This window comes from Natator depressus, chromosome 8, assembly GCF_965152275.1.
Source record: "Natator depressus isolate rNatDep1 chromosome 8, rNatDep2.hap1, whole genome shotgun sequence".
In the NCBI taxonomy this organism is placed as follows: domain Eukaryota; kingdom Metazoa; phylum Chordata; order Testudines; family Cheloniidae; genus Natator; species Natator depressus.
The window spans coordinates 44305112-44449290 of NC_134241.1; the positions used below are offsets into that span (position 1 = coordinate 44305112).

The following is a 144179-nucleotide window of genomic DNA, read 5'->3' on the forward strand; positions in this document are numbered from 1 at the left end:
GCACTAAAAAACAAAACAATGTAAAACTTTAGAGACTACAAGTCCACTCAGTCCTACTTCTTGTTCAGCCAGTTACTAAGACAAACCAGAGATAATGCTGCCCTCTTCTTATTTACAATGTGTTGAAGTGTGGATTTTCTCTTGTTATGTTGTATGTGAGTCTTACTGTTAAGCCTATGTGAGTTTTAGTGTTTTGCATGAATACTGTGTGTGCCTCAGTTTCCCTGTGTGCTGCACCAATATCTCAGTGGTGGGACTAGGGGTGTGTGACTTTGGCTGAGACCTCTGGGGCAGGTGAAGCTGCACATATGCTATGACTGCACATATGCCTGCACATATGCTATGACCGGTGCCCTTCGTAACCTGAGACCCAGGAGGGGTATGCAACCAGGTGAGGACCAGGTGACTGCCCAGAAAACAAGAGAAAGAGAAGGGGGAGAAGCAATGGGGGTGTCTGAGGTTGGGTCGCTGAAAGCTGGCAGTCTGCTTGGGGGGACTGGGAGACAGGGAGTCCAGGCCACCTGGCCCAGGACTCCCCAAGATGGACTTGGCTGAAAGTCACCGATTTCTGTGCTAACAAGTTCTGTTCTACGCTGTGTTCCTGTCGACTAATAAACCTTCCATTTTACACTGGCTGAGAGTCACGTCTGACTGTGGAGTTGGGGTGCAGGGCCCTCTGGCTTCCCCAGGAGCCCTGCCCAGGCCGACTCACTGAGGGAAGTGCATGGTGCGGAAGGGGATGCTGAATGCTCCAAGGTGAGACCCAGGAAGGTCGAAACTGTGTAAGCTTCTTGCCCTGGAAACAGTATGCTCAAAGAGAGGAGGAATGCTCCCCCAGAGTCCTGGCTGGCTTCATACGGAGTAGTTCCAGAGCATCGCCCCAGTGACTCCGTGACAATGTCACCTGAAAGTGAGACCAGCTGTTCACATGGCACTTTTGTAGCCAGTATTGCAAAGTATTTACGTGCCAGTTTTGCTAAACATTCGTATGCCCCTTCATGCTTCAGCTACCATTCCAGAGGAGATGCTTCCATGATGATGATGCTTGTTAAAAAAATAATACGTTAATTAAATTTGTGACTGAACTCCTTGGGGGAGAATTGTATGTCCCCTGCTCTGTTTTACTGACATTCTGCTATATATTCGATGTTCTAGCAGTCTCGGATGATGACCCAGCACATGTTGTTCATTTTAAAAACACTTTCACTGCAGATTTGACAAAACACAAGGAAGGTACCAATGTGAGATTTCTAAAACTAGCTACAGCACTCAAGCCAAGGTTTAAGAATCTGAAGTGCTGTCCAAAATCTGAGAGGGATGAGGTGTGGAGCATGCTTTCAGAAGTCTTAAAAGAGAAACACTCTGATGCGGAAACTACAGAACCCAAACCACCAAAAAAAGAAAATAAATCTTTTGGTGGTGGCATCTGACTCAGATGAGAAAATGAACATGTGCCGGTCTGCACTGCTTTGGATGGTTATTGAGCAGAACCCGTCATCAGCATGGATGCATGTCCTGTGGAATGGTGGTTAGATGAAGGGACATATGAATCTTTAGTGCATCTGGCACATAAACATCTTGCGACGCCGGCTAAAACAGCGCCATGCGAATGCCTGTTCTCACTTTCAGGTGACATTGTAAACAAGAAGTGGGCAGCATTATCTCCCGTAAATGTAAACAAACTTGTTTGTCTGAGTGATTGGCTGAATAAGAAGTAGGACTGAGTGGAGTTGTAGGCTCTAAAGTTTTACATTGTTTTATTTTTAAATGCAGAGTTTTTTGGTACATAGTTCTACATTTGTAAGTTCAACTTTTGTGATAAAGAGGTTGTACTACGGTACTTGTATTAGGTGAACTGAAAAATACTGTTTCTTTTGTTTTTTACAGTGCAAATACTTGTAATCAAAAAGAAAGTGAGCACTGTACACTTTGTATTCTGTGTTGAAATTGAAATCAATATATTTGAAAATGTAAAAAACATACAAAATATTTAAATAAATAGTATTCTATTAAATAGTATTAATCATGCAATTAATCACAATTATTTTTTTCATTCTGTGATTAATCACGATTAATTATTTAAATTGCTCGACAGCCCTAGTATTCACCATTGTGGACAGGATCCACACCAGACCAAGGCCAATGGGGAGTTCTTAACTCTAACGACTGTGCTCTGACCATGTAATAGTTATGCTAAGGAGGATGCTTGCATTGGGAAACCAGTCTGGCCAAGTTGATCTGCTGGGGTTTTGGGGAGTGGAAATTCCCCAAGCAGGACAAAGAGAGAGGGGTGACTAAGCTGGGGGTTATAAATGGACTCCTGGGAGAGGTCGGAGTGGCACTCACAGGGAGTTTGGACAGCAGAGGGGAAGGCGATGGGCCAGCCCTAGGGGGTGAGCTGGAGGAGAGATGGATCCATGTTTCAGACCCCAAGCCACACCCTGCAGCAGAAGGAGGCTGGAGGAGCCCAGGCCACCCTGAGCCCGGCCCAGAGCACCCTCTGGAGAGCAGAGTGAACCGAGGGGGGACATGCAAACCAGGTTTGGGAGTCTGGTAGAGAACGGTGTATTTTGCATGCTGGTAAGTAAGGAGCAGTGCTGTGTTTGAGTCTTGTGCCAAGTGCGTGTGTGTTATGAGCTCCCCCTGCTCGCAGGCCCCCCAAGAGAGGTCAGCTAGCACCCAGCAGGCTCACACCTTCAGTGGGATCCTGGAAGAGGTGAGAGGGTGTGTTTAAGCTCTGGGGTAACCTGAGGGGTCAGCATAGGTTCTAGGGCAGAGGTCCCCAAACTGTGGGGTGCACCCCCCTAGGGGGGCACGGAGGAACATTTGGCAGAGTGCACTAGGCCCAGCAAGCCCCCTAAGGGGGGGCGGAGGGAGTGCCACCCAGCCCTGGCCCACCCCACCTCCAGCTCTGCTCCAGCCCCACCCCCAACTGCAGACCCAACTCCCAGCCCTGCACCTGACTCTGTCCCCAGCCTCGGCCCCTGGCTCCAGACCCAGACCTACCCCCAGCTGCAGCCCCAGCCTCATCCCTCTTACACCTGTCTGCATCCATTTCCCTGCCCCCCACCCCCCTGGAAGCCTTGGCCCCACTCCTGGCCCTGGTTCAGGGTGGGGGGGGCACGAACACAGAGACAGGGGGGCATGACCGTCAAAAGTTTGGGGACCACTGTTCTAGGGGCTGGGCAAGGTGCTGCATGGTCAGAGCTCTCAGGATGGGGTGCTGAATAGAGGCTATGTACCCCAAGCGTGTGCCCAGGGACTGCAGTGTCTGAGTTCTGTTCAGCTTCTGCAGGCTCGAAAGACCTGGGACAGCAGTCTAGGGAGAGGCCTCAGGGGGCGGGATGGGGGTGCTTGAGTGGACCAGCCCCACAGATGGATGCACTGCCAGGGGATGGAACTGATTGCAGCTCAAACTTCTCCCGCCTCACCCTCTGCCAATGCCCCTCACCAGCCTGCCCTGGGGGACCCGCTCTGGGCAGAGAGGGGAAGGCCTGACTGTGCCACTCTGCTGAGGCTGCCAAGGATGGGCGGTTAGCACAGGTGGGGTTGGAGCTTTTGAGATGGGGACCCCTGTCCAGCAGGAACTGGGTTGGGACCAGGACCCACCCAGTGGGAACAACGGCTGGCTTCTCCAAGGGAGGTGACGGCACCATCTGCTCCTCTGCCCAAGATGACACCCCACTCGTTAAACTCCTCTAGGTGGTGTCATGTCCCCACTGCTCCCACCTAGGGTCTATCAGCAGCCTGGGCTCAGTCCCCCTCTCTCTGCAGGTTTCCAGGAGCGGGACCAGGCCCAGAAGCTCTGCAGCATCACCCTGGTGGCTGCAGGATGGGAGGGTGGCGTGGGTGTGTTATGCTCTGTGCTCTCCCCTGCTGGCAGTAATGGGACAGGAGAACCAGAAACAAGGTGTCAATTGAGGGGCAGCAGGGGCTCTTTGCCCAGGGAGGTGAAGGTGTCTGGCCTAGTAATGCTCAGAGCAGGATAATCTTTCTTTGCATAGGAACCTGCAGATCGCCCCACCTGGATCAGAGGGAGCCACCTCGGGGAGGGAGGGCAGCAGCCAGTAAGTGTGTGTTGTACATCTTTGGGGAAGGGGAGATAGAACCAATGCCACCATGGCAAACCCTGTAGTCCTACAAACACATCCCCCATAGGAAGCAGATGCCAACCCTGGTTTGTAAGGAGCGCGTCTGCCTTGGGAAGGGTTTGGGCTAATTGTGCCCAAAGGGCTGAGCGTCTCTCTCTGTTTCTGAATCTCCTTCCCCCCAGTCACAGATATTAACAGGCCAAGTTAATACGAGTCCACGTGACAGCATTTCTCTGTTGCTTTGCCAGCCTGGATGGAACTGTGACAAAGTGAGGATTTTCTGGAATATTTTTATGACTCCAATGGGTGCCTGAGTTTCCCACTGTACTTTCCCCCAGCCCGGGGAGAAGGGTTAAGTTTGCTTTGGGCCGTCACAGGAGACGCGAGGTCTCAGGGTCGCCTAGCAGTCTGGGGCGCAATGGATGGGCCGTTAAGGAGCTGGCTGGAACCTGCTGAAAGTGACTCCGTATCAGCTTCCCAGAACATTCACACCCAGCAACCAGCCATGGGGAGGAAGGAGGTTTCCCTCCCTGCCACCTCTCAGCAGGGAAGCTGCGCAGACACTACAACAAGAGTGGGCTTCTGGAGAGGCTGGCTGCTCCCACCTGGGACTGTCAGAGAGGGACAGAGCCTAAGATGGAGCTGCTCCTGCTTGGCTGTGGCTTGTTCTGGCTTGGCCAACTGGAGGATGCTTTAAGCGTCATTTCACCAGGCTAAGCTCAGGACTCCCTGTGCTAGGTTCCAGCTGCCCGTTGAACCTGACTGCTTTGCAGATGCTGCTCGGCGTGAGGGTTCCTGCAAACACTTGCTGCAGTGTGTTAGTCCCTGCAGAGCATGGCAGTCTCTCACCAGGAGCCTATGGCTGTGGGACTCGCCGGGCAGAGCTCCTGGAATGAAGCAGGGGGACTGAAACTCGAAGGCTCAATCTCAGAGATGCTGAGACCATGGGGCCTGCCCTCAAGGAACAGTGGGGCCACGTGAGGGGCTGGCACACTGATGGACTCCTCCAAGGGAGGGTTTGACTGCTGGGGCATGCCCCAGGCACCAGGGATCCGGGACAGTAACACCCAGCCAATACAGTCTCCCATTTTGGGAAATGTTTTAGGCATCAACAGGCAGAACTTGAGTGATTTCAGTGAAAACTGGAAATGCCTTAAACTACTGCTCCCTGTTCTCTCTGCTGAGCTCTGCCTGAGAGCTGCGGGGCAGAGGCTCAGCTGGTGGGGGGGCAGGGGCAGTAGGAGAAGAGAGCAAAGGAGGTTTACTTCCTCCCTCCCTCCCTCCCAGTGCGCTGTCTCCCCAAAGCTGCAGGGCTTTGGGCTCAGGCCCCGGGCTCCAGCCACAGGGTTTTGGGCTCAGGCCCCGGGCTCCAGCCACAGGGCTTTGGGCTCGGGCCCTGGAATCCGGCTGTGGGGCTTTGGGCTCGGGCCTTGGCCATGTAGCGGCAGGTGCTTTCCCTAGCCTCCAGCCCTCCTATTGCTCCTGGCCCCCACTGTCTTCCTACTCACCTCCCTATCCAGGGCTTAATTTGTCCCTGGGCTTGCCGGGGCTGAGTAAGTCTGCTGCTGTGAAAAGTGATACTTGTATGTTAATATCACTTTTCACAGCAGACTTACTAGCCAACAAGTCTTAAAAAAAAAAAAAAAAAAAAAAGCAACCAAAAAAACAAGAAGAAAAGGAGTACTTGTGGCACCTTAGAGACTAACCAATTTATTTGAGCATGAGCTTTCGTGAGCTACAGCTCACTTCATCGGATGCATACTGTGGAAAGCGTAGAAGATCTTTTTATACACACAAAACATGAAAAAATACCTCCCTCCACCCCACTCTCCTGCTGGTAATAGCTTATCTAAAGTGATCACTCTCCTTACAATGTGTATGATAATCAAGGTGGGCCATTTCCAGCACAAATCCAGGGTTTAACAAGAACGTCTGGTGGGGGGGGGGGGGTAGGAAAAAACAAGGGGAAATAGGTTACCTTGCATAATGACTTAGCCACTCCCAGTCTCTATTCAAGCCTAAGTTAATTGTATCCAATTTGCAAATGAATTCCAATTCAGCAGTCTCTCGCTGGAGTCTGGATTTGAAGTTTTTTTGTTGTAATATCTCAACTTTCATGTCTGTAATCGCGTGACCAGAGAGATTGAAATGTTCTCCGACTGGTTTATGAATGTTATAATTCTTGACATCTGATTTGTGTCCATTTATTCTTTTATGTAGAGACTGTCCAGTTTGACCAATGTACATGGCAGAGGGGCATTGCTGGCACATGATGGCATATATCACATTGGTGGATGTGCAGGTGAATGAGCCTCTGATAGTGTGACTGATGTTATTAGGCCCTGTGATGGTGTCCCCTGAATAGATATGTGGGCACAGTTGGCAACGGGCTTTGTTGCAAGGATAGGTTCCTGGGTTAGTGGTTCTGTTGTGTGGTATGTGGTTGCTGGTGAGTATTTGCTTCAGGTTGGGGGACTGTCTGTAGGCAAGGACTGGCCTGTCTCCCAAGATTTGTGAGAGTGTTGGGTCATCCTTCAGGTTAGGTTGTAGATCCTTAATAATGCGTTGGAGGGGTTTTAGTTGGGGGCTGAAGGTGACAGCTAGTGGCGTTCTGTTATTTTCTTTGTTAGGCCTGTCCTGTAGTAGGTGACTTCTGGGAACTCTTCTGGCTCTATCAATCTGTTTCATCCATTCCCAGGGGCCGAAGCTTCAGGAGGAGCCGCTGCTCCCATTTCTGCTGTGCTGATCTCTGGCGGCTTCAATTCCTGCTTCTTCCTCATCTCCAGGGGCCAGCCCCAGGTGACAGAGACTGGCCAGGACCTCTTCCCCCTCCCCCAGAAACTCTTCCCTCTCCCCTCTGTCACGGGTGCGCAGGCTCAGTGCTCCAGAACTGCTCTGAATGAGGTTCAGGCAGGACCCTCTTGCAGCATGACACCCTCAGGGCTCACTCTGCCTAGCGCAGCCTCCTGGGTCTGACCATGGAGCGCTCAGTGCCCTGCTCCATTCCATGAGCTCCCCAGAGGGAGTCCCTCTGGATGGGACACCTGGGGAAGCATCACCCCTCCCAAGGGCCATGCACCTCCCCCCTGCAGTCAGCAGTGACCTCAGCCAGCGGGTAACACAGACAGGTTATTAGTGGTCAGGAACACAGTGTAGAGCAGAGCTTGTTAGCACAGAAATTAGGATCATTCAGCAAAGTCCATCCTGGGGGCAGGGTGGAGAACTCTGAGCCCAGAGCTCTCCCCTCTCGAGTTCCCCAACTGCAGACAGACCAGCTTCCAGGAGCCGAGACTTAGTCATGGCCAGTTCCCTCCTCCGTTCTCTGTCTCTTTCCCTGGCAAGCAGGTCCCCTGGCCTCCACCTCTCACTTTGTTCTCCAACACCTCCAGCTGGCTCTGGCAGGGGATGGGCCCCGGCCATCAGTTGCCAGGATACAGCGTGTCAGCTATTGTCTGTGCCCAGGCAGCCAGCTGGCAGTCACACCAGGCCACTAGGCGTCTCTGCAACGATCACACACCCTTGTCCCACCACCTAGCTACTTGAGTAACACACAGGGGAAACTGAGGTGCACATACGATTCCGACAAAACATTAAGAACATTCCCACTTTGTCACACCCTCCCACCAGAAAGACCAGGACCAGCCGGGACGTCTCCGCCCTTCCCTCCCACCAGAGAGACCAGGACCAGCTGGGACATCTCCCCCATTCCCTCTCACCAAAGGGACCAGGAACAGCCGGGACGTCTTCCCCATCCCCTCCCACCAGAGAGACCAGAACCAACTGGGATGTCTTCCCCCTTCCCTCCCACCAGAGAGACCAGAACCAACCGGGACGTCTCCCCCCATCCCCTCCCACCAGAGAGACCAGGACCAGCCGGGATGTCTTCCCCTTTCCCTCCCACCAGAGAGACCAGAACCATCCGGGATGTCTCGCCCTTTCCCTCCCACCAGAGAGACCAGGACCATCTGGGATGTCTCCCCCCATCCCTCCCACCAGAGAGACCAGAACCAGCCGGGATGTCTCCCTGCTTCCCTTCCACCACAGAGACCAGAAGTGTCCGCGAGATCTCCACCCTTCCCTCCCACCAGAGAGACCAGGACCAGCCGGGATGTCTCCCCCCATCCCCTCCCACCAGAGAGACCAGGACCGGCCGGGACGCCTTCCCCCTTCCCTCGCACTAGAGAAACCAGAAGAGTCCAGGACATCTCCCCCTTCCCTCTCACCAGAGAGACCAGGACGTCATCCCCATTCCCTCTCACCAGAGAGACCAGGACCAGCCGGGACATCTCTCCCCCGCATCCCTCCCACCAGAGAGACCAGGACCAGCCGAGACGTGTCTCTCCCCCGCTTCCCTCCCACCAGAGAGACCAAGACCAGCCGAGATGTGTCTCTCCCCCGCTTCCCTCCCACCAGAGAGACCAGGACCAGCCGGAACCTGTCTCTCCACCCCTTCCCTCCCACCAGAGACCAGGACCAGCCGGGATGTCTCCCCACTTCCCTTCCACCAGAGAGACCAGAAGTGTCTGCGACATCTACACCCTTCCCTCCCAGTAGAGGGACGGGGACCAGCCGGGATGTCTCCCCACTTCTCTCCCACCAGAGAGACCAGGACCAGCCAGGATGTCTCCCCACTTCCCTTCCACCAGAGAGACCAGAAGTGTCTGCGACATCTACACCCTTCCCTCCCAGTAGAGAGACGGGGACCAGCCGGGATGTCTCCCCACCTCCCTTCCACCAGAGAGACCAGAAGTGTCCGCGACATCTCCACCCTTCCCTCCCACCAGAGAGACCAGGACCAGCTGGGACGTCTCGCCCCCCCTTCCCTCCCACCAGAGAGACCAGGACCAGCCGGGATGTCTCGCCCCTTCCCTCCCACCAGAGAGACCAGGACCAGCCAGGATGTGTCCCTCCCATGCAGCAGAGAGACCAGAACCAGCTGTGTTGTTTCCCCCCTTCCCTCCCACCAGCGAGACCAGGACCAGCGAGGATGTGTCCCTCCCCCCCCCCCCCCGCACCAGAGAGACCAGAACCAGCTGTGATGTCTCCCCGCTTCCCTTCCACCAGAGAGACCAGAAGTGTCCGCGACATCTCCCCCATTCCCTCCCACCAGAGACACCAGGATCAGCTGGGACGCCTTCCCCCTTCCCTCCCACTAGAGAAACCAGAAGAGTCCAGGACATCTCCCCCTTCCCTCTCACCAGAGAGACCAGGACTGGCCAGGACGTCATCCCCGTTCCCTCTCACCAGAGAGACCAGGACCAGCTGGGATGTCTCCCCCCATCCTCTCCCACCAGAGAGACCAGGACCGGCTGAGACGTCTCCCCCTTTCCTCCCACCAGAGAGACCAGGACCAGCCAGGACATCTCCCCCCTCCTCTTCCACAAGAGAGACCAGAAGTGTCCGCAACATCTTCCCCTTCCCTTCCAACAGGAAGGCCAGAACAGTCCAGGACATCTCCCCCCTTCCCTTCCAACAGGGAGACCAGGACCATCTGGGCTGTCTCGCCCCTTCCCTCCCACCAAAGAGACCAGGACCAGCCGGGACGTCTCCCCCCTTCCCTCCCACCAGAGAGACCAGGACCAGCCGGGACGTCTCTCCCCCGCTTCCCTCCCACCAGAGAGACCAGGACCAGCCGGGACGTCTCTCCCCCGCTTCCCTCCCACCAGAGAGACCAGGACCAGCCGGGACGTCTCTCCCCCGCTTCCCTCCCACCAGAGAGACCAGGACCAGCCGGGACGTCTCTCTCCCCCCTTCCCTCCCACCAGAGAGACCAGGACCAGCCGGGACGTCTCTCTCCCCCGCTTCCCTCCCACCAGAGAGACCAGGACCAGCCGGGACGTCTCTCTCCCCCCTTCCCTCCCACCAGAGAGACCAGGACCAGCCGGGACGTCTCTCTCCCCCCTTCCCTCCCACCAGAGAGACCAGGACCAGCCGGGACGTCTCTCTCCCCCCTTCCCTCCCACCAGAGAGACCAGGACCAGCCGGGACGTCTCTCTCCCCCCTTCCCTCCCACCAGAGAGACCAGGACCAGCCGGGACGTCTCTCTCCCCCCTTCCCTCCCACCAGAGAGACCAGGACCAGCCGGGACGTCTCTCTCCCCCCTTCCCTCCCACCAGAGAGACCAGGACCAGCCGGGACGTCTCTCTCCCCCCTTCCCTCCCACCAGAGAGACCAGGACCAGCCGGGACGTCTCTCTCCCCCCTTCCCTCCCACCAGAGAGACCAGGACCAGCCGGGACGTCTCTCTCCCCCCTTCCCTCCCACCAGAGAGACCAGGACCAGCCGGGACGTCTCTCTCCCCCCTTCCCTCCCACCAGAGAGACCAGGACCAGCCGGGACGTCTCTCTCCCCCCTTCCCTCCCACCAGAGAGACCAGGACCAGCCGGGACGTCTCTCTCCCCCCTTCCCTCCCACCAGAGAGACCAGGACCAGCGAGGATGTGTGTCCCTCCCCCCCCCCACCAGAGAGACCAGAACCGGCTGTGATGTTTCGCCCCTTCCCTTCCGCCAGAGAGACCAGAAGTGTCCACGACATCTCCCCCCTTCCCTCCCCCTAGAGAGACCAGAACCATCCGGGACATCTTTCCCCCCCTTCCATTCCACCAGAGGGACCAGAACAGTCCAGGAACTCTCCCCTTCCTTTTCACCAAAGAGACCAGAACTTCCCCAGTGTACTAAGACTTATAGAAAATCAACATTAATGGGTGAGCAAGCTCCTCAATCAACTCTTTTAAAACTCCTAGATGCAAGTTATCTGGATCTGCTGCTTTAAAAGTAGCTGCAGTTAACATCCTCCTTAGTCATTGTTGGAATAGAAAGTATTTCTCACCATCATATAATATGAATACGTTATCTGGCATTTTCCCAAATGGAAAACAGAAATATTTATTGAACACTTTGGCCTTTTCTACATTATTGTTGTCACCTCTACCATTTCCACCTAGTAATGGACAAATACCATTGTTAGGTTTCCTTTTGTTCTGAATATTCTTAAAATCAGGTTTCATTGTCCTTAACTCGGCTGGATATAGATAATCTCCTTGTGTCCTTTTGCTTCCCTTAGCAGTTTTCTACAATTCCTAGCGTCTAATGTATATTTTGTCCCATGTTACATATTGTATTTTTTATAGCTGCTTTTCACTTCTCCTCTAAGCCAAGTGGCTGGATTTTTTCACCTGTGTAACCTGCTTTCTTGCTTGGGGGATTCTGGCTTTTGGGGCATCTAGTTCAATGTTTTTATACAACCCCAAAATAGGATTTAATCAGAAAATTGTGAATGCTTTCTCCCAGCTCATCTGACCCATATCTGTTTTCAGCTTTGTGAAACTGGCCCTTTTAAAGCAGAAGTGCAGATATAATTGTGGAGGAACAATTCAGTAGGCCTAAACCTCCCAAGTAGGCCTAAAACTTTGGTCAGGCTAACTGTGTGTGTGTGTGTGTGTGTGTGTGTGTGTGTGTGTGTGTGTGTAAAAAAGCATAAGAAGAGGCTGAGGAAAATTCCATTGTGGGGCAGTTACAACAGCACAGCTTAAGAAATATAACCCTAACAACTAGAAATTAGGAAAGACCCATTAACCACAAAGAACAACCTGTCAATAAGAGGAAAAGCTTGTTTTGCTATATCCCAAATAAGGTGTGACAGGGTCAGGCCAGATGGCTACAGGAGAGTGATAGAAGGCAGACATATTAGCCCCAGGTTAAGTAGGTCCCTTTGCCCTGGGTAAGGTAACAGGAAAGGTTCCAGAACAATCAGGAACTTTCTGGAAACAATTAAGGCAGACGGGCTGATTAGAACACCTGCAGCCAATCAAGAAGCTGCTAGAATCAATTAAGACAGGCAGGCTAATCAAAGCACCCAGGTTTTAAAAAGGAGCTCACTTCAGTTTGTGGTGTGCGTGCAGGGAGCTGGGAAGCAAGAGGCACAAGAAGCTGAGAGTGAGAAGGTGTACTGCTGGAAGACTGAGAAGTACAACCATTATCAGACATCAGTTGTAATGCAGCTGTTACAGGAACCACTGTAGACAGCTGCAATCCACAGAGCCCTGGGCTGGAACCCAGAGTAGAGGGCGGGCCTGGGTTCCCCCCATCCCTCCAACTCCCTACTTGATACCGGACAAGTTGACCTGGACTGTGGGTTCCACCAGAGGGGAAGGTCTCTGGCATGTTCCCCAATCTACTAGGTGGATCAGCAGAGACTGTGGGGATTGTTCTTCTTCTTCCTTTTCACCATGCTGGCCAGTGATGAGGCTAACTGAGTGAACAGCAGATTTGAGCCACGAAAGTGGCCAAACTGAGGGCTGGCGTGAATCTCTGAGGCGAGCAAATCCACCAATAAGCGCAGGACCCACCAAGGCAGAGGAAGAACTTTGTCACAAAAGAAAGCTACTGTTAGAGCTTGCACTATATGCCAAATAAGGGAAAATTCTGTTAAAGGAAGTGTGCTTAACAAATTGTGGTTTTCAGCTATATAAACTCCTGTATTTTCTGCTTATGCAGAGCAGCTATGGCTGACTCTCCCTGTATACGTATACTTGAATAAAGGATCCTCAGGTGATTCTGATTTCAAACAGAACACATGGTTAATTTTCCACCACATAATTATATTGGTTTGGACATTATTCTGTTTGCACATGACAAATGTAATCAAGTCATGATCACTGGCATCTAAGCAATGGTCAATAAACCCAAGATGCTGCTCCTTAATAATAAAATAAGAGCTGGATCTTATTATTTTATCTAGTGCTTTTCATCACTGGACCTCAAAGTGTTTTACAAAGGTCAGTAACATTATCCCTATTTTGCCAATAGGGAAACTGAAGCAGAAAACGAGGCAGTGACTTGCCCAAGGTCACCCAGCAGGCCAGTGGTGCAGTCAGGAATCCTCTTCCTCTGGTTTCCACCCCAGTGCCCACTGTTATGATTCCCAATCAATCAGCCCAGGAATGTGCTCCCTTCCCCCAAGCAACTCATGGCTGACCCTACATGCCTCGAATGGCATGTGATACAGAACATGTCTGGTGGGACAGGGCCCAGAGGATGTGGCCCAGCTGGTTTCTATCTGGGGTATGTGTGTCTGATGCAATACCAGCTGTGATGCCCCCCACTGTCAGTACACAAAGGGGGTTTCTCTCTGTGCAGCTCCAGAGGGTGCCCACTGCTTTGCTCGCTCTCCAGGTGGGATTCCCAGGTGAGACTCTTGGGTTGGAGACACAATTCAGTCATCATCTGGGATTAAGAGGCCGTCTGGGCACAAGCCTTCCCCTGAGGGTGGGAAACGGAACCTCGGGAATAGGAACCGCACACAGGTGTGTCACTGATAACCACTGCTCCCAGGGCACGAACCCCAGAGCTGAATGCACAACATCCATCTGCTGAGGGGAGGAGATAGAGAGGGCAGCTAGGAAAGGGAACAGTGAAGGGAAGGCGACAGAGTGGGGGGGCTGCCAGGGTCTCTCTCTCTTTGGATTCCTAAAATCCTTTCTGGCTCAGTCACTAGCCACTGGGCTGGATTAAGACCTTTAGAGGCCCTAAGCACTGAAAAGATTATGGTGCCCCCCCCCCATATGTAATTCAAAATAAAAACAATACTATAGTGTAAAATAAAATTTTATTTTTTGAAATGATACATGTAAGTTTTTTGTATGCTGAAATTAAAATAGCTTCTTTCTAGATTTTCTGATTGCAAAATTCTGGATATGTTCGTCGAAGCTGACTCGACGAAGCATGTCCGCTTCCATACACAATAGGGAAAGTGAATCAAGTCTGTCCTGACACATTGTTGTTCTCTGAGGGTTTTTTATTCTTTTCTGCGGAGCAGTTAGTAATCATCAATGTTAGAAAAATATGTAGTGTGAGCTCTACATTTGGAAATACACATTGATCGTCATGACACAATATTGAAAGACGGAATACAATGTGACTGAATTTCATTCTTCCTGTTTCATTAAACTTTGCATGCATATAACAGTGGAACTGCCGTACTTCTCCACAGAGATTCATGTACAAGTCAACAGGGTATGAATCAACTAGCTTTTGGGAACCTTGTGAATACTGTTCATCAGATGAGCCCATGTCGTTTAGAAAAGAAAAATCTACTTGATACTTCTTTGTACACTTCACCTCTCCTCTTCATATGAGCTTCAAGTGTATCAATTATAGCGTAGTAAGTAGATACATGAAATTTGTCTCTAGGATTCAATGCTGTTTCTGTTGCACTGCTATCATTTGCTTGTTTTTCCTGATTCGCTTGCGGGACTGGGCTTCTTTGTAGTTAGTATCAGGCAAGATATCTTTTGATATGTCTTCAAACCTTTGGAAATCATTCCTCAAAGTGCGTAAGTGGTCTGCTAATGATGGACAGAGGTCTGCGCGTGTTTTCAAATCCAGTTCTTTTTCTTGGAGAGCTTGACTTGTGTGGTAAAAAAAGTGTTGTAAAATTTCATTCCACATGGTCAATATGAATACAACCTCTAGTTCTTGCATCTTGTTTGCAATGTTTTCTGCCTCTCGTATAGTTTCTCCCTTTTGTGATTGGTCTTCAGCTATACTTTCTAATGCATCTACAATCTGAATAGGACTCCAGAATTGCACTTGTTGCCATTGCATGTGCCTCCCAGCGAGTATTAGAAAGATTAACACACGATCATTGCCCAGATATGTTTTAAGAACTGCCCATCGGTGTGTTGAGGCAGAGAAAAATGTATAAAGTAACTGGACTGTTGAGAGGGAAAAAAAAACCAAAAAAAAAAAAAACAAACACACACTTACTGCTACCGGACAACAATCAACAGCACTGCGGCCAACAAGATTGAGAGAGTGTGCAGCACGTGGTATGAATATGGCATATTTGTTCTGTTCTAAAAGCTTCTTCTGCATTCCTTGATAACGCCCTGACATGTTGGCAGCATTGTCAGAAGATTGACCTCTGCACTTTGAGAAATCTATTTTGCAAACTTGGCACAGATAATGCAGTACTTGATTTGCCGTTTCTTCACCAGTGTGGCTTTTCACATGGAGGAAAGTTATAAATCATTCAACTGGTTTTACATCTGTGGGAGACACATATCTTAGTACAATACTCAATATGTGAAAGATCAGGTGTAGAGGAGTCGGCAGATAAACTGGAGTACCCAGCAGTACTTGTTTCATCCACAATAGCTGAATGAACTTTGTCATTCATTAGACCAATGAATTCATCACATATTGTCTTGGATAAGTATGATGGGTTATCTTTGCCAGCGTTCCCATATTTTGAGATATGGCCTGCTAAAAATAATAATAGTAATTTTAAAAAAAATCTTTTTTGGGTGCCCCCTGCTTTGCTGGTGCCCTAAGCACGTGCTTAGTCTGCCTATTGGGTAATCCAGCCCTGGCTGGATGCAAGATTCTCCAGAGGAGGTTCTCTGGCCTGGGTGATTGAGGCAGTCAGACTGGATGGGTGTAACAGTACTCAGGGGGTGAATCCCCCACAGGCGGAAAGGGGCTGCTTACACCCATGGCAAACACTGCACATCTCCAGCCGAGACCTGCCTCTGCAGAGCTCATAAGAGGAGGCAGAGCTGGGGATGCTCACGCCACTTTCCCTGGGCCCCCAACATTTAATTTCACTCGTCGATGGGTTCGGAGGTGCTTTATCCCATCCCTCACCTGTGTAGATGCCTCTCAGGATCTCTGGTTCATCAAGGTTCTGGGCAGCTGGGACAAAGGGCTCCTCTCCTCACTCCAGGCAGGAGATGATGTCAGGCTTGCGAATGGGAAAGTCAACAGGTAAGGTCCCAGCCTGCCAAATGTCTCAGTGAATGCTGTTCCATTATTTTAACCCCAGCTTCCCTTCCTGGGCTCGCAAGGACATGGGATCCGCACAGCTGGGGCAATACTAGGAAGCCTTCTGGGAAGGCAAAGTGTCTGCGAGGGGAGTTGATATGCCCCTGTGAAGACACCAGCACCTCTGTTAAATGCCAATGGATCCTCTATCTCCAACGCAGAGGGCTAAATCCACTCCCTGCACTGCCACCACTGTCCGTCCCCTCTCTGGGGGAAAGTTACGAACTGGGGGGGAGCACAAGCTAAAAGGGAGGAAATGTGACCGCCCCATGTGTCTCCCCTACCGAGTGACACCCCCCTGCAGCTGAGCCCAGGAAGGGAGCAGTCCATCTCTGCCTCCCAGCCAGGCTCTCTCAGGCAGCTGCAGCTTTGTTTTGCTCCACACCCGGCTGCCATGGAGAGCAGCCGATTTAGCCAGGGCGAGGGGGAGGCACAGGGAGAGAAGGTAGAGCCCACTTCCTCCCCACCAGGCTAATCTGGGAGGGCACGTGACCCCGCACCCATGCTACTCCCCACGCATCGCCTGCCTGCTCTGGGACTCCCCGACCTCATCAGTGACTCAGCAGCACTAGCTATGCCCAGAGTGCAGCAGCAATCGCTGAAGGCACTTCGCTCACTAGTCCCCGGAGCCTCCAGCACTGGGTGATACCCGCTAAGTGCTCAGCCAAGGGGATACTTTGCTGGGGGGAAAAGAGTACCAGTCACCGAGGGGCTACAGTCGCTTGCAGCCAAAGATAAACCTGGTAACTTCAGGGTAGCACAAAAGAGTGGTGCACATGTAACCCCATGCCCAGGGGTTCTTCAGGCAGGCCCCAGTCCTCCATCACAAATGGGTGTGCTACTTCCCCTTTAAGAGCCTGGGGGGCAGCTCCTAAGACCTCACCTTCAGCTGTCTGGCCATGAGGTTCTGTGCTCCAAGTCTCAGCGGCTTCCTCACAGGCTCTGCCCTGCGGGTGCTGCTGCAGATCCTGCCAGCAGCAGCTTGTATCCCCCTCTCTCCTTCAAGTCCTCACTCAGCCTCCTGACCTGCCTGCTGCCCCTGCCAGCGCTCCGCAGAGAGAGCTCCCTTCCGCGAACAGACCCTGCAGGTCCAGAGAGGTGGCCAGGCTGGAGCTCCCCACTCACTCCTGCAGGCTGCAGTTTCCATTGGGGGCCTTCACAGAGCCCCGTTTATTATTTACCTGAGGGCAGTGCTGAGATCTGGAACCTCCTGGGCAAGGTGCTGGACATGCACACAGGGCCTGGCTTGCCCTGAAGAGTGGCAGTGTTAAGAGACCAGGGGTGGGAAGGACTTGCCTATGGCCACGGCAGTGCTGGGAATAGCACCCGGTTCATGAGCGGCCAGCGATGCAGCCAGAGCTGCAGGAAACAGAACAGCAGGCTCAGGGAGAGAGACGCCAGAGTTCCCGGCTGAGGTTCTAGTATGTGGGGATGGGGAAGCAGCGTTATCTCGGCTTGCATTGCTAAGCATCAGGTGCCCCAGTAAACTAGGCTCCTCCTGTAGCCTGACCCTTTTTGTCCTGTCCTCTTAGCCTGCCGCAGAGCCCAGGTCACCTCAGTCCCAGTCCACTGACCACTGCAGCCCCGAACATTTCCTGCAATCTTCCGTCCAACCAGGTTTTTCTTCTCTTAGGGTGAAATTCACCCTCAGCACAAGGGCCATGTGCCACTGGGGCTCTGTTCCGAGGGCTGAAGTGGTACATAGACTTTACAGGAGTGTTTGGCACAGGAGTGGGTTTCACTCAAAGAGGGAGGGCTGTGAGTACCTGTGCCAGCCGGTAACGGTGAAGTCACTTCAGAGGCATTGAACAGGTTACCGACTCGGGACAATCAAACAAAAGTGCTAGCTTGTTGCCCAAGTGACCCACCCCACTGCACACGTAACATCCGCTGGAGAGTAAATCTTCAAGCCATGGTTGTGTTTAGCAGCTTGTGACCCAAGCCCCAGCTGCAATGCGTTCCCCTAAACCACACGTCAGGGGGATTCTTACGCACAATACATTCACAAATTGAGACCGCGGGCCAGCTCAAAGGCGCTGTGATCTGGCAGACACTGAAGTCAGGGCAGCTAGGAGGAGCTGGCCTGCAGACGTCAGGGCCCAGATCCCTGAATATATTGAGGCTCCTGGCTCCCACTGATCGCAGTGTAAGTGCGAAGGGGCACACCCGCTCTCTGGTGTGGAGAAGACTAGCCCACTCTTCTGGCTGGCTCAGCACTAGCAAGTTGCTCCTGGAAGGTTTGCTCTGCCATGGGGGCTTGGAAAGGGAGAACCTGCCACAGGAAGGGGTGGTGAACAGGAAGAGGCTACCTCTCAGAGACTGCTGGCCTCAGAGACTGATCAATCCAGAGGGAGATGCAGGCCTCACTGCCCCTGCGTGGACCAGCTGTAAAGAGGATGCCTCAAGAGGAGGGGCTGGAGGTAGGCCTTCATTACAGACAATAAAGCAGCTGACAAGCCAAGCCCTTAAGGGCTGAGCCCAGAAAGACCACCCAAGTGCCAGGCCACTCTTGCCTTGCTTTTCTGTCACTCCCTTGTAAGGGGGAGAGAGAAAGGACGTTTCTTTACTTGGAGACCCCCTGGCATGCTACAAATGGAGGAGGATGTGTCAAAGTTGATTCCCTACTCTGGCACTTTGAGTGCAGAAGATGGGGGCCCGCAAGGACTCTAAACATTAATACTTGCCACTCCAGGCTTGTATTAAACTCCCAAGGTTGCAGCTTTTCTCTGACCTTGGATGGGTAGATGTTGCCACCACTCAAGTGCAAAAGCCCCTTTTGAGAACCCAGGAAGGCGCACTTGGGGGGGTGAAAGGGCTTGAGGGTACCCTACAGGAAGGAATTCCCTTCAGGAAAGAGCTGAGAAAGAAAACAAAGGAAATCAGCTGTTGACAGCAGCTAATTAAACAACATGTGCACAAACCTCTTAGGGTCTGTCATAGGGTGGTGACTAACCGCTGTGGCGCCTCCTGCTGGTTGTCCAGGGAATTAGCTCTTTTCAGCCAGGAGCACCCTCTGCCAGTCAATGTCTCGCCTGCTGCTGGCCCCGTGCCCCTCCCAGACCCTGGTGCCCTTCTAGCTTAGGGTTCTGCCCCCTGACAGTACCCCCTCAGTCTGGGTCTCCCCTCCCCAGGGGAACCCCCAACCCCTCCCTTGCCTCAGTGGCTACTGTCAGTCATCATCTAGCCCCCGCTCCCTGGGGCAGACTGCAGTCTGTACCACTTATCATTGGCAAGGGAGGTCAGACCAGCTGCCTCTGTCTAGATCTGGGCTGCTCCTCTGCAGCCTTAGTACCCTTTCGTGAGCCTTTACCTCGGCCTGCAGCTCTGCTAGGCTGAAGCTCCCTCTGCCCTTCGTACCCTCCTCAGCTTCCAAGGCAGCCAGGTCCTCCTCTCTCCATGTAGCTAGCGAGAGAGTGTCTCTCTCCTTCTGGCCCACTGCCCTTTTATAAGGGCCAGCTGGGCCCTAATTACACAGGCTACAGCTGTGGCTGTTTTCCCAAACAGCCCAGCTTTTTCCCTCTCAGCCCTCTCCCAGGGCTGTTTTAAGCCCTTCAAGGCATGGCGGGGGGGACCACCCCGCCACAGGGACACAAAAATCCAATCCTGTTCTTAAAAAAGGTAAACTTTATTAAAAACAAAAAGAAAGAAAATACACCTGCAATTTAGGCTTTTTGCTAGGTTTAAAAAAAAACAATTACAAGGATTAACCATCAAGATAGCTTCTTGAGGTCCAGCTTAAAGGCTACAAGCAAAACAAAAGCACCTGCGCTTAGCACAGAAGAATCCACAAGCCATAAAGAAATAAAAGAGATAAACCTAATCGCTTCTTCCTAGACATTTCCTGATCTACTTACATATCTGGGGTTTCAAATGAGTAGGTTCTAGGTATGATCTGATGATTTTCATACTTTGCCCAAAGCTTTTTACAGCATAGTTCCAGCACTGTCTCTGCTCTGCCCCCTCTCTCCGGAGAACAACAACAGACAGACAAAGGAAGTTTTTTCCAATTTTAAAAAGTTCTAGCCCTCCCATTGGCTCTTTTGGTCAGGTACCCACTCCCTCCCTTTTACCTATGGACTTTTTAACCCTTTACGGGTAAAGAGAACAGCTAGTAACAGGGATTTTATAGCTAACTGGCTGGCTGGGTGTCTATGAAAGGGAGCAAACCCGCCCGCCTTTCATTTATCACAGGATGTTATAAGCAGCTTGAAGCAGGGTGAGGTGGGGACTCAGGGGAGCTGCAAACCCCCACAGAAATACTTGGGTGGAGCTGAGCCCAGGTGACTGCAATAGTGCCAGCCCCACAGGTTTGAAAATCCGGAGTCGGGAGCCCCAAACTCACATCATAATTCTTGGTCTCACTCGAGGCACTGCCCAGCCAAACCACAGAACGCAAAGTGCTTTGGCCCACTGGAGACTGTATGTCCAGTCCTGACAAAAGAACTCATCCCCCTGCAGTCGCTCCCTCCCTCTCAAGGTTTCCAATGTCTCAGGCATTGTCAAAGCTGTTGAATTGTCCTGGGAGCCAAACTGACCCCCCCGGGTAAGTTGCTCTCTCCCTTTAGTGCAAGTGGGAGAGGCCAGAGTTTTGGCAGCTGAAGAACCAGCACGTCAGTTTTAGTGGTGCAGATTATCCATGCATTGTTATTGTGGCAATGGGTAGAGAGGCTCCATCCAGGAACTGGCACCGCCTGGTGCTGGGTGCTGTACACACACATAATAAAAGGACGATCCGTACACAGGTCAAGTGTATGTGGGTTATTGTGGAATGGTGGAAGCTTCCTGTCCCCTTTCACATGGTTCCAAGGGGGAAATGTTGCACGATCTATTGATTAGGTATTCATTCCCAGTTTGCATTCTGTGGTTTGGCCGGGGTGTGCCTCGAGACTGAGAATTATTGGCATTGTCACTGTGATGAGAGGCCCCATGTGCACGGGCGACCCTCACACTTAGGAAAGGCTTTTTGACCTTGTAATATTTTTATTAGCACAACCAGCAAAATTAAAAACACTCCATCCCAGCAGAGATAATACAGGCTGGTCAAGACGCCTGGCATCAGAACGCTCGGAAACTCACTCCATCCTTTGCAAAGAAACTGGAATTGTCCATCCTTATCTTTCTCCTCCTCATCTTCATCGTTACCATCATCACCCGGGCATGTCATCCTGGCGTCTCCCAAGGCACACAGACTGGGATACAGCCTTTGTAGTGTGTCACACGGATACCCACTGAGGTTCAGACATATTTAACCCCTTTTCCTTATTTGAACTTCCACACCCCCACGACTTCTGAGATGCCCCGTTTTTCATCGTTCCCCTTATGCCTGTTACATTTACATTACTCAATCACCAGAACAACTTGTGGCTAGCACATTCCTGATACCCTTTGTCTGCGAAATCCCCAAAATACTCTCAGTGGCTCGCAACGGTCCCAGACTACTGTACCTCTTTCAGGAATCTGATTGGTCTTGCATACTCCCAAGTTACACCTCACTTAAAAACAACTTGCTTACCAAATCAGACATAAAAATACAGAAGTATCACGGCACGCTAGTACTGAAAAATTGCTGACTGTCTCATTTTTACCATATAATTATAAAATAAATCAATTGGAATATAAATATTGTATTTACATTTCAGTGTCTAGTATATAGAGAAGTAGAAACGGGTCATCGTTTGTATGAAATTTTAGTTGACTCTGCCAGTGCTTTTTATGTAGCCTGTTGTAAAACTAGGCAAATATCTAGATGAGTTGATGTACCCCCAGGAAGACCCCAGCATACCCCCCTTTGAGAACCACTGCATAACTGGCTTTAACTGGCACATTGCAATATATATGTCTGAAAGGTTAGTAGTGTAACACACTTACTTCATGGAGCATTCTCTCTTAAGACATCCTGTGATACAGGGTCATTGTGACAACTTATGAGCTAGGGTCACTTCCAGGTTATACAGGTTACCTACTTGCTCATGTCAAGTCTTGTTTTAGGTCTGAGGCTTTGTTTGGCTAAGCTAAAGATCTTACAGGCCTGTAGACCCTGTGTTACACTGTTAATTAATACTTATATGTCACCTCCAGATCCTAACTATAGCTGATGTCTTTTAGCCTTGGCTGCAGATGGCTGGAGCAGCTGGATCCTGGAGCATCATGTGGTGACATAGGAGGGCATCAGAGCAGATGTAACTCCCTGAGTGCTCTCAATACAGAGCCCTTCTCCATTAGCAGCAACTCCACAGCAAGGAGCTGTTATAAGGAAGCCCCACATCCTACCCCCCACCACCCCATCAGCAGAGTCTGCATGGCCCATCTGGCCCAGATATTGCTCCTTGTGAAGAAATCAGCCTCTTCGCTCTCCAGCCAAGTTACCCTTCCCAGTGCACCATCCTGGGAGACACAAAGAGCAGAACCGCAGCAAAACTGGCAGGACTGAAGCTTGGAATAAACCAATCGCTTCCTTTTTGGAGACTCTTCTCCCTACAGCGTCTGGGGGAGCAGGAGCCTGCACACATGCTACCACTGGCTGGGTTCCTCGGGGACTGACAGGCCCTCAGAGACACTCTGAGGAATCTTCTTGACACATTGCGCAAACAAACATCGTCCTTTGTCCTCAGGGTCAGTCCGGTGATTTTCAGGCCATCCAGCTCTTCCACGCCAGTCAAAAACAGCCTAAAAATGGGGATTCTCATGGCAGCTGGCTGCTTCCCTACTCCATGACACATCTGTGCATGAAGTAGGTCCTGTGCTGGGACAGGTGCTGCCTTTTGGCCAGTTAAGAGGCAGAGCAGCACCTGGGGGCTCTAAAAGACCAGGGAGAAGCAGAGCCAGGGAGAGAGCTAGTGAACCAGGGCTGCCTGGGTGGGAGTCAGGGGTAGGTAAGAGCTGCCAGAGACTGTATGGCTGGGACTGGGGAGTTCAGAAGCTGGACTCCTGAGAGAGCAGCGAGGGCTCAGAGGCAGCATGTAGCTGGACAGGGTCCTGAGAATAAAAGGAGCTCTGAGGAGGAGCAGAGCTGGGCTGGGAGCCTCAGGGAGGGGCAAGCCTTCTTGGCTTGAGCAGCGGAGCGAGATGGGGCTGGTGAAAGTGTGAGGCAGTCACCTACCCGCCTGATTTATTTGGGGTTAATCCTGCTTTGAGCAGGGGGTTGGACTAGATGACCTCCTGAGGTCTCTTCCAACCCTGATATTCTAAGATTCCCAAGTACAGAGACCATGGCCAGAGTGGGCTGGAGGCTGGGGACCAATGGAACCTGCTGATGTCTCCAGGCAGGAGCTGGAGCCCTGTCTAGATAGGAAACAGGAACACCCCAGCTAGAGGGGTGGGGTGAGGCCTGTGGAGAGAGATTGAAGAAGTACCTGGGGATTGGGGTGAGGTGTGGGGAGACACCAGAGCCATGGCTGGGTGAGACCTGGGGAGCGACACTAGAGAAGTACTTGGGGTGCGTGGGGTGTGGGGAGAGATACCGAAGCCATACTTGGGTTGCACTGTTGGGAGGAATGGACTATTTAGACTGTGCTGGGGGGATTATGGTCATGGGACTTATGGTAACAATAAATTACCCCCCACCCCCAAAAGGGCTATTTATATGCTCCAAAGGCTGTATTGAGTCCACTTGAGGAATCGAGGGAAACTGAGGCATGAGGTCATTACCAGGGTACCCTGAGGCCACAGAATTGGGGGCGGGGGGCACCTGGGAGGAGGCCATGCATTTACACACACCCACCAATGCAAAACCCCTGCCCACAACACATAAATACGCCCTAGGCCAGATCTACCCTTTGTGCCCACACGGATCCATGTGTGTTCCACACACGTCCTACATATGCAGCCCATACACTCAGTGTAGCACGTCTGTGTACCTGTCTCCTACACATGCACCCTAATAGACTCGTCTTTAAACAAATCCCGCCCACCCTCACTCAGACACACTCTGCACCTACTCAGGACACAGGTGTAGTGTAGCCACTGGCCCCAGCTCCTGTAGGAACCCGACAGACACGCAATGCACAGACTGCATTCGGAGGGCCTGTGAAATCTTGGCCGGGAGCAGACAGGAGACTCTCATAGGCTCCGTATCCCATCTGCTCTTCTGCGTAGTAAGTGGGGCTGAGTGAGCGAAATGGCATCAGCCCATCTGGTTGCTCCGATCCAAGCCACAGACGGGAAAATGAGCCACAGCGGAGGGATGCCAAGGCTGGCTCCCTCGCCCAGAGACAATTGGCAAGAGCAAACCGGCAGAGTGCACCACATCTGAATGTCCAGGTACCAGCTCCCCCCAGGCCAGTGGTTAATCCTCCCCGGGAAACTCTCTGCTCAGGGTGGGAAAAGGGGAGAAAAGAAGCAGGAGGAAGGAAAGGCGGCGAGATGCCCCGTGCAATATAGCAAAAGAATAGCAGTTGTGCGCAGCCAGAGCCCCGGCCAGAGCCGGCTCTCAGCCCTTTACGGTTACAGTTCCTCACCCCACGAGGGGTGCAATTCTTCTGGCTGCCTTCACTGCTCCCCAGAGAGTAAAGTAACTCTGCCAAAACAGGGCAGCTCCAGGAATGGAGCTTGGGGTTCTGGCTCCCTAGCCCCGGCATTAACTGGGGAAAGTATCTCCTGCAATTGCCCTTCTTCAGCTATTGGTGAGGGGGAAGACTTTTGGGAGAAAAGCTCAGGACTGGGACTTGGGAAACCTGGGTTCAGTTCCCAGCTCTGCAAGTGCCTCACTATGGGACCTTGGGTCAGTCACTTAATTTCTCTGAGCCTCGGTGTCTATCTCTATCCAAGATGAAAGATGATAGTGGGTACCTACTTTGCAGGGTGTTGTGAGGCTGACTTCATTAACATACGGCAAGTGCTCTGAGATGCTTCTGGTGTCTTCCCTAATATTCAAAGCCCTTCTAGAGATTGTCTTTAGTTCCCTGAGATGGTCGCTGTCTTACTCATGCCTTCTTGCTAGAGCTCTCCACTGAAACAATGAAACCACTTTACCAGTGGGGGAGGGTCCGACATGCAAAAGACAGAATTTACTCAGGAGTGGGGGACAAGCTTGTGGAACTCACTGCCACATGAAACAAGAATGAACACTAACCTCACTCAGAATTAAATGCAAAACTCATTTATTTGACTCCCTGTGATGAGGAGTCCCCTCCACACAAGGCAGATCAGGTTAAATTAAGTTAATTAACCTGATACGCTGCACCTGAGGGAGAGCCAGGGCCTGACAGGCTTGATTGGTGATGGAGCCCAGCTGCGAAGGAACAGGCAGGGCTGGTAGAAAGCCAGGAAATTGGTAGCATAGAGGGCTGCTGGGAAGTAGTCTGTAGTCACTCTCTGGGAGGAGGGTGTTTGAGCTGGTACACCCAGGGAGCGGGGAGATAGACAGAGTCTAAGGAAATAGCAACAGGGTCTGGGAACAAACAATTGCTAGACACAGGGTCCTTGGACTGGAACCTGGAGTAGAGGAGGGGCTTGGCTTCTCCTCCCAGCCACTGGGGAAGTGGCACATTCAGTGTGGTGGCTTTGAAGATTGCCGGGGGCAGTTTGTCCTGTGGGACTTTGCTATCCTGGATGGGAGAAAAACAAGTGACATGGCCACAGGGAGCACCCCAAGTCACAGACAGATTGGGGCTGCAGGGCGTGCAAACAAGCGACAGATCTGGAAAGAGCTAAGCCCCAGAGCAGCCAGGAGATGAGTGTACCCAATTACACACCATTACTCACCATGCGTGCAAAGAACTGCCAATCAAATATTTCACTCCCAGCTGTTGGCATGGCAGGCACTATTCCTGATATGTCTTTTTCTCAAGGGCTTGAGAGGAGAACAGATGCTATGGTGATGGGCTCTAATGTAGGATCCCAGCCCGATAGCTGAGCTGGCAGAGAATGTTTTGTCACAGCTTGGGGGGTGGGGAATGACTTTCAGAGAAAATGGAAACTTTTCCCTGCAAAAGTTTCCATGTTGGAGACTGTGCAGTTGTGATGAAACCCCCCAAAATAGAGAAGAAAAATTTCTGGGATGGGGGAGGGGAGAATTCTTTTCCCTGCCAGTTCTATTTAATGGCTAGATGTGGAAAGTGGTATTATGTATCGCAAATGGGCTGGTGGCATAGGATAGACTCATTTTGTGATCATTAAGTGATGGAGTGAGCTGTAGCTCACGAAAGCTTATGCTCAAATAAATTGGTTAGTCTCTAAGGTGCCACAAGTACTCCTTTTCTTTTTGTGAATACAGACTAACACAGCTGCTACTCTGAAACCTAAGTTACACTGTAAATACTACCAAGGTATGTGATGCAGAGCAACTGATCTGATGTGTCCAGAACCCCACCTGGGAAATGGATCTGACCAGTGGAAGCAACCACCTCCAGAATGGTGTAAAGCAGTTAAAAAGGGAGCTGAAAGGGATTGAAAGATAAATCATGAGGCCTCATTCGTTCCCGTGGATTGGAACCAGCAGTGTATCAATTCCAGCTGCAGCATGACGGGGATGGATTCTACGGCACTACCTACCTGCCATTAAATGTGGCAGCTGGGAAGCCCTGCCAGGCCCTGGAACTCTTCAATGGCTGTGGAAGGCATGCTCTGGGTTATAATGAAAGAATAAGATGCCACCTGTTCCCCACCCACAGTCTAAAAATGCCAGGATGGTAATAGACCGGTCGATAAAGGGGCTATGTGCAAATGCCCAGCGCTTCGATCACGGGTGAGCAGAGAAGGGTTCAACTCATCCACACCCGCCAGTACAGCCAGTGTTCTCAAGCTGGGGTCAAGAAGATGGATTGGGATCACTCCGCCATTCCAATAGGGCCACGTGGGGAGTGACTAGATCCTAGTTGTATAGCAGGAGGGCCTCCCAGGAGTATGTGTTGGTATGGATATGCTGGGACCCCTGGCTGTACGGAAATGGGGACCACATGACCAGCCAGATGCTGACCATGAAAGCTCGTGTTAATCTTGAGACAGACTAAGGCCTGGTCTACACTACGAGTTTATGTCAGATTTAGCAGCGTTAAATTGAATTAACCTTGCATCCGTCCATACAATGAAGCCATTTTTTTCTACATAAAGAGCTCTTAAAACCAATTTCTGTACTCCTCCCCAACGAGGGGATTAGCGGTGAAATTGACATCGCTGTTTTGAATTAGGGTTAGTGTGGACACAATTCGAAGGTATTGGCCTCCGGGAGCTATCCCACAGTGCACCATTGTGGCTGCTCTGGACAGCACTCTGAACTCGGATCCACTGGCCAGGTGTACAGGAAAAGCCCCAGGAACTTTTGAATCTCATTTCCTGTTTGGCCAGGCGAGCTCACCAACACAGGTGACCATGCAGTTCCAGAATCGAAAAAGAGCTCCAACTTGGACCAAACGGGAGGTATGGGATCTGATCGCTGTATGGGGAGAGGAATCCGTGCTATCAGAACTCCGTTCCAAAAGATGAAATGCCAAAACATTTCAAAAAATCTCTGAGGCCATGAGGGACAGAGGCTATAGCAGGGACGCAACACAGTGCCGCGTGAAACTTAAGGAGCTCAGACAAGCATACCAGAAAACCAAAGAATCAAACGGACGCTCTGGGACAGAGCCCCAGACATGCTGCTTCTACGCTGAGCTGCATGCAATTCTAGGGGGGGGCACCACCACTACCCCACCCCTGTCCGTGGACTCCGATGATGGGGTACTCTCCGCCATGCCTGAGGATTTTGCGGACGGGGAAGATGAGGAGGAGGAGGACGAGCTTGAGGAGAGCACACAGCACACCGTTCTCCCCGATAGCCAGGATCTTTTTATCACCCTGACTGAAATACTCTCCCAACCCAACGAAGCCGGAAAAGGGACCTCTGGTGAGTGAACCTTTTAAAATATAATACATGTTATAAAAGCAAGCGTTTTTTAATGATTAAGTAGCCCTGAGGACTTGGGATGCATTCGTGGCCAGTACTGCTACTGGAAAAGTCTGTTAACTTGTCTGGGGATGGAGGGAAATCCTCCAGGGACATCTCCATGAAGCTCTCCTGGAGGTACTCTAAAAGCCTTTGCAGAAGGTTTCTGGGGAGAGCAGCCTTATTTCGTCCTCCATGGTAGGACACTTTACCATGCCATGCTAGTAGCAAGTAATCTGGTTTCACTGCATGACAAAGCCTGGCAGCGTATGGTCCTGGTGTTTGCTGGCATTCAAGCAACATCCGTTCTTTATCTCTCTGTGTTATCCTCAGGAGAGTGATATCGTTCATGGTAACCTGGTTGAAATAGGGGAATTTAATTAAGGGGACATTCAGAGGTGGCCGTTCCTACTGGGCTGTTTGCCTGTGGCTGAAAAGAAATCCTCCCAGCAGTTAGCCACGTGGTGGTGGTGGTGGGGCCATTGATGCTGAGCTGTTCGCGTTTGGCTAGCAGGGATCTTCCCTGATACCAGCCAGGCGGTGGGGTGAGGGGTAAAGCAATCATCCCAGAGAATTGGAGTGGGGGTGGTTAGTTTGGTTTCTGCTGCTGCACGTTAACAGGAAAACAGCAGCACTAAATGGCCAACTCAACGTGCTTTGCTTGGTATGGGAGAGGAGGGCGCTGCTGTTATGATGGTTGCAGAAGCCGAAAGACTATGGTTTACCATGGCCGCCTGCAAACCGAATGCTGTTGTCCAGCACTGCATGTGTGATCTCTAACACCAAAGCCGCAGGCACTCAAAAAAATGCAAAGTGTGATCTTGTACCAAAATCACATGTGCTATGTAATGTGAATAGTGTTGTTCACCGTGAAAGAGTATAGCCATTGTTCTATAAAATGTATCTTTTTAAATACTTCACTCCCTTTTTTTCCTCCAGAAGCTGCAAATGTTTCAAGCCTCCCTCCTCTGTCCCAAAGGCTATCTCAAATAAGGTGGCAAAAAAAACGCACACACGATGAAATGTTCTCTGAGCTCATGCAGTCGTCCGGCACTGACAGAGCTCAGCAGAATGTGTGGAGGGACACAACAGCAGAGTACAGGAAAGTGGCCGATGAACTTGAGGAGAGGTGGTGGCAGGAAGATCAGAGGAGGCGTGAGGCAACGCTGGGGCTACTGCGGGATCAAACGGACATGCGCTGGCGTCTGGTGGAGGTTCATGAACAGCAGCAGGATCACAGGCTGCCGCTGCAGCCCCTGTTTAACCGCCCTCCCTCCTCCCCAAGTTCCATAGCCTCCTCACCCAGACGCCCAAGAACGCGGGGGAGAGGCTCCGGGCACCCAACCACTCCACCCCATTGGACAGCCCAAGCAACAGAAGGCTGTCATTCAACAAGTTTTGAAGTGGCCTTTTCCTTCCCTCCTCCCCTCCTCCCACACCCCACCTGCGCTACCTTGTGAGTTATCTCCCTATTTTTATAATAAATTAATACATGATTTTTAAATGATAGTGACTTTATTTCCTTTGCAAGCAAGCTGTGATCGAAGGGGGGAGGGTGGGTGGCTTACAGGGAATTTAGAGGCAAGCAAGGGGGTGGGTTTTCATCAAGGAGAAACAAACTGAAGTGTCACACAGTACCCTGGCCAGTCATGAAACTGGTTTTCAAAGCTTCTCTGATGCACAGCTTTTCCTGCTGTGCTCTTCTAACCGCCCTGGTGTCTGGCTGCGTGTATTCAGCGGCCAGGCAATTTGCCTCAACCTCCCACCGCGCCATAAACGTCTCCCCCGTACTCTCACAGAGATTGTGGAGCACACAGCAAGCAGCAATAACAATGGGAATATTGGTTTCGCTGAGGTCTGAGCGAGTCAGTAAACTGCACCTGCGACCCTTTAAATGTCCAAATGCACACTCTACCACCATTCTGCACTTGCTCAGCCTATAGTTGAACAGCTCCTGACTACTGTCCAGGGTGCCTGTGTACGGCTTCATGAGCCAGGGCATTAAGGGGTAGGCTGGGTCCCCAAGGATAACTATAGGCATTTCAACATACCCAACAGTTATTTTCTGGTCTGGGAAGAAATCCCTCCTGTAGCTGTTCAAACAGACCAGAGTTCCTGAAGACTTGAGCGTCATGAACCTTTCCCGGCCATCCTATATTGATGTTGGTGAATCATCCCTTGTGATCCACCAGTGCTTGCAGCACCATTGAAAAGTACCCCTTGCGGTTTATGTACTGGCTGCCAAGGTGGTCCGGTCCCAAGATAGGGATATGCGTTCCGTCTATAGCCCCACCACAGTTTGGGAATCCCATTGCAGCAAAGCCATCCACTATGACCTGCACATTTCCCAGAGTCACTATCCTTGATAGCAGCAGTTCACTGATTGCACTGACTACTTGGATCACAGCAGCCCCCACAGTAGATTTGCCCACTCCAAATTGATTCCCGACTGACCAGTATCTGTTTGAAGTTGCAAGCTTCCACAGGGCTATTGCCACTCGCTTGTGAACTGTGAGGGCTGCTCTCATCTTGGCATTCTTGTGCTTCAGGGCAGGGGAAACCAAGTCACAAAGTTCCATGAAAGTGCCCTTACGCATGCGAAAGTTTCCGGGCCGGAATCATCCCAAAGCTGCAACACTATGCAGTCCCACCACTCTGTGCTTGTTTCCCGGGCCCCGAATCAGCGTTCCACGGCATGAGCCTGCCCCAGTAGCACCATGATCTCCAAATTGCCAGGGACCGTGGTTTGAGAGAAATCTGTGTTCGTGTCCTCATCACCGCGCTGCCGTCGCCTCCTCGCCTGGTTTTTCAGGTGCTGGTTCTGCATAAACTGCACGATAATGCGCGAGCTGTTTACAATGGTCATAACTGCTGCAGTGAGCTGAACGGGCTCCATGCTTGGCGTCTGCTCGGGCAATCCAGGGAAAAGGGCAGAAAATGATTGTCTGTTGTTGCTTTCACGGAGGGAGGGAGGGTTGACTGACAACATTTACCCATAACCACCCGCGACAAATTTTTGGCCCCCTCAGGCATTGGGAGCTCAGCTCAGAATTCCAGTGGGATAGCTACCCACAGTGCACCACTCGGAATGTCGACGCTTGCCATGGTACTGTGGATGCACACCACCGAATTAATGTGCTTAGTGTGGACGCATGCAGTCGACTTTATAAAATCTGTTCTCAAAAATCGACTTCTGTAAAATTGGAGTACTTTTGTAGTGTAGACATGGCCTTGTTCAAAAGTAAATGAACCCAAAAGCACAGGCAGGGGCAAGTGCTTGGAGAGTAGCATGGACCCCTTTGGGCAGAGTGGGGTAAGGGACTAACCTAGGGCCATGGGACACTGACACTTGAGTTTAAATCCTAACATGCAGCTAGTGAATTCCATGTGGGCCTGGCGATGTAGCTCCACTGGGATGCGGGCACTTGTCCCCAGGGAACTGTGTTGGGCAGTAACTGTAACATCCTGTATTCACAGCCTAAAGCAGCTTTCATAGAATCATAGAATCATAGAATATCAGGGTTGGAAGGGACCTCAAGAGGTCATCTAGTCCAACCCCCTGCTCAAAGCAGGACCAAAAGGCATCCCAAGGCAGCTGACAAACCAGGGCCCAGATCCTGCATGGTCCTGGGGGGATTCAGTGGGAAATGAGGGTACCCATCAGCTTCCAGGAGATTCCCAGCTCCTGGCAGGATTAGGCCATATGTATGTAATCCTTCTACTCACCACTGAAATGCATTCACCTCTGGGGCGGGACCCAGCTAGACTAAATGGTGTGAATCAGGCAGTAGAAAGAATCCCAGGGGAAATTTAAAATGGCCAGAACTCATTTACTTCAGTTCAAATTTGGCCACACCATGAGGGGTCAGTGTAGGCCTGGGGGATGTCTCTGTGCAGGTTAACAGGTGGGATCTGGGCCTCAGGGAGTGGGTGCATGCTTCCTCCTGGCCAGAGAAGGTGAGCTGGGCAAGTTGTATCAATGGCTAGAACAAAGAAGAGCACCTATTGGAAGAGGGGTGGGTGGGGGAAGTGGCCAGAGAAGGGGGCTGACTAGCTGCAGAGGCAAACCAGAGCCAAGGGACCTCAATTCAGGCTGAAAGCTTCACACGAGTTCCCCACTGAATGGAGTTTTAGAAGGTGTGCTCATGTGAGCAGACATTCCTTCACCTGTGTTACCTGCCCCCTTCACCCTGAGGCCTCCTACAATCTAGATGGGGGTCTAGCGATGCCCCACCACCCCACACAGTCATTGCATTGGTAAATAAAACATTACATTTCCCCTGTGCTGATGTATTTTGGGTGTCTGACCCCATCCTGTCCTTCCTCCCCTCATTCATTTTAAGGGAATTTGACTCACAGTTCCACTCTTTGGCTGCAGCGTGACCCGGAGTAGTCCTGGAGGAGCAGCATCTTCCAGGCTCTGGGCTTGCTTGGAGTTCTGAGAGCCTTGGACTCTTCAGCAGGAGACAGCCTGGTAACCTGCAGTCTTTTCCCTGTAGTGCAATAGGCTGCAGAGGTGTCCTGACTCAGCAGCCTGGAAAACGTCCTCCTTCAGCAATGCCAGCCCTGTGGGTAGAACTGGCGGAGTGCTGCTTACTATCCGGAACCAATGAGGGTGCAAGTCAGCTGCTTTGTGGCTGTCTTGCAAACCCCCTGAGCAGGGCGTCTTCTCTGTGCCAGAAATAATGTACACATGCAAGGCCTCTACTCCTGGCTTTCCAACAAGGGATGAGCTTCATCCAGCCCTGTTTCCCCTCCTCCTTTCACTTCTGGAGGAATCTGCTGGGAAGTTCCTCCAGCTCCCAAAGAAGCCTTGAGTCAGATCAGCACCGGAGACAGCTCCTCAGTGAGGCCTGCTGATGCTTGCCGGGACGTAGGACAGCTCCCTGGGTTCTAGGCCTGCACCCTTGCAGGCCATCCTTTCGGGTCCCCAGGCCCTCCGGCTAGCTTTCCTTCTGGTTCCATAATGCAGCCTCTGCAGCCAGAGACACGGTCACATTCCCCCTGGTCTTAAGCTGTTAGTCACATGAGCGAGGGCGGGTTTTGCAACATACGTGAACAAAATCAAGAAGAGCCCTAGGTGGGGAAAGGCTTCATCTTCATTATAAAACGTCTCCTGCGCATCGAGTGTCACCAGAGCCTGAGTGAGGGACTGAACAGATACCAAATAGACAGTGTTCTCAGGTATGTAAACAGCAGCTTGGGGTCTGTGTGCGCTGCCTCCGGCTGGGCCCACTGGGATATTGCACGGCTCATCTTAGCAATGAGAGATGGAAAAGACCTGCTGGGTCAGAGCTCATCCTTGTGACGGCAGAAGGTCCAGCAATCTGGAAAATTTATGCAAATCTCTTAATGCCCTAATTTGCATATGGATGAATATGCATTATGTGCCTGGCTTTTCAAATGCCTCCCCACCACTCACTTTCAGAGTCACCTGCCAAACCCACTATTCTTCCTTGCTTGCCCTTTGCTCATGCACTACTTGCTCCCATGCTCCCTGCTGTGCTCCAGGCCCTGAATCCAGGCCACTCCCCTTTCAGCATGTAATGGCTCACTGACTCCTGGAACCAACACCTTGACCTCCCAAGAAAAGAGCTTGTTTTGGCCTCTGCGATCTGCTGTTGGCCTGACTAGGGAGAGGCAAGGAGGAACGGATTCACTTCTAGTGACATATAATGTTAGTCTGCAATAAACCGGACAAGGCAATGAAATACATGAGAGACTGAAACACCCAAGGAGCTGTGTACAAATGGGAGAATGGCTCCTAGTAGGAAGGAGCTGGGATTGCCTCACCTAGTTTTTCTACCAGAGCTAACCCCAAGCTACTTGGCCATCCACTTGGACTTAGATCTTAGATAGCTGTGTCTCTCTGGCCCTTTAGATCTACCCCTGCTTGACATAAGCTCTCATTTGAAGGAGGCTCATCCTGTAAAGAAGGTTGGTCTCATGGGTAGGATGGTAACCTAGGGCTTGGTGCAGTTGTGATGATGATGGATGGACCTGCTGTGTTTGTCATTTCTTCCAAGTACTTGTCTGCAGTGCAAATACAAATATGTCTTTCCTGGTTAATATGTCATGCCTGCTTCCCAAATGCTTTTCAGTGAGAGAGCAGTGAACATGCCTCTAGTGCTGACTGTGTTTTGGGGGTGTGTTACCTCTGCATATCACTTTGGCCGCTGTTCAGTTTCAGAGAGGACACCTCATGGCTGTTTACAAATTTCTTTCCATGGGAAATCGAAGGGCCTTCGACTGCAGATCTTTTGACGCAGGGAGATGCATGTAGACGAGGGCTTTAGCAGTTTGCTGGCTCTTTTTCCTGACAATCATCAGTTTGGATGTGCAAAGGAAAGGTGTCTTTCAAACTCCATTTGCATCCTCTGTGATTTCTAGGTATTTTTCAGTGCTACACACATGAAACCCCAAAATGTCACGCTGGTCTCATGGTATTTTATGCTTTGAATCTGAGTTCCTGCATTGCCGTGCCCACCCAGTACTCCAGTTGCTTGTGAAAACAAAGGTCCTGCACACTCTGAAATAACACCCAGTGTGTGAGTCACAATTCCTTTTTGAGGGGAGTGGGGAGGAAGCAGTATGACCCTGGCGATAATGGCCTGATGTTCTGGATTTGGGCATGCGAGGTTCTAGGCAGTGGTTGTGACTGTTTTTGCATTGCTGCAGTTCTGAGATAATTGTCCACATCTAACTGAAAAACCCCTGGCCAGGAGAAAGAAAAGGTCAACAGTTCAGGCATCAAAATAACCTTTAAACCTGCCTTGTGGGGGCAACATGGGGGGTGGGGGTGGGGGGAGGAAAATGAACGACACCCTTGTGTCTTTCTTCCAGTAATCTGGGACAAAAACAAAGTAACTTTCATAATCAGAAGTGTATGGTTATTGCATGGTGTCACTACAGGGCAGAGTTAAGGCTATTGGGGTATTAACTTCATTTCCAGTAGAGCTGGTTGGGATAAAACACTTTTTCTTCAGAAAAATGCAGATTATTCAAAACCAAAACAGTTCACAGGAACAGGTCAGTTTTATCACCACTCTTGATTTGATAATTGGGGGGGGGGGAGGTGGGTGGAAGCTTAGATATGTTAAATTATCACAGTTTAGCACTTTCCAAACCAAAAAAATTAAACTTTCAAATTTTGAAATTTTAGTTACTTTAAGTATAAATTAACCATTCCTCCTCCTCCTCCACACAAAAGGTCAAAATAAAGCCAAAACATCTCAAAATTATCAAAACAAAATGTTTCCATTGACCCCCCCATCCAAATTTGGTTTGGGCTTATCAGTTTGCAAAAATTTGAGATTGTGACTTTATGGCCCAATTTTTCAAAATCTGAAACTGCTCCCTGCCCGATTTTAACTTCAGGACTGTCACATGTTTGGATTTCTTTTAAGTGTAACCTTAATTCTGAATGTTCTGGGTTTGTAATGCTGTGGTTTTGTGGTAATTTCTGCACTCCTGTCATTTTTTTACCTTTATGTAACTGCTGTGTTCTCTCAACTTTATTCCAACTAAACATGGTCTTTTTATAGGATTTTATCAGTGTTTTAGAACAGGAGTTGGTAAAGGGAATGCAATTCCAGAGCAGACTGCGAGAAACTCTGCAGCCAGGGGCTGGGCATCATGATGGGAGATGGAATTTGACTTGAGTAAGTGTTAGGTGATGCTTACTGGCAGGACTAGGCTAACTTCCTGAGCTTGTGGGCTCCTCTAAAGATTCCATTTCGAAGCTAGGCCCAAAGGGCTGACTTCCTAGGTCCTATTCCCAGCTGAAAGGGCTCTCAGGGGGCCAATAATGCACTTCAAATGGGCACCTATTCTGTACTGGGCCTTTAAGTGATGGTGCAGGTGTGTTCCCACTGTGGGGAGGAATGGATCTGGGAGCTCACACAGCAGAAAGGGCCTGTCCTGGAATCTGCTTGGCTCACCCACCCCCTGACACTGATTTTCTGCTTGCCAGACTCCCCGCTGGACCTACCCAGAGGTTTCTGTCTCCCTCAAGTGGAACTCTGAGAACCTGCAGAGGTGCAGGTGCAGGGGGATGAGCAGTGCCTTAGAACCGGGGATTGTGCATACAGAATTTGGGTTCTGATCCCACTGCTGGCACTGATGTGGCTAGGGAACACACTTAATGTCTGTGTCTCAGATGGAGGGGGACATCAGGGCATGTGACTAACTCCCCGGCACAGACTCTCAGTGCCCCCTACCATAAATAAATGACTTTTTCCCTCTCCCCCACACCTAACCCACCATCATTCCCCATTTCCCCCCGTGGCAGCCCCTAGTGATGACCCTTTACTTCTCCAGCTAAAGGGCCTGTATGTTCTTCTAGCCTGGTCTTGGGCTCAATTCCTGCCACAGACCATTCAGCCATGAGAATACTCCGACTAACTATGCTTTGATTTAATTTTTTCTTTGCCACTATTTCTCTAGTGGCCTTTCAGTTAACACCAAGAAGCAAGATCCTCCCCTCTCCCCTTTACCACTAGAAGTGACTCTCCTTTATCTTTCCTCTGCTCCCCTCCTTTACGCCTCATATACAGTCCATTTAACTTTATATTGACTGGAGGCAAAAATTTGTAAGCACCCCAGCTTCATCCCACTAAGACATATCTTCTCCGAATGCTGGTGCCCTTGAAAAGAAATGTGAAATCTTCTACACCTAGTTTTGAAGCAGTTCTCTGGCTCTGGAATTGTCCAGAGGGCAGATAACTCTGAATTCTGGGGAATTTTAACATTGTCTCAGTTTGCTTGCATTGCACTCAAAAAGTCACCTAGAAAACCTAGACCAGTCAGATATCAAAGGCCAGATCCTCAGCTGCTGTAAATTGGCAGGGCTCCACTGCAATCCATTAAGGTATGGTGGCTAACACCGGGTTTGAATCTGGGCCATAGGTCTCTTGATTTCAAAGGGCAAGGTGCCTCTCCAGTTTGATCCAGAAAAGAAATTACACCTTAAAAATTGTAGGCTTCAGTCCAGAAACAGATTTACATAAGTAGCTTTAAGTACATGAGTTTTTCAATCATAGTCAATGGGACTCACTGCTCATGGGCGTCAAGTGAAGCATGTACATATCCTGCATCTTGGGAGGGGGTTAGACTAGCTGACCCTTGCTTTCCCTTCTCACCCTGTGACTCTATGATTCTGTGTATGTTCTGTACTCCTGGCTCCGGTTAGCTGGTTTTCCTCTCTCTGTTGAAAATGTCACAGCGTGGCATGAAAGGAACTGAAAACACTGCAAAGGAGCCTTTCCAGAAGAATTGAAGGAACCTTTGTGCTTTATTAAGGGCTTGGCTAAAAAGGACAATCAACTGGTTCAAACTGGTCCACCCTTTATGGACCAGTGCTTTGACCTAGGTATCCTAGGCCTGTCACTCAAATGTTTGTAATAGGGCTGAGTTCCCCTTCCCCAAAATGCTCTGGTGCAAGGATCAGGGTCTTGCAGCTATTTTTTCTGTAACTGGGAAATGTTGGCTCTACCAAAGCCAGATCTGAAGGATTTACATCTCATAGCATATGGACATATAAAGAGAGAATTCAAGTTCCGATACTGTAGTTGGATTAACAAGGGGCCCAAGCCTGATGAACACTAAGAAATTATTGTTGTATTATTTTTTGTAATACAAACGCCATTTAAAAATAGGCGGACCATCGTAACAGGCAAATGTTAGCACTACACAAGAGGAAAAGAAGGAACTCTGAAATGCTTTTTAGCTAAGTAGGGGAACATAGTAAAAGCAATAGAATTTTAAAAGCAATCGAGTCCCACCTCCCAACTAAACCTGGCCTAGGCAGCATCTGTGTTACGCTGGTGCCATCGCCTGGATACTGCTGGGAATGCAGTTTAGGAGTTTGAGACCTGAAGCTGTTCCCTGATGAATGGGTAGAACCGCCGGGACAGCAGCAGCTGCCTCTGGGATACAGCTCTGAAAAGCCCAAGGAGCCCCCAGAACGATGCTTTCCAGAATATTGCCTGGCCGGCATCCTCAAGTTTAGGTGGTGCTGAGCCAATATAAGATCACGGAAGGCAGTGTGGCCTAGCGCAGGGGTGGGCAAACTTTTTGGTCCGAGGTCCACATTGGGGTGCGAAACTGAATGGAGGGCCAGATAGGGAAGGCTGTGCCTCCCCAAACAGCCTGGTCCCCGACCCATATCCGCCCTCTCCCACTTCCCGTCCCCTGCCTGCCCCCCTCAGAATCCCCCACCCTTCTAACCCCCACCCCCGCTCCTTGTCCTCTGACTGCCCCTCCTGGGACCCCACCCCCTATCTAATCCTCCCCCCCAGTTCCCTGTCCCCTGACCCCCAGAACCTCTGCCCTATCCAACCGCCCCCTGTTCCCCATCCCAACTGCACCCCCGAACCTCTGCCGCATCCAACTGCCCCCTGCTCCCTGTCCCCTGACTGCCCCCCGGGACCCCCTGCCCCTTATCCAACCCCCTGGCCCCTTTACCATGTGGCTCAGAGCAGCATATCTGGCAGCCACGCTGCCACTCTGCCCTGCAGAAGCTTGCAGCCCAGCCGCCCAGAGCGCTGCCCACATGGTGGCGCAATGAGCTGAGGCTGCGAGGGAGGGGGAACAGCAGGGGAGGGGCTGGGGGCTATCCTACCGGGCCAGGAGCTCTGGGGCCGGGCAGAATGGTCCCGTGGGCCAGATGTGGCCCGCGGGCCATAGTTTGCCCACCTCTGGCCTCGCGGATAAGAGTCCTGAACCCTCACGATCCATAAGTTCTAGTTCCAGCTCTGCCCCTGTTCTGCTAGGTGACCTTGGGCAAGTCACTTCCCTGCTCTGTGCCTCAGTTTCCCAACTGGTGAAACTCCTCCTTTTTAAGGCAAACATGAAGAGAACCAGATAAATTCATTATTATCCAGCTTGGGCCAATTCTCTTTATTCCCTGATGAGGCTCCAACCTTACTACCCCCAGGCAGCTCAGGGGAGTTGCAGGCTCAGGCTCTGTCTTGCAGGTGAACTAATTTAGTTTTCTTGTTTTCCTCTTATGATCTAGAGATAGAAGTGCTCCAGGCCAGCTCTAAAATGAGAGGCAGCTCAGTAAGCACCTTCCCCCACCTGCCCCATCTCTACCCTGGTCAGCAAGGGCCAAACACCAGCTTTGGGGAGAGAGGGCTCGGACCGCTGGCAGCAGGACTGCCATGGGAGGGCAAATAGGGAGCCAGGCTGTAAGGGACAGCCACAATGCTTAATGAGTGTGTATCTCCTTTCATCAAACACCTGGGGCCAGATCCTGGCACAAAAGCTTTAAGCTGCTCTGGTAGCACAAAGGGGGACTTACATGGGCCTGAAGAGGGCAGCTGGAGAGGCTCCGGTGCAGGATTCCCTGGGTCTGTACCACCCCTTCTCACACAGGGCACGGCTAGAATATGTTTCATGGCCTCGTGAGCTTGGCTGGTTTGACAGCCCCTTGCAAGCAGCGGCCAGGCTTGAACCCCATTTTCAATCAGTTACAAATGGATCATTTTAAAAAATCCCTGAAAAGGTGCCAAAAATTTGACGTCAACAAATATGGCAAAAAATAAATCTCGTTTTGAGGGGGAAATAACTTGGAAAAGTTTCAACTGGCTCTTGGAATAGCACCCTCAAAATACTGCTAGGGACACCCTAGAGGACACTTGGGAACAGGCAGTGGCTTTGTTGGTCCCATATTAGACAGGCAAGGGGGGTGACGTAATAAGATAGCCCCTTCACACACCTTCTCACTTTCTAGCCAGGCCTTGCTAAACTTGCTCAAGAGCTGGTAAGATACACGCTAGACCTGCCTACTTCCGGGTGAGCTCTAGAGGACAGGTGGCCTGGCCTGGAGAAGCGGGCTGCATTTGACACCCCCGGCCTACTCTCTGGGGAGATTCAAAGTACCGTCCTAAAGCAGGGGCCAGGATGACAAAGTTAGAGTATTACCTGGCCATCTACAGCACATTTCCCACTGCTGATAGGAGCTCTGCCCCAAGAGCAGCGGAGAGGGCTGCCCCAACACAGCAACGCAACTTCTGGTTAGTAACGTTAGTTGCGTTCAGTGGGGAGAGAGGCAGGACATGTAGGCCCAGTGCTATCTCTGCCCTCTGTGCATGCACAGTTACTGGACTTGTGTGCACAAAGCAGGTGCACAGCTGCACATCTAAATTATGTGAAAATTTGCCCTTCAACGTGTCATTAGAGTTAAGAGTCAGCACCTCCTCAGGAGACAAACATGACTCAGCCCACACATCACTAAGCAGTGTCATGCTGGGGCAACACTGCACCTGGCAAGGTTTCTTCACATCCCTGCCGTGAAGAGACTTTGTTTTAAATGCAGGTTTTGAGTCTGCAGAATCTAGTGTACGTGCTGGATAAAACGCATCCCGGGACACAAGCAGTCACAGGCTCTGTGCCTGACATGCACAGACAGGATGGTTGTGCAACACAAACGTGGCGAAATAACATCTCAGGTGAAAGTTCTGAGTAGCATGCAGCAATCCTCCCATGGCAAGTAGTGAACCCAAGCCCCATGTGCCAGTTAGGTCTTGCATTTCTGGCAAGGATGTGGTCTATGTGGGTTGCAAGAATTGCCAATTGCAAACTGTCTCTCACATGGTGAAAATACCTGCCCCAGTTGGCAGACCTCTCCTAGAACAGGAAAAGGCAGCATGCTCCATGAGCTGGGCCAGTTCTGGCTTTGCGGGTTCGAGGTGCCAGCTGAACCGCTTGTTCCTGCAGTAGTGGGGATAGGTTTTGGCCCTGGCCACTTCATGCATAATTGACAAAGTCTTTGCTCCAAGGCTGAGGCACTGGACTCAGGGTGGCAAAGATCACAAGTTGCCATCCCAAAGAGGCTCTGGCAGTCAAAGTGACAGGGAACTTTTACCCCCAGCTAAGAGGCTCTTCGTAACCAATTCACACATTTCTTTCCACGAGAAACATAAGGCTGAGTTGCTGTGTAGGGCATGACTGCGGGCTAGGGGAGGCTGTGGGCTCTGTTCTGGACACACACATACTGGTTATGAAAAGTGAAAGGTGTCTTCCCTGGCATGAAATGCATCATTTTAAATGTATGAAGAGCTGTGCGCTGCGGAGGCCTGACAACAGGGGTAAGGCTCCTGCTTCTGAGGCTAGAGATCATGGGGTCAAAGCCCATGTGTCCAGGGCCTGGGTATGAAAAGTGCTGTACATTTCTAGTTTGCAAAAAACAGCTGTTATACCAATTGAGCCACAAATTTACCCTAATTGTGAGCTCAACGGCAGGGAAAGTGGAGCCAGGTTATCAGTGTTCCAATCACATGATAAACACTGATGGGAAAAGGCAACAAGGCCAACAAAGCCTGTTCTATAAAACGGTGTAAAAGTGAAGAACGGGCTGAGTTCTTCTGCCCACAAGGGGCTCCGTCATACAACTCAAGGACTGTGTTGAGTAAACAAAAAATGTGGGCCTGGAAGTTAACAGACCGAACTCAGCATGTCAGCAGTTAGGCCTAATTGGTAAGAAAAAAAGAGGCTGGACTATTCTGCCCATCACCCCTTTATTGAGTCCCTTTGAAAGAGGCTTTTAGGGGCAGATCAACCAACTAAGGGATGCCTGGAGGAGGGGGAAGGCCATCAGGCTCCCACACCAGGACTCTCGTCCTTTGCCCAGGGTTGCTGAGTCATTGCATCATGATGCAACCGCACTGTGATCTGGGCTTCCTGACCACATGAATCAAAACTCCTGCTGGAGACCCAAGATCCTACTCTGTCTTCCCTGCCCGCCCCACTATTTTCCCTCCTATCCTCTCTCTGCTTTCCATGCAATCCTAAGATCATCTGTACCACCTGGCATCAGCACACTGTGATAAGATACCCTATCCAGCTCTGCCCAGCCTGATAGAGACCAGTAGAGAGGGACCAGACCAGCCAGATGATGTCCCAGACCAGAAGATGAGCCAGGGTAACTGCTGTCATGACTGACGGGCCAGACCAGAGCATCTGGTTGTAGCTGACCTGCTGCCTGTAGCCCTGGGAACATCAACAAAGCTGTATTTCCTCCATCTTTACTACGCTGCCTCTCCCCTTTGTGCTTCTCTGTTTGTCGATTAGGAAAGGTGACCATTCTTAACATCTTGCAACTGAGCAACAAAACAAGCCCTTCCCCCCTCTCGCCCGGCCCCCAAGAAGGGAGGTCTGATGAAATAAGACTAACTGGTATCATCGCTCTTTAAATGTGAATTTGATAACCAAAACCTAACTTTGATTTACAGAATCTTTCCAGGGTAAGTGCTTTATGACTTGTTTTAGCTCCTTTTCTCTTGTGTATCCCCATCAATGACTCTCCAGACTTTAGCATTTGTTTCTGTTTGCCATGAACTATGCAGGCTGAAGTCTCTGGTTTCCAAACCCCACCCCCTCTTTATTTAAAACTGTTTAAAGTTGGACAGCTTCCGGGTCATGTTAACATCTTTGGCCCCATATACTCCATGGAAATGAATACAGCATCTCTCCAGGGCAAACAAGAGGGTGGGTTCAGCTAGATACAGAAAGTAAGGGTACAAAGGTACGATGTGTAAAGATAATCCTATTATTTGCTTTTGTTGAGGCTCCTGTATTTTGAGATAATTGCTTCATTTACTAAGTTTGATTAGGATGACAAATATTACCATGCTGGCACGAATCCAGAGCTCTGGTTACCTGTGAAAGTCCTCATTGCACAACTCCACCAGGCAAGGCTCTGTTATTCATGTATTTTGAGCGCTAATGGTGCATGTTGGAACGCTGAGGTAAGGGGGAGATAAAACACACTACACATACTTCTGGTAAATGCTGCTTTATTTGTTGAACTCCCCCCTCCAAAAAAGAAAAAATCGTCAACTATCTAAGCAAAAAACCCCATGAGAAATACAGGTCTGTAATAAAGCCATGTAGCTACAGATGCACCTACAGCTCCTCTAATGCAGCATCGGCTTTGGTAACACACTTGTCAAAGGTAAGTTTCTGATTAACAAGTTAGAGTAATTTTAGTTCTAAAGGCACATGGCAGCTTGGACAATTCATGAGCTACCACCCCATCCAATTTTGGCTGCTTATTCAGCAATTCTCACAGCCCAGTTGTAGCTACTTTGATAATCTTTGTCACATTGTGAATCATTATTTGCAGGGGTGCGTCTCGTTGTAGGATGGGATCTTTCTTTTGAAGCATGAAGTGTTTCCATCCTGCCCCAGCACCAATATTAAAATAGGAGAGACCCATGAGAAAAAGCGTTCAGCACTATTACAAATCCATCATCCTCTTCCATATATTTAGCAGTTCCCAGTGGAGAAGCACATTTCAGTTTTCTAGCTATAAAGGTGTGTGGAGGGTGAGTACCAAGTGGATGAATAATCAAGAATTTCATATTGTACTGCTGAAGCTCAGCTGGTTTCAAGCAGATAATACAAGGCTGCTGATCACATGGCTTACCAGAACCAGCATCTGCCATGGCTCTAATCAACTCTGAGCCAGCCCCAAGAAGGCTCCCTGAGAAGCTAACACCAGGCATGGCAGCTGTCAGTTTAACTGTTCTGACAACTACTCCCTGGAGCAGCCTCTGTCTGCCCTCCCCATCCCACGCAGGCCACCCCAAGGTGAACGGCTCTGCTAAAAACCACATGATCGGCAGTCTGGTATCTCTGCTGGCAGCGACTTGCTCTAAGGTTGCGGGGTGTAACGGAGATACTTCTTGCCTGACGGGAGTTCCTTGGTGAAGATTCCTTCAGGAAACAGCTTTTTGGCCTCATCATCTGGCACGCTGGGAATAACCATGACACGGTCTCCACGCTGGTAAGAAACAGGGAATATTTTAGTGAAGCAGAGAAATCGAGGGACTCTACAAGGTTCCCGTGCTAAAAAGCGAGATTTTAACCTCCCGGACCCCCCCTTTCATTAAGACCTTAGTCACCATATACACTGATGTGCACATGCCACCCTCCACACCAGTGTTAAACTTCACCAGTTACAAAAGAGGTGTTACCCCCGCCAAGGCAGGAGTGGAAAATGAATATACGCTTGAGCCCACTGTGCCATATTCAGATGTGCAGCAAGACATCTGGCTGCCATGAAGCCTCTGGGACATATTCAGCACTGACTTGAATGAAGATGGGGTATGCACGAGACAGGCATCAGTAATGTAACTTGGACCAATTCAGCAGTCAGCCGGTGCACAAGACAAGTAACATTGCAGCAGCAAAGGAGGGAGGTGCAGCCAGATAAGTAACTTACAGAAGGATGTAAAGGGAAAATAGGGGGACTTCATCTTTACACCTTTGCCTGCTACTTGTCTTCCAACTGGGGAACACGTTACACCAGCTTGCTGATCAGTTCCTACGCGACAATACAACTCACCTGGTCATCACCACTGATCTGCTCACAAGGAGGAAGCTGACCCCGGGCTAGAAAAGTGGAGCTGCGCCACTGTAAGCACTCTAAGCCGATGGGAGGGAGCTCTGTCGGCTTAACTACTCCACCCCCACGAGCATGGTAGCTGTGTGAGCGGGAGAAGCTCTCCCACAGACATCACACTACCCACACCGGCGCTTAGGTCCATGTCACTTATGTCACTCAAGGGGGTGACTTTTTCACACCCAAGTGACATAAGTTATACTGCAGTGAGTGCTTGTGGAGACATCACCTAAATCTCCCCAAAGAGGGTAGAATTTCCATTAAGCCCCCCAGCTTTTGTGAATTCCCCTCTCAAAATAACTCTTCCACAAAGCCACACACCTCAGGCCCAGAGAAGCAGCAAAGAAAACCTTTCCTTTGGTCCTTTATGAACACCCCAGCAATAGGAGCGGTATAAAAACCATGCTCTTTTTATGAATGCACAGGGAACTCCTGCATCACCAGTGCAAAACCGAAGAGTCGGGAGGTGGAAGCTCAGCCAAAGTCATGAGTTCTTTTTGGAAGCTTAGCTGATGCTGTAACACCAAGTAACTAACCCAGTGTCTACTGAGACTTTTACCACACTCCCCAGCTACAGGGCATTTCACAGCAGCAGTGAGGACTGAAGCAGGAGGATCGGAGTTCTAAGACGTCAGCCTCTACTAAAGCTAAAAGCAACACTCCATGAGTAGTACAGCTCTATTATCCTTAAGCAGTCCCAAGTCCAAGGCCAGTGATGAACTCTAGCCAGTTCATTAAGATGATAACAAGTCAGAAGGATGCCCACAGCCAGATGGTGGATTTTACCTGCACCAGAAGATCTCACTTTAATAAGGCAGCAGTTACACATAGTGGTACTCAACTGGGTTTTAAAGAGAGTGCTTCATAATTAGGATGAAAAGAGAGTCTTCCCAGTGTTATGCACGACAGGAGAGAGCTGTTTAGTTTAATCATGAAAAGCTATGAAGATTTTTCCATTAGGAAAAGTGACCTAGATGGGTCTATAAGATACCATGGATCAAACGAGACTTCTCTTTGATACAGATAAAGTATGCAAGCATCAGAATGGTCAACTTCTGTAGGACATGGGTCTCCTTTCTCAGATTAAGAAAGACAAAACCCCTTTGTGGGCTCTGGAGGACTCCAGATGGTTTGTTTGCAAGAGAGTTTTTTTCTGAAACCAGGGCAGCACTGGGCTCTGCAATTGGCACAACAATTCTGCTTATCATGCACAAGCAGGAGCAGAATCCAGCTCATTCTGCCCTAGCCTTGCAGAGCCCACACTGATAACAGGAGGAAAGAACTTATTATCACTAAACCAGCCACGTATGAGTCTTAACGAGCGCAATGTGGACAGTGCCATTGTTACCGTTATTTTCCCCACTGTTACTACACCTCTCAGCAGAGCTGTGTGGAGAAAGATAATTCCGTTTCGTGGAGGATTGCGCTATTTTGAGATCTGGTTTGCTCTGGTTAGGAATTAAAACTCAAATTCTCCACCCCAGGGAATGGAGTCCCAGCCCTTGGGCAGTCTGCATGCCTGGATTCCATTGCAACGTCGATGAAATTGGACTGTTGCAACAAAAGTCTGATTTTGCCAAATCAGCAAATTCCGATGAAACATTAGTCAGAATTCTCCCAGCCAGCTCTACTTCTCAGCCTCAAGGAGTGCCCTTAGCATGTCCCAGGATTGCAGGGATTCTCACAATCCACGTCTCTTAGCACATCCTCTGTATGATAACTACCTAACTTCACCTTGTCCTGAGAATGGGCACAGAGGCTCTAGGAATGGTCCTTCTCTCCACCCAGAACTGCCCTACAGCATTGGGTTGTAGCTCTATAGATATTTACCTTCCAGTCCACTGGGGTAGCAACCTTGTTCTTTGCAGTCAGCTGCAGGGAATCCACTACTCTTAGGATCTCATCGAAGTTTCTGCCAGTGGTTGCTGGGTAGAGGATTGACAGTTTCAGCTTCTTATCTGGGCCGAAAACAAACACCTGAACAGCAGAGAGACATAAAGAGATACTCTGGGAATCTGAATAGAAGAATAACCTGAATTTATATCAGCTACAAGCATTTAACAGTGTCAGGTAAGCCACATTTCAATGAGACAGGTATTCCAATATGGATAGTTTCCCTCATCCATCAACCACCACACTGCCTCCTTCGAAGCAATTCCTGCTCCATAGAATCATAGATTATTAGGGCTTGTCTACAATACCCGCTGGATCAATGGACAGCAATCGATCCAGCGGGGCGGGGGGGGGGGGGGGGTGTCGATTTATCGTGTCTAGGCTAGACACAAAAAAATCGACCGCCAAGCACTCTCCCGTTGACTCTGGTACTCCATCAGGGGGAGAGGCGCAGGCGGAGTCAACGGGAGAGCATCAGCCGTCGACTTACCGCAGTGAAGACACCGCGGTAAGTAGATCTAAGTACGTTAACTTCAGCTACTTTACTCATGTAACTGAAGTGGTGTAACTTAGATCGATCCCCACACTACTGTAGACCAGGCCTTTGGGTTGGAAGAGACCTCAGGAGGTCATCTAGTCCAATCCCCTGCTCAAAAGCAGGACCATCCTTCCTACCCATAATCCCTATGCTCTCCCTCTTCTGAAAGGCAGTCGTGGGTCCTGTCCATTTTAGACTGTAAGCATTTAGGACAGAACAAGTGTTATTTACATTGATAGCACTATGTTTATTATAAAACAGCCTCATCTCTTGTAGAGGAAAGATGCAGCCACATACAAAGGAAAAGCGGCCATCTGCTCTTATGCAGTATCTAATATTTCAGGTGTGTGGTTTATTTTACTGTGTGGAGCATTACCACCACCTCCCTCTGTGGGTCCCTACCTTGAAAGGGGACAATAACGGTCTTTTAATGTTAGTGCTGGAGGGGAGAAGGAACGTCACAAAACAAATTTTAGGCATCCACAGAGGCCCTCCGCCCCTGTTTAGTTCTATTCCTTGCCCATTTGAGATCCCAGACAAGGAGTGTTACCGATCTCGTCACGCTCTCAGCAGGACAAAGGAGCGCAGGATCAGCAAACTAACATGTAGCTGGGAGGCAGAAGCAACTGGCTCCTGGATAGTCTCCCTCATCCATCTCCCTACCCAACTGAGGGTAGCTATAGCTAGGAGAGGGATCACCCACCCAACCCCCCACACTGGCAAACCTCAGCGGGACAGGATTCATTGAATTGCTTTGAAGATCTGCTCCATTCTCCAGCCAGTCAGTTACTCTAGTCACTAGTATGCAATGGACTAGTTACTTAGGCTGCTGCACTGGGGTAGTGTGCTAGTACAGACAAGGCACCAAGGGCTTAGGCCCCATTCATCCAACCCTATTCATGCCCACACCTGGTCTACACTAGTGCCCCACATGCAGCCTGTACTCACCACACGCGCTGTCAGCGGCATGCCATCCTTGTCCCGCTCGTCTGGGTCCAACATGCCCAGCTGGATTGAAAGGTCCCGTTTTGCATCGGCAATTATGGGAAAGGGGAGCTTCTCTGTGGGCTCATCACCATTGTAAGCATTGATGTCCTGTAGCAGGAGGGGAGAGAAAGCACGCTCAGCACTTTCTGAAGACTCAGATCAAAAGGAGGGGGGGAGAGAGAGAAATCCGCTCCAATTTTACGAGCGACACCTCCGGATTTCAATGTATGGATTAATATGGTACTCCTGGGCCGAGGCAATGAGGATTCGTGGCTCAGGTGACCTTAGATTTCTGGGGTGGGGGATTCTTTTCTAAACAAGATTTTGAATTCGAATCTCAGTGCTGTAATTACCCATTGGGAGTGACATTAGCAGAGGACAAGAGGGCAGATGTGTGGAGGAACAGGGCTACAGTGTAGAGAGAAAACTTCTTTCACTTTTACAATTAAAAGGTACTTGCTCCCTCTCCCATCACCCGCCACCACCACACTGACTGCGTGCCTGGTTTCTACCTTTGGTTTCTACCATTTTTAAGCAATAGCCTCAGTGTAGTTTGTACAGAGACAAGCAAATGCCTCCCCCAGCACCGATCAGAGCTCTGTCACAAGAGATGGTTTACTGTGATGACCACTGCCTTTAAGTACAGGTTGATGTTCCTTGTAGGATGTGCAAGGAGCTTTATGGGTCACTTGCTCATCCTTTATAACCCAGTCACACTCCGCTGTGGGCTTTCCTTGCCAGTGAGGCTGCCGTTCAGTGCTCTGATGTTACTCTGCAATTAAAGTGCACTACTGCTGCAAGAGGAGAGGACATTTTCTTTCCTGTACTTGCCAAACCCCATCAGTCAGTGGCATGCAGGCAGTGGGGAGCAGGCTGGGGAGGTACAGCCGGCACCAACGGACTAGATTTAGGATCATTACAGTCTCTTACCCAACATCATGACTCCTATTTTCCTTTACAGAACTTTCCCTGGGGAGGGGAAGAATAGTATAGAAAGAACCTTGAGGCACCAACCAAAGGAACAGAGGGCTGGCCAAACTGGATCAGAGCAGAGGTCCAATTAGTCCAGTATACTGACAGGGGCCAGAACCCAGATGCTTCAGAGGAAGGGGTACAAACCCCACCATAGCAGATGTGAGATAATCTGCCCCCATGTTAGGTCATGCCCTAGTCTAATAGTTGAGAGACCGACATAAGTTCCAAAGCTAGAAAAGTTTAATATTCCTTCCAAAATGTTAGCAGTGATTATAACAGCTCTGGATAGCCTTGGTATCCACATCTCATCTCTTCTGAATCTTACCCCAGGCTTGGTCTCAACAACTTCCTCTGCCAGCGAGATACACAATGTGATTAAATTGTGTATTTCACCTGATCAGTTTTGAATTTGCCCCCTTTTAGTACAGTTGAATGTGCCCTTGTCTGGGTGTAAAGGGACTGGAGGGAGAAATTGAATACTCTGTATCAGCACTAAAGCAGTAGGCAGAATGGACTTGTGCTTCCAAGGACCAGATTTTATTCTGTTGCGGGAGTCCACTGTGAAGAACAACATTACGCAAACTCTGTTTATCAGTATGGACAGAAGACACTGAATTCCTTCATCTCAGCAGGGGCTACAACAGAAGTTGTAGTACGTATAGTACAAATGACTGAAGCACTTTTACCTCTGTTACAAACCTATATAAAGAAAGGTTTCAGAGCAGCCGCCGTGTTAGTCTGTATCCGCAAAAAGAAAAGGAGGACTTGTGGCACCTTAGAGACTAACCAATTTATTTGAGCATAAGTTTCGTGAGCTAAGTGAGCTGTAGCTCACGAAAGCTTATGCTCAAATAAATTTGTTAGTCTCCAAGGTGCCACAAGTCCTCCTTTTCTTTTTATATAAAGAAAATTATGTTTTAAGTAGGCATGTCAATTAATCGCAGTTAACTCACAAGATTAACTCAAAAAATTAATCATGATTAATCGCACTTATAACAATAGAATACCAATTGAAATTTATTCAATATTTTTGGATGTTTTTCTACATTTTCAATATTAATTTCAATTACAACACAGAATACGAAGTGCACACTGCTCACTTTATATTATTATTTTTTATTACAAATATATGCACTGTAAAAAATGATAAAAGAAATAGTATTTTTCCAATTCACCTCATACAAGTACTGAAGTGTAATCCCTTTATCATGGAAGTGTAACTTACAAATGCAGATTTTTTAGGGGTACATAACTGAACTTAAAAACAAAACCGTGTAAAACTTTAGAGCAGGGGTGGGTAAACTTTTTGGCCTGAGGTCATCTGGGAATAGACATTGTATGGTGGGCCATAAATGCTCACAAAATTAGGGTGAGGGCTCTGGGGGGGATGAGGGCTCTGGGGTGGGGCTGAGGAGTTTGGGGTGTAGGAGGGTGCTCCAGGCTGGGACTGAGGGGTTCAGAGGGCGGGAAGAGGTTCAGGGCTGGGGCAGGGGGTTGGGGTGTGGGGAGAGGCTCAAGTGTGCAGGCTCCAGGCAGTGCTTGCCGCTGCTTCCGGGAGCTGCTTGAGGTATGTCTCTTCTCCGGCTCCTATGCAGAGGCACGGCCAGGTAGCTCTGCACACTGCCCTGTCCGCAGGCACCGCCCCTGCAGCTCCCACTGGCTGCTGTTCCTGGCCAACGGGAGCTGCGTGGGCGGGGGCCCCTGGCTGCCCCTACATGTAGGAGCCGGAAGGGGACCATGCTGCTGCTTCTGGGAGCCACGTGGAGCAGCCCCCGACCCTGCTCCCCACCTGGAGCGGGGCCATGCCGCTGCTTCTAGGAGCCGTGTGGTGCAGCCCCTGACCCTGCTCCCCAGCAGGGAGCTTGAGGGCTGAATTAAAATGGCTGGCGGGCTGGATCTGGCCCATGGGCTGTAGTTTGCCCACCCCTGCTTTAGAGCCTACAAGTCCATGCAGTCCTACTTCTTATTCTGCCAATTGCTAAGACAAACAAGTTTGTTTACATTGACGGGAGATACTGCTGCCTGCTTCTTAGTTACAATGTCACCTGAAAGTGAGAACAGGCATTTGCATGGCACTTTTGTAGCCGGTATTGCAAGGCACTTACATGCCACATGCTAAACATTTGTGTGCCCCTTCATGCTTCAGCCACCAGTCCAGAGGACATGCTTCCATGCTGATGATTAAAAAAAATAATAATGCGTCAATTAAATTTGTGACTGTACTCCTTGGGAGGGGAGACTTGTATGTCTCCTGTTTTGTTTTACCTGCATTCTGCATATATTTCATATTGTAGCAGTCTTGGATGATGACCCAGCACATGTTCGTTTTAAGAACACTTTCACAACAGATTTGACAAAACGCAAAGAAGGTATCTATGTGAGATTACTAAAGATAGCAGCTACAGCACTCAATCCAAGGTTTAAGAATCTGAAGTGCTGTCCAAAATCTGAGAGGGACGAGGTGTGGAGCATGCTTTCAGAAGTCTTAAGACAGCAACACTCTGATGCGGAAACTGCAGAACCCAAACCACCAAAAAAGAAAGTCAACCTTCTGCTTCTGGCAGCTGACTCAGATGATGAAAATGAACATGCATCAGTCCGCACTGCTTTGGATTGTCATTAAGCAGAACCCATCATCAGCATGAAGCACGTCCTCTGGAATGGTGGTTGAAGCATGAAGGGGCAAACAAATGTTTAGCATATGGGCACGTAAATGCCTTGCAATGCCGGCTACAACAGTGCCATTCAAACACCCATTCTCACTTTCAGGTGACATTGTAAAGAAGAAGCAGGCAGCATTCTCTCCTGCAAATTGTAACCAGCCTTGTTTGTCTGAGTGATTGGCTGAATAAGAAGTAGGACTGAGTGGACTTGTAAGCTCTAAAGTTTCACATTGTTTTATTTTTGAATGCAGGTTTTTTTTGGTACATAATTCTACATTTGTAAGTTCCACTTTCATGGTAAAGAGATTGCACTACAGTACTTGTATGAGATGAACTGAAAAATATTTTTTTTGTTTTTTACAGTGCAAATATTTGTAATCAAAACTAAATATAAAGTGAGTACTGTACACTTTCTATTGTGTTGTAATTGAAATTAATATATTTGAAAATGTAGTAAACATCCAAACATTTAAAATAAATGGTATTCTATTGTTGTTTAACAGCGCGATTAATCTTTTTAATCACTTGACAGCCCTAGTTTTAAGTAGTACAATGCAACATCAATCAATATCACACTTACAATATGTGCTGAAAGACCCCATATTTTGGGCAAAGTTTTTGAATTGGAGCTCAGATAAAGAGGGCTCACTGATGATGGATGTGAATCATTCAGTACCTGCGATTCCCTGGACTGCACCTCTGATAATTAAAAAGGTCCCATTACACACAGCTAGAGTCAAATTTAGACCTGGGGTAAGCAAGTACAACACACGCCGATGTCAGTAACAGTTGCACCACTTAGAGCAAGGATACGTTCGGCCCCTGTTCTTTAATGGATGGAACTTTGCTCTCTAGTCAAGGCCTAGATCCAGGCCTTGTCCTGACACCCAGGACAAGTTACCTGACTATCCTCAGTACTGGCTGGCGAGGGTAAAAAACACAAGAGAGAATGCAGACTAAGTCAGATTCGAATGGAAAATGCAATGCACATTTGCTGGGAAAAAAATTAACCAAGGCCGTCAGTCTAATTTTCACGGCAAGTTTAAAATAGCTCAGTGGTGCACAGTTTGCCTGGGCAGTGTGCTCCAAACACAGCTGTTATTAATTCAAGTTTTCCAGGTCACTAATATACAGTTATCTCCCTGATACAATTTCACTACCAGCATGGACAGGGCCTTAAGAGTTCCATTTCTATTTTCCATGGACTCTCTGCCCCCTCTGGAACTGGGCACAGACAGCTCTTGGGACTTCAAGGCAGCAGAGCAAACAAGGCTATTTTTAAAAAGCAAGTTTTGAGGTTTTGGAATGGAAAAGGCAGGTGAACAAGGAGACTATTAGGAACCCATAAGAACAACTTATCTTCCAGGCCTGGCTGTGATGGGGTGTTCAGCTCATGCTTGCCCTGAAAGGGTTAATGAAGACAAAGAAGGGGGCTAATTAACCCAACAAGCTGGCAGCTGAGAGGTGGCTAAGTAATCCCCTGACTGAGTGAGGGAGGCCAGCTAAGGAGGAATCAGCTAGATTGGGGTTATAAAGGCAGGAAATTCACAGCAGAAAGGGGGCTGCAGTCACTCCCTGGGAGAGGGGAAGTGTGTTTGGGCTGGAAAACCCAGAGAGAGGGGAAGGTAGGAGAGGGCTCAGGGAAAGGCAGTGGGGCTTAGAAGGGAACAGATTTTGATTGCTGGCTGGAGGGTCCCTGAGCTGGAACCTGGAGTAGAGGGTGGGCCTGGGCTCCCCTGCCAGCCACAGAGGGAGCTGCAGACTGCCAGAAAGAGACTGTGAGAAACCATGGGATGGGGCTTTGACCAGGTGAGCTATTCCTCAGAATGGCCAGGAGATGATGCCAGTCTAGCAGTGAGTGGTCCACCCTGTCACACTGGCAGAGAAACACAGTCAATTTGATATGCTGTGGTTTTGGAACAGTGAAGAGATTATCTACAACTAGAATAGGTGAGATTGTCCTACATTAGTACTGGATAATCGTGGTGCAAACTGGTTCCATGCCCTAATCCAAACCTGGCCTAGTTAAAGAGTCTATTTTCTGAGCAGAAACACTTTCTCTAGGGTTGAGTTTGGATTTGACTAAACTGTTAGTCTGTCAAGTCCTTTCCAAGTCCCATTTAAAAATGTATTTATATAGTTTGTGGTGACTTGCTTAGTGTTTACGCAGCATAGTAAGAGCAGCGCCACTGTGCCAATTAGAGTTTGCAGAACTGCAAAAAGTCTGAGGCAAACAGACCATGTTTTCCCAGAACAGCAGCTCTCTTGCTACCAGCACTGAACTATTTCTCCCGTTTTCATCGGAGTCTCCCACACAATATCAGTATCTATGTGAACACTGATCCTTTGGTTATGTGTCACAGCCAACTCTTTATTGCCATAAACCTAATGCGGTGGTAATTCCTCAAGGATACTTTAAATTTGTTTGTTACCACTCAACTCCTAATGAGTCTAGAAAAGTCTCTCTATATTCTCTTTATGCTACTCTAAGACTTCTACAATTCCCACAGCATGGCAACAATATTTTATACAATTAGACAGATGTCTTGTTACTACTATTTATATCTTGTATAGAATTAAGCTGTGAGCTTTTGGGGGCTGAAATAATCTTTATCTCCACTGCAGCCTCCTAGCTAGAGCTGGGTAAATAATTGGGTTTGGGTTTTTCTGGTTTGGTGGCCAAAAAAGGTGGAGCGCTGTTTTGGTTTCACCCAAAACAAAATGCAAGTTGATTTGGGTTTTTTTTTTTTTTTTTTTTTGATGAACTGAAGTTAAAAAAAATTCAAGTTTGACCAGAATCTAACATTTTGTTTCACATACAGTGTTCCGTTTGATGTTTTTACTTTTAAAAAGAAACTAAAATTAAAAAACAAACACACACACACTTGTTGTGGGCGCAGTAAAACAGAAATGTGCTAGGAGTGGAGCTGGGTGAAATCCTTCAGACAAAGAAGCACAGATTCAGGTTGACAAACATTTCACAAATTGGTGTTTAATTTGCTGAGTTGTTTCTGTTGGAGGGAAAAGTAAATTGTGGATTCTTTGTAACTTGAACTTTGAAGTCTTTAAACCACGATTTGAGAACGTCAGTAACTCAGCCAGAGATTAAGGGTCTGTTACAGGAGTGGGTGGGTGAGGGTCTGTGGCCTGCAACGTGCAGGAGGTCAGGCTAGATGATCATCAAGTCTGTGAGTCTAAACAGAGTGCTGCTCTATAAAGGGATCTAGAAAGCTCACTGAACGGACTGTTCAATCCAGAGCAAGAGAGTCTCCGGATTTAGAGTCTGACGGGGTGCCTAAACCAAGTCCTAGCTTTCCTCTGGCCTTTCATACCCTCTCACCACAAGAGTCATCGGCAAGGTACTGGCAGCGCTAGTCCCTGTTTGGTGTTGCGCTGTCGGTCAGTCTTTGGACTGGATTATTCTCTTTTAATTAAAGGATTGTGGCTTTTCTGAACCATTGTAAATCCCCAGGCACCTCATGAAATTCTGTATGAAAAAAAGTGAACTGGCTTCACGGGAAGTCTGGAGGGTAACGTGCACAACTGCCAGTTTCTCCAGTTTATTTTTAGCAGCAAAGTCCTGAGATCTAAGTTTACTCCATAGCCTGGTGTGATGTGCAGCGAGCAGTTTAGTGGATAAAGATATGGCATTCTGGACTTTCATCTAAGTCTACGAGGCATGTGGCAGGAGTCCAGAAAAAGCTTCAAGAAAACGATTTGGTGGCTGCAGTCCAGTCTAGCAGGGGCAGCTTCCTGCATTACAACTTACACTGTGTTTGGCATTCAGAGAGCAAGGGCTAATTTGACAATAAATGCACCGGCTCGCCTGGAAAGAGGTCTCACCCATTTCTAGATCCAGGCAGCCCATCACTAACATAATGAACCAATAAAAGGAAGCTGCTAGATGGATTCATAGGCATGCAGCATTATCCTGCATCATTCCACAAAGCTTCAAAGTCTCTCCATCAAAACTGAAAAACAAAATTAAACTCCACTACAGCCATCTCCACTGTTTTGATATAGGTAAATATTCTTGTTTCTATTACAGCCCCTGAAATGTATCCAGTTTAGAGCTGTTGATGCTTCCCAGAAATAATTCTATGATATTTTTCCTTTCCTCACCTGTTTATTGAAAGATTATTAGCATGATTATTTGTTTTGAGAGATCTGCTCCAGAGGGAGCCAATCCTTTTCATGCAAATACCCCTAAATGAGAGTAAAACAAAGAGGAGAAGCAGCACAGAAGCAGCAATATCTAAGACAGAACCATCGCTAAACAGTTCAGAGGTTCAAAATGCTTTAAGTGACCCATCAGATACATAACTCTGGATCAATCAAGTGTCTTCATTCAGGAAAAGAAGAGCCCGGAGGAAGAATCCACAGGATTTAGTTATGACTTCTGAGAAGCTAAGTCATTCCAGTCTCTCCCCTACTGCCACAGAGCTTCATAAAAAGTAACTGCAACCTGCACCCTTCAATGCAGTGAAACAATCCAAGGCTCTTTCAGCTCCCCTATACACTGGTATTTCCCTCTGTCCAAGTTAAAATAAGCCGGCGTCAGTGAAGCGAATGGCAGTAGGCTTTTCTCACCTGAAGATGCTGAGGATAGTTGGGCTAAGACAGCAATGAAAAACAGGACCATCGATGCCTGCTAAGGTAATAGTAGCATCAGATGATGGTGATCACTGCAGTGATCATTTAGCTTGGGGAATGAAGATCTCACTTTCTGAAAGCTATTTGTCACTTGCTTATATCAGCAGAACATCAAATACTGAAATTTTCCTTCTGATCACTTAACTGAAAGATGAAAATATTTTTTCAGTGACTGCATATAAAGACTACTACATCTTGTGAGTGGGCACGCAAGTTATAACCTGACTGATGCCACTGACATTAGAATACTAGAGAACAAGCTCCGTTGATACAAGAGGGAAACGTCACTTCTGCATATATAAAATGGGACACTGACTGTATAGCAAGTTGAACCATAATTTATATAACTTCAGCGCTTCTTCTCCAGTTATCACAAAGCTCTTCATAAGCATTAATGAATTAACATGGGGCTGGACAGGACCTTCAGAAGTCATCAAGTCCAGCCCCATATGCTGTGGCAAGACCAAGTAAACCTAGACCGTCCCTGACAGGGGTTTGTCCAACCAGTTCTTAAAAGCCTCCAATGATGGGGATTCCACTGCCTCCCTTGGAAGCCTATTTCAGAGCTTAATTTAAGGGCTGTTATAAATAGGATGGTGATCGATTGTTGTCCAAATCCACTGAAGGTAGGACAAGCAGTAATGGGCTTAATCTGCAGCAAGGGAGACTTCGGTCAGATATCAGGAAACACTTCCTAACTCTAAGGATAACTCAGTATCGGAACAGGTTACCAACAGAGGTTGTGGAATCCCCATCGTTGGAGGTTTTTAAGAACAGATTGGACAAACACCTGTCAGAGGGTCTAGGTTTACTTGGTCCTGCCTCAGCGCAGGGGGGCTGGAATAAATAACTTCTTGAGGTCCCTTCCAGCCCGACACTTCTATGGTTAATCCAAAGAGAAGTTTGCTGGACAATAGCAGCACAGATTGAGAAAACTGATTCTTTAGCTAAATTATGCTCCTTCTCTAATCTCCTTTTTGTTAGATCTAGTTATGAAAGAAGCTGCAATTTAAAGGGCAATCCTTACTTCATAGGCCTCAGTCTAGGATTTCATGCAGTCTGCCTTTGTCTAGACAGATGATGACCAGCTTTCATCTACAAACCAGTTTGCTATCTCTTGTCATTAAAGCTGTCTGCTGTGTTCAACAACTGAGCAGGGGTCTCTTGGTTCTTTGCTCCTGGCTTGTTGCTTACAGAAGAGTTGAATTGTGATCATCCCAGTTCAGTGCTCTGATTACCCTAATCACTTCTCTAGTTCTCCTGGGATCTATCCTGGCATTTCAACAGTTTAATGACCAGAGGAACATAGACATGTGGATTGTCTCCAGTATCAAATGTACAAAGATGATTCCAAAAATCAATCAGTTGTTTTTGCTTCTGTTAAGAACAGCCTTCCATACTTTGTAAGTTAGATGCTGACAAGAAAGAGCTAAAACACCACTGGGATGCTCCAGTGGGTTACATCATCTCTCCCTCACTAATCCTGTCTCTGATGCAGGAGGACTCTTTTCCACTTACTTCAAAAGCTCATAGTCCCAGTGTGACCCTCTACTCTCAAACTCACATTAACCAACTGGTGAAGGTGTCATGCCATTGTCTTAGAGTCAGCTGCTGTTTATGATTCACACCATCCCTACCAGGATGCTGAAACTGAGCAGTCTGATTCAAATCCTAGTTCATTTTCCTTTTAGGAACCATTTTGAAGCCTAATCTCTAGTTTCCAGTGGAAACTTGTGCACATTAAACAGACATTTCAAAGTTTTCTATAATGCTGTACATGTATAGGCTGCTTCAACAGTGAGACAATCTCCCAGTTCATGAGAATTGGCAACATTTGTTAGAGCCACCCATGAACAGAACAGCAGTAACTGCTGGAGACCAATATTCAGTTGCATTGGTAGAACTCTGTGGGGACGGAGGACTGGAAGAGCTGGGGTTATTCCAAGTCAGGATTGAAATGTGTTCACAAGAGCTGAGAGGAGAAGTTATTCATAGATTTTAAAGCAAGGATTATGATCTTAGTCTGACCTCCTGCATAACAGGCCATAGACTTTCACATAGTAATTCCTGCCTCAAGCATGTAACTTCTGATTGAACTAGAACAGATCTTTCAAAAAGGAAACATCCAATCTTTATTTAAGACTTCAAGTGATACAGAAGCTACCACATCCCTTGGTAAGTTGTTCCAATAGTTCGTTAGCCTCACTCAAACATTTGCACTGCATTTCTAGTCTGAACTTCTCTGGCTTCCCACTTCCAGATACAGAAGCTTGCTCTGCCTTTTGTCTCGTGGATTAGAGTCCTCTCTTATATAAACCTTCTTGCTGTAGGGACTTCCAGAAGATGATCAAAGCACCTTTAGTCTTCTCTTTGATAAGATAAGTAGATTGAACGTCAAAGCTCATTAAAAAGCACATTTTCCAAACCCGAAATCACTCGTAGCTCTTTTCTAAACCCTGTCCAATATTTCCACATCTTTTTTGAAGTACTGATACTAGCACTGTGCACAATATTTCAGTAATGGTCTCACTATAGTCCTATACAGACGTAACACCACTTCCCTACTCACACATTTTCCAACTTACGCAGCTAAGGATAATTTCAGCTCTCTTGACCAGGCACCACATTGGGAGTGCACGTTCAGGTGGTTATCAACCACAACCCTTTTCTCAGTCTATCCTGCAGGTCTCAGCAATTGCTGACTTTTCTCTGAGGGCATCATTTTGTTCCCATACACATTAGGAAACTCCCTCCTGTCTAACTCCTAATTTGAAGGAATTTTGTGCTGCAAGAATGATTAGGATGCCATGAACACTGGACTATGCCAAGAGCGATTAAGGCAGCATTAAGGAAGTGACTAATATAAAGCCATACTCCTTTCCATATGGTGGAGGCAGAGCCTTACTTCAAAGCTTGACAATCAACCACTTCAAGAACAAAAAGAAAAGGTGAGGGATAGACAGGGCAGAGCTGAGCCAGCTGAGTCATATCCTCTAATAAAATTACAAATATCTGCACTCTGATCAAAATACTGAGCCCACTGATCAGGCATGGGAGAGAGTCAAAACAAAAACAAAAAAAAAACCCTACAAGCAGATTTCTGAGACCCAGAACCTGGGGTGGAGGTAGAGTAGTGGCGAAAAGGTGTAGCCTGGCCAACTGTTTAACTACACTGACAGTTTGTTCTTAAAAATGTTCTAGAGACTGAATTTAGCCACATTTATTGTCTAAATACAAAGCAGCACAATATGAAAAGGGGACAGAAGTACCTTCGTTCCGGGAAGCAAATTCTCGCAGCATGTTCACCTTATGTAAAAGGTGTGCTTCAAAGTCATGAATGTCAGCTGGTAGTATTTATAGTGTGATTTTTACAAGTTTCAAGACTCTTTATACTTAATTAAAAATCCAACCCACCAGCTCCTTAACTTGTTGTTCTGTTCCTTTCTTAGCTGTTTTAAATACTACATCCCAAACTAGTTGGGCGTAGAGGTACAACCTAACCTGCGCTAGCATATGCCATTCGTGTATTGTGGCTTTGATAGGCTTCCTGTTTTCTAATGACAAAGTTGCCTTCAGCTTTGCAGTGTTGTGGGATACTTGGCATGGGTGTACAGAACTGAAGGGAGAGCAGTGTACATTCAGTTAACATAACTTTCCAACACACATCTATTTATATTTTAATACCATACGCATACCCATTAATGTGGTGTATACTACACCTACCATATGTTTTGGCAATGAGTGTATGTCCGTCAGTGGCTTTATTCCATTAGTGTGCTTATGTTACAAAGCAAGACCAACCCTTCTGCATGCTAGTAATAATATAGGCAGTTATTCAGGGCTCCCTCACAGAGTTCCCTGCTGCCAACTCTTCACCCCCAGCATACCTTACTCCAGGCGAGATGGTCATTGACATCATCAATAGAGAGGGCTATCATTTTAACGTTGCGCTTTTTGAACTCAGGGGCCAGCTTTGCTGCTCGACCCAGCTCAGTGGTGCAGACGGGAGTGAAGTCACGAGGATGAGAGAAGAGGATGCCCCATCTGAAAGGGAACAGAATGGAGAACAGCAACAGAATGAGCCCAGATTCTGATTAGGAGTCTGTTAGACACACACAGAAATACCCAGCTGCAGATGGTATTTTAAGCTTGCTGGCCTCAGGAATTAAGTGCACTGTTCATCTCCTCATCAACTGAGCAAGGAATTCCTTTAAGAGATCCTCCTTGTGTCTCCATCATTGTAAGAGGCTGAGGTGAAGCAAATCTTGCAGAATGACCCTTCAGGGTTTTAGAACTCTTCTCCCCAATCCTCACTCTTCATTCTCATCTCCCTGTTTTGCCTCTCCACTTTAGCTTAATGATGCCCACAGTTCAAATGTCACCATATCAAAAGATAATAAACTAAAAAACTTTAAAGTGATTTGTCTCCAGCGGCTGCCACTTCCGCTCCCATCCTCCAGGACAAACATTGTTGCATTTCTTTGTCAAGTAGAATCACCATAAAGTTCATGCCGATGTATACGGTATACTCGTTAGACCTTTTTAGTGCCACTGGAACAAGACTCCGCTACTAAGTCACCTGAATTAACATCCTGAAAGGGTCACTGATATTTTACAACCTCAATTATTACCTTCTGTGCAGTTTTCATCTGGTAGTCACCTCTAGATGGGGACACCTCTTCAAAATAAGGTGCTGGGTCTTGTCCTGGCCTAGTTTGTTATACTGAACCTCAGAATAGTAGTAGTTAGCAGCTGATGTGCCGTGATAGCTCTAGGTTCTGGTGTGATAAATAATACCTAGCTCTTACATAGTGCTTTTTATCAGTAGATATTAAAGTGCTTTATAAAGGTGGTCAGTATACCTGAACCTCTTTTACAGATGGGCAAACTGAGGCATGCAGAGGGGACATGACTTGCCCATGCTCACCTATTAGGCCAGTGGGGTGGGGTGAGGGTGGTCTCCTGCATCCCCGGCCATTGCTCTATCCACCAGGCCACATCACCTCCCCATTGATAAGCTGGGGAAGGACCGTTTTAAAATAAATAAATAAATAAATAAATAAAAAAATGGGGAAACAACCCACATAAGCACTATTACAAAGAGTCTTCAGAGATGAAGAACTTTCTGTAAGTATGACTCAATAATTAAAAAGGAAGAAGTAAGCATTTCTTAGAACACTTTTAGCTAGGTAACTGGGATCTCCATAACGGCTAAAAGTGACAGGACCTCATGCAGTGAGCTCATTAGTAATCCCAACATCAAGTTTCTCTAAGAAAAATCCTGACCCCAGATACATGCAGTACTTGCCACACAGCATTTTTTTTTTACTTGACCCACAGTAGACATGAAACATATTAGTCCACACTAGCCTGTGCAGCCTCCACCTTATTTGATCTGCACCAGCAGTGTTTACCCAGGGACAAAACAAGTTACAGTTTAGCTCATAGATCTGAATTACTGTGTGATAAGCATGGTTGTTAGGGGAGTTTATGGGTTTGCACCTTTTTATTACTGTATATTATCTGGTGAAAACTACCCAGCTAACTTGTAACACCACTGAAATATAAAAACTCAAACTATTGTAGAGATAAGGCAGAAAATCTGCCAAGTTTGGCTACTATAGACTTGTCAATTTTCAAAATATGCCATGGGGAGCAACATAAAATTAAAAGTAACTCCCAATTGCACTTCCTTTTAGGGCTGTCTCATGATTAATCACACTGTTAAATAGATGGTATTCTATGATAGAAAGCCTCCAAAAATAGTTAAACTACATTTTCAAATATATTTATTTCAGTTACAACACAATGCAAAGTATACAGTGCTCACTTTATATTTATTTTTTATTAAAAGTATTTGCACTGTAAAGAAATAGTATTTTTCAATTCACCTAATACAAATACTGTAGTGCAATAACTTTATCATGAAAGTACAACTTACAAATGTAGAATTACGTACAAAAAAGTGCACTCAAACAAAACAATGTAAAATTTTAGAGCCTACAAGTCCCCTCAGTCCTGCTTCTTGTTCAGCCAATCACTCAGACAAACAAATTTGTTTACATTTGCGGGAGATAATGCTGCCCGCTTCTTATTTACGTCACCAGAAAGTGAGAATAGGTGTACTCATGGTACTATTGTAGCCAGCGTTGCAAGATATTTATGTGCCAGATGCTAAAGATTTATTATGTTCCTTCATGCTTCAACCACCATTCGAGGGGACACGCATCCATGCTGATGACGGGTTCCGCTCAGTAACAATCCAAAGCAGTGCAGACCGACACATGTTCATTTTCATCATCTGAGCCAGATGCCATCAGCAGAAGGTTGATTTTCTTTTCTGGTGGTTCGGGTTCTGTAGTTTCTGCATCAGAGTGTTGTTGCTCTTTTAAGACTTCTGAAAGCATGCTCCACATGTCATCCCTCTCAGATTCTTAAATCTTGGGTCGAGTGCTGTAGCTATCTTTAGAAATCTCACACTGGTACCTTCTTTGCGTTTTGTCAAATCTGCAGTGAAAGTGTTCTTAAAATGAAGAACACGTGCTGGGTCATCATCTGAGACTGCTAGAACATGAAATGTATGGCAGAATGCAGGTAAAACACAGAGCAGGGGACATTAAACTCCTTGGGGGAGAATTGTGTCACAAATTTAATTAATGCATTTTTTTTTTTTAATGAGCATCAGCATGGAAGCTCATCCTCTGGAATGGTGGCCGAAGCATGAAGGGGCACATGAATCTTCAGCACATCTGGCACATAAATATCTTGCAATGCTGGCTACAAAAGTGCCATGCAAAAACCTGTTCTTATTTACAGTGTCACCAGACAGTGAGAAGAGGGGCAGCATTATCTCCTGTAAATGTAAACAAACTTTTTTATCTTAGCAATTGGCTGAACAAGTAGGAGGACTGAGTGGACCTGTAGGCTCTAAAATTACACTTTCATGACAAAGAGATTGCACTAGAGTACCTGTATGAGGTGAACTGAAAAAATACTAATTTCTTGTTTATCATTTTACAGTGCAAATATTTATAATCAAATATATACACTTTGATTTCAATTACAACACAGAATACAATACACCTCTACCCTGATATAATGCGGTCTGATATAACGTGAATTTGGATAGAACGTGGTAAAGCAGCGCTCCGGGGAGCGGGGCTGCTTTACCTTGTTATATCTAAATTTGTATTACCGCAAGCAGTTCCTCTGCACCTCCCCCCCTTACTTGCTGTGCCCCCCCCGCCCCAGCTCACCTCCGCTCCGCCTCCTCCCCTGAGCGCGCTGCAGCTCTGATTCTCCCCCTCCCAGGCTTGCCAGGCCAATCAGCCTGGGAGGGGGGAGAAGCGGCGCTGCGGCGTGCTTGTGGGAAGAGAGGTGAGTGGGGGTGGGGTGGGGGGGATGCAGCATGTAAGGGGGGGGGGGCAGAGGAACCATTCCCCGCCCCAGCTCGCCTCTGCCTCCTCTCCTGAGCGCGCCACAGCTGCTCTGTTTCTCCCCCCTCCCTTCCAGGCTTCCCGTGCCAAACGGCTGATTGGCGCGGCAAGCCTGGAAGGGAGGGAGAAGTGGAGCAGCGGCGGCACGCTCAGGGAAGGAGACGGAGGCAGAGCAGAGGTGAGCTGGGGCGGGGAGCGGTTCCTCTCCCTACCCCGATACAACGTGGTCTCACCTATAAGACAGTAAGTTTTTTTGGCTCCTGAGGACCGCGTTATATCGGGATAGAGGTATCGATATGAAAATGTAGAAAAACATCCAAATTAATTTTTTTGGAGTTAATTGCATGAGTTAACTGCAATTAATTGACAGCTCTACTTTCTTTGCTTATTTAGCTGACTGAGTGGTGCAGAATGAACTATGCTCAAATAGTTTGTAGTCCATCCAGCAGGAATACCTCCAAAGGTCAAATGCTGAACTGGGTGTACAGAGGGTAACAGGCTGAGGATTATGAAAACCCATGACTGTGCCTAGAAACCTAGCAATGGATTTTGAAGAGTGGTGCATTTATAGGAATCTGATTTTATGGATATTCCCTTCTCTGGCGCGCGTGCGCGCACACACACACACACACACACACACACACACACACACACACACACACACAGACTAGCTGGGGCTCCTGGCCAGTGTCTTGACCCTCAATAACAGGTGTTTTTTTTTGTTTTTTTTTTTTATTAAATAGAGGGATTTTTAGATCTGACTGCATCCAAAAGCCACCATCCTACACAACCAAACGAGGCCAGTATAGCAAACCTCAGTCTGTTCCATCCCCCAAGCTCAGTCAGCTGACAGGACACCCATTTGTATCTGACAGAGGCCAGGTAAATTATTCTGATATGTAAATGTGAACCCTAGTCCCAAAGGAATCTGGATTTTTTTAAATTTACTTCCCCCACTACTTAGATGGACTCTGTGCGCTTCATTTCCACCAGCACCACCTACCTATAACATAGGATAATGGTCTTATCCCTCCCTTGTAAAGTGCTTTGAAATATACTAAACATTGCTAAGTTAAGTATTGTCTATAGATTGGGCTTGGAATGGAATCAATTCACTCCACCATTGCTAATCTTGGGATAAAAAATGACAACCCAAGTTTACAGAAAACTTTGCACCTCAACGATGCCTTCCATGCAAGGAACTCAAAAGGCTTATCTATACTTAAAATGCTACAGCAATACAGCTGGGCTGCTGTGGCACTTCAGTGTAGACACTACCTCTGTAGATGTAGGTAATCCACCTCCCCAAGAGGCGGGAGCTAGGTCAACACAAGAATTCTTTCAACGACCTAGCACTGTCTATCTGGGGATTTAGGTCGGCATAACACCACTGCTCAGGGGTGTAGGTTTCTCACACCATTGACGGATGTAGTTAAACCAACCTAATATTCTAGTGTAGACCAGGCCAAAGTACTGCAAATACAATAATGAACTGAGATCATATCCCTAAGAGGTAGCACACATGTCACAGATAAGGAAACTGAGGCTCTGGGAAGTCAAGTCACAGGAAGGGTGTGATAGAATAAAGAGAACCCAGTTTGATTCCCAGTATCCTGCGATGAGTGCTAGAGCAGTGGTGCCTAGTTTGTGACCCTGGAGGGCAACTGTGATAAGCAGAACATTTGTTTGATTATGAATGGAAAGCAAATTCCCTAAGCTGTGCCCTGAGCCTCTGCATCAGTCCTGCTGCTACCTGAGGGAAATGTGGTGCATGGCCTCCCACCAGTCTCCCACAGCCCAAGGAGCAGCGCCAGGAGCATTCCCATAGTCCTGTCCCTCCCCTTGGCTGTCTGCTGCCCTTTTGAAATAATATATTTGGCCCTCAGGTGGCAAGCTTTGGGCACTACAGCAACAGACTGTTTCCTCATGGAATACATGAACACAGACCATTTCAAAACCATCCCCTTCTGCAGGGCTGGCTTTTGTGCTGCCATCAAACTCCACTAAGGGCCCAGCAGCAGTCCAGTGACAGTCAATCACAGTGGCTTCTCCAGCTCAAATCAAGTCACACAATGGTGGCCCTGCCCCAGTGTAGAGATTTCAGCTTTTTACTATCCCTACTTCCTTCACAACCAAATCTAATACGTTTCCTTCTATTCCACCATTCAGGGCACCTGACAGCGCATGGTGCTATGTGAACTGTCTCCAGCAGCATAGTTCCTCTACTTACTCTCTCAAATCTTCCTTAATTTCATGCCACTAGATTATGTTGGAAAATTGCTGCCTTTTAATGCCCTACCAGGAAACTGCCGTCATCCCAGACCCATAAAACGCATTTGAAATGACTGTTACTATAATTTCAGATGAACAAACATTGGACAATGGATATTGAACAACCTGGCACAGCAGTGTCTTTTTATTTCAGTCACATTGCTTTGGGGGCTGAGGTTGTTCTACACACAGCATGAAAGTTAACAGTCTTTTATACTTCCCCCTTGGGGAAATGGGGTATAAAGATGCAGATTTGTTTCCAAGTTCCATTGTCTGATCTGTTTGCCTTTTTTGTTATTTAATATGAGTAATCGGACATGAAATATTAGAGCTTGTTTACACAAGGTCAGAAATGACTCAGCTGTTTCAAAGCCTACATGGGATCCTGTTCTTTCCAAATCCCACACTGGTTCATACCAGTAAGTGTCATCCTCGGATACTGAGCGACTGGCCTGATAACATATGTTCTGGCAACGTGGGCACAGCCCTTTGTATTTCACACTACAGCATGCTCCCTATTAGTGTTATGGAAGACACATGCGCTTTAGACTGAAGAGTAACTATGGTGAGCTAAATCCTCAGTCCCCTTTTAACTACTGTACTTGCTGCGTTCCACTGGTGAAAAACAGACAGTCTAGAGATCCTATGCAGAGTTCCCCAGGAAGGTATGTTATGCATGGAGCTGTCGACTGTGAAAATGCTGGCCTATAGTAGTCTTACTATGGAAATACCTCTTTCAAACTTCAAGGGATTGCCAGACAGCTTAGTCCCAACATTTAGGATTTCTAAGAAATGTTGTAGAAACAAACAAACAGTCAGCCATTACCCCCTCCCCGCCAGAGAGGAAAAGAGCCCCAGCCACTTCTTCCCCCCTCACCTCCTAGCCCTATAACCCCCCAGAGAGAAGGAAAAAGGAACCGCCCCCCCCCCACGCCTCTTAACCCTATAGCTCCGCCTAGAGAGAGAAGGAAGAGAAGCCAGCCCACCCCCGCAGACCTCGAAACCCACTCCCCAAGCCGGGGCGGTGGGGGTCTCTGTCCCCTACCCCGGGCCCCCGGCCGGCGCCACTCACGAGTCTCCCAGGAAGTCGTGGAAGCGGATGCGGCCGTGCGTGGTGTCCACCTCGAAGTTGGGGGCCTCGTCCCCCAGCAGCAGTCCCGGCATGGCTGTCGGCCTGACTCCCCGCGGGCGACGTGCTGGAACGGCGGCTGCAGCGGCCGATACAGCCTCTGCAGGGGGCGGGGCCCGGCTGCTGTGGGCGGGGCGGCCACTGATTTGTGGCGGAAGGAGCGGATAGCGCCTTGCAGGGTGCGCCGCTAGTGGCTAGAGCAGCGGCCCGGGGGCTAGGACGCCTGGGTTCCAATCCTGGCTCGGCCCCTGGCAAGTCACGTCACTCTGTGTGTTTAGCGTGCAAGCCCTCGAAACAGGGGCTGTCTCTCGTCACGTGTTGGGGTCGCATCTAGCCTAGTGCTCCCCAACATTTTCCATCACGCCCCCCCTTACTGTAATGGAACCTGTGCGCACCCCCCACCATGATTGGAAGCCTGGAGCTGAGGCAGGAGGCTGGGGGGCTGGGAGAGGGCCAGGGCTGGAGCCCAAGCTGTGGCTGAGTCAGGGCTGGGGGCAGAGTGGAAGCCAGAGTTCTGGGTGGCACTCCCTCCTGCCCTCCCTGTCCGCCTGCCCAGATCCTGGTGTGCCTCCCCCCCACCCCCGATGTTCCTCCACACCCCCCAGTTTGGGAACAACTGATCTAGCCCTTGGTTAGGGCTTCTAGGCCACTACCCAAAATACAAATAGGAATCACACCAATAACATGCAAACATCACTTCCATAACCCAGTTCTCACACATTAAGGAAATAGTTTAACACTATTTTAAAGACAGAACAATTAACTCTAAATAGCAACTAACCTTTATTAAGACAGTATGAGGATAAGCAAGCAACATGAAAAAGAATAATAAAAAAGCAGCATTTTATAAAAACATACTCTGCTAATACAACTTTTTGTATCAGCTTCTCTGAGAAAAGCTCTTAGGATAGTATTACTGACCAGAAGTGCAGCTGTCTGCACAAAAAAAGTTGCCCCTTAAACATATAATGTACTGGTGGCTAGAAAAGAATTTGCAGGATCAGAGCCCAAGCATGTGTGTAATTTTACTCATATGAGCAGGCCCATTGCAGAAATGTGTGTAAAGTTATGCATGTGTGGCTTTAGAACATAAGAATAACCACAGGAGTGGATTAAACCAGTGAATAGCCCAGTATCCAGTCTCTGATAGTGGCCAGTGCCAGATGTTTCAGAGGGAACGAAAAGAACAGGGCAATTTCAAGTGATACATCTCTATCATTCAGTCCCAGCTTCTGGTAGCTGAAAGTTTAGGGACATCCAGACTATAGGGTTGTGTCCCTGACAATCTTGGATAATAGCCATTGATGGACCTATCTTCCAGGAATTTATCCAATTCTTTTTTTTTAATCCAGTTATACTGTTGGCCTTGACAATATCCCATGGCAATGAGTTCCATAGGTTGACTGGGCATTGTGTGAACTATTTCCTTTTGTTTTAAACCTCCTGCCTACTAATTTCATTGAGTGATTCCTAGTTCTTGTGTTGTGTAGGATGTAAATAACATGTCCTTATTCAGTTTCTCCACACCATTCATGATTTTATAGATTTCTCTCATATCCCCTCTTAGGTCTCTTTTGTAAACTGAACAGTCTGGTCTTTTTAATCTCTCCTCATATGGCAGCCGTTTCATACCCCTAATATTTTTTGTTGCCCTTTTCTGAACCTTTTCCAATTCCAATATATCTTTTTTCAGCTGGGGCGACCAGAACTGCATGCAGTATTCAACATATGGCCATACCATGCATTTATATAGTGGCATAATGATATTTTCTGTTTTATTAGCTATCCCTTTCCGAATAGTTCTTAATATTCTGTTAGCTTTTTTTAGCTGCTGCAGAACATTGAGCAGATGTTTGCAGAGAACTATCCACAATTACTCCCAAGATCTTTTTCTTGAGTGTTAAAGCTAATTTAGACCCCACCCTATTATATGAATAGTGAGGATTATTTGCAGGACTGGGGCCAAAATTAGAAAAATGCAGACTTTAGACTGAAGAGAATTTATGTAAAACGACAAAGGGCTAAATCTAGTCAGCTGCTGAGCACTGAAATCAGGATTTGGGCCCAAGGCTGTTTAAGTATACGTTGGATCATTGTAACAATTTGTGAACAATGATATGAGGCGTTAGACAATTTTCTTTTAAACCATAGCTTGCATTCTGCAGCTTCTGAATTTGCACTGGGATTCAAATAAATACCTCATGTGGGCTAAATCCATCCTGTGTGGTGGATGATTTACTCAGCCTACAATGAAGGTTTCTGGGAGAGACGATTTCACACACAGTGAATCCATGAGCCTACTCAGGGCACCCATGCAGTGCAGTGCACCTTCTGTGCCCATGAGACTGTGCCGTGAGAGATGCCCTCAACCTTCTCTCTCCACACGCAGTGCACATGGCCCCTGTCTCCCCAAGCACTGGGGGGCGGGGGCGTAACCATGACTCCTCAAACGCTCCCACCCTCAGGTTGCTGCTTCTTGCCTCACAAAACTGATCCCACGTGACCACCTCTATCTTGCCCTGCCAGGGCCCCACAAGCCCTGCATGATACTGACCCACCCACCCTCGGGCATACCCTGCAGCGCTGACTGCTGGCGCTCCCCCACCTCTCCCTCTTGGCGCCTGGGGAACTGAAGCATCTGACAGGTTTCAGAGTAGCAGCCGTGTTAGTCTGTATTCGCAAAAAGAAAAGCAGGACTTGTGGCACCTTAGAGACTAACCAATTTATTTGAGCATAAGCGTTTGTAAGCTACAGCTCACTTCATCGGATGCATTTCTTGAAGTGAGCTGTAGCTCAGGAAAGCTTATGCACAAATCAATTTGTTCGTCTCTAAAGTGCCACAAGTCCTCCTTTTCTTTTTGAAGCATCTGACAGTGACACACTACTCCTCCCACTCGACCACCACTGGCGACGGACATCATGTGACCGGCCCCGACCTCCTCTAGAAGAAGCGGCGCGGCCGGGAGCTGTGAAACAAACAAGCAGCGGAGGTGGGCGGGGGGAGGAGGAGAAGAGACGCAGTTGCAGTGCACGAGTTAGTTGATGCTGTGGTTGCCGCGTAGAGCGGCGCGGAAGGGCAGCCAGGAGCCGGAAGGAGCCATGGCGACGTACGTGAGCGAGCTGGAGGTGGCCAAGAAGAACCTGAGCGAGGCGCTAGGCGAGAACGTGAAGCAGTGAGTGGGGCCCGCTCCCGGCCACCCTGCGCTCCGCACACGCAGCCCGGCTAGGCCCGCTGAGCCCCGGCCTCGGTTTCTGTCCGGTCCCGGGGGAGCGGGGCCTGCCAGCCGGTGGAGACCGCTCCTGGGCCGAGGGGCTCAGCCTGGAGCGTGTCCCAGTCGCTGGTCGCTCCGCAGCCTCGACTTCCCCTAGGACAACCGGCAGCGCCCGGCCCGCAGGGGCTGACGTCCTGGCCTGGTGGGGACCCCTCGGCCTCCGCGGGGCGGGGCGGCGGACACCGGCCTCGCGCTTTAGGCCGCGCGGGCGGGCGGGGGCGGGGGCGGGAGCGGGAGCCTGGTCATGGCTGCTCGCGCCTCGCCGTGTGGAGGGCGTGGGCCGGCGTGTGGAGGGGAGCGGTGTCTGACAGGGGAACCAACCGCGGGAACCGGCATCCAGGGGCCCGGTGGCGTCGCCGTCTCGGGCTTGGCCGCTCGGTCTGTCAGATCGGCCTAGGCAGTGGCGTGGGGCAGCTCCGCGGCCTGCGCTAGGCGGTCACAGCGCTGCCTCGCAGTCTATGACTTTATTCATCTAAGCAGCATCTTTTCATTCATTGACAAGAAGCTTGAGCTTTGCAGGCCTAGCTTAATAACGGGTCCGTTTCACCCCGTGCTCGGGCCTTTGAGGGCAGTAAGAGATCAGGGGAAGTGATGAAGTAGCAGCCTCTGTCTCTTTTCCCACCAGCCTGTCCGGTTTAATTCTATCCAATTAAAACTGTGGATTTAGCAAAAAGCTGGCAAATGTAGCCGGAAGGGACCTGCTGACTCCTGCTGCTCTCTTGTTTACTTTATATGAACTGGTCTTCATGCAGAGAGGCAAGCTTTTTTCACCCTCTGGGTTTGCACTGAAACATCCTGTTCCACCATGAGAAACTGTAGGCCCACATTTTTAACACACATGGCGCTTAACTAGGTCATTTAACGTCTGCCTGTTTAATTAAAAGAAAAGGAGTACTTGTGGCACCTTAGAGACTAACCAATTTATTTGAGCATGAGCTTTCGTGAGCTACAGCTCACTTCATCGGATGCATACTGTGGAAACTGCAGAAGACATTATATACACAGAGACCATGAAACAATACCTCCTCCCACCCCACTCTCCTGCTGGTAATAGCTTATCTAAAGTGATCATCAAGTTGGGCCATTTCCAGCACAAATCCAGGTTTTCTCACCCTCTGCCCCCCCCCCCCCAAATTCACTCTCCTGCTGGTAATAGCCCATCCAAAGTGACCACTCTCTTCACAATGTGTATGATAATCAAACATTCCACACAAAGATGGACTACAAGCCGTCAAGAACACTATCCCCAATAATGTCACAGCTAACCTGGTGGCTGAACTTTGTGACTTTGTCCTTACCCATAACTATTTTACATTTGGGGACAATGTATACCTTCAGATCAGCGGCACTGCTATGGGTACCCGCATGGCCCCACAGTATGCCAACATTTTTATGGCTGATTTAGAACAACGCTTCCTCAGCTGTCGTCCCCTAACGCCCCTACTCTACTTGCGCTATATTGATGACATCTTCATCATCTGGACCCATGGAAAAGAAGCCCTTGAGGAATTCCACCATGATTTCAACAATTTCCATCCCACCATCAACCTCAGCCTTGTCCAGTCCACAGAAGAGATCCACTTCCTGGACACTACAGTGCTAATAAACAATGGTCACATAAACACCACCCTATACTGGAAACCTACTGACCGATATTCCTACCTACATGCCTCCAGCTTTCAGCCTGACCACACCACACAATCCATCGTCTACAGCCAAGCTCTGCGATACAAGCATTCTTACAACTACAATACCCACCTGCGGAAGTGAAGAAACAGGTTGATAGAGCCAGAAGAGTTCCCAGAAGTCACTTACTACAGGACAGGCCTAACAAAGAAAATAACAGAACGCCACTAGCCGTCACCTTCAGCCCCCAACTAAAACCCCTCCAGCACATTATTAAGGATCTACAGCCTATCCTGAAGGATGACCCAACACACTCACAAATCTTGGGAGACAGGCCAGTCCTTGCCTACAGACAGCCCCCCAACCTGAAGCGAATACTCACCAACAACCACATACCACACAACAGAACCACTAACCCAGGAACCTATCCTTGCAACAAAGCCCGTTGCCAACTGTGCCCACATATCTATTCAGGGGACACCATCACAGGGCCTAATAACATCAGCCACACTATCAGAGGCTCGTTCACCTGCACATCCACCAATGTGATATATGCCATCATGTGCCAGCAATGCCCCTCTGCCATGTACATTGGTCAAACTGGACAGTCTCTACATAAAAGAATAAATGGACACAAATCAGATGTCAAGAATTATAACATTCATAAACCAGTCGGAGAACACTTCAATCTCTCTGGTCACGCAATCACAGACATGAAGGTCGCTATCTTACAACAAAAAAACTTCAAATCCAGACTCCAGTGAGAAACTGCTGAATTGGAATTCATTTGCAAATTGGATACTATTAATTTAGGCTTAAATAGAGACTGGGAGTGGCTGAGTCATTATGCAAGGTAGCCTATTTCCCCTTGTTTTTTCCTAACGCCGCCCCCCCCTCCCCCCCCCCCCAAGATGTTCTGGTTAAACTTGGATTTATGCTGGAAATGGCCCACCTTGATTATCATGCACATTGTAGGGAGAGTGGTCACTTTAGATAAGCTATTACCAGCAGGAGCGTGGGGTGGGAGGAGGTATTGTTTCATGGTCTCTGTGTATATAATGTCTTCTGCAGTTTCCACAGTATGCATCCGATGAAGTGAGCTGTAGCTCACGAAAGCTCATGCTCAAATAAATTGGTTAGTCTCTAAGGTGCCACAAGTACTTCTTTTCTTTTTGCGAATACAGAGTAACACGGCTGTTACTCTGAAACCTGTTTAATTAAAGATGCCTCCTTTCCCATCTGCTTAAACTAAACAGCTAGTAAGCAAGATGAGAACTGGTTGTTCTCTTGGTCTTTTTTACTTGGAGTACATTTAGAAATTTGCAAGGATTCTGTATGAGTACAATGGACCAGTTAGTTCATGTGCCTTTGCCTATGCTAAACTTAGTGCTAAGTAATTGTTTTCCCATTTCCCCCATAATAAACTTAAATAAAAAATTAGAGACTTCTGTTTTATAAGCAATATAACAGAAACTGAATTGGTTCAAATGGGTTCTGTCTCTGGTTCTTCCACTGGGTTATTTTGACCCTGGTCAAGTCACTTCACACCTTTGTGCCTTCATTTTTCCATCAGCAAAATGGTGAAAATGATATTTCCGTCCCTCGTAAAGCACTCTGTGAGAGCTACGTAGTATTATTAATGGCGGGCATCAACTCTGGATGTTAGAGTGCTTGCTTCTAACACATTTGTTGTTAGATCATGGTAGCAAATAAGAATTTGTTGTAATGGTTCTTAAATGCTTTCACCTACAGGGAAATAATGTCACTCAGAATGAATGATCATAATCACTAATTTCAGTTCAGTGACTTTCTGGTTCATGTTTGGCCTGAGTCTCAGAAGCTGGCGTTGCTCTAGCGCATGAAAGCTTGGGCTATCAAAGGGGGAGCATATAGCAGATGAGGGACATGTCTGATGGAGATTCAGGGAGAGAGTCTTAATGGTCATACTATAGCGTTGAAAGTTTAACACCAGTATTAACCAGAAGCTGGTATCAAAGATGGGAGCAGGGGGATGAGGTGTAGGTGTACCTGTACGATCTAGAGTAGTGCTATTCAAAGTGGTGGTCCCCGGACTAGTGCCGGTCCGCGAGCCATCGGCTGCCAGTCTGCGTGCACATTGGGGGGGAAAAAAAAATGGCCGGTCCCCCACATCCGATAGCTTGAGAAGCACTGATCTAGAGAACACAGAAGCACAGTTCTCATCATCCATCTTCAGATGCTCCATCTTCTGTGCTACTTGGCATGTTATAAACCCTAATGCCATATTTTCTGCCTCCTCTAGATGCTAGAAGGGGGAAGGCAGTTTTTTTTTCTTCTACCTTTCATCCTATGTCACAGGCACCTGACTTTGAAGGCAGGTATCTGCTACTCTAAATCTCAGTTTGGGGGGCATCTTGCCTTATGGATAACTCCAGTGCTTGCCTCTTCTGTGAGTCAAACTGACCCTAGTTTTGTCAATTTCATTCTGTTGCTGTTCTGGGGTGCTATGGGCAGCAGCACAGGTAGTAGACTGTCTGCAGACTCAGGGTGACAGCTCATTCTATTATATTATGTTTATCTTCATAACCTCAACTTATAAGAAGTGGGTTTCAGCCATTAAGGTTCTATTTTTAAGCATTTTAGAACAGAGATAAGTATAATTAACTCCATTTTATAGCGGGGGAAACTGAGCACAGACCTGTGAAGTGGCTTGCTCATTCACCCAGCTGACCATTGGGAGAGCTGGGAATAGAACTAGGTCTCCTGGGTCCTAGTCCAATGCACTCTACCAGTAAGCCACGTTGTATCCCTTAGTTAGTGGAGCACAGCTGTTTCTCATCCCCTCTTGTCAGGGAAAGTTTCCTATTCATCAGGGTTTTTCAAATCCCGTTGGTCTAACACTGGCCAGTTCTATTATGTATTCATTTGATGAGTCGATTGTTTACCTAATTGGGAGCACTTTCCCTTTTCCCTCAAATGTGCCTTTAAAGTTTACATCATTCACCACAGTGTTTTAGTTTGAATTGAGCATGGGGAAAAGGAGAAATGTTTTTAAAATGATTTATGATCGTAACTATGACTGGGAGATATGATCACCTAAGGGACTCTATGCTTTTTGGCCCACCTCTCTGCTCATTTCCTGTCCACCACACTGCCTGGGATGAAACACATGGAATGGGATGTATGCTGCTCTGCAGTGTCTGCTCTGCAAAAAATCTATCCATTTAATGGAAGGATCTGGAAACAGCCACAGGAAGTGTTTGTCTCCCCTCTCCTATGTAGATTAAAAAACAATACGTTTGATTCAACAGTATTTGAAAACACAAACATCTCATTCCTTCCCCCCCCCCCTTATGGTTGCTGAAACAGCATTAACTATCCTGGCATTCCCTGTGCTTATCAGCAGAGTCACAAAGTATAATTGCTGTCGTGGTGACTGAATCATTTAGGAACAGGAGTAAGGATCTGTGGGGTTGGGGGAGGATAATAAGGCGCTAAACATGCATGCTGTAATGTTGGTGGTGGGATGGAGGCCTACTCTGCTTCCCTCTGCATCTTTATCTGAGAGGGAAACAGAGGTTTAAGGCACTACTAGGACTCTAAAAAGTAAGTGCCTATATTTCTCTGCTTTATATTTGGATAGTCAGCTGGCTTGCTCAGATGCTATACTCCCATCCCCTTCCTCCCCTAAGGAGATGTTTTGGCTCTGTCTTGGAATCTCTGAACAGCCCTTAAGATTAAGTTGATGTGACAGCAAGGTGGAAACCTTTCCTGGCCTTCAAAAACCATGCATTAATTGACACAATGAATGTGACCTACATGCCCTTTTAAATTGAATGTTTTATTATCCTGAACAAACTGTACTGCCTGCTATTAAATCCATTTGTTGTCCCTGCCGGAGTAAAATCTGCTGGCTGTGGTCCAGATTTATTACTAAGTTTCTGGCACCAAGCCATGTTTACAAATAGCAGGGCTCATGAGCTGTAGATTTCTGAATTGCCTGAGTGTTTTCCACTAGTTTCGGCATTGAAGGTTAAAACCTTATGTTGGGTAAAGTCTTCTGAATTTTAAATGCCTTCTCTTTTAAGAGAACCACCATTCCAGTGAATGAGAAACTTTAAAGAAATATAGAAACTAGTGGAGGTATCTGTCAAGGAATGTGTATTAAGAATGCCCACAGATGTTAAAAGCTCTTGGTGCTGTAGCTAAGTATTATTGAGATCCTATGTAAAATATAAACTCTGATCTCAAATATGGAACAAATTACCTTCCTAATGGCACCTTCCTAATGGTGCTACTCTCACCACCTAGTAGTCTAGGAATACATTTGTATGACTGTTTATATTCAGCAGTAGCATGTTAATATATAGGATTCTTTGCATTAATGTATTTGTGCTTCTTCTGTTGGCTTTGCTGCTGCATAACTACATTCAGGACTGACCTGTCATTAAATCATTGTGCTAATGAGTGACTGGCATTAGTACAAGTGTTTGGTGGCATGTATAAATGTTTGCAAAGGGCAAAATGGATAATTCAGAGGAAAACAGTTTTCCTACCTGTTTTTAAAAGTTTCTACTCCCATTTTCCAGTCAGCACAAACCGGCCCTTAAATGGATTCAAATAACATAATCTTGAAACAACTTGACATTATTTCTTAATGACGAAACAAAGAAAAACCTGTAGTATGGGTAGCCTCATGGGTATTTGGAAGCCATTCTCCTTCTAAAAAATGTGTGTGTGGTTTGGGAGTGCGGGGGGGTGGGTTCAAGGTTTTCTGATAGATTTGAAGCCTGCAAGTGAAAAACATAGCTGAAACGCAACAAAGAGACCTTGGACTCATTGTGGATAGTTCTCTGAAAACATTTGCTCAATGTGCAGCGGCAGGCAAAAAAGCTAACAATGTTAGGAGCCACAAGGAAAGGGATAGCTAATAAAACAGAAAATATCATAATGCCACAATATAACTCTGTGGATTACTATGTGCAGTTCTGGTTGCCCCATTGCAAAAAAAGATGTATTTAGAATTGGAGAACAGAGAAGGGCAACAGAAATAATTAGGGATATGGAACAGTTTCCATGTGGGGAGAGATTTAAAAGACGGGGATTATTCAGTTTAGTCATCTCTTTTCCAAGGTGGCGGGGGAGTTACGATTGGTATGGAGAAAGTGAATAGGGGAGTCTTATTTACCCCTTGACATAACACAAGAAGTAGGGGTCACCCAAAGAAATTAATAGGCAGTAGGTTTAAAACCAACATAGGAAGCACTACTTCACACAGTGCATAGTCAACTGGTGAGGCTCATTGCCAGGGGATGTTGTGAAGGCCAAAATTATAATGGGGTTCAAAAAAGAATTAGAGAAGTTCCTGGAGGATAGGTCCATCAATGGCTATTAGCCAAGATAGTCAGGGATGCAATCCTGTGCTCTGGGTATCCCTAAACCTCTGAAGCTGGGGCTGGAAGATGGGATGATTTACTATAAATTGCACTATTCTGTTCATTCACTCTGAAACATCTGGCACCGGCCCTATCAGAAGATGGGGATCCTTGGCTAGATGGACTATTAACCTGACCCAGTATGGCCATTTGTATGTTCTTAACTCAACTACACCTAAATTTATAGACTTTAAGGCCAGAAGGGACCATCATGATCATCTAGTCTGAACTTCTGCACATCACAGGCCACAGAACCTCATCCATCCACTCTTGTAATAGGCCCATAACCTCTGACTGAGTTACTGAAGTCCTCAAATCTTGATTTAAAGGCTTCAAATTAGAGAATCCACCATTTTTCTAGTTCAAACTGGCAGGAGACCCATACGCCACACTACAGAGAGAGGTGAAAAAACCCCAAGTTCTCTGCCAATCTGTCCGGGGGGGGGGAGGAGGGGAATTTCTTCCCAACCCCAAATATGGTGACTAGTGAGACTCTGATTATGTGGGTGAGACCCACTAGGTAGACACCTGGGAAAGAATTCTGTGTAGCAACTCGGAGTCCTCCCCATCTAATGTTCCATCTCTGGACATTGGAGATGTTTGCTAAAAGCAGTTGTGGGTGGGCCATATGCAGTTTTAGGAAACCTCGTCACACCATCCGCTCCATAAACTTATCAAGCTGAGTCTTGAAACAAGTTAGGTTTTTTGTCCCCACTACTTCTCTTAGAAGGCTGTTCCAGAACTTCACTCCTCTGATGGTTAGAAAGCTTTGTCAAATTTCTAGCATCATCTTATTGATGGCTGTTTGATATCTATTTGTTCTTGTGCCAACATTGGCAACTAACTTAAATAACTCCTCTCCTTCCCTGGTGTTTATCCCTCAGATGTATTTATAGTAGGGCTGTCAATTAATTGCAGTTAACTCACACGATTAACCCCAAAAAATTAATCATGGTTAATTGCCGTTTTAATCACACTGTTAAACAATAGAATACCAATTGAAATTTATTAAATATTTTTGTATATTTTTCTACATTTTCAAATATATTGATTTCTGTTGCAACACAGAATACCAAGTGTCCAGTGCTCATGTTATATTATTTTTTATTACAAATATTTACACTGTAAAAATGATAAAAGAAATAGTATTTTCAATTCACCTTATACAAGTACTGGTGTGCAATCTCTTTATTGTGAAAGTGCAACTTACAAATGTAGACTTTTTTTAAAAAATTTTTTTGTTATATAACTGTACTCCAAAATAAAACAAGGTAAAACTTTAGTGCCTACAAGTCCACTCAGTCCTACTTCTTATTCAGCCAATCACGAAGAGAAACAAGTTTGTTTACATTTACGAGGGATAATGCTGCTGGCTTCTTATTTACAATGTCACCTGAAAGTGAGAACAGCCGTTCGCATGGTACTTTTGCTGCTGGCATTGCAAGGTGTTTACATGCCAGATATGCTAAACATTCGTATGTCCCTTCATCTTCAACCACCATTCCAGAGGACATGCATCTATGCTGATGACAATCCAAAGCAGTGCACACCGACGTATGTTCACTTTCATCATCTGAGTGAGATGCTACCAGCAGAAGGTTGATTTTCTTTTTTGGTGGTTTGGGTTCTGTAGTTTCTGCATCAGAGTGCAGTTCTTTTAAGAAGATGAAGGGACATATGAATCTTTAGCAAATCTGGCATGTAAATATCTTGCAACGCCGGCTACGAGAGTGCCATGCGAACGCCTCTTCTCACTTTCAGGTGACATTGTAAACAAGAAGCAGGCAGCATTATCTCCTGCAAATGTAAACAAACTTGTTTGTCTGAGCAATTGGCTGAACAAGTAGTAGGACTAAGTGGACTTTTAGGCTCTAAAATTTTACATTGTTTTGTTTTTGAGTGCAGTTATTTTTTGTACGTAATTCTACATTTGTAAGTTCAATTTTCATGATAGAGGTTGCATTACAGTACTTGTTTTGGGTGAATTGAATAATACTATTTCTTTTTTAGAGCACAAATATTTGTATTAAAAATAAATATAAAGTGAGCACTGTACACTTTGTATTCTGTGTTGTAACTGAAATCAATATATTTGAAAATTGTAGAAAACATCAAAAATATTTAAATGGTATTCTGTTATTGTTTCATCACGCGTTTAATCGCTTGACAGCCCTAATTTATAGAGAGCAATCCATCTACCCCCCCCCCCCAGCTTCGTTGGCTTCTGTGAGACAAGCCATAGACTTATAGATAGGAGGTCATCTAGTCCAACCCCCTACTCAAAGCAGGACCAACCCCAACTAAATCATCCCAGCCAGGGCTTTGTCAAGCCAGGCCTTAAAATCCTCTAAGGATGGAGATTCTACCACCTCCCTTGATAACCCATTCCAGTGCTTCACCACCCTACTAGTGAAATAATATTTCCTAATATCCAACCTAGACATCCCCCACTGCAACTTGAGACCATTGCTTCTTGTCCTGTCATATGCCACCACTGAGAGCAGCCTAGCTCCATTCTCTTTGGACCCCACCTTCAGGTAGTTGAAGGCTGCTATCATATCCCCCCCTCACTCTTCTCTTCTGCAGACTGAATAAGCCCAGTTCCCTCCGCTTCTCTTCGTAAGTCATGTGCCCCAGCTCCCTAATCATTTTCATTGCCCTCCTCTGGACTTTTTCCAATTTGCCCACATCCTTTCTGTAGTGGGGGGCTCAAAACTGGACGCAGTACTCCAGACGTGGCCTTACCAGTGCCGAATAGAGGGGAATAATCACTTCCCTCAATCTGCTGGCAATGCTTCTCCTAATGCAGTCCAGTATGCCATTATCCTTCTTGGCAACAAGGGCACACAGTTGACTCATATCCAGCTTCTCATGCACTTGTAATCCCCCGGTCCTTTTCTGCAGAACTGCTGCTTAGTCAGTCGGTCCCCAGCCTGTAGCAGTGCATGGGATTCTTCCGTCTTAAGTGCAGGACTCTGCACTTGTCCTTGTTGAACCTCATCAGATTTCTTTTGGCCCAATCCTCCAATTTATCTAGGTCACTCTGGACCCTATCCCTTCCCTCCAGCATATCTACCTCTCCCCACAGTTTAGTGTCATCCACAAACTTGCTGAGGGTGCAGCCCATCCCATCATCCAGGTCATTAATGAAGATGTTGAACAAAACCGGCCCCAGGACTGACCCCTTGATACTAGCTGCTAACTAGACATTGAGCAGTTGATCACTACCCGTTGAGCCCGACGATCTAGCCAGCTTTCTATTCACCTTATAGTCCATTCATCCAATCCATAATTCTTTAATTTGCTGGCAAGAATACTATGGAAGACCATATCAAAAGCTTTGCTGAAGTCAAGATCTATCGTGTCCATCGCTTTCCCCATATCCACAGAGCCAGTTATTGCATCATAGAAGGCAATCAGGTCCTTAAGCCAAGGTCCTTTAAGTTTCTTCTCGTAAGGTAGGTTTTCCTTTCCTCTAATAGTAGGCCTTCTCTGTACCTGTTCCAGTTTGAATTAATCTTTCTTAAACATGGAAGACAAATTGCACAAAGTACTCCAGGTGAGGTCTCACTGCTGCCTTGTATAATGGTAATAACACTACCCTATCTCTACTGGAAATAGCTCGCCTGATCTATGCTAGGATTGCATTAGCCTTTTTCACAGCTGCATCACAATGGCAGCTCATAGTCATCCTTTGATCAACCAATACATCCAGGTCTTTCTCCATCTCTGTTGCTTCCAACTGATACATCCCCAGCTTATATTAAACATTCTTATTGTTAGTCCCTAAATGCATGACTATTACATTTTATCCCCTAAGAACATAAGAGCGGCCATATTAGGTCAAATCAAAGGTCACGTTGTGAAGGCAAAGTCTATAACAGGGTTCAAAAAAGAATTAAGTTCATGAAGGCTATTAGCCAAAATGGGCAGGGATGGTGTCCCCAGCCTCTGTTTGCCAGAAGCTGGGAATGGGCGACAGGATGGATCACTTGGTGATTACCTGTTCTGTTCATTCCGTTTGGGGCACCTGGCATTGGCCTCTGTTGGAAGACCAGATACTGGGCTAGATGGAGCTTTGGTCTGACCCAGTAGGGCCATTCTTATGCAACCCTCTCTGTTTTCACTGAAGTTATACTAAAACATTGTTTCTTATTAGATTTTTCTAATACGATACAAAAAGCTACATGTTGGATCTGAACTACATGACTGTCCATTTTAAGAAATGGGAGAAAAGGAATAGATATAGTAGGCAAAGCAATGTTGTTTACAGTGCTTAATGTTCTCTCTCCCATGCACAGATACTGGGCAAACTTGAAACTTTGGTTCAAACAAAAGATCAGTAAAGAAGAGTTTGATCTGGAAGCTCGTAGACTCCTCACCCAAGATAACGGTAAGAGAGAGTCTCTGGGAGTGTCCCTTTTTCTGTCTTCCCATATTTCTCAAAATACCACATTCTGGGTTCATTGCTGCTTGCTACACACCAATGCAGCCACATGAAGTGTGACTACATAACTCCCACTGCTTGTCTAGAACTTGCCTCCTCTCTTGGGCCACATTATCTTACCACTGCTGAGATAAGAACCTTCTCCTTTGCAGCTCCTAATTTCATAGAGAGGCTAAAAACCTATGTAAAGGATATCAATTGGGAGGTGTATGCAGCCCATGGAATGAATGGGAAAACATGGCTGTGGAAAGTATAAACAAAATCACTTTATAAGGTAGCTTCAAGTGTCTGCCTTTGGACTTTGCCTGCCATGTTGCTAATGTGAATCTGTCTTCAAGTAACATTTTTCTTTCCTGGCATCTGTCTGAGTGAACTATCTTTTTTTTGCAGTCCATTCTCACAATGATTTCCTCCTGGCTATTCTCACCCGATGCCAAATCCTGGTTTCTGCACCAGGTAAGAGAACAAAAAATTAGTGTGGTGTGTTTTTTTTTTTGTTTTGTTTTTTTTAAATCCTACAGCACAACCCTGGGAAGTGTTTGTGGTGGGCTTTGTTTTTAAGTTATATGCTGTGATTTATTTAGTCTTAAATTGTATGTTGTCTCTTACTATGAACTAGGTGCCGTATGACACAGGTGGGGATCCTGACTGAGGCCTTATTACTATTGTAATATAAATCATCTGTAATACAAAATAAGGATTTCATACACTTAACTAGAGACTAGTGCTCTGCATTGCCACGCAGGAGATCAAGGTTTGATTTCTAGTCTCCTGCTTCTTTGACTGTGAGTTCTGTAAGGTGGTGTGCTCTGTGCCCCACCAACCTGCAGGGCCGAGTGAAGGGAGGTTTTGCTCCATGTTCTCCAGCGATCTGCTTGGCATGATGCGAGAATGATGACAGGTTTTAAAAGGAGACTGAGCCTTTTGTCAGGAAGATGGAAACTGAGTCATGGAGGGAGGCAGCACTAGGAGAGAGGTTTCAGAGTGGTGTTTGTGTGTGTGCTTTTTGTCCTGTCCCCAGAGCAGAGGGGAGGACGGGAAGCTCATAGTTGTAAAGTCTTAATTAAAATGATGCCAATGAATTTAATATCCTTCTGTTAAGTCCCTGCAGCTATCACATTATGTCTGGTGTTACACTTGTCTGTGGTGTCTACTGAGTTTCAGTATTGCTGACACAAGAATGCATCTTGAAAGGATGGACCAGTAACTTTAGTCACAAGACCCTTTGAGTGAAAGTGATTCAAACTGCAAATTAGAATACGAGTTTGAGACTGCTAGAAAGTTCAGGGACCGGCATTTTAGGGTGTTGTGCTGAGCCTGCTGTATTGTTTATGCTGACTGCATGATACAATCAAACCTGGCTAACCGAACACCAAAAGTTCTCCATGTAACTTCTGCTGCTTCTTGGGTGTTTTTTTTTTTTTTTTTTTTTTTTTTTTAACATTGGGATGGCTGCAGCAAATACATTGCACTTGGTTTGTTTTATAATCTAAACCTTCTGAATAAAACCGGACAGACTTAACCACAGCCCGACTATCTTTTAAAAAAGGACAAAGTAGTGAACTGGGACTGGGCAGGTCTGGGTTCCATTTCCCAAGAGTGATACAGATGTTGTCATGTGTAACGTTGCTCGGGTAGGGCTCAGGCTCTGGTTGGGAGGGGATCTCCACTCCTGTTTAGGCACCTAAATGAGTGGCCAGATTTTTAACAAGGGTTTGCACAGCACTCGACAGCTCCCACTGAGAACAACAGGAGCCGCTGGGTGCTGAACAAGCACACTTCGAAAATCTGGTCCTTCATTTCTCAGTGCGTCTTATCCCCATTTTACAGCTGGGGAAAACACTTCTCCACCTTGTAGGAGTGATGTGAGGATAAATCCATAAAAAGTTGGGAGGCACTTGGATACTACAGCGACAGGCTGTACCTAGACAGACAAAGCATCACATGAGTACTCTGTATTAATAATAAGAATCGCTGTAGAGCTGCTCACATTCTGTTCCAGATTGCCAATTTCAGGGAAGATTCTTATTAGACCCCTGAGAGTACTTAGCTTGTGGAAATTGCTTCCTTCAGTGTTTTTGTTCCTAGGAAGACTTTAAAAAACTACTTGTTTTTGCTTTCACATGCTTGTGTTTTCTCCCCCGGAGGGAAATCCTACTGAAGTGTACATTCAATTTATAGGGTCTCTGATCCATCTTGATGAACAAAGCAATTAGTTGTTTTTTAGCTAATCCTGGCTTCTATAGGGCCCCAATTTCTTTTTCAGTAATCTTGGGCTAACAAAGACTTGGAGCTATAGTCATCTACACCTGAGACTGGATAACTTTTTAATTAATTATTCAGAGGTGGCAATGTGTTTTGGTTTAAGGGCCAACAAGTCTGACAGACAGGGATGGGTTGACCATGTCCCATTTGCCTCCAAAGAAAGGAGAGGTGAAAAGAAGAAATGTGAGAAAGAAAGAGATGGGAATAAAGCGACAACTGAAAAGAGAAGAGAGTGATCAGAGAGATTCTCCTAAGCATTTGTCCTTCTCTATTCTGGCCAAGAAAATAAAATGAAAGAAATAAACAGAATGGGTGGGTTCTTTTCTGTAACACATATCCTTGTAGCTTCATCTGTTAGTACATTTCTTTTCCTCTCTCTGCTCTTGCTGCTGTACTGTGTGTGTGTGTGTGTGTGTGTGTGTGTGTGTGTGTGTGTGTTGGAAAAGTCTCAAATGCCACCGCCTTCCTTTTGCTGGGGTTTGACTGTACTCTGCCCCTATGGCAAAGCAGTGCAAGCCTGGAGAGAAGCAGCTCTGTCCTCTTTCTCAGCTTGTTGCTTTTGTTAACAAGGCTAGAAGCTGGTTAGCTCCACAGTGGATCGGTTGTCACAAAACCCTGCCAATGTGAAATTGGCAAATCTTGAACTGCACAAGAGTAGTCGTTAAAGTTTCCCATGAGCTAATACTGCTCCCTTCAATGTGTGCAATAAGTATAAACTGTGCTCTAGAAATTAGTAAAATGAACACATGCTGTCACTTATAATGCTACTTCTAAGCACCTCTAGTTATGGAAAGAGATGCAGTTCCTTAATATTACACTAGATGACAACTACCATATATGGCCTGGCTGTGTGGATTTATGTGTGGTAACACACGTGCTTAAAGGAGCAGTTAATGTTGCTCAAGCCTCCTTGGATCTGCTGATATTGTTGCAACTTTAAAATCTCCAGGCTTAACATTATATTAACCTGTTTGCATAAAACCTGGTAGGGGAATGGTGGCAGAAGGGCTTAGTAGCAACACATGGAATCATATCGTCTGTCTATGCAGGCAGTACAACTGTACTCATCATCTCGAAGTGCCTTGCGAATTCTAATGAATTTATTTTTAGAGAACTTCTGGCTTTTTCCCTATTCACTAATCATTTTTTTAAGTTGTTGGAAAAGGCAGGTTAGAGAGAGAGGTTTTATGCTTCAATCTGACAGCAGGGAGGTCTGGTATTGTTGATTACTTCCAGGCTTGTGTTCCACACTTGTATCAACCTGCTGAGCAAACTGTCTCCTCTGTCACTTTTGAGGTTCCCAGTTGCAGTGGAATTCTGCTGTCATGACTGAAAAGAGTGAGGGGCAGTCCCACAGCATAGCTGGGGTTACTTCTATAAAGGCTTTTTTGAGGATAAGAACTGAAATCTTGACCTTGCTGCTGTCTTAAAGTCTGAATTAATGCAAAGAATTACAGCTCTGTATGATGTGCTCTTGGTAACCTATCTTGCTTAGTAAAAAGACCGTAACATAAAATCCCTCCTGGCCAGAGGTACAGAATCCCCTTACCTGTAAGGGGTTAATTAGTTCAATTAACCTAGTTGGCACCTGACCAGAAAATGCTTTCAAATCTGGGGCGAGGGGGGGAGGTTTTGTTTATGCTTTTTTTTTTTTTGTTCCCTCTCTGACAGAGAGAGAGAGAGAGAGACCAGGGCAGGAAAAAAATCTCCTAAAAACATACCTGAAAGGAGCATCTAAGATTACAAAAATTGTAAGCAAACCAAGAAAATGTTAGATCAGTGGTCCCCAACCTTTCTGTGGGGATAGCATATGCCTATTCCCAGAAGACTCTGGCAGATGCCAGACACCCTGCCGCCGACATGCCGCCAAGACGCGGCAGCGGCAAGAAGGGTCGCCGCTGAAATGCCTCCAAGAAATGGCAGTGCTTCTCAGCAGCATTTTGGCGGGTGGTTCTCCGGTGCACACAACTGCCCCGGCGGGTGCCATTGCACTCGCGGGCACTGTGTTGGGGACCCCTGTGTTAGATTATCTTTTGTTTTAGCTTGTGAATTTTCCCTATGCTAAGAGATATGTAACTGGAAAGCAAAGTCAGAGGGGAATCCTCTGTGTTTTAAATCTTTTTATTTACCCTGTAAAGCTACCTTCCATCCTGATTTTGTAGGTGTGATTCTTTTTTTTTTTTTTTTTTTGTTTGTTTGTTTGTTTGTTTTTTAAATAAAATTCTTCTTTTAAGAACCTGATTTTCAGTGTCCTAAAAAACCAGGGTTTGGTCTGTGCTTACATTAAACCAATTGGTTAGTATATTATTCTCAAGCCTTCCCAGGAAAGGGGGTGAAGGAGCTTGGGCGGATATTTTGGGGGGGAATAAGGCTCCAAGTGGCCCCTTTCTGTTTGTTTAAATCGCTTGGTGGTGGCAGCAATCCCGTCCAAGGACAAGGAAAGGAATTTGTGCCTTGGGGAAGTTTTTAACCTAAGCTGGTGGAATATAAGATTAGGGGGTCTTTCATTCAGGTCCCCACATCTGTACCCCAGATTTCAGATTGGGGAGGGAACCCTGACAGAAGACTACTGTGTTTTTTGAAGAGCTGTGGCTCTTTTCTTTTTCTTTACTACTGTTTTTCCTCATAGTATCCCATGCTCATTACCTTTACCCACACTCTTAATTTCTGACCTGCTCAAGACTTCCTTACTTTGTGTTTCTAAAGATTCTCAATGCTTACAGTTCAGTCTTATGCCTTCTACAAAACAACGTGTTACCTTCTACACCTACTAGAATATTGGTTTATTCTACGAAGTGAAGAGCACTTGCATGTTCTGTCTCCCATCCAAATGCTAACCTAGCCCTATGATGCGTGGCTTGTGACAGGTCATCCGAGGCTATAGGTCAGAAGAATGCACGCCCAGTGTATAGGTATAGTAACAGACCTGTGGAAAGAATAAAGAAAAATGGCAAAGCCTGAGGTGGTCTGTGTAGCACAAAGCAAGAGAATTCAGGAGGAAGTAGCTGTCAAATGAGTGGGTGAACAGTAGAGCCTATCACATAGATGGGGTTCATTACTTCAGTGCCCCGATACTTGAAGCCTTTAATATGAACCTCATGATAAAGTGCTAGAATACTGTGTGTTAAAAGGTATTCTAAGGGCACAAGGCTCAAGAAAATTAAGAGGAAAGATTAAAACTGGAAACAAAATATTAAGTTATAGAAACTCCCCCTCATAGTAGCAAAACACTAAGCAGGTGCTTAAATCCTTAACTTTAAGGCCCATTAGCTTCAACAGAATGTAAGGATGTACTTAAAGTTAAATATGTGTTTGGCTGAATAGGGTTGGGATTACTTGCCTACTTTTGTTGAATAGGAGGACTATGTGAAGGGAACCTGTATGTTCAAGAACACTGGCCCAAGGAACACCTTAACCCAGAGAACTGCTTGGGGATTTTACACAATCAGAAGGTGACCTCTGTAACTGCAAGAGAAAATAAGCTTGGCAATGTGAAGCCCCAAGTTCCATAACTAAACATCCAAATGACAGTGGAGAAAACAGGATTGATGTGTTGAAAGGATAAGCCTTCAGCTGACGTTGCTGTAATTGTCTGGAAACATTAGGAAATCGGATAGTGATGTCCAAATGCCTGATGATCATATTTACTGACTGAATTCTAAATCAGATTCAGCCCTCCTGGAAAATACTATGGAGGTTCTTCAGGATCCTATATGGCAGTAGCATAACCAGCTGGATATCTGTGATGATGATGATGAAATTCTTGTTTTTCATATTCAGCTTCTTTTCCCTCTCTGCCCCTGGGAACACTGAGACAATGGTGCGGGCTTGTAGGAATAAAACAGGTTTGTCTGCTAGGGGTGAGAGAAGTAAAGAAAATGTTCTAGGAATACTATAGAAGCCAAACTATGACTAGCCTACATGCTAAGTAGGTAAAAGAGTAACTGCTCTGAGATCCTTGATAAACTGTAGCAAATCCTAGAGAAATTAGCACATCCTGAATTAAACAGCAGCACCCAACAAACTCAGATTTAGCAGTTAGCCATGATGCTCGATGAAACAAATATAAATTTTAAAATGATCAAAATACAAAAAACCACATTCAACCTTTCTCTTAAATTCAACTGACATCTTTAAAATAGCTCATAAACAACATGCAGAAACAAAATTAGAGGTGTTCGAAGCAAATTGGTTTATTTACATCATAAAGAGCATTAATTTCAGTCTCTTATTTTTGCTGAGTGGGCAAATAGGACAACTGGCTGTATAACTGAAACAATACTGCTCGATAACAACCATACTAATTCTTGAGTTAATGATGCAAAAGGTTTCAGGGCCAAGATTGGAGATAACTTTTGAGGAAAAACGTCTATAATACCTACATAATAGTAGGTAATGTGGCAAATCTTCAACCTGGCCAGGCCCTCTTGGGCAAAAGTGGTTGTGCCTCTCATTGCCAGTGTACATACCTTCCAAATAAACCAACTGCATTGGATGGCCTTTAGATAAGGGAGCCCAGGAGACATTTGTTACATTAACATCTGCCTTATCTGGTACTGTAGAAATATCTTCTTCTCTAAGCTTAATCAAAAATTTCATATATGGAACATCCCACCCCCACTGAATTATTCCATGCCACTCTCTCCTGTCATCCTACATTAGAAAGCCTTGGCATTTTTGGAGTTTGATTTCTGAGCAGAAATTGGAGTGAGTAGCATATTAATCATGCATATATCGTGCTGCAGTCAGGCTGTGGCTTTCTCTTGTCCCTAGAACCATTATTAAAAACCAGGGCCAGAGCCCAGTTAGGGTTAGGTTTCAGAGTAGCAGCCAGTGTTAGTCTGTATTCGCAAAAAGAAAAGGAGTGCTTGTGGCACCTTAGACTAACAAATTTATTTGAGCATCCGATGAAGTGAGCTGTAGCTCACGAAAGCTTATGCTCAAATAAATTTGTTAGTCTCTAAGGTGCCACAAGTACTCCTTTTCAGTTAGGGTTAGGATTTCTTAATTTTAAATCTGGAATACTTTCTCTTAACCCAGGTTGAGAGGTTGGGATATCTAGCAGGGACCCAAGAGGCTGCTCTCTAACCTTCTAAGGTCTGGGAAGAAATAGCCGGAGTGGACTGAGTATTGGCATTACTCTTCTGGTACATTCATGCTCCATATTCTGAGGTGTGGTGCAGAGACAGAAACAGTCCAGTTCTTCTGAATCGGAAGGAATGCCACATACCCTGTATGGGCTAGGACAGAGGTGGGCAAACTACAGCCCATGGGACCATCCTCCCCAGCACTTAACCTCCGCAGCCAGGAGCTCAGCCCCCGGCCCCTCCCTTGCTGTTCCTCCTCCCCCGCAGCCATGCCGGCAGCAAGGCTGGCTCTGGTGGGCGGCGGGGCTGCGAGCTCCTGCTGCTCTGAGCTGCATGGTAGGGGAGCCGGGGGGTTGGATAAGGGGCAGGAGGTCCTGGGGGGCAGTTGGGGACAGGGAACAGTGGGGGTTGGATAGGGAGTGCGGTCCTGGGGGGCCTGTCAGGGGGCGGGGGTGTGGTTAAGGGCCTGGGGGGAGCAATAAGGGGACAGGGAGCAGGAGGGGTAAGATAGGCAATGGGGTCCCGGGGGGCATGGTTTGGGGGGGTGGGGTCCCGGGAGGGAGCAGTCAGGGGACAAGGAGTCGGGGGGTTGGCTGGGTCGGCGGTTCTGATAGGGGGTGGGGGACAGGCTGTTTGGGGGGGGGGGCACAGCCTTCCCTACCCGGCCCTCCATACAGTTTTGCACCCCGATGTGGCCGTCTGGCCAAAAAGTTTTGTCCTCCCCTTGGCTAGGAAATACAAATGTGTGGACTTCAGGGGTAAAACCTTTCAAAGATTTTTCCAGAGCTGCCAAACTCCCCCTAACATAACTATGAAATGCTAAAAGCTTTCCTTGGTTTCTGACACGTCTTTAAACACCATTTGCACTAACTTCCCTGTCATCAAATAACGATCACAGAATTGTTAACCCCACCCTAGCGTGTCTGTGTGATATTGACCAATTTTATATTGTCTTCTCTGCTCTTTGACAAGCTAAAAGTTGCATAATTGCATAATTTTATTGGCTATCCGTGAAATGTGTGGTAAGTCATTTACCTTTCTGAATTTTTATTTTGTTTAATAAAACAAAATGATCACAGCACGATACCGAAAGCCTGAAGGAGGGGCAATGTTATTTCCCTGAACAGCACTGGGGGTGCAGATGTTTGCAGAGTAAACATAAAGGAGCGGATTGGCTGCATATTAGACAGATTATCATGAAAGGGCTGGCAGTCCTTACCTCACAGGAAGCAATCCCAATCTTTGTTCATTAGTGGGAGCTGACGCTCAGCCAGAGAGCTCAAACTGGGGCCAGGGCAGGTGCCTGATAGTACTACCAGTGAATGAAAAAATCCATCGGATCAAACCTTTTCCATAGCCCCTCCCCCAGAAATAATGGAGTGGGAGCTGGTGCACAAGGTTCTGTGAACATTTCAATAGGAGATACTGACTACTCTGCAGGACTCCCTTTGCCAAGGGTATGTGGTATAATGTCTGTAATATTGGTCTGGCCAGCAGTGGCAATGGAAGTACAAGTAGCTAACTCCTGAGCAGTATCCAAGTGGGCTGCTTGGCTAGACCTTCTGGTGTGATGTAATATATAACAACCATCCTTGTTGCAGCTGGTTTCACTTGGTCCTTCCTCCTCCTCCTCCTCCTCTCAGTTCCACACAATTGCTAGCTCTCTGGGTCTCTATTTCTTCTGCAACTTTTTTCATACTCCCTTGCCCTTTTAAGGATGAATATGACATTTGTTTATTAAGAGCCTGATCTAGTACTTATTAAAGTCAATGGAAAGACTTACACTGACTTCAGTAAGATCCAGTGAGCCAGACTCTGATACCCTCACTCATGCTGGGTTGCACCGTACTCCACAAAGTTGTCCTCCACTTGTGGCATCTGATATGTTCAGTTGTGAGTAAGGGTATTTGGATCTGGCCCCAAGCATTGGAGCAATATGTTGCTGCAAATTTACCTTTCAGCAAGTCAGCACATAAACTTCAGATTGAACTTTGTTGTTGCCTTAATAGGAATTGAATACCTGCCAGGCACCGGATATTGAAAGGCTAAATTGTCATGTCCGGACACAGCATGTTTCTTACAAAACTCCAGAATGTCAAACAATCTTTTCAATAAAAGATATATCTATATTATGCTTACACAATCCCTCTCGTTTCAAAATGACTTACGAACTATAGTCCAGGATGACTCTGCTAGTGAAATGCAGCCATTTCTGGGGATGACGTATGGCAACTGTCAAGTAGAACACAACAGTGCTACACAACTGAACCTGAAGAGTACCTTTTTAGAACTGAAACTGTAGAGGGAATTTATTTAGGCTGACCATAATTCCTAGAGTTGGAATGTGGCCAGGATGCTGACTCTAAGATCCCTACTCTTAAAAAGAATGTCATGGGATCTTTAAGAACCACATATGATCAGGACCTTGGTTTTAAGTCTCATCTGAAATATGGAAGTACTTAAAGCACCTCAAAGAATCTATCATTAAACACATGAGATACAATGGGACTCTTCATGTGCTTAAAGTTAAGCATGTGCTTAACTGCTTTGCTAGAGGAGGGCCTAGCAGCACAGTTCATCCCAGTGCTACTTTTAATGTTTAAACAATAACACATTTAAACACTTTAAGCATATAGGAAGTGTATGCTGAGCTGCGTGTGCGTGTGGAGAAGTGGGACGGGGTGCTACTGAGAGGGCCTGAATGATACGCATCACCCCTTTCTCCATCCTGCCTACAAAAACCTCTGCGTCCATGGCCCTGAGCAACTTCGTTCTATCTTCATAGTTTCCCTGAAATACTCTACTCTTTTCCCTCCCCTTCTACTAGAAGAGTTAAGGTTGCTCTGGTGTGTTGCATAGAGAGAAACTTCTAGTCTTTGAGTGTGCAACCCCAGCTTGGTTTAAGAATTGTATATTTAACTTTAGTTGGTCACTTCCTTTTGTCTAAAAAATATTTTTTTGGGGGTGGGGAAATATGAAATGATTTGGGTGTAGAAAATTGTTTTTACAGGACATTTTATTCTCTTATTAGTAGTTCTTCCAAATCAACGCCATTGTTATGAACTCCTTAGTGTCAGTAGTGTAGGGACTGCTGTGTCAAGAAATCCTTGTGTTTTTGAGCTTCTATATGGAGCTCTTACTCCTTGGGGCAGCTATTTCTCAGGGGAAGTAAGAACATATGAAATCCTAGGTATATAAAGGATCCATTAACAGACATTGCAATGCCTGTTATTTTTCCATTCCCCAATATAATTTGCGTTCTCTAAGATGTTTCCCCACATACTATTGTCCTCAAAAGTTTAGGTCATTGTTTTTAAAATGAAAAGCTCTTTCTGGGTGTAGACATTTGTATACCACTACAGGATTACAAAGGGAAATTCCAACCACTAATTTCTTGGTCAGACTCATGTCATGTGAGATAGCTCTGTGAAATATGTTGAACAGTCTGGAGACTCTAGAACTTTCAGGGTCATTATCACTAAAACCCAGTGAACACACATCTAGCTTTTCTCTTTATATGATTTTGTAATTTGCATAATAGCAAATACAGGATGTGCCTGAAGAGTTAGGATCCAATTCTGTGAGGGTCAGAGCAGTCTCAGCTCCCAGTGGCTTCTATAGGAGATGAGGATGCTCAGCACGTCTCAGGAGTCACTTGGAACTCTGCAGGCTCGGACTTCAGATACTTGAGAAGCATAGTTAAAGTCATACAATCCTTGATGTACTGCTTAATAACCGTCTTCAGAAGTCATCCACCAATACAGTGCCTGCCATGTCCTTTTAGGTAGGTGTAGTGTTGTCTAGCCATTATATACATGTGCCTTTGTGATAGCCTCATGCATCTATTGCAGTTTAAAAACATGTTGCAAGAAAGGCACAATATTGTTCAGATAATTTCCCTCTGAAGTAACAGAATTATTGCTCAGATACATGGTTTTAGTAGTCGAGAATAGTAACAAGCCAAATAGTGTAAAATAGAAGTGGTACATACACTTAAATTGGAAAGTATGGAAGTGCTCTTCAGAGGTATCAGAACCTTGTGGGTTTTGTCTTGTTGTTAACTGTATGAACTAAATTATATTGGCTAAAAATTGGAGTGACCTTCCCCTCTCCGCTTTTTTCCCTTCTCTCCTATTTTCAGAGGGTCCTGGGCCTCTGCCGTGGACGGGTGGCTCTGCAGCTAAACCTGGAAAACCCAAAGGAAAGAAAAAGTTTTCTTCTGTTCGGCAGAAGTTTGATGTAAGTTTATATTCTGCAAAGGGTCTCCACTCTGCTAAACACTCTAGAAATGAAGAGCTGGCAATTTGTGAGCAGTAAATGGCCCCTTTGTTAGCTGGGATGGCTAAGATGCTTTACCTCATTCCAGCAGAAGCATTTTTATTAAAGCAATAAGTATTCAAGTGTAATTACCAGACAAGTCTCTTTCAGTCCAGATATTTATAATTTCATGCTGCCCCTGATCTCTTGTTGACTTTAAAAAGCTAAGTGCTTCATGAAGCAAAAGGTCATCGTTCCATATATTATAGTTACCATTATGCTTGCCTCTTCTTCTCAAATTGACTTGCTGCGTGAGCCCAGTTGGGCTAGCCAACTCCATATTGCTTTGGGATGTCTGGATGGGTGCAACACTTTCTTTTAAACAGACCACTCTTAGAGGGCTCCAAGTTTCTTAAGGGAAAATACTTCGGAGTGCCTCTTCTCTGCCTAGGCTTTTCCCCGTGGGGTAAGGGGAGAAACGCCTAGGACTAGGTTCTCATTTACACTAATCCCCTTTTTATATTACTCTGACATTCTAAAGGGTCTGTAAGGTGGGCCCACTTGGAGACTATTTTACACTGCCAGAGTGGTAAAAAGGGCATTAGTGTGAGTGAGAATTGGGCCCATAGACACCGGAGAGTAAATCTGACACTGGTATAATCCGGCACTGTAATATTCTTTACAGACAGTGGTCTTAAAGAGTTGTGAACCCAGTGGAAGTAGAATTATATTTAGAAATTGCCACAATGATTCAGACAATATTTCTTACTATTCGCCCAGTTTTGGCTGAGACTGTAACAGCAATGCATAGAAGCTGCTATTCGGATAATCTGTAGTATCTTCATTTATAAAAATTCACAGTAATCTTTTGGCACTAAGCAATGATGAGAATCTGGTTAACTGAGTAATACATATGTCTGGTGGTGGACTTAAAACTTGGTGGGTTTAAAAAATGTGAATGTGTGTGTGTATATATACTGTTCATATGCATTTTTTTCAGGAATGTATGATAGTGTAGTACTGTATTAAGGTTTTATCAGGATGAATTTTGGATAGGATTATTTACAAGTAGTGAAGTTAATAATCCCATTAGAGTTAAGATGTTCAGCTGATACCAAAATACTGCTGAGAGAGGAGATTTCTGTTAATGCTCCACTCGATCTCTCAAAAGGACCACCTCTCTGCTGCCAGGAGGGAAGGGGAAAAGAAGTGTCTTCTACTCTATCCCTCCCCCCCGCCCCATGAATAACTTCTGTGCCTGTCCCTGCTATTAGTATCCTCAACAGCATGAAATTGACTCAATTTCATTGCTACCCAGGAAGGTCCAAGTAACAGCTGTGAAATTACCAGATTTCATGTTAATTCCACTTTGCTTCTGCTTTCCAAAGACATATGTTTTCCGTTTGCAGAATCAGTTACATTTTGAAGGTTATATCTTTGCAACCAAATGAAAGCTGAAGTGCTCAAGATTAGCAGAACAACTTCCCACTCATTAGTGGTAATATTTTTTTCAATCAGATTTAAATAAACATTGGTTAGATATATGGTTATCCTTTGTAGTTTTGTATAAAGCTTTTATAACCCCTTCTATCCGAGGATATCTGTATAAACATTAACTAATTAAGCATCTGATATTTTGGGATGACTGAAAAACAACTGTTTCTGAGGGGGAACAGCCAGCTGTTTAGCAGCACACAACAATGTTAAGTTGAAAAGGTAAGGTAAATTGAAGTGTAGTTGTAGCCATGTTGGTCCCACGATATTAGAGAGACCAGGTGGGTGAGGTCATATCTTTTATTGGACCAATTTCTGTTGACATGAGAGACAAACTTTCGAGTTCTCTGTGGCTCAAAAGTTTGTCTCTCTCACCAACAGAAGTGGTTCCATAAAAGATATTACCTCACTCGCCTTGTCCAGGTAAATGTAAGACAGGCAGAATATAATAACCAAAGTTGGAACTCAACTAGGCGGATATGCTTAAAATCCTTATTCTCTTATGAAGAGTGCCTTGTTTAATGACCATGTAAATTCAGGACCTCAATTTCACATCTCCCCTGAAAACTGTACTCACTGCTGGAATTAGTAGTTTTTAAATGAAAAGCGTGTTTGTCTGATAGCACCGATTCCAGCCTCAGAATCCATTGTCTGGAGCCCAGCAGTTTGTGGCAAAGGATCCTCAAGAAGATGATGATTTGAAGCTGTGTTCCCATACAATGATGCTTCCCACGCGGGGCCAGCTAGAAGGAAGGATGATAGTGACTGCATATGAGCACGGGCTGGACAATGTCACCGAAGAGGCAGTGACGGCTATTGTCTATGCTGTGCAGGTTAGAAAAGACAGACCAACAATGTGGTTTTGATTATGCTACTAATAAAAGGCTTTGTGTATGGCGAGGCACAACAGTGTGTGAGAGGAAACTAGCTTCACTATATTTACAGGTGACTTATGAGAATCCATGCCATGTGTTTCATAGGTGCCTCCCAAACTGGCACCGAAAGTTATTCCTGCAGCACTTCAGATCAGAGTCTTGGCATACGTAAAGGATCTTGTATTTGTGCAGACAAAAATATAATTTGCAGAAGCTCAGAGTGAAAAATTGTAGGCACAATTTTAGAAGCTGAGTTTGAAAACATTTGACCTTCAGCTTTTAAAATAAAAGATTTCTTTAACTATGATGGATTTTTAAAATGTATATTCCATTACTAGCAGCGGTTTATACTCCAGATTTATATCCAGAGGCCACAAGATTAGTTTTGAACAGTCCCTTTTTAGGCACGTCAAGCTATTGTAAAACTTGTCTGCTCTTGAAGCTCAAGCAAGGTAGATAAATCATATAGTGCCTAAACCTGAAGTGCTGATTACATTTAATTCCCATTGTCTTCTATGGGAGTTGTGGCTATTAGCATCTCTCAAGATCAGGCCCAAGCAATGCAAGCAACTACTTAAGACTTGTGCTTCTAGGTGCTTACACAGCAGACTCAGAGGCCAGTCTGATCTCCCCATCCATCAATAGGACCAGATGTGGGAGCAACTTTCTGCTTGTTCTTTTCACCCCTGTACATCCCTCTCCAGCAGTTTCACCTCAGAAGTAAGGCCAGCCCTTAATAAAAGCATAGTGTGGCTTTCAGAATAGCTTTAAGTGTAATATTCCTATGCACATGCACTCTCTGATGCTGATTTATGAAACCCTTTCTTGTCCTCTACCACAGTGTGCTAGTTAGTGGTGGGAATTTCCTGACATTTAAGAGACATGTTTAAGGTTGGTACCAGGAGATCTCAAATTAGAGCTGTGAGTTTCAGTTCACAGGCAAGTGCACATAGTGCTCTGTTTACTGTGCTTGTTCTGCTTTGTGTACAAATAGGGTAATGAAATTTACACCAATCCTGCTGTCTGAAGGCAGGCTCCCGTGACGTTTGGTACCCTACTGGTTTGCAGAAATAAATCAGGAAGAGAAACACATGAACATGTGATAGCAAGGAAATCAGCATGCTGGCTTTGTTTTGATTGGGTTGCCCTCCTGAGGCACTAGGATTTTTATCTGGGTTGGAGATCTGTTTTTTTTCAGGGCTATCTTGACTTCTTTTTTTTTTTTTTTTTTTCCAGATTCAGTAAAAAACTATAAAATACATTCTTTTCCAGATATGTGATGCAGGGGGGTGCTATTTGTATCATCTTCTACTGAATGCATTTCCTTTAAAATAACATTGCCGGATTGTGCCTCTAATAATGGAAGCTATCCATACAACAGAATCCACCAGTTAATAGTCTAAAATGAATAATTATGAAACTGCCTCTATATATGACCAATGGCATTTGTGATGCACTGATTGCAGCGGTATCTAGGTGGAAGGGATAAACAGGCCTATATGACAATATTGAGAGCATGCTCCACAAATGGTAAAGGTAACATTTGTCATTACAGAATCACCTTAAGGATATCCTGGCATCTGTAGTATCCAGGAGGAAAGCCTATCGCCTGAGAGATGGTCATTTCAAATACGCCTTCGGAAGCAATGTTAATCCACAGCCTTACCTGAAGAACAGTGTTGTTGCCTATAATAATCTAATTGAATGGTAAGCGAGCTCTCATGGAGCTACCTCGTTCTAAACATAGTCAATGAGTAGTTGGTGAAGGAGACTGAGCTTACTGATCCTTTTTTTTTTTTTTTAAACCCCTGGAGAAAACTTAGTGGTAATATTTAATATTCAGAAACTGCAGATGTGCCAGAGGACTGTCCCTACTGGGCAGAGGGGAAGGACTTTGGGTTTAGCATAAGTGCCCTGGTGAGAAGTCTGTGTCCCTTACCACTGATTCCTAGCAGGTGAGGACGCTGGAATTCCTGTTTGGGTGTTCTCTCTAGATCCAGTCTGAGGACTCAGTTTTTCATATAAGCCTCTGGTTAGTAGGCGAGTTTGATTTGAAGTACACAGACTCTTACCCCCCACCTTCCAACTACCTCTTGCTGCTGGAAGGGAGAAGCAGCTTTCACCTGTGTAAAACCTTAAGATGAGATAAGAATGCGCCATGCCCCCTACGATCTTCTGACTCATGAAGAATAGCGAAGGGGTTGGGCCACTATTTCCCTTCCCTGTTCTCCTGGCTCTACCACTTTCCCAGCCTCTCTTTGGGTCCTACTCCCATGTGGATAGCTCCAGTGTCTACCTTTGTTGTTGCCTGTAGCTTTCCCAGATAGCTACAGTGTGGAATTGACAAAGATACTGACTCGTGGCTACTGTGCAGAACTCTTTCGGTCAGCAGTAAAATTATCAGCAATGATTTTGATTTCAGTCTCCTGCTGCAGCCTCTTGGGAAGGCTATGAGCAGCAGCAGTAATTTTGCATCTGTCTGCAGACTCAGGAAGACTGTACAGTTCATATCTGGAAGGGTATCTTCTCAGCGTAAGGAGTGGTGTTTTGTTTTGTTTTTGCATGAAAGAGTAAATTCTGCAGAAGATTATGCTTCTCCCCCATCCCACTCCCTCTCCACAGGGAAAATTTCCTGTTCCCTGCTGACAAATGAATTTTTCAATCCCTAATAATGCTGTGTACATCTGAAGTACCTTTCATCCAGGGATCTCAAAGCCCTTTCTGTACATTAACTGCCAAGGGAAGGGAGGAAAGCCCATTACTGGAAACATTTAAATTGGATTGGATAATGTACTGAATTGTATTTTAAGACTAATTATGCACTGGTCCCAGGGTACAGGCTTGACGATCTATAACTAAGGCTATGTTTTAGTCATGGGTACTTTTACTAAAAGTCATGGACAGGTCTTGGGCAGTAAACAAAAATTCACGGCCCATGGCCTGTCCATGACTTGTACTATATACCCCTAACTAAAACTTGGGCCCAGGACCCCTGCTGGTGCTGGGCGGGGGAGGGTTGGCGGGTCTGGTAGGCTCCCTACTCAGCTGCGTGTGTTCCTGCAGCTCCCTGCACTGCCTCTGCCACGAGCTACAGCTCCCATTGGCAGCCAATGGGAGCTGCGGGGGCGGTGCCTGTGAGCGTGGGTAGTGCGCGGAGCCCCCAGCCCCTCCGCCTAAGAGCTGCAGGGACATGCCAGTCACTTCTGGGGAGGGCCCCCCTCCCCTCCGTGACTTCCGTGACCTCCATGACAGACACACAGCCTTATCTATAACTAATCTTCACAATATCCCTGGTGTGAGGCCATTTTTGGCATGCATAGGTGCTCTCTCCATGTGTTGTCCAAGCTCTGCACAGGTAGCTGGCTCAGCAGACCCAGAAAGACCAGACTCAGGTCAGTGGTAAAGGCATTCAGCCAGGTGTATTGCCCTCAAGACACAGTACTAGCTTCCCAGATCAGTGTCTACAGATACAGTAATATAGGAGTGCTGAGTGACAAGAACTCAGTCAGCAGTGGGACTTTCTGTTGCCCCTGAGGCTGGAAAAGGGTTAAGGTGAGGTACCCGAACATTTATAGACTGCGACAAACAATCTGAGATAAACAACTTACGTACCACCTTGTGTGTTTGGTGACATGTTTGTTGCCACCCCTTGTACCTTTGTCCTGATGTTTCAGATAAAACATCCCTGTTGATCGCTTCTGTCAAATCATCTCTTGTGCTAGTCTGCTGGAATGTGTTTATATATTCAGTGTGTTTTAGCAATGTTAGCAGTACCTGTGCCAAGTTCATGTACCGGACACTGAACTTACAGGCATTTGCATCAGTATCATAGAATATCAGGGTTGGAAGGGACCTCAGAAGGTCATCTAGTCCAACCTCCTACTCAAAGCAGGACCAATCCCCAATTAAATCATCCCAACCAGAGCTTTGTCAAGCCTGACCTTAAAAACTTCTAAGGAAGGAGATTCTACCACCTCCCTAGGTAACGCATTCCAGTGTTTCACCACCCTCCTAGTGAAAAAAGTTTTTCCTAATATCCAACCTAAACCTCCCCCACTGCAGCTTGAGACCATTACTCCTTGTCCCGTCATCTTCTACCACTGAGAATAGTCTAGAACCATCCTCTTTGGAACCACCTCTCAGGTAGTTGAAAGCAGCTATCAAATCCCCCCTCATTCTTCTCTTCTGCAGACTAAACAATCCCAGTTCCCTCAGCCTCTCCTCATAAGTCATGTGTTCCAGACCCCTAATCATTTTTGTTGCCCTTCGCTGGACTCTCTCCAATTTATCCATATCCTTCTTGTAGTGTGGGGCCCAAAACCGGACACAGTACTCCAGTACATTGCCTGACTTTGGTTCACAGCCTCTGGCTTGGGCCTCAGGTCTTGCACCAGGCCTAATGCTCTAGACTCTCTCTCTACTACAGTAAATAGAGCATGCAGCTTGTGATGACAGAGAGATTGGAATTGCCAGAGGTGCAAGCCATGGATGGTAACCCACAGAATCCCCAATCCGTTTGTACTACCCTCCTGGAGGGGGACAGTCCAGTAGTTTAGAAAGCTGAAACTTGGAATTCTGATTAATTGGTCAGTTATTCCTTCCTTAGGAAGCGTTCATAAGAAACCAGGGCTGGCCCCTTAGGGTGGACTCAGCATCCAGTGTTTGTTTTGTATTCCATTCCAATCTTATACCTCCCTCATCACTGTGCTATCTGAGCACCTTCCAGGAGTGCACAAAGTAATATGACTAGCATCTGTCACATATGGGACTCCCTTTTTTAATTCTCCAATGGAAAATGATGTTAAGGTCTTTTAAATAATTTATATTTATTTGTTTTCTTTCTGCCCTGTGTGCTTTTTGCTGAAAGTGAGGTCAGAAAATTGCACCCGCACTTGGAGCAGAAGCTGATGAGGGTCAAGGCAGTTCTTAGATTCTTTAAAAATTTGTTTTGCGGTCTCAGGCTGGCCCCCGGCAAAGCTCAGTCTCTGCACAGCAAAACACTACCCTTGTGGTGGACAGCGCCATTGTGCCTTGGGAGCAGAGGCAGTTCCAGGGGCGGGTGAGCTGGGCAGTTGTCTGGGGCACTGAACTGCTGTACCACTCTGCTTTGTTTTGCTCCGCTTCTGATCGGTCGGCAGTTTGGTTTGGTTTTTGTTCTGCTGGGAGCAGGGTGGAGTCCATCACTTCTGCATGCAAGTGATGGGTTTTGCATATGTAAATTATTTCAACTGCAGGGAGGTAGGGGGCCAAAAATAGGACTAGGACTGCTCCGGCTTGGGAGCAGAGCTGTCAGCCACAGCCTTTGTCCCAGAGCTTCAGGTGATCTTTTAGGTTTTACCTTCAGCACCTTGCAGATAAGGACTCTGTTTGTTCCTGCCTTATCTCTGCCAGACATGTGGGCCACAGTGGGCTCCTTTATGTTTTCAATCCTGAGATATCAGGGTCTTTTTAATAGCTAATCTCCAGAACACATTTTGTCTCTTGTAATCTCTGAAACCCAAACAGCAATGCACTATACCACAGCGTTTTTTATGCTTAGGAGTAAGCATGCTGTCTCTGGCTGCTGGGGAGCAGTGGCATTTTGGCTGTGACCTCACAAAGCAAAAAGCCTTATACGGCACCATTGCCATTTGAAGAGTTGCAACTGATACATAGTTTAACCAAGATGTATTTGTTTTTAGTTTGCTGCAACTCTTTACCTAGTGTAGATACAGCCTTGGGATCTGTTCTGGCTGGAGATTAGTCAGGTAAGAATGCCAGCAGCCTGTCTGCAATAAAGTGACCAAGTTAAAAGTAACGTAAACCAGTTTAAGTGTGGCCACACGGCTTTGCGCCATTTTAACTTGGTTCCTTTTTAAAAGCTGATTTTTAGTGAAACCAGTGCAACTTTGGTATCCAGACAAGGCCTGAGCCAGCTCTGAGTGAAAAATAAAGTTCAGGAGCCAAGCTATTGCCCTGATATTTCCCCAAATGGGAGCTTCTTTATTGACTGGAATGTCTTTAATGTCCCTCTCTTTACAGTCCTCCTACCTGCGTGGCACCTTCTGCAGGTCAGAATCTAGCCTCCCATCCCGCTCCTGACGATGCTGAGCAGCAGGCGGCTCTCCTCTTAGCATGTTCTGGGAATACTTTACCAGCTACTCTCCCTCCTGTGAACATGTACGACCTTTTTGAGGCATTACAGGTAACCATTCACGTTCCATTGCAGCATGGCTTGGGGAGATGCTTTCCTGAGAAGAGACTGCTAGTCAGAGCTGATTGTGTCTGCTCTGTAATATGTACTTGGAGATGGACCTGATTTCACTCTCTCCCCACTGCTTGTTTGTTTAAACAGGCTGTTTCCTTGTTTTCTTCTTAAATCTGTGGCTATACATGGAGCTGCCTAGAGTATTTGGCAGGGACTCTGGACTGGCCCCGCTAGCTGGGTAAATATTGCCACTGTAGCTGCAAGCGTATTATGCGTTAGCTCATAGGTTCTCACCTTGGGATTATGCACAGGTTACAGGTGGTCACAGCTCCCCTCCCTGCATTCGATTGACGGAGATTTGGCAGAAATACAGCACACTGAGTTGCCATATAAATCCCTCTTTTCTCTGTGTTCCATGCAGGTACTTATTACCAGCTGGGCTGCTTGAGGTGTCCATCCCTGGCTTTGCATGGCTTGGGGCTGGTGAGACCAAGCATTCTCAGAAGGAAGACTCTTGACTCTGGAATTAGCTTCCTGGGTTTGACCCTTATGAGCGTGTTGCAAGGACTATCTATTTCCCTGTGCTTATCCTGAGTGGGTGGCTTCAGTGCAGGTGGTCTCTTCTGGGTGTGTGTCAATGTTGGCAAGTTAGAAACACAAAGCAACATGCTTTTGTTGCCCCTGAGGACCCCCTCATCAGCTTATTCTATAGTTATAGTAAATGTACTAGATGCATCTTATTTTAGAAATGGGGGGAGTGAGCGTGATAGCATCTGGCTAACAATGTTTTCTAACGTGTAACCCCCACTCCCCCGCAGGTGCACAGAGAGGTTGTTCCAGCACACACCGTCTATGCTCTAAACATTGAGAGAATCATCATGAAACTTTGGCATCCAAACCATGAGGAGCTGCAGCAAGACAAAATCCATCGCCAGCGCTTGGCAGCAAAGGAAGGGCTGCTGCTGTGCTAAAGTGAGGATGGCCGGCGCTGAGGCAGGCTGTCATTTCGTGAACTCAGCAGCGGGGGTCTCCTCGGCTTTGCCGGTTTGAAAACAGTTGTGAATCTTGCATCATCGTGTCAGCATTTCAAGGCAGAAATGTGTAATGTGTAACCTTTTCCTATGGAAATGTGACCCAAGGGTAGTACATCTTGTTTGCTACCGTGAAGCCATAGAGTCAACCCAACTCTGGGTTACTCTGACTGCTTGGGGCTGCACTGCTTCAACTGCATTTGAAAGGGAATGGAAGTTAGACTTTGTGTCCTGTGTAGGGAAAAATGTGAGTGGCAGGGGGAGAAGGAACTATTTAGTTTTAAGGAAGACTGATCCACATTTTTGTTTAGTGGGTGTGATGGATCTGTGCTGGCAAAAAGCCTAATGCCCTAGAGGGCCTGACAGAGTGCATGACTATTCCTCACGCTCGCCAGTGACTGTCCGGGTTGCAGCCTGTACCTCTGTGCTTAAAATCCAAGTGAAGAAACATGCCTGTGGCAGAGTACTTTTCCTTTGGTGTAACTAGGACTTCCCTGTGAAGGGGAGAAGTCCGCTCCCCACTGCTAGAATGGTTGTCATGTGTTCTCTCTCTCTGCACCCAGTCAGTGTCACCAGGGAGAACCCAGATCCTGCCATTGTCCAGTGGCGGGGGAGGCACAGACTACAGAAAGAGTTGGAAGGAGTATGGGATGTTGCACTTGTCAAAGGGGCTGATCCAAAGCCATTGACCTCCCTGGGCTTTGGGGCAGGCCCAGAGTGCAGGTGCCCTGCGGTGACAGGTATTTGTATTGGAAAAGGCTGTGCTCTGAGAGTGTCTGTGGCGTAATCACACTAGTATATAGCTTACCAAGGTATGTTCAGAGCGTGTATGAAGCTGGCAAAGCAGTCTCTCTTAGTACCCAGGGCTTGATCCAGCTCTCCGTGAGCTCAGTGCGAGTCTTTCCCTTGATTTCATTGGGAGCTGAATTGGACTTCTGGGGAGTCAAGACACCCAAGTGAAGATGAATATAGTGCCCACGTGGCCCCTCCATTTATACCCTGGCAACCTCCACTTCTGGATCTGGACTGTGACACACAAATGGAAGGACCTGTTCTGGCAAATTCTCTGAACTGCTGTGTACTACAAAGCACAAGGGTATGTACAGGGCAGCTGTGTGAGAGATTTAGAAGACACTGAAATGTGTAGTAAAGTCTGTTTTTGAAAGTAGTATTCTCCAATGCAGATACCCATCTTGCCTGCTCTGTAATGGAGAAGTCCTGCTCTCACAGTCTAGGTACTGTCCAGCTCTGGAGTAAGAGGTAGCCGCTCTGGGAGCCAATAGGAGGAATAGTCAGAGCAATATGAACAAATGATTTCTTTGTTTTATCCAAAAAAACCCAACGAATATACTGAAGCCCTGCAAAACGCAGTGCTCTGATCCGACTCTGTGACACAAGTGTAAATACGGAGCAGCTCAGTTTGAGCCAGTGATGATACAATGGTCTAAAGAGGGGGAAAATCCCATCCTATGTATTGGAATGAACTATTGTATTCTGGCCTGGTAGGGCTCTCAGTATGGGTTTGGCTTCTTCATAACTTTATAGAGTTGTCCTGAGATACATGAGCTGACAGGTCACCCCTTTTTTCTGAATAGAAGGTATGTATGGAGCTCTCCTCTGGCGAGTTAATAGGTTTCTGTAGTGGGTATTACTGTTGGAAGCCTGTTTGAGGCTGGAGGGAGAACTACGTGTGTGTGCTGAGAGGAGAAAGCGGTTTAAAACACACTGAAGTATAGAACCAATCTTTCAAACTGGTGGCTGGGCTGGACTGGACTGTGTTTAGGGCTGACGCTCCATGTACCCAAATCGGTGCTGTTTTACCTATTCAGAAAACTGGACTATGGCAGCTTCCTGTAATGCAGTGCTAGGAGGAGAGGCTGAGGGGATGTCTACATTGGAGCTGGAAGGTGTCATTTCCAGCTCGAGGAAACATCCTTGCACCAGTGCACTAAAAATAGAAGTCTCGCTGCCCCAAGTACGTCCCTAGCATTTCAGGTGGGATTGTCCTCAGGGCAGCTAGCCACTCCTGCTGCGGGGGCTACGCTTCTGTGGCTAGCATGCTAACTCAGTCAGAGCTAGCGCAGGTATGTCTGCTCAAGCTGGAAATTACACCTCCAGCTCCCGTGTAGGCGTACCTTAAAGGGCTCCCTGTACCCACTTCTTTTCCCCTCTTCAGAACACGCTTGTACTGGGGCAGCTATAATTTGTTTCACTAGGGTACTCGGAACACAGAGCCAGTCTCCTTCTCTCCTCTGGCTGCCTTCCCTATAATTGGTGAGGGGCTCAGATCCCTCCCACCCAATCACTGACCTATCAGTTTGCCTATGCTTCCAGGGAATCCCCTTAACAAACAATAGGTGATGGTTCTGGAGGATCACTAATGTAGCTAGATGGCCCCCCCATTAGTCAGTACTTCCTGTTTTTCTGAAGCTTCCCAGGTGGGTGGGAGGAAATGTACCACATGCCATGGTGTTAGGGGTAGTAAGGGTGGCGGCTGCAGTTTGTATCCAGTGGTTCAGGATGAGAAGGGCCCTAGTGAGTTATGAAGCCAATGCCAGGAGATGGTGGTGAAGGAAGAAGCAGCATGAGGGACCTGGCAAAGCACTTGGTCACTGGTAGCATGGACCCTGCAATCGCAGCTTCACAGCCTCCTAAAGCCCAGCAGTGTCTGAGCACATGTGAAATCTGCAACAGGACACAGATTTTTTTTTTGCCCCATCTCTTCCCAACACCTATTTTTTTCTTAATTCCCACGTATGTAGCAGAATGAGCCTTAAAACCCCACCAGTTTGAAATCCACTAGTTTTAGAAGGCAATTCTTAAAACCAAGACTGAGCTATAATACTTACAATGTATACTAGTGAGATCAGCAGGGCACCCGAAGTACTACTGGGTTTGGGATGGGGGCAGGGGATTTCCCAGCTAGTCATAATGCTTATGGTATGGAATCAAAACATTAAGTGTTTGCTAGAAATTTTAATAAGCAGCCTCTAAAGTGTCATACATTTTTAAATAAAAATGCCTAGTGCTGAAATGAAATATGCATTTGTGTGTGTTTATATGAAGTGCATGCCTTGTATATGCTGTGCAGAATAACTGAATATTCTTTTTATTCTCCAGTGCTGTGTAATCTATTCGATGTAAAAGAAAAAGAGTTAAAGAAAACCGGCCACATGGGGCTGGATTAAGGAAATGCCTCCATTTCCCCATCTGTAAAATGGGGGTGATGGTACTGACCACCTTTTTGTAACAGGATTTTACATCTACTGATGAAAAGTGCTAGAGAACAGCTACGTGGTATTATTTTATTACAGTACCTGTGGCACATCCCCATAGCCCCGCCTCCATACTGGCCCTCCCTCCCTTTGTGGCCTCACCCCTCCTTGGTTTGGTTGTGACAGGGGTCACCCACAAATGCATTCTCTTGGAAGGTGTTGGGGTGAGTAGCTATTGCCACTAGCTGACAGTAGTCTATCGTTTGGGTGGACTTGGCTGTCAGCACTGGCACATTCATTCACCGTCAGCAATTGTCTGGCTGCTATCCAATAAACGGAACTGGTGACCTTGAGCAGTATCGTTTTTCCAAACTGGAAGCTATGTACTCGATGTGACCACCCTTGGAAGGAGCAAACTATCATGTCTGGGAACTGTTAATGGCGACTTTTATTGTGAGTTATGACAGTTGTCAAATTTGGGGTTATTTCTCTCATCAGCAACCCACAATAAAGGAATTTCCCAAATTTCAAGAATGTGGCTCAAAATGGCACTTGATAGGTTGGAACCCAGTGGTCTTTTGGCTACCTCTGAGGGAAGGCCCAAAGGTCAAATTTGTTTCTTTGCCCACCCCTTCTTGTACTGAATGTTATTCAGTCACCTCTTCACACACGAGTCTATCATATCAGAATGCTGCTGTGTTGCTGAAATAAATGCAAAGTCCTTTTCATAGCCCCTGGTCTATACTACGAGTTTACGTTGAATTTAGCAGCATTAGATCGATTTAACTCTGCACCCATCCACACAATGAAGCCATTTTTGTCGACTTAAAGGGCTCTTAAAATCAGTTTCTGTACTCCTCCCCGATGAGGGGATTAGCACTGAAATCAACATCGCCGGGTCGAATTTGGGGTAGCGTGGACGCAGTTTGACGGTATTGGCCTCCGAGAGCTATCCCATAGTGCTCCATTGTGAACACTCTGGACAGCACTTTCAATTCAGATGCACTAGCCAAAGCTCAGATGCACTAGGAAAAGCACCGGGAACTTCTGAATTTAATTTCCTGTTTGGCCAGCATGGCGAGCTCATCAGCACAGGTGACCATGCAGAGCTCATCAGCACAGGTGACCATGCAGTCCCAGAATCGCAAAAGAGTTCCAGCATGGACTGAACGGGAGGTACTGGATCTGATCGCTGTATGGGGAGATGAATCCATGCTATCAGAACTCCATTACAAAAGGCGAAATGCCAGTATATTTGAAAAAATCTCCAAGGGCATGATGGACAGAGGCTATAACAGACCCACAGCAGTTCCGCGTGAAAATTAAGGAGCTCAGGCAAGCCTACCAAAGAGGCAAATGGCCGCTCTGGGTCAGAGCCCCAGACATGCCGCTTCTATGATGAGCTGCATGCAATTCTAGGGGGTTCCCCTACCACTCCTCCACCCCTGTCCGTGGAAACCTGCAAGGTGGGAGTCTCACGCAACAAGGATGAGGATTTTGGGGATGAGGAGGAGGATAGCACACAACAGGCAAGCGGAGAAACCATTCTCCCTGACAGCCAGGAACTGTTTATCACGCTGGAGCCAATACCCTCCCAAGGTGGGCTCCTGGACCTAGAAGGCAGAGAAGGGACCTCTGGTGAGTGTACCTTTTTGTAAATATAATACGTGGTTTCAAAGCAAGCATGTGTAATGATTAATTTGCCCAGAAGACTTGGGATGCATTCGCAGCCAGTACAGTACTGGAAAAGTCTGTTAACACGTCTGGGGATGGAGCGGAAATCCTCCAGGGACATTCAGAGGTGGCCGTTTCTGCTGGGCTGTTTGCCTGTGGCTGAAAAGAAATCATCCCCGCTTTTAGCCACGCGATGGTGCGGGGTGGGGGGGCCGTTTGCACTGAGCTGTTTGTATTTGGCTGGCAGGAATCTTCCCTGATACTAGTCTTGTGGTGGGAGGAGGGGTGAAGCGATCATCCCAGAGAATTGGGTGGTGTCGGGGGGGCGGGGTTAGTTGGGTTTGTGCTGCACTTTAACTCGAAAACTGCAGCCCCTCCTTTTAAATGGCCAACGCAATGGGTACTTGGTATGGGAAAGGAGGGCACTGCTGTTTGAAACCATTCCCACATGTTATGAAGGTTGAAGAAGCCAAAAGACTGTGGCTTACCATGGCTGCCTGCAAGCCAAATTCTGTTGCCCAGCCCTGCGTGTGTGATCTCTCACACCAAACCGGCAGGTCCTCAATATAAGAGGCAAAATGCGACCTTGTACTGAAAGCACATGTGCTGTGTAATGTTAACAGCTTGATTCACTGTGAAAGAGTCTACCCATTGTTCTCTAAAATGTGTCTCTTTAAATACTACTCTCCCTTTTTTTCCTCCCGCAGCTGCAAATGTTTCAACGATTCCCCTATCATCTCCGTCCCAGAGGCTAGCGCAGATAAGAAGGCAAAAAAAACCCGCACTGGTGATGAAATGTTCTCTGAGCTCATGCAGTCTTCCCACACTGAAAGAGCTCAGCAGAATGCATGGAGGCAAAGAACGGCAGAGTCCAGGAAAGCAGAAAATGAATGCGAGGACAGGAGGGACGAGAAAAATGAGAGGTTGCGGGAGCAAGAGGAGAGGTGGCGGCAATGTGATGAGAGGAGGCAGGATGCAATACTGAGGCTACTGGAGGATCAAACTGATATGCTCTGGCATCTGGTAGAGCTGCAGGAAAGGCAGCAGGAGCACAGACCGCCACTGCAGCCCCTATGTAACCGCCCGCCCTCCTCCACAAGTTCCATAGCCTCCTCACCCAGATGCCCAAGAACACGGTGGGGGCTCTGGGCACCCAACCACTCCACCCCAGAGGATTGCCCAGGCAACAGAAAGCTGGCATTCAATAAGTTTTGAAGTGCAGTGTGGCCTTGTCCTTCCCTCCTCCCGTCATCCACCACCCCACCCGGTGCTTCCCTCCTCCCCCACCTTTCTCACGCTACCGTGGCAGTTATCCCTCTATTTGTGTGATGAATTGATAAAGAATGCATGATTCTGAAACACAATGACTTTATTGCCTCTGCAAGCAGTGATCGAAGGGGGGAAGGCGGTTGGCTTACAAGGAAGTAAGTCCCTTCCTGCAGCTGTTCAAACAGACCAGAGTTCCTGAAGATGTGAGCATCATGTACCTTTCCCAGCCACCCCACGTTGATGTCGGTGAAATGTCCCTTGTGATCCACCAGTGCTTGCAGCACCATTAAAAAGTACCCCTTGTGGTTTACATACTGGCTGCCAAGGTGGTCTGGTCCCAAGATAACGATATGTGTTCTGTCTATCACCCTACCACAGGTAGGGAATCCCATTGCAGCAAAGCCATCCACTATGACCTGCACATTTCCCAGATTCACTACCCTTGATAGCAGCAGTTCACTGATTGCACTGACTACTTGGATCACAGCAGCCCCCACAGTAGATTTGCCCACTCCAAATTGATTCCTGACTGACCGGTATCTGTTTGGAGTTGCAAGCTTCCAGAGGGTTATCGCCACTCGCTTGTGAACTGTGAGGGCTGCTCTCATCTTGGTATTCTTGCGCTTTAGGGCAGGGGAAAGCAAGTCACAAAGTCCATGAAAGTGCCCTTATGCATGCGAAAGTTTTGCAGCCACTGGGAATCATCCCAGACCCGCAACACTATGCAGTCCTACCAGTCTGCTTGTTTCCTGAGCCCAGAATCAGCGTTCCACAGCATGAGCCTGCCCCATTGCCACCAGGATGTCCAAATTGCTGGGGCCCATACTTTGAGAGAAGTCTGTGTCCATGTCCTCATCACTCTCGTCACTGCACTGCCATCGCCTCCTCGCCTGCTTTTGCAGGTTCTGGTTCTGCACATTCTGCAGGTTAATGCACAAGGTGTTTACAATGCTCATAACTGCCGCGGTGATCTGAGCAGGCTCCATGCTTGCCGTGGTATGGCGTCTGCAGGAGAGCAGAGTTACAGCGGAAGCGGTGGCTGACGACGGATGCCATGAGGCTAGATATAGAGAACAATGAGAGGACCTGTGAGGTGGATTCATGAGAGCAGAGTTGAAGCAGTGGAGGACGACGGTTAGCACCGCGCACATTTCCCGAGGAAGAATACACGTACCCGGGAACCCATGACGGACAACATGGAGAAATTCACTATTGAGACAATAACAGCAGAGCAGAGTTGCAGCAGAAGCGGCGGATGACGACAGCAGTCCTACTGTACTGTCTGCTGAAAGCAGTATGGCGTCCGCCCGGAAAAAAGGCGCGAAACGATTGTCTGACATTGCTTTCATGGAGGGAGGGGTGACTGACTACATGGCCCAAAAACATTGTCACAGGTGGTTTTGGGTACATCAGGCACTGGGCGCTTAACCCAGAATTCCAATGGGTGGCGGAGACTGCGGGAACAGTGAGATAGCTACCCCCAGTGCACCGCTCCGTAAGTTGATGCTAACCATAGTAGTGAGGATGCACTTCACCGACTTAATGCGCTTAGTGTGGACATACGCAATCGACTGTATAAAATCGATTTCTCAAAATCAACTTCTATAATATCAACCTAATTTCATAGTGTAGATTCCTCTGCATCACGGTGTGTTCTAAGGTTAGAATGTAAAAGACGTGAAGAGGGAAGATTTAAGCGTGAGGTTTAATTTAGAAGTGGAGGGGGAAGCCAGAGCCCTGTGGGAGGAAAGTGGGGCCTAACACTGGAGAGCAGCTACTCTTGGGAGAAGGTAGCTCCTGTGCCTTGGAACTATTCTGAGGAAGACCATTTTGCTCTCCAACATTTAGAAACAGCCACTTGCTGCCCGTAGCACCATTTGGCTGCCTCCTGTCTTGTGCCCACCTCCGGATATTCTGTGCTGTCCCAGTTCCCATCCCCCAAGCAGTGAGACTCCATCCCATCCCATAGATTGCACAGCCAGCTTCTTCAGGGAGGTTGAGGGAAGAGGCTGGTTGTTTTGTCCATAGGCAGAGTCCTAGTCTAGGCTGTTCTGGGAACATGCATTCACGCCCCCACTGCCTGTCTCATTGCAGGAGCTGGGTAATGCTAACTTTAAAAGAAGACTTGGGGTTTAAGCAAAGGTAAATTTGAAGACTCTTGCAAAGTTTCAGCACGGTCAACAGTGCTGTTGCCGGCAACTTACTACAGAAAGGAAAATCCTAAATCAAATGGCAGCCAAAAGTGGGATTCAAGCTGCTGCTTCCAGATTTGTCTGCCCTGATCAATCTTTTTTCACTTCTAGATGTCAAAGACCGGCAAAGATTCAAGGAGCCACTTTTCCCTCCTGTGGCTAACGGAGAGTGGAACTAACCCACATGCCAGCAGGACCTACGGATGAAGATACTGTTGCTTTCTTGACAGAATACCTAAATCTAGCACTCTACATCCCCTTCCCTGAAGGCGGGGGGAAGGAGAGCTGGTGTTCACAATGCCGTAACAGTTATCACATGACTATGCAGGCCTTTAGAGCACCTGGTCAAGATTCCCCAGCAAAGAAAGGAATACGTGGGACTGAGATCTCATGTAAAAAAAAAAAACCCACTCAAGGGAATTTTTTTTTTGACGTGTGAGTCTTACTCATACCTTAACCTAGCAGCTGTAATGCTCAAAGATAGCCAAACCCCAGGCTGAGAGGAAGCCAGTTGTCCAGCAAAGCTGAATTTTTATCTGTTTTGATTTGAACTTCTACAAGGCGCCCATGACGCGGGGGGCGGGTGAACGATTCAGCCATGCTGCTTAAAAGAAAAATGTCTCAACAAAATTATATGGAGCTCAATTCTCCTTCTGGTTGTGAGGAGTCTACTGCAGAGTTGAACCCACACCAGCTTTTTCACAGGGGCCATGAGCGGTGATGTTAGCCACCTTTTTAAGCAAGTATGACAGACTGAAGAGTCCTGCTAGTTCAAGTCCCATGAATAATGCTGAAGAGACCGAGGAATCATCATACTTAGCCCCGACAGCATTTTCCACAGTGTTATCCCCCTGTTACCGGTGGTGGAGAATGGGGCACAAAGAGGTTAAGTGACTTGCCCCAGGTCACACAGTGACTCTGTGGTAAAGGCTGGATAAAAGGCCTTCTGGGTTTAGTGACTCTCATCTCTGTGTTTAACTACACTATTCACTTCCCAAAAGCTTTGCTAAGGCTGCTGCTGAATCACCAGAAATTGGGCACTAGAAAGTAATAAAACCTTCAGGAAGGCTCTCCCTTTGTATCCCTAAAAAGAATGTTCGCATTACCCGAAGCCAAACCACAAACTTATGCAACACAGGAAACACACACTTAAAGTAATACCTCCCACACAATGCACCCAGACACCCTTATGGAGAGATGTCTTGAAGAACAGGCAAAGACAGAGTACTTCTGTGTCCCCCACACTGACCCCTGTGCAGCAGGACTCTGATTTGCATCGCTCCAAGTCCTTCCAGCCTGAATTTTTATTGCTACTCCACAATTAAACTTCCTCTCTGACTTGCTTTCAGTTTTGAAATTGTTGGCAATCAAAAAGTCTAATAACGTGGCTAATTTTCTAATGGGTCCTTGTTTGTCATTGCTTCAGGAATATCAACTCACACTGGGAGAGAAAAGGTGGGGGGGGTAATATCTTTTTATTGGACCAACTTTGGTGAGAGAGACATGCTTTTGAGCTCCCCAGAGCACTTCTTCAGACCTGTGGAGCTAGAAGGCTTGTTTCTTTCACCAACCAAAGTTGGCCTAAGAAGATATAAACCCACCCACCTTGTGTGTCTCATATCCTGGCACCAACATGCCTATGCCAACACTGCAAACAAATCACTCTGAGGGGAAGTTAACAACAGAGGTCAAAAAAGTAGAGGTCATAACCTTCTCCAGATCTTCTACTCTCTCACAACACAGTATGCAACATTATACAAAGTATGAGCAGCCTTGCCGTGTGCATACAGCCCTTAGTCACTTTCCATAGCAGAGGTCAGAGTCTTGTGGGATCAAGGCAGGGTATGATAGGTTTCAGAGTAACAGCTGTGTTAGTCTGTATTCGCAAAAAGAAAAGGAGTACTTGTGGCACCTTAGAGACTAACCAATTTATCTGAGCATAAGCTTTCGTGAGCTACAGCTCACTTCATCGGATGCATTACCATGACTACACTGTGTAACACTAAATAATAAGGCAGATGAGACCATTCTGATCATCTAGTTTGATCTCTTGCAAAACACAGGCCAGAGAATGTCACTTAGTAATTTCTGCCAACAAGGGAATTATTTTGTTGCACAGTACAGGAACCTGATAACTTCTGGTTGAGCTAGACATACATCTTTTTGAAAGATATTCAATCTCGGTTTGAAAAACTCCAAGTAACAGTGCCTTTATATATCACATCCCATCAGAATATCTTCTAATGGCTAACTACCTTTGCGGTGAATGTTTCTTAGTTTCAATTTGAATTTTTCTAACTTCAGCTTCCAGCCATGGGGTTTTGTTATGCCTTTGCCTGCTAGACTAAAAAGATGCCTAAAATCAGATACCTTGTTGTAGACCGTAATACAGCCATCTCTTAACCTCCTCTTTGGTAAAACAGATTGAGCTCCCTCATTCTATGCTGTAAGGCTTGTTTTCCAGGCCACAAATCATCCTTGTAGCTCTTCTCTAAACCCTCTCCAATTTTTTCAAAATCCTCTGTGGGGTATAGATATGATGCTCTAATCAGTGCTGTATTCAAAGGAGTATCACCTCCCTATTCCTACTCCCTATTCCCCTGCTTATACAGCCAGCGATCGGATTAGCAATTTTTTTCCACAGCATCAAACTAGGAGATCATTATTATTTATCTGCAGGGATGGGTGGCACCTAGGCACCTCCTCCACAGAGCTGGACCCCATTGTGCTAGACACTGGACAGACACATAATGAAAAGATTGCCCTGATGAGGTTACAATGTTTGTTTGGTTACCTACTATGACCCATTAGTCTTTTTCAGAGTCACTGGTGTCCAGGATACAGTCCCCTCTCCTGAAAATATGGCTGATTGAATAGGCTCCCCGGGTAATAGTAAAAGCTTTGTGTGGGACATTTAAAATCAGACTGGATAATACTAGCTGTGATAACATAGTGGAAATCGTATATTGGACTGGATGGATGGACAAGCACCTGTCAGGGATGGACTAGGTATACCTAGTCCTGCCACAGTGCAGGGGGATTAAGTTAGGTCAGGGTTTCTCAACCTGTGGATTAGGAACCCAATGTTTTAAAGGGTCACATGGCAGCTCCTGTGGCTCCTTGTCCCACAGGGCTGGCTGGGCTCACTCCCTGCTCCAGGCACTGCAACCTCTGGGGTCCCAACGCCACTCTGGTTTGGCCCAGTCGTCATGACAATGGGAGTCCGGGTAGGCAAGATTTGAGTGAGTGGCCCTGCCATCCCATGAACCAGGTCACAACTCCACTCACACAAATTTGGTCCTGTCAGCGGGGCGGGGCCAAACCTGAGCAGTGCTGCAACCCCAGAGGTTGCAACGCCTGGAGCAGAGAGCCAAACCCAGCCAGCCCCACAGTGCAGGCCCAAAGACTTTAGTCCTCAGGAGACTAAACTGTTGTGGCTGCAGGCAGAAAACAGGAGAGACTGGACTGCTCCAAGGCCCCTGCAAGGGCAGGGCATTTATTAGGTCAGATATGGCTAGGGAACCCAGCAGGTGACCCATCCCTCAGAGCCAGACAAAAAATTGCTATGGTTCCTGCCAATCTGACCTGGCAGAAATTCCTTCCCAACTCAGATCTGACAATCAGTGTGAGCATGATACAACTTTGAGGACAGGACAGTGAGATGCCCGCTGTGTGTCCCACCCTCACCCTTTACAGTGCCAAACTTGCCAAAAAAGCCTAAATGGCCCTTTCTTCAAGGTCTCTCATGCTGTGCTCTCGATGTAGTAGCTCAAATGGCCAAGAGGTGGCGCCAGAGTACACGTTGTAAATTCTAATAACTTCTAGGAATTAGCTCTGGGACTTCCCTTCTCTTGCATTCCTGTGGGCTGGGGTGTGAAGGTATCGTTGTGTTTTGGTTTCAAAACCTGGACTGTAAAATGCTGAGAATGAGCTAGAACACAGGCCCTGCTTGTTAAATGGTAGGGCAGCAGAAATACAGACTGGTTCTTTCTCTGGTCAGTTCACTGAGGAGTACTGAAATATTAACTGGAACAATTTACTAGTGATGCAGTGGGTATTCCATCATTTGGAGCGTTTACACCAGGGCTGGACATCTTCTTAAAAGATCTTCTGTAGCTCAGCCAGAAGCTATGCAGGAATCCCTGTGTTAAATCCTATGTCCTGTGTTAAGGTCAAGACTAGCTGATCGTAATGAGCCCTTCGGGCCTCCAACCTATGAAATCGGTGTTACAGAACTCAAAATGTGACCATTTCTGCTTTTTGTTGTCAAAACTAGTTTTGTTTTTCTGAATATTTCAGGCAAAATAGGGCCATGTTTGGTGAGCCAGTTTTCAAGCCAGGTTAGTTCACTGTGAAAACAGAAGAAAAATCATGATCGTGAAGCAAAAATGTTATGTTTTGGGGGTGGAAACTGCGGAGATGAAATTGCAGAAAATGTTCCCCATTTTTGATAAAGAGGCGTTCACCTCAATGACCTTTGTCTACATTTCTCCCACCGCTGTGCTGTCCTACCTTGCAGATGGGAGCATTCCCATGGCTATGCATGAATAGTTCCTCAACCATGCTAAATAGGAGCACCGGGCTGGTGGCACCAACCACCTCTCCATGGAAAAGATTTGGGTTCAGCGCCCATACCCTGTTTATCTGCTTTCCTGCCTCCCCACTCCCCCCGGTGCGATATTGGCCTCCACAATCATCCTGAAGTGACAGCACAGAGGGGCTCAGACTGAGACAATATTTCCTTTTCACTGACTTCCATCGGCATCCGCGGGGACGCTGCCCATAGCACCTGTCTCCCCCATGCCAGCCCTAAGCCCAGCCTCTCTTCTCTCCACCCCAGCACCTCATGGAGGCTTCCCTCAATGGCTCGGATAGGACAACCCTTCTGCCAGCCCCAGTAATACTGAGGCCATTTCCAGCACCGGTGCTAGCAGGCTAGTCAGCCTGTGGCATGTTGTTGGAGGGGTGGGGAGTAGTTCCCCTTTGGCTCATGGACTAGCTGGGCAGCTGGCTGAGAAGCCAATCCCCCCTGGGTTTGGTGGTGGTCTCCCCATAACTGGTGTGGGGAAAGGGACAGCCAGGGCTTTCCTAGTTCTGTGGGAGTTCTGGAAATGGAGCCCCAGGCTCTCCCCGACTAAAGCTCTTAGGACCCCAGTCTGCACATGTAGGCACTGGCCGGGAGATATGCCAGGAAAGTGCGTGGGGACAACATGACGCCCTCCCAGAGAGACAGACGCACAAGGTGAATTCCCTCTGAGGCAGCTGCCATGGAAACTGCAGGCCCACCCACAGCAGGGCAGCTCCCTGAGTGAACTGCAGCAAGCTCAGCCCCTGGCTTTGACCACGTCCCCATTGCCAGAAAGTGGTGGTGGGGTTTACAGTGAGGTAGCTGAAGTGATAGTTCTCTTGCTGTAAAACCCTAGTGAGGCAAGGCACCTGCAGTTTTTACAGCAAAGTAGCTAGGGGAGATCAGCACTATTAACCGCCCACCTCTGGTTGGCCTTAGAATAAAACTACACTGCCTTGTTCCCACTGGACTTTTACAGCAGGATGGCTAACAGAGACAGAGACCCATTGGCCAAGGGTCCCTTGTTGTTTGCAAACAACTCATCTCAGACCTGACAAACTCACTATAACAAGCCCATGTCTTATGGGATTTTCATCCATCAAGAATGTACAAAATATCTACAGAAAGCTTGTAACTTGCCAAGATTCGGAAATTAGGGAGAGATGTATGTATGGGTATAATTTAAGGAATAATGTATTTATAGTGACAGTGTGCTTTATGGACTTGGAATAAAACTTAGTCACCAGATGATAATGTGTCTTGGTGATGGCCCAAGCAGGTGGGGTGACAGCTCCCTCCTGCCGTGTTTAGCCAGTGATGGAATGCAAGGCTCAGTGATCTAGCATTGTCTCATCCCAAGACTTACAGTGGAAAACCATCAGACAGTTGCAATCAAAACTGCTTGGAGATGAAAAGAACATGACAACAGGCAGAATCACCCTGACTTTGAATAAATACAGATGTTCAGTGTAACTGAGGGTAGGGAAAACACCCTATACCCTTTCACTGAGGAGACATGGGGGGAGAAAGTTTGGATCCAGATAAGCCAGCCAGCTCTGCAACAGACTGGATTTTGAGGGGGCAGGTGGGGAGAAACAATTTCTTAGATAGGAAAGGGAACTGTCAGTAAGTGTACATTCTACTTTGCATTTTGTGATTCTGGTTTGCATTGTAACCATTTGTTTCCACCACTCTCTCATTTCTAGTTAACTATTTTTTCTTAAATAACCCTCCTTTTCTTTTACAGTGCTGCATGGTATACAAGAGAGATGGTTGAAGGTAAAAATGGTAAACTGAGGTACACTACTCCGTTGCGGACAGAGGATTTGGCATGTCTGTGAGCTGTCTGGGCCTGGATATTGCAGGAGAACAATTCAAAGGGACTCTGGGTCTGGGGTGCACCTATTGATAACCTGCAAGGCGAAGACAAGTCTGGCATAGCCCGGAGGGGAGCGCTTGAGTAGCTGAAAGGGTGGTGGTAGGGAGCGAACACCCAGCCAGCACAGGCAAGTCTCCCTCGCGCTGGAATAGGGGGTAACAGGGTGACTCACAGTCCTGGGCTAAATTCTCTGTAAGCTGTGCAGCAGCCTATTTAGCACGGCGCAGGCACTCAAGGAACGCCCCCAGCCCAAATTCAGCCCCAGCCTGGATCTGCCATGGCCAGGGCACCCCTCCCCCAACCTCAACCAAGCCCTATATCGATATAACCCAACCCAGCCAAATACCTACTATATCGATATAGCGAGATCCAGTACCCACCCACCCCAAATAGCTTTATAAACTAAGATGACATGCAACACAGGGGAAGAGAGATACTTGCAATTTTTCCCTAATAATTGCAAGTATATGATAAGCCAGCTCTCCACACCTATCCCTCAAGCTGTTATTTACCAGCTGATTTCCTGATGGCATCATGGCAGAAGCAGGAAACTTGATGTTTCCCTCTCACCTCTGGGAGGCAGAGGTGGAACTCAGCTGGTTGCTGCTTTCAGCCCTACAGGTCAGTTTGCTTCAGTTTACAAGGCAAAGGGTGAGAGACTCAATTAAAAACAAGAAGTTAAGCAGAGATTCGCTTTCACATTACCCTAAAGGTCAGCTGAATCCAAAAGAGGGTTTCCAAGCCCATGAAAAACCTGGGTTTCAAGGTCTGCCTGAAAAATCTCCCCGTAGTAAATACCATGGATCTGACTACAATCATGTCACGGCAAAATTAGTTAGGTCCAGCCAGGGTTTGATCTAGTGGGTCCAGGGAGAGGAAGCCTTGGAGTACTGAGTCATCCTTGTCAAGCTGTCCTGCAGTGACTCCAGAGTGTGGACACCAACCTCAGGGCAAAAAGAAAAGGAGGACTTGTGGCACCTTAGAGACTAACCAATTTATTTGAGCATGAGCTTTCGTGAGCTACAGCTCACTTCATCCTTTTCTTTTTACTATGTCATAACATTCCCGCCCAATGACAACATTGTTCTGTTCACTGGGGGCCAGTCTTTTTACTCAAGAAGGCATGTCCTTGAAGCTGTTCTCACAGGCCTGGGTCTATACCACCCTGTCTGGCTTCCCCTGTTTATGGTAAGGTCTGTTATGGGGGCCACAATGTCACTAAATCCCTTTATAAACCTTGGGTAAGAATTGGCCGGACCAATAAAGGGTTGAACCTGCTTGTTGGTTCGTGGGGCAGGCCAATTTCAAATGGCTTCTACTTTTAAAGGCTCCAGGCAAACAAACTGTCAAGGTTCCTCCCCCACTCTGAACTCTAGGGTACAGATGTGGGGACCTGCATGAAAAACCTCCTAAGCTTATCTTTACCAGCTTAGGTCAAAACTTCCCCAAGGTACAAAATATTCCACCCTTTGTCCTTGGATTGGCCGCTACCACCACCAAACAAATACTGGTTACTGGGGAAGAGCTGTTTGGACACGTCTTTCCCCCCAAAATACTTCCCAAAACCTTGCACCCTACTTCCTGGACAAGGTTTGGTAAAAAGCCTCACCAATTTGCCTAGGTGACTACAGACCCAGACCCTTGGATCCTAAGAACAATGAACAATCCTCCCAACACTTGCACCCCCCTTTCCTGGGAAATGTTGGATAAAAAGCCTCACCAATTTGCATAGGTGACCACAGACCCAAACCCTTGGATCTGAGAACAATGAAAAAGCATTCAGTTTTCTTACAAGAAGACTTTTAATAAAAATAGAAGTAATTAGAAATAAGAAATCCCCCCTGTAAAATCAGGATGGTAGATACCTTACAGGGTAATTAGATTCAAAACATAGAGAACCCCTCTAGGCAAAACCTTAAGTTACTAAAAAGATACACAGACAGAAATAGTTATTCTATTCAGCACAATTCTTTTCTCAGCCATTTAAAGAAATCATAATCTAACACGTACCTAGCTAGATTACTTACTAAAAGTTCTAAGACTCCATTCCTGGTCTATCCCCAGCAAAGACAGAATATAGACAGACACACAGACCCTTTGTTTCTCTCCCTCCTCCCAGCTTTTGAAAGTATCTTGTCTCCTCATTGGTCATTTTGGTCAGGTGCCAGCAAGGTTACCTTTAGCTTCTTAACCCTTTACAGGTGAGAGGAGATTTCCTCTGGCCAGGAGGGATTTTAAAGGGGTTTACCCTTCCCTTTATATTTATGACACAAACCCACTGCCCACACTGGGCCCAAAAAAGCTTCCTGAGCGTGCCCCCCACACCCCCTTGCATTTGGTCAGTTTGGCAGTGAGGTTGGCTTCTCTAAGCCTCTGCAATATGATTGCCGTATGGTTCAGGTGGTCTTGCCAAGAGTAGCTAGAGATAGGAGAGTTGTCTATGCCTGGGCCTGTGGAGGTCTGTAAACCCTGCAGCACTTCACTGACAAGCCTCTGACTGGTAGCCCCTGCGTTAACTAATCCAAAAGGCATAACATTAAACTCATATAGGCCAGATTCAACTAGGCAAGCTGACTCTTCCTGGGCATCCACATCTAAGGGAATTTGCCAGTCTTGCAAGTCAAATCTCAAGTACTTATGAGTTTTTCATCCCCTGACAGATCCAGTAGGTTCTCTATCTACGGTGTGGGGACAGGTTGGGTGATGGTTTTTACCCTTCTAAAATCTATCTCGTGGTTTTATCCATTTTAAGTATCATCATGACAGGAGATGCCATGGGGTTTTTCACAAGGCACCCCCATATCTAGCACACTTTCCCCCTCCCCCTGCATTTCTCCTTTGGCACAGTATGCTCTGCTAGTGGCAGGGCACGGCTCTGTCGTGTCAGTGCAATGCTCTGGTTTGTTAGTTAAACCCAAATCTCAGTGCACTTCAAGGGAGTCTCTTCCTTACCCTCCCTCACCAAATCAACTAAAGGGGCAATAAATGTTCCCTCATTAGGAGCACCAATCACGTTCACCACCATCTCTCTTTCCTGGTAAGCTTTCAATCTATTGACATGTACCGTTTGCACAGCTCCCCTGTCATGGAGCTTCCATACAACACAAGTGACCTCATTCAATCTCTCCATCTCAAAAGGTCCCTCCCAACAATCTTGGATTGTGTTCTTCCTCACTGGAATCAACTCTAACACCAAGTCCCTACATCAAAAGACCCTTCTCCAGCATGCTTGTCATACCAAGCTTTCCAAGACCCCAACTCTCCTTACAATGTGTATGATGTGTACACAGTTTGAGTTTAGGGGCAATGAAATGTCCCTGCTGGGAAATGAAAGGGCAAGAGAACAGCACCAAATGCCCCCCGGGCTGAGGGGTCGCCCTGACCTAGAGCAAGGTCTGGCACTGTTGGAATAAGGGATCTGGACAAAGCATGAGCTAGGAAAGAGACTGGCTTCCATTTTCTGCTGGGAGTACCTCTGTCATGACACAGGCTCTACTAAGGGTTCTGTATGCCGTTGATTTTTCTCTGAAGCCTTAGCCTAGAGGCAGCTTCAAGGCAGTAGATGGCTGTGAGGGGGTGGCTGATGCAGATTCAAGGTGAAGTGGCTGGGTCTGAAGCTGCAGCCAACCTGAGGGACTCTAGTGGCCAGCAATCCCAGCTGATCCATTTCAGCTGAAACTGCCCCCCTCCACCAAAAAAAAAAAAAAAAAAATCAGCCTTGAGGCAGACGTTGGACATGGAAAATTTTAGCCAGAGTGGTTAAAGTTTGGCAAAGTTATAAGCAACCAATACCAGGGTCTTCTAATGGAAATAATCAGGTAACCTTAACTATCGGCATCACTGGTAATATAATGTGCCACCTAGAATATAGTGCAGTCAACAGATGCAAAATCCTTCTGTCAGGCTATGGAAAAAACAGCCCTTCATCAGAAAACCTCAAGGCCTCATGGTGCAACTGCTCTCTCTAGCCCAGAACAATCTGGGTGTCTGTAGGTAGGAGTAAAGAAGCCTCTATTAACACTTCCCAGTTTGGACAGTGACGGCTTTCTTGACCTTTTCAGTGTTTTAATCTTCAGGACGCCCACGGTAGGAAAGAAAAAGTCCCAAAACACAACAAAACCCTCAGCAGCACCAGTCCCCAGTTCTGTTTTCCACTACCTTGCATATTCCCTCCAGCTGTCTGCACTGAAATGACTAATGGCCTGTAAGCTAGTGGTGGAAATTCTACACTACAGCAAGCTGATGCACAGCAGGGAGGGAAGTTGCTTGAGAATGGGAAGAGGCGGAGTGGGGTCCAGACCACTGACCTGGGGATAAAAATGCCACAAGCCACCAGAAGCTTGTGAATATGACCGCTCCCTTTGGTGCAGTTTGAACTGGTGGTAGCTGTGGTGGGAATTCATGTGTAATGCAGGCATGGCCTAGCAGAGTAGAATGTGCTAGGACTGGTGCTTTAGTGCTAAAGCTGGCAACACATGGGCCTGAATGATGGCCTCATGGGTAGCTCTCTGTTCTGCCACCTGGTAGATGGGCATAGAAGGATCCTTGGGATGGACGAGCCTTGGCCAAGCTGGGGTTGGGAGGGGCACAGAGTTGTGGGGTGGAAAGAGGATGTACTGGGAGAACTGAGCTACTCTTTTGTTGCCTTTTATATGTTAGAGATGGGCCTGGACCCAACCCTTGGATCAGATCTCCCATTGCTCCCAACTTTAACGTGTGTTTGGCATCCAAACCTGGATCAAATCTTCATGGTTGGCTTCTCTGGGTCTTTGGAATCTGGACCCAGATCTGGATCTCAGTTTTGCTGCTTGGTCCCAGCCTTATGATACCAGAACCCTGAACTCAACCACTCCCCAGCCCCAAGCTTTCAGGGTAATGCTTTCAGAATCCAAACCCAGCTGGAGCCTCTCTCTGGGGATCTAAATTCCTTCATGCTTTGTGGAGTTGGAGTCTCTGGAATCTGATCCTGGCTTTGAACTTCACATCTGGCCCCTTTTTGTAAAGGGTGGAAGTGAAAATCTTGGAACAAACATGAATTTCTGGAGGTTCTAAATGAAGATTGGGTTCTGGAGGCATTTCAGCTCATATGTCCTAACTCTGACTAAAATCTGCACTACAAACTGAGCCTATAGATGCCCAAAAAATTCTTTGTGTGCCACAATTACTTGTAATAAAACTCTTTGTTGCTGACAGATCCTGGCAGCTCCACTGCAGGCACTGCAACTGCCTTGATTTACACGAGCTGGGAATGTGGCCCATAAGATCAGAATCTGTATCGAGTAACTCCTCGCTTCACATTGTAGGTATGTTCCTGAAAAATGCGACTTTAAGCAAAACGATGTTAAACGAATCCAATTTCCCAATAAGAATTAATGTAAATAGGAGGGGTTAGGTTCCAGGGAAAATTTTTTCACCAGACAAAAGACTATATTATATATTATACACAGTATAAGTTTTAAACAAACAATTTAATACTGTACACAACAATGATGATTGTGAAGCTTGGTTGAGGTGGTGAAGTCAGAGGGTGGGATATTTCCCAGGGAATGCCTTACTGCTAAATGATGAACCAGAACAGCTGAGCCCTCAAGGATTAACACATTGTTTTTAATGTAGCCTCACACTCTACAAGGCAGCACAAATGGAGGGAGGGGAGACAGCAAGGCAGACAGAGACAGAGACACACATCCTGTGTGTGAGAGAGTCAGATGCGCATTGCCCATTTAAGTACGCTGACTCCACTATAAGTACATTGCCTTTTTAAGTAGATCAGCAAGTTGAGACAGCCCTGCTGCCAGAATGTTCCCTCCATCCTGAGCTCTGTCATGTCCCCACCCCCTGCTCTATGGAAATTGGGTAAGCGGGGGGCAGAAGTAGGGGGGAGAGGGACACCCTGACATTAGTCCCCCTTTTCTTCACCTCCCCACCCCCGCACAGCAAGCAGGAGGCTCCCGAGAGCAGCTCCAAGGCAGAGGGCAGGAGCAGCACATGGCAGTGGGGGAAGGGACAGCTGAACTGCCGGCAACTGATAGGCTGCTGGGCGGCTGCTGCACAGAGAACTTAGGGGAGCGGGGAGCTGATGGGGGGGCTGCCGGTCCACCCTGGTTCCAAGCCCCCACCAGCTAGCTGCAACGGGCTGCTCTTCCTGCAAGCTGTGGACAAAGCAGATGGCTGCCAAACAATGTTATAAGGGAGCATGGCACAACTTTAAACAAGGATGTTCCCTAACTGATCAGCAGTGTAACAACGAAACAATGTTAATCGGGACGACTTTAAGTGAGGAGTTACTGTACTATAACCTTCTCCATATTTATGTGTAAACAACTCACAACAAAGGGATAAAGGGCACAAACAGTGATACCTGTATACAATTCACTATATGAAGTGCAGAAGCTATTGATTAAAGGTCACCAATGATGGCATGAGTCCTTAGGGGCAGTTTGATCATTCTAACCACATCCTGATAACAGCGTGAAATGAGCTATCGGTGGCAAAATATTTCATTAGGACATGTCATGTTATGCAGGAGGTCAGACTAAATGACCATAACGGTTCCTTCCAGCCTATGCATTTATCTCACTTCTATTGTAAATGGAGATTTCAGTAGGGTGATTAAGATGTTGTCCAGTCATCTCCTGGAATCCACAGCTGAGACCTGCAAAGGAAGGAGGAGTAACCCAGCAACTATGGTAGCTAGTGGAGCAAGTCAGTTAACTAACCAGACAGGTCACAGGAGCCGACTACGGGCCACCTAGAGAATGGCGAAAGGGTCCATGTTACACCTGTGTGTCAATGGGTGACTGATCCTATAAATGTAGGGTTAGAAATAATAAATCACAACTTTTTTTTTTTTTGGACATAAGGGGGTTTTGACCCAACAATTTTTCGCAGCAGCTGCCTGCATCAGGGATCCTCGCAACTTTTGAACCATCTGGCACTGGCCGCAAATGGTGCCAGGACACAGGACTAACTGGCCCTTAGGTCTGAGCCAGCATGGCAGTTCCTAGATTCCCTTTTAAGGACTGCAGGTTTCCACCACCTTTCTCCCGAGGCAGTTTCAATTATATTGGTAATTTCTTTCAAAATACATGTTGGCCAGTATGTCTGCAACAATACAGAAAGAAAAGGAGTACTTGTGGCACCTTAGAGACTAACCAATTTATTTGAGCATGAGCTTTCGTGAGCTACGGCTCACTTCATCGGATGCATACTGTTGGCGATTGGTCCTGCTTTGAGCAGGGGGTTGGACTAGATGACCTCCTGAGGTCCCTTCCAACCCTGATATTCTGATTCTATGATTCTATGATTCAGTCATCCCAGCCAGGGCTTTGTCAAGCCTGACCTTAAAAACCTCTAAGGAAGGAGATTCTACCACTTCCCTAGGTAACCCATTGCAGTGCTTCACCACCCTCCTAGTGAAAAAGTTTTTCCTAATATCCAACCTAAACCTCCCCCACTGCAACTTGAGACCATTACTCCTCGTTCTGTCATCTGCCACCACTGAGAACAGCCAAGATCCGTCCTCTTTGGAACCCCCTTTCAGGTAGTTGAAAGCAGCTCTCAATCCCCCCTCATTCTTCCCTTTTTGCAGACTAAATAATCCCAGTTCCCTCAGCCTCTCCTCAGAAATCAATAGCTCCAGCTCCCTAATCATTTTTGTTGCCCTCTGCTGGACTCTTTCCAATTTTTCCACAGCCAGTAATGTCATGCTTTGTCCAAAGTCAAGCTTCTGTGTGTATTGTAAGGTTTTTGGGTCACACCACTGTAGCGGGAGGAGGTGGGCTGGTGTGTCACTAGTAGGTTGTCGGATAGCCGGTGGTTAACATGGGGAAGAGATACCCAGGGTAGAGTGTGTGTGTCTGTGTGTTTTGGGTCATGTACATGGTGTGCCAGCAAACACCCCCTTGTCTCCGGAGATGGTATGCACACCCCCATGCCAGGCACGTGCAGGAGTGCTGGGGAGTGTCAGTGATAGGTGGGAGCAGAGGGGGTTGGTTCAGGCTGGCAGGGAATATAAGAGTTATGGTGGCACCACTAGGGTCATAGAATCTCAGGGTTGGAAGGGACCTCAGGAGTCATCTAGTCCAACCCCAGGCTCAAAGCAGAACCAATCCCCAATTTTTGCCCCAGATCCCTAAATGGATTGAACTCACAACCCTGGGTTTAGCAGGCCAATGCTCAAACCACTGAGCTATCCCCTCCACCCAGGTCAGATATGCATAGAGTGGAGTTCACAGTGAAGTGCTACTATACAGTGTGAGTGAGGTTTTTACGTTGCACCCGCAGCAGGAGCGCTCATGTGCACGCAAACGTGTTACGTGGATATGTAACTAATCCATTTGAAATGTGCAAAACAGGAAAAGGAAGCACTTTGGTGGAAATTGCAAATTCTGTGTGGAAAAAATAAAATTCTGCTGGGAACAAGGGCACTGGAGCCTTTGTAGAACTGTGGGGAACACGGAGGGGCAAGGCCAAAGTGGCAGAGGAATGAAAATACCACTTACATATCCCACAGAGTACAACTGTAACCTAAATAACCCAAATACAAAATGTTGCCACCTTATACTATTTAAGGTATAATTATAGTACGAATAAACAAAACAATGAGACAACTTTAGTTCTAAACATCATTGGGGTGAGGTGGAAGAGAGTGTGATTTCTAGCCTATTCCTGCCTGAACTCAAGCTCTGCAGCAGCCCTCAGGCAGAGGTTTAGCGCTATCTTTGCGCATCCCCCCCAAGCCTCCCTGCTCAGCCCTGGGTCCTGGCCCCAGGGAGCACAGAGCTGCTCCTTCCCCTAGACTTTGTGCGCAAGGCAGCAGCCACATGTGGTGCTGCTCCTCCTGGAAGAGGCGCCCTCCCCTGCCGAGCTACCTCTGGCCAGGCTCCAAGGTCGATGATGTCCCAGCAGTCAGGTTCCTGGCCTGGTGCACAGTGCTACCTTAAGGCTTAACCCATTCCTGCCTGCACTGCAGCCAGTGGACAGGAAGCGGCTGGGTTATGATGGTGGCCAGCAGCAAATTGGAGGCATTAACTGCCTTTCAGGGCTGTGCGGGCAGGAAGGGACAAGAGCTGCTTCCAGCTGTGTGAGGCGGGAGGAAGGGATGAGCTCTGCAAAGATACACCCTCCTCCCCCCTACAGCTAGATGCAGCTCCCATCCCTTCCCGCCCACACAGCACCGAAAGGCTGCTGCTGGCAAGGTTCTCCTGTGAATCTCGGGGTGGGAGGGGCATATGACTCTGTGTGCCCCCCCCCATCACCTCTGTGATCATTTTCCCCGCAGTGCATATGTTTCTCTTGTTAAAAAGTGGATGGACCATGGCCCCGTGACTCCCCCAGTTCTGGTGCTGGGGAACATTAATTCTGCACAAATTTGGCTGGTGCAGAATTCCAGCAGGAGTAACATTTTTAACAATGAAGATGATTAATCATTACCACAGACTCCCAAGGGAAGTGGTGTCTTCTCCATCTCTTGATGGCTTCAGATCAAGACTGCATGCCTTTCATGAAGGCCTGTGTTAGTCAAACAGAAGCGACTGGGCTCGATAAAGGGGTAACTGGGTAAAACTCTCTAGCCTGTGCTAGCCAGAAGGTTAGACTAGATGATCTAATGATGACTTCTGGCTTTAAAAATCTGTGAACCGTTTGAATCGTGACTGTAAGACCAACTCAACTTTGTCAAGCAGCACAAAATTCCCTGAACTCCCTCACTGCCTGATAAAATGCATGTAACAATGGAACAGGAAGAATGCAGTCATGTCAAATGGACTACATCTTCATACACTCAGCCTGGGAAATTTGAGGTGCTCTTCCTGGAAACTGTGGTTGAAGAAATGAGGTTTTCAGAGAAACAAAATACTGTAGTTCTATTTTGGGAAGACCAGCACTGCAGGAGCAGTGAGCTCAAAATGAGATTGCTCAGTCACACCTGAGCCGTTCACTCTCCCCCAGAGACATCCTCCTGGCTCAAAGAGAAATAATGAAAGTGGTGGGGTGAGAAACTCAGTAATGTGATTAATCATGTTAATAGAATCTGAATTGATAACTGACCTTTTCGGAGCATGGAACAACATGGTTTTAATCCCATTTTGCAGCAGGGGAAACTGAGGCACAACTAGATTGTGACTTGCCCCGTATCATTATGCAGGCCTGAGCTGCTGGACATAAGGCTTTTGATACTGTCTCACATGATCTTCTCATAAACAAACTATGGAAATACAACCTAGATGGAGCTACTATAAAGTGGGTGCATAACTGGTTGAAAATCATTCCCATAGAGTAGTTAATTATCAGTGGTTCACAGTCATGCTAAAAGGTCATGAGTGAGGTCCCACAGGGATTGGTTCTGGGTCCAGTTATGTTCAATATCTTCATCAATGATTTAGATAATGGCATAAAGAGTACACTTATAAAGTTTGCAGACGATACCAAGCTGGGAGGGGTTGCAAGTGCTTTGGAAGATAGGATTAAAATTCAAAGTGATCTGGACAAACAGGAGAAATGGTCTGAAGTAAATATGATGAAATTCAATAAGGACAAATGCAAGGTACTCCACTTAGGAAGGAACAATCAGTTGCACACATACAAAATGAGACATGACTGCCTAGGAAGGAGTACTGTGGAAAGGGTTCTGGGGGTCATAGTGGATCACAAGTTAAATATGAGTCAACAGTGTAACGCTGTTGCAAAAAAAGCAAACATCATTCTGGGATGTATTAGCAGGAGTGTTGTAATTCTTCCGCTCTACTCCGCACTGATTAGGCCTCAACTGGAATATTGTGTCCAGTTCTGGGTGCCACATTTCAGGAAAGATGTGGACAAATTGGAGAAAGTCCAGAGAAGAGCAACAAAAATGACTAAAAGTCTAGAAAATATGACCTATGAGAGAAGATTGAAAAAATTGCGTTTGTTTGGTCTGGAGAAGAGAAGACTGAGAGGGGACATGATAACAGTTTTCAAGTACATAAAAGGTTGTTACAAGGAGAAGGGAGAAAAATTGTTCTTCTTAACCTCTGAGGATAGGACAAAAAACAATGGGCTTAAACTGCAGCAAGGGCAGTTTAGGTTGGACATTAGGAAAAACTTCCTAACTGTCAGAGCGGTTAAGCACTGGAATAAATTGCCTAGGGAGGTGATGGAATCTCTATCATTGGGGATTTTTAAGAGCAGGTTGGACAAACACCTGTCCAGGATGGTCTAGATAATACTTAGTCCTGCCTTGAGTGTAGGGGACTGGACTAGATGACCTCTCGAGGTCCCTTCCAGTCCTATGATTCTATGAGCATTTAAGCACCACCGTGTCCATTAGTAGAAACCCTCAAAGCAGGATTTTTTTCAGCACTCCCCCCAATTTCTTGGTCTCTGTCCCTACCTGTACATCTCCACCATAGTCCATATGGAGCACTCCCCCCCCGCCCCCCCAATTTTATTCCCTTCATGTGCCCACTGCTGACGCCTATCTTTGCATCTGCCATCTTCCAGCCCAAAAAGGACCAGAGGACCCACTCCTTGCCACTCATATGCTGCTGTCTAACTCAGCTGAAGGAGAGCAGATCCCTTCTCTGCTCTCATTCCCCATCCACATTCTCTGCTGCATCCCACCCACTGCCACTTTGGGAAGCAAAAGCTTAGCCTTGCCGCACTCTCCACTTGTAGGAAGCAATGTTCCTGCTTCTTCCTTAGTGGGGCCCCATTGTGGTATGCTCTCAGCACCCACCTAGGGAGACACTGCTCCAACCCAAAGAGTATCCGCTATAAATAGCAGACAACAGCAGCAGCATTATTCCCACTTACAGATGGGGAACTGAGGCACAGGGTAGATCAAATGACTTGCCCAGGTCACACCAGAAATCTGTAGCAGAGCCAGGGATTGACCCCACATCTCCTGGGTCCCAGTCCGGTGCATTATCCACAAGCCCAATCTCACCAGCAAAAGCAGCTCTCTGTTTTGCCCACAGCAGGATCTCTTTGGTGGTACAGTCAGCTGGAAAGAGGTGTCACTCAGAGCAACACGTGGATGATTTGGGAGATAAGGGACCACTAAACTATTGGTTTGCTGTCTCTGTCCAGTTACTTATATGACCCTTATCATGGTGTTCTCTGAGTGCCCCAGTCTCATGAATGGCTTTTCATCCTCACAGGCTTGTGGTAGGGAAATGCTAGCCCCACTTTACAGATAGGGAAATGGAGGCACAGGGCAGCTTAAGCAGCTTCTCCAGCTTCACACAGGGCATCTGTGCCTGAGCCAAGAGATGAAGCGAGGTTTCTTGAATCCCAGCCAGTACCCTGTCTACTAGGCAATGCTTTCTACACTGCCGAGGCACTGTCCCTTCATGCATCAGGGGTGAGGAGATTGCTGGGGTCCATGTGGGTCTGACCATCGCAGCCCATGCTGCTCTTGTGCTGTGGATGTGCAAGGGTCAGTCCCCTGGGCTGTCAATCCAGCACCAAGGATAAATGTAACAGAACCCCTCCAAAGCCACCTGATCCCCAGTCAGTCGAGCCCCGCAGAGAAGTCCAGCTTTGCTCCAGGGAACAGTCAGAGTGCACAGCACTCGACAACTGTGGGTCAGACTGAGAGCAGAAAACGCAAGTTACATCCCAACGTCACATTTGACATCAAAGCAGCTGATGTGCTCTGCTAGGCAAATGAACTCTACCGCAAATGCGAGGCCTAACCACAATGTGTTGTTAGTGTAGGGTGTGGGAATAATCTGAAGTTTCCCCTTCTTGCAAGACGTATGCATGAAGCAGGCTGAATTGCTGTCTGCGGCTCCTCTCAGAGCTGGATTAAGGTTTACATGTGGCCTTGATCAAACAAACCCGGGCTCAGTGGGAGGTGGGGTTGTGAAATGTGGGGAGCCCTCTTGAAAGGCTGTCCCCCCAAAGCATGCTCTTGTCTTTGGGGATGGGGGGGTCACAAAATCCAGAGACCACTTTTGAAACAGGGTCCCAACCCCAACGGTGGGATTCTGGGGCTGGGGGTAGGGCGTGGAAGGGGAGGATATGCTGACTCTGGTGCTAGGACCCCTTCGGAAACATGGAGATCCACCTGTGTCTACGGGGGTGGATGATGTAGTCATTAAAGGCTAGATTCAGGGCCTGATCCAGCAGGAATGCACCCTACCTGTGCAAAAGACAGCTTAGGGCAAGCAGGTTAGGAATTTTTAGGGCTGGCTGCCCTGGGTTCATCCTCTCTGGAACACCAGATACCCAGGGGGTTGTGCATTCACATGGAATACAGGATATCCTGGTTTGAGTCCCCACGTCACCTGGTTTGGAGCAGGAATTTGTGCCTAGGTCTCATCCACTCCAGCGAAGTGCCCTGAGCACTAGGCTGCTGGGTGTTCTGGGGTGGGCGCTCTCCAGTTTCATTTGATGTGAAATGCTCAATCATTGGATGAGGGGCTTGGCCCACATGGCAGGTGGGTGCCCTGCTCGCTGGCTACAAGGAGTGGTGGGCTCTCTCTCTGAGTGGTGTGTGCTTGCAGGGAATGGCTGCCCTGGACAGGTCGCGGGCAATAAAAAAAATCACAACCTGTGACCTGTCCATCACTTATACCATAAATTCCCCTGATTTAATCTTAGGGGGAGGAGCACTGCCGGGGGCGGGGGAGGAGTCCACAACATCAGAGGCTGGGGATGCCCCAGGATTGCTGCTTGGAGCCACTGAGCTGCAGCTGCTCCCACTGCCCCCAGGACCACTGTTCAGGTGGTCCCCAGGGCCAGCTGCATCGGCTGCTGCTTGGGCGGTCCCCAGGGCCAGCTGCCAGGGGCTGCCAGAGCATCGGCCAGCGCAGCTGTCCCCGAGGCTGGGGCCGCTCCAGCAGTGGCCACTGTGGCTGTTCCCAGGGCCGCCTGAGCAGCTGGCCCTGGAGCCACCTGCTTGGGTGGCCCTGGGGTCAGCCACACTGGCTGCTGCAAAAGTCACTGAGGTCGTAGGAAGTTACAGAAATCCGTGACTTCCGCGACCTCTGTGACAAACACAGAGCCCTATGTATCAGTATTGTTTCTGGTGGCAAAAGAGATGTTTTACTGGATATGTTCAACTGACAACGTTGGCTCTACTCTCCCGCCCCAACCTTTGGAAGTGTTTGAAATCTGAACCCAGACCTAGACATGAATTTTACATCTACCACCTATCGCTGTAATGGTGAGAACCAAACCCTTGGATCCAAACACAGCTGAATTTTAAGGTATAAAAAATGTGGATTCTATTCCCTTCAGGGTCTTGTACTGCACTCACCACCTTCCAGTGGTGCACTAAATACCGTGACTGACAGCTGTCACACATGGTTTCTTCTTTCTCTCTTCCTCTTCCCCGGGGTGCATTCTGTATGCAGTGTAATGGTTTGGTAGGATTCCATGGTATGGTTTTCCTTATATTCTCTGCTATCTCTAGATGAGTGAAGGCAGGTTGAAGACATGTACCTTGTCCTTGGAGAGGAAGGTTTGTGGTGGTCCTTAGTCCCTGAGGGAGTTTGTTCCACAGTCCCAGCCCACCCCCGAGAAAGCTCTGTCTTCTGCACAGACAAGCTTTACCCTTATTGTAGAAAGTACCTGAACAGCAGAGCTGTCAACCAGGGTCCTTGTCCTGGAGCTTTAGGTCATCTTTTAGATACCCTGGGCCCAAGCCACTGAGCACCTGAAGATAAGGACCCAGGGCTTGATTCAACGTTCTTTGAGAAGCCAGTGTAGCCAGGGAAGGACAGCACTGATGTGCTCGTGGTAGCCCATGTTGTGGCTGAGGTTAGGTCCTAAGGGTTGATCGCTTTGTGCCCTGATATATTATAGCTGAATCCATATTTTGCAGCATGAGCTCATTTCTATACATAACAGAAGTTGATAACAGATGACACTGAGCCTTGGCAACTCATCAGAGAGAGTATGCAAAACAAAGCAGATGTTTTCCTTTCTTTATGATCTTAAACGGAAAGAAGTGGCCACCTACTCCATCCACTGGGACTGAATGTGCAACGCTAGCTACCACAATCTTGTTACAGCTTCCAGTCTCATTTCAAAACATTCTGGTCCTTGCCATTCCCTTGTGTAGTAAATTTGGCTTATTCTAAGACAGTGGGTTCATGTTCCAACTTCTTTCTGGTCTACTGGTTCCCCCCTCCCCCTTATTCTTTTAACTTCTTCCTCATTGTGCAAGGGAAGCTTTTGTTTCTGTAGGGCCAAATCCTCAGCTGGTGTAAACGATGTGGATTTGAAGCAGCTGAGGTTCTAGCCCGCAGAGTTGATCTGAAACTTTACAAGAACCACAGCTCTAAACCCTGTGTGAAAGTGGTGTCCATCATTCGCGCGCTCCATTTCCTGCAGGCCAGATCCTCAAGCCAAAAATGTAGAGTGTTTTAAAGCATGACTTTCCACACTCCAGGGGAATTACAGCATGAACTCCGCTTCTCCCACTGGGCCGGCAGATATTGATTCACCAGTACATTTCCTTTAGAGTAACTTGTTACAGTCGCCCCTCCCTTAAAACACTGTAGCACTACAACAAACATTGCTGTTCCACCGAGTCCTGTTGTGTTTATTTACCACCTTTTGCATACACACACTGGTGCATACATATGGAACCCACACACCTCCTGGGTGTGGTGTTCTTCAGGGGGAAGAGAGCTGCTCATGCACTAAGCTCTAGTGGTCCCAGGTTCAATCCCGCCTGCCGATGACCGGGGTCTGTCGGTGTCACACATGTCTACATAGGGTCACTGACTCAGGCCTTGCTTCAGCAAAGCGATTAAGCACGTGCTTAACCTTCAGCATGTGAATAGTCCCACTGACTACGCATATAAGTCATCTCTTAGAAAAGTTCAGCGAGTACTTAAGAATGGGTGTTGCAAAGAGGCCTGTTGAACAATCAGCGGGCCTGGGGCAGCAAAACTCCCTCAGGTTACTTGCATATCTCAGCCTCGGTGGTTTGTTGGACTGGGGCTTCGCTTGGTAGAAGCAGGAACATTTTCTTATACACTTGTTTTCTGCCAGCTGACAAATGGAAGTGGGTTGAGTCAAATGCAGAGAACAGAACTTTAGGGAGCTGGGCTGTGAACTTTGCACACGACCCCTAGCTTTATAAAGCACCGAACCAGAAGCCTTGGTCAGAAAACTCCTGACAGTTGGAAAATTTGGCTCTGGGCTGCAGCTCCCTCTGTCTAGTTGAAAGATCTGACGTCTCACGAGAGAGAGAGATTGCATCAAGGGGGTCTGTTGCTAAAGAATGAGCTGCTCTGCCAGTTTGTAGTGTGCTTTGGCCAGACTGCAGAGGCAATCGGACTTCCTGTTGCTGGCAGAGGATGAAAGATTATAGACACGCTTTCAAAATGAGAGCAGGAAGGGAAAAAGTGCTGAAGATTCTGGGGGTTTTCTTTTTGACGGGCACGTCTGGGCATGTTCATTCTAGAGGGAAGAGGTAGGGGAGACATGAAAGCTGCCTCCAGGCATGTAGAAGGGATTTGATCCAGAGGACCAGACTTGCTTCCTTTCCCATTCGCCGGTGGAGGGATACTCAGTAGGTGCGGCTGGGAGAAGTGAGGTTAAGCATTAGAAGATGTAGCATCACAGCATCAAGGGACATGGCTGACTGGCTAAGTATGAGGACTGTGGTGTACAGGCCCATTGGTACAGAGTCAACAGGCCAACGCTGAGCGCTTTGGCTAACCTTACCCTGAGCAATTAGCCTGGAGTCCCACTGGAAGTCTGTGGCAGAGCTAGGCCTTGAACCCAGCCTTTCCCAACGTGGCCGTGCGACTCAGTCCTTCATCCTTCAGAAGTGGGATGAGTCGAGGGGTCTTGTGGCTAAGGCCCTGTGCTGAGAGCTGGGCTCAGGTGCTGCCCACTTCCCATGTGGCCTCGGACTGGTCAGCTGCAGATTTTCTGTGGCCCTCAGCACTGGCCTGTTGACTTAAACAGATGCAGAATTAGGTCCATGCTGAGGCTTTCTGAACAAGCCACCTTTAGTCTCTGTGCTTCTGTTCCTAATCTGGAAAATGGAGATATTCCTTCCTTCCCTCCCAGGCACATGGTTAGAGAGAATTAACAGAAGGTGTGTGAGGTGCTGAGACACAATGGTGAAGGGGGCTGGATAAATTGACTGTATGTCGTTCAGAGAGAACCTTCAAACCCCACATTCCCTCTGCGTGGAGATTAAAGATTCTCAGGAGCACTGGGATCTGCCCCACCCATAAATCCTCTCCCAGCACTGTTATGCAGTGTGCAATGTTGGCCTGTCTCCCTCGTAGGGCAGTCATGGCTGTGTTTCAGTGGCGGAGTGAGTCCTGTAGCTATAGAAGATCTAGAGCACTCCGGGACTCTCTGCAATGACGAGATTCTGGTGAATGCGAATCTTTATTGTGTGCTTATATTGGAGCAATTCAGCAATGGAACAAGCTACCAGAGATGCCATAATATCCTCTCTTGAATATTACTCAAACCAGACAACCTAACAAAATAGGCTTCCCAATGCAGAATGGGTCTCTGAACACTGTTCTTGTAGCAAGGAGACATCAATCTGACGTTTCATTTTGCTTTGCCCTTTCTATCCAGTTCCCACTTGCAGTCTTCTCGTGACCTTTTCTTTAGTGACAAACCTATTGTGTAGATCGGGGGTCTCAAACACGCGGCCCGCGGGCCGCTGCAGCCAGCCATAGGTGCTGACTCCACTGGCAGCCAAGCTCCCCTCCCTGCCCAAGCATGCCATGTCCCCGCTCCTCCGCCTACCTCCCAGCACTTCCTACTGCCAAACAGCTGTTTGGCGGTGTGTAGGACTTTCCAGGAGGGAGGGTGGGAGGAGCGGGGACGCGGTGCACTCAGGGTTGGAGGCGGAGAAGAGGCGGGGCCGGGGCAGGGATTTGGGGAAGGGGTTGGAATGGGGGCAGGGAAGGGGTGGGAAGAGGCGGGGCAGGGGTGGGGCCTCATGGAGGGGGTGGAGTGGGGCGGGGCTGGGGGTGCAGGGGGCTTTAACTGAAGTAATTCTAAAAGTAAATGTGTGTTTTGTTGTTTGAGTGAGGTGCATTTTAATCGCATACTATATTACTCTTCATTTTTTTCATTTTTGACTATACTTTTGTATCATTGTATGAAAAGGTTTCAGTGATGAGGCCTTCGGGCCAATATACTAGTCCTTATGTAAAAAGAAAAGGAGTACTTGTGGCACCTTAGAGACTAACCAATTTATTTGAGCATAAGCTTTCGTGAGCTACAGCTCACTTCATCGGATGCATACTGTGGAAAATACAGAAGATGTTTTTATACACACAGACCATGAAAAAATGGGTGTTTATCACTACAAAAGGTTTTCTCTCCCCCCACCTCATTCTCCTGCTGGTAATAGCTTATCTAAAGTGATCTCTGTCCTTACAATGTGTATGATAATCAAGGTGGGCCATTTCCAGTACAAATCCAGGTAACAGGAGAGTGGGTTTTTTTTTGGGGGGGGGGGAGAAAACCTGGATTTGTGCTGGAAATGGCCCACCTTGATTATCATACACATTGTAAGGAGAGTGATCACTTTAGATAAGCTAAAACCTTTTGTAGTGATAAACACCCATTTTTTCATGGTCTGTGTGTATAAAAACATCTTCTGTATTTTCCACAGTATGCATCCGATGAAGTGAGCTGTAGCTCACGAAAGCTTATGCTCAAATAAATTGGTTAGTCTCTAAGGTGCCACAAGTACTCCTTTTCTTTTTGCGAATACAGACTAACACGGCTGTTACTCTGAAACTAGTCCTTATGTGGCCCTCGAGTTTGAGACCTTTGGTGTAGATCTTAATTACAGCCACTAGGGGTCGGACGTTTATGTGCCATATTAATAGGATACAGTATACTTATATATATTGCAACTACATGAAAAGATCATTATTAAGGTTGTATGGTCATGCATGCAAAAGTTAGGAGATGCCAGAATTTAGGTTGCCTGCATTGAGGGGTCAGGTGTGCAGAAAGGGGCATGGAGTACAGCAAAGGGCTGGCCCCTGTTTCTGTCACCAGCTCCATTGCTGGGTCCTGTCTCCACTCCTCCCATTGCCCATTTTCATACCACTGGGATGGGATTCTTCCTGTCAAAATGTGGTTTTGTCATGTTTGCTTGGGACAGCTGCTGTGGGATCCCCACAGCCTCCTCTGGCATTTCTGGTACAAAATGCAGATCAGAATTACAAAGCACCCCCAGAAAAGGCCCTGCTTCAAATACGGCTCTGCTTTGATGAGTGACTATGGAAAAATGGCACCTTCAGACTCAGTAGATTCTTTGTTCACAGGAATCAAATCAGCTCACTTTAGTGCCTACAGTACGTTTACGCCGTTTAGCCTGGAGGAGTCAGCAGAGCTAAGTGAGCGAGCTGGGTTCTATTCTTTCTCGCACATCATCCACAGAACTTTAATACATTCCAAACAGTTACATTGTTACAATCCCACGATCACCCAGTTACAATTCTTACCCTAGCCCGTTCAAAGCAGTGTGGCTTCACCCGTGTCACTGGAGACATAATGAGAAGACCATTACGTTGCACAGATGCCTAGCGAGGACTGCAGTATCTTTACCCTCGTGATGATGCCTGAGAGGAAAGAACCGGGCTTGGTTCTCAGAGGCCAGGCAGGCACTAAGGAAAACCACACCACCGTTTTAGCTGAAAACTGGGAACCTTGAACCTGAGAAACAATAGTGCAGAACCCCATGATGCTCATTGCAAAGAGTCACTTTTCAGAGCAAAAAGAAAAGGAGTACTTGTGGCACCTTAGAGACTAACCAATTTTCTCTAAGGTGCCACAAGTACTCCTTTTCTTTTTGCGAATACAGACTAACACGGCTGTTACTCTGAAACTTTTCAGAGCAGGACTGCACTTGAAAATTTGTCTCTAATTTGATGAGTCATCACATAATAGGGTCCCTTTTTACTACATAGCCCTGTTTTCTATGGAGACTGAGAGTCAGATCTGACGCCTTTCCAGAAATGATTGGTTTGTAAAGAATTCTTGTGGGCACCCGGCAAATCTTTTAATTTTTATTATTAAAATCAAGGCCAGTTCTATTACCGAAATCACATCTTATGTTGATCTGTCTGCATCATGTTTGTTCTCCAAAAGCATCTTCCAAATGATTGTTTGACAGAGAAATGCCTATGGTAAGTCAAGCGTTTCTGTTGATGGCAACTGGGCCATGGGACAGAATATTGTTTTGTTTTCACATGCGCAGTGGCGTTAGTCTGGAGTTGCTGCCCTGCAGCCTCTGGAGTCATACGGGTTACATTTGGCAATGGTTCTGGCCTCTTCTGCAACTGTATTCCCAATCATACTGTTTCCACTTTGGCCCAAACAGTTAGCCAGTATCTGGAGCCTTGCAGGGTTGTTTCTCTCAGGAGGGGAAATCAGTGATAGGAGTTAGGTCTGTTCTTGGTGTAATCTTGTGTGTAATCATAGAAAGCATGTCCAAAAAGTCCTGTGTCTCAGAACACAGCAAAGTGCTCAGAAATCCCCAGGTCTGTCACTCCAGGGAGCCCTATGTTCAAGGAGCCCTGTCCCTTGGCATCCTCTCAGGGTCACACTCACAATTCCTTCCTCTGATTTCCCTCTCCAACACACGTGCTGCACCCAACATCCAAGCCACTGCACTAGCAGGCCTGGGTAACTCCTGTTAGTCTATCTGGGCTAGCTCTGGCCTGCCAGGCGGCCTATTGCCTTGGGTGGTCATCACCATTATCTGCAGCTGTTTTTATGACATGAAGGGGCTTGACTGCATATCATGATCAATAGAATTGAAACCAGAGGGCCCATGTTCCCTGAGACTGTTATTGAGGGAACACCAAGGAAATGGGGAATAGGGGAGTCAGGCTGGAAACAACTCAGCCATAGGGATGGAGCAGTCCACAGGGTTTAATAAACTTCTACTTGTTCAACTTCACTTGCATTCAGCATCTCTCTTTGTGAATGAAACAGATTGCTCCTTCTCTTGAGCCTGGAAGAGAATGTTTGACACCCATTGGCTGTAATGGGGTCTGTGATTGTCTTGGGGTCTAAGACCACCCCCGATGACAGCCATTAACATCTGTCAACATAAGAATATTCACTGTTGTCCCTAGTACTTTCCTCCATGGCTGGGTGATTGTGCAAATATCATCCTTGCCTCAGGAATACAGGATTGATGTCAAAACCGTGAGATTGTGTTCTCAGTTCCACCAATCCAAAGCAACTCCACTGACTTCAGGAAAGACACGTATGCAGTGTTGTTATAGCTGTGCTGGTCCCAGGATATTAGAGAGACAAGGTGGGGAAGATAGTATCTTTTATTGGATCAACGTCTGTTGGTGAGAGAGACAAGCTTTTGAGCCACAAAGAGCTCTTCTTCAGTCTGGGGAAGGTACTCCCAGCCTCACAGCTACAGGCAATATGTAAAGACATTCAAGCTGTTTGCCGGTGGAACTGACAGCAAAACTTGTCCCGTTGTGTATGGGTCTATAAACAGGCAGGTCCCAACATGCTATAACATATAAACACATGGGACATGTCCCACCCCTCTCCCTCAGGGGTTTCCCTGTATTGTTAAGTGAAATAGCAACACAGCTGACACCTCAGAGCAAACATTCTCTTTGTCTTACTGTGCCTAGGGATTTTCCCTTCAGAACTTCTCTGTTCCTGTCCCTAGTTCCCTGTCACTCAAACTCTTTTCAACTCAGTGTTGGTGAGAGTAGACCACTTCAGTCTGACCTCAGCATGCAGAGTAGAATTGGGGAGGAAATGTTTTTGAATATATATTTACTGTCCCAAACTGGGACAAAAGATCAAAATGTCAAATTTTCACAAAATAATTTTTTTTTTGTTTTAGGTCAATTGAAATGCTTTGCAAAAAGAAAAGGAGTACTTGTGGCACCTTAGAGACTAACCAATTTATTTGAGCATGAGCTTTCGTGAGCTACTTCATTGGATGAAGTGAGCTGTAGCTCACAAAAGCTCATGCTCAAATAAATTGGTTAGTCTCTAAGGTGCCACAAGTACTCCTTTTCTTTTTGCGAATACAGACTAACACGGCTGTTACTCTGAAACCTGAAATGCTTTGGTTCAATAATTTTGAAACATTCAGTTTCAATTTTGTTTTTCAGTCTAATTCACTTACATTTAAAAACAAAGTAATTCTGTTTGCCATGAGTGTAGGGGACTGGACTAGGTGACCCCTCAAGGTCCCTTCCGATCCTACGAATCTATGATTTTGTATTGGAATTTTTCATTTTGAAAATCCCAGAACAAATCCTGAACAAATTCTAAACTTTTTCCCCCCCAAAACTGTTTTGAGTTGGGAGATTAGTTGTAACCAAACGTGTTAAGTGAACAGTCGGGATTTTGACAAATTGGCATGGTTAGTCAAAAAATTCCCTGCCAGCTTGAATGCAGACTACATTCAGTGACTAGCTGTAGCATTCAAGCACTGGATAGCAGAGTAGCTCAACAGAGGAGCTAGACATCTCAGATGGGGCTGATATAAATGATGTATCTTCCTAAACTGCATACAGGTCACTTTCACTGTTCTTGATGCTCTCGTGAAATCCAGTTCTTAATAGATGTATATGTAAGTCATCTTCGCATTTGGACTGTGCAGTGGTGAGTCCGCACCCTTGAAAACGCCCCCTTTTGTCAGGGTGTGAGGTTGCAGGGCTTTTCATCTACAGCACCCCCTTCAGGCCATCTGTCTTTGTGCACCACTCAGCCCTCCAGCTGAGAAGGAGCTACTTTAGACCCCTTCCAGGGTAACAAGAAAAGGTCCAAGTGTCATCCAAAGTCCCAGGGAACCAACCTATCCTCTGGGCCCTCTGTGCAATGCTTTCCTGGGGTTCCACTGCCTTTCCCCACCTCTGCTCTCATGCACTGTTCTGCCCAATCTAAGCCAGCCAGCCTGGTTTCTCCCTGCGACTTCTCCCCTGATGGAAGTATGTGCTGAATCCTATTAATAAGGCCCAGGTGTCTGCTGAGTTATCACCTGGTCCTTCTTTAGTCCTACCCTCCTTGACTGACAAGTGACAATCTAATTACCGCCCAGATGGAGTGAATGTACCAAACTAGACTTTGACCCTTTCTCACCCATGCTGGGGGTTCACCTCATAACAGACTGTAATTGTGATGAACGTGGCATATTTTACCAGTCAGCTGCTAATTACAGATAGACCTAACCTGGAGATGGAAATTCCAATCTGACTGTCCCCTTTCTCAATTTTTGGAAGGTTAGGGTAAATTCAGAGTGGAATCCCCAGCTCTGAATTCTACCCGCTTATTGTTTAGGTTCCTGGGGTGATCCAAAAAGCAGAACATGCCCTTTTCCCAGACCTGGATCAGATGTGTTCCATGGTAGGTTAAACCTCTCAGGAACAGTTGATCTGGTGAGATTTACTCAATTTCAGGTGGAAGCCAATGAGACTGGATTATGAGATTTCAGTCTCACTGAATCCAGAATGGAACCCTAGCCCATACTGAACCCCTAACTCTGAGCCCTGTCCTCCATGTAATCCAGCTCCAAACACTGCAAGCATGTTTCACCTCCCTTTAACAAATCTTATGTTGGTGCCCATAGTGCCTGCTTTCATGGAAAACAGAAGGAAATTAAATGTGTGTAAAATCCCCAAAGAACGGAGTTAGTCGTTTGTGCTGCATGTTGTCATGGCATTTATGCAGATTCTATCTTGTTGGTCACTCCAGGGTCATACACCATATGGACAGGGCTACAGCAACCAATGTTCCCCACTCAAAGTGCATGGGCATCATGTGGCATAAGTTACATAGCACAGGAATTCCTGCCCTCACTCCAGCCCCCCCTACAAGCATATTTCTGTAGGGGAAGAAGAAGCATGACTTTGTGATTCAGGACTCAGGATGTCTGGGTTAATTTCCTAGCTGTGCAACAAACTGCTTGTGCCACCCTGAACTAGTCACTTAGGCGCAGATCTTCAGAGGTATTTAGGCACCTAACTCACATTGATTTCAATGGAAACTAGGCACCTGGCCCTTGGTTTTTTCTCTGTGTTAGTTCCCCATCTGCCAAGAGGAGATAACAATGTCTCCCTGCCTCCCCAGAGTGTTGTGAGGATGCATTTGTTCATGTGGGAATGCTACAGTGAAGTGGCCTTCAAATCCCTTCTCCCCACCTGCCAGAGAGGGGAATCAAATCTGGGTCTCTCACATCCCAGCTGAGTGCTCTAACCACTGGGCTAAAGGTTATAAGGGAGAGACCCCTGCTGGCTCCCAACCCATTTAAGTCGAGCCAAAATGTGTAACAATTTTTCAATTCGGCTTCACCCAAACCAATTTTTCCCCTCAATTTGTTTCAGAACTGCCAACAAAACACAAAACAAAAAACTGTTCTCCCCAGCTCTATACTCAAGTGGCTGGAACATCTATATGAGGTCCCAACAAAGTGCCTGGTTACCAATGCAGTCAGCGAGGGCTCAGCCATATACTTATATATAGACCTCTCCAGGAGAACGAGCCACCATAGTTTCACATGTCACATTAACATTCAGGGTATATATAAAGTATTTAACTAGTCAGGTTGAGCATCAATAAAGGTTCCTACATAGTCCTTACGCAGCCAAAACTCAAATCAATGGTACTTCACCCAGGAGTAGAGAGTCCATGTTTGTGGATACACATGCAAGATCAGGGCCATCCTGTATAAAGCAACATAAATAGCTATCTTCTGCCTTGTTAAGGGAATAGGCAAACTCCCTGTACACATCCTTGGCTGATAATCAAGTGTTTTCCTGTTGTGATTCATGATCTGAATACATCCCCACTGAAACATTGATCACTTCTGCTGGCTTCCAAAGAAACCTTTGATGTTTTTATTCCCGAAAGCATTGCAGCAGGAAGTCAAAGAGTGAGCACCAGTACAGTATTTCCAGTTAAGGGGATATATGTACGGTGGCCAAGGCTTCGGATTTAAGGTGTCCAATTTGAGACCCCTTAATGAGGCCTAATTTTTGGAGGGCCAGTGCTCAACATTTCCTCCAAATCAGGCCCCTCTAAGGTGCCTCAGTTTGGGCACCCAGAATCACTGGTCACTTTGGAAAATCCTGACCCTGTTCTCTAAACCTCTAGAAGAAAGCCAGGCAGGACTGGGCTGGGGAAGGGTCGAGGCAGAAGCACTGGCTTTGGTGACTCCTACAACTAGAGAGAGAAGGTCGTTAGGGAAGAGGCTGTCTTTGTGTTCTATGGATGTACAGTGCCCCTCACGATGGAGCTGCGGTCTCAGCCTGCTATGGCAAATAATAAATCATAGCAATCTATAAACCTGATATGGGAGGGGATTTTCAAAAGGGCCTGGGAGCATTTGGAAAGTCAATGGGAGTCAGGTGCCTGAATCCCTTCAGTCCCTTTGATAATCCCAGACATAATTAATAGCTTTTCACCATTGATTTTATTAAATAAATATGGTCTTAACAAAGCGCCTACCTGCGCCAGTCACAGTAAGCATTTGCTCATTTGAGTGCATTGGACAATCTGAAGTCTTTTTGCAGAAAACACATGATTGCTATTACCACTCTCTTTCTCAGTGGGGCACACTTGACCCGGAACAGGAATCACTGGGGACCAATGCAAAGAATCAGTCATTTTCTTCCAAACTTGAACAAGGAACAAGGAGCCAAAGGAGAGCAGGGATATCCCCAACACCTCTCTCTCTCTCTGATTCACCATAGAGCTTCTGCCTAAAATCTTTCCTAGCCCAATTATGCCTGGCTTCCTGCTACAGTCCTAATGAAACTACCTACATCCTGCCAACAGTGTGGAAGGGGCTCAGGGTAATGTAATGGACACATCACCACATACCCTACCAGCTGGCAGGCTCACTTTTCAGCCAGCACAGAGCCTTGCACAAGGTTTTGATAGGTGGAGAACCTAGACACTCTGCGAGTGCTAGCGGCAAGCCTGACAAATCAGCATCCAACGGCCTCCCCCGTAGAAATAATGTCAGGGGGAGCTGCTGGTGCCCAGCACTATTGAAAATCTGGCTGGTTATTTAGCTGCATAAATATGGATTTAAGATGAGTTTCTCAATGCTGGATTAGGACTTTTAGGCACCTGACTTTAGGCACCCAGTTTGGAAAATCTTGGCCTTTGTTTCTAACTGGACATATTGTCGCATAAGCAGAATAAATGGTAATATATTTAAACAATAGTAACCACATCATACCTGTCACAGTTATGGGGCTGTTTGGCCCCTTTCTCTATGCACCTCATCTCTCTGAGTGCCCCTCCTCATGCCCTCACTGATCTGGGGTTGGAATTCCACAATTCTCCCACCCTTAGATAGGATCTGGGTGCCACACACCACCTGTGCCAGCTGCTTATTACCATGCAGGTGCAGCTTCAGGTGATATAATGCCAAACAGCCGACACACATACTTGGAGTAATTGTACATGGCACCACAAGCTAAGATAGATGGCATGCCCCCTTGTAAAAAGAAAAGGAGTACTTGTGGCACCTTAGAAACTAACAAATTTATTAGAGCATAAGCTTTCATGAGCTACAGCTCACTTCATCGGATGCATACAGTGGAAAATACAGTGGGGAGATTTTATATACACAGAAAACATGAAACAATGGGTGTTACCATACAGACTGGAACAAGAGTGACCAGGAAAGGTGAGCTATTACCAGCAGAAGAGCTGGGGGTGGTGTGGGGGGCCCTTTTGTAGTGATAATCAAGGTGGGCCATT

At 47.1% G+C, this 144179-nt stretch overlaps 2 protein-coding genes and 1 long non-coding RNA gene across 5 annotated transcripts; 1 reads left to right on the forward strand and 2 right to left on the reverse strand.

Moving 5' to 3' along the window:
• Positions 1-15233: 15233 nt before the first annotated feature.
• Positions 15234-32699, reverse strand: LOC141992162 (uncharacterized). The gene is made up of 3 exons (XR_012640537.1): positions 32133-32699; positions 15736-15832; positions 15234-15354 (listed from the first exon to the last, which is right to left on the reverse strand). It is a non-coding gene; the product is annotated as an uncharacterized LOC141992162 (long non-coding RNA).
• Positions 32700-42550: 9851 nt separating this feature from the next.
• On the reverse strand, positions 42551-66842 carry PRDX6 (peroxiredoxin 6). The gene is made up of 5 exons (XM_074960886.1): positions 66672-66842; positions 59780-59936; positions 47563-47709; positions 46014-46160; positions 42551-43562 (listed from the first exon to the last, which is right to left on the reverse strand). Exons 1-5 carry the CDS (start codon positions 66761-66763, stop codon positions 43434-43436), a joined length of 672 nt encoding a protein of 223 aa, XP_074816987.1. The 5' UTR covers positions 66764-66842; the 3' UTR covers positions 42551-43433.
• Positions 66843-69619: 2777 nt separating this feature from the next.
• TADA1 (transcriptional adaptor 1) lies at positions 69620-105424 on the forward strand. Of its 3 annotated transcripts, none has more exons than XM_074960889.1 (8): positions 69621-69901; positions 81342-81433; positions 81878-81943; positions 92981-93078; positions 95214-95423; positions 97021-97172; positions 101487-101649; positions 102074-102603. In XM_074960889.1, exons 1-8 carry the CDS (start codon positions 69771-69773, stop codon positions 102098-102100), a joined length of 939 nt encoding a protein of 312 aa, XP_074816990.1. In that variant the 5' UTR covers positions 69621-69770; the 3' UTR covers positions 102101-102603. The 3 variants fall into 3 exon arrangements, with proteins under 3 accessions (XP_074816991.1, XP_074816990.1, XP_074816989.1); XM_074960888.1 differs by having other exon boundaries at positions 69624-69901; positions 102471-105424; XM_074960890.1 differs by lacking the exon at positions 95214-95423 and having other exon boundaries at positions 69620-69901; positions 102471-105424.
• Positions 105425-144179: the final 38755 nt, after the last annotated feature.

Excerpts from the sequence above, each read along its gene's own strand:
- PRDX6 (XM_074960886.1), bottom strand. The coding sequence starts at position 66,763 with ATGCCGGGACTGCTGCTGGGGGACGAGGCCCCCAACTTCGAGGTGGAC. Across the intron at positions 59,937-66,671 it reads CACGACTTCCTGGGAGACTC|ATGGGGCATCCTCTTCTCTC; the intron begins GTGAGTGGCGCC and ends GTTCCCTTTCAG. Across the intron at positions 47,710-59,779 it reads ACCATCTCGCCTGGAGTAAG|GACATCAATGCTTACAATGG; the intron begins GTATGCTGGGGG and ends CTCCTGCTACAG.
- TADA1 (XM_074960888.1), top strand. The coding sequence starts at position 69,771 with ATGCTGTGGTTGCCGCGTAGAGCGGCGCGGAAGGGCAGCCAGGAGCCG. Across the intron at positions 81,434-81,877 it reads ACTCCTCACCCAAGATAACG|TCCATTCTCACAATGATTTC; the intron begins GTAAGAGAGAGT and ends TTTTTTTTGCAG. Across the intron at positions 101,650-102,470 it reads ACCTTTTTGAGGCATTACAG|GTGCACAGAGAGGTTGTTCC; the intron begins GTAACCATTCAC and ends ACTCCCCCGCAG.